The 113,987-nt window shown below is 43.3% G+C and overlaps 4 protein-coding genes across 6 annotated transcripts; 1 reads left to right on the top strand and 3 right to left on the bottom strand.

Annotated features, from left to right (window-relative positions):
- Positions 1-36,014: 36,014 nt before the first annotated feature.
- Positions 36,015-52,510, bottom strand: ppp1r18 (protein phosphatase 1, regulatory subunit 18). Of its 3 annotated transcripts, none has more exons than XR_006834758.1 (5): positions 52,164-52,510; positions 47,308-51,738; positions 42,501-42,714; positions 39,591-39,752; positions 36,015-38,449 (listed from the first exon to the last, which is right to left on the bottom strand). XR_006834758.1 is itself a non-coding variant. In XM_046326595.1 (4 exons), exons 2-4 carry the CDS (start codon positions 51,667-51,669, stop codon positions 38,430-38,432), a joined length of 4,596 nt encoding a protein of 1,531 aa, XP_046182551.1. In that variant the 5' UTR covers positions 51,670-51,738; positions 52,164-52,509; the 3' UTR covers positions 36,015-38,429. The 3 variants fall into 3 exon arrangements, 1 of the variants encoding a protein (XP_046182551.1); XR_006834759.1 differs by having other exon boundaries at positions 39,591-39,749; XM_046326595.1 differs by lacking the exon at positions 39,591-39,752 and having other exon boundaries at positions 52,164-52,509.
- An 8,212-nt stretch (positions 52,511-60,722) lies between these two features.
- On the bottom strand, positions 60,723-66,146 carry nrm (nurim). The gene is made up of 4 exons (XM_046327356.1): positions 65,897-66,146; positions 63,710-63,903; positions 63,416-63,592; positions 60,723-63,090 (listed from the first exon to the last, which is right to left on the bottom strand). The coding sequence occupies exons 1-4, from the start codon at positions 66,045-66,047 to the stop codon at positions 62,785-62,787; spliced, it is 828 nt and encodes a 275-aa protein (XP_046183312.1). The 5' UTR covers positions 66,048-66,146; the 3' UTR covers positions 60,723-62,784.
- A 6,176-nt stretch (positions 66,147-72,322) lies between these two features.
- On the top strand, positions 72,323-102,245 carry cdcp1b (CUB domain containing protein 1b). Its single transcript, XM_046327480.1, has 12 exons — positions 72,323-72,336; positions 72,456-72,530; positions 86,805-87,038; positions 88,587-88,943; positions 90,683-90,892; positions 91,777-92,133; positions 92,276-92,635; positions 92,904-93,101; positions 95,103-95,465; positions 99,435-99,791; positions 100,657-100,744; positions 100,873-102,245. Exons 2-12 carry the CDS (start codon positions 72,461-72,463, stop codon positions 101,402-101,404), a joined length of 3,126 nt encoding a protein of 1,041 aa, XP_046183436.1. The 5' UTR covers positions 72,323-72,336; positions 72,456-72,460; the 3' UTR covers positions 101,405-102,245.
- Positions 102,246-103,904: 1,659 nt separating this feature from the next.
- On the bottom strand, positions 103,905-113,180 carry exosc7 (exosome component 7). The gene is made up of 8 exons (XM_046326785.1): positions 113,037-113,180; positions 112,736-112,837; positions 112,514-112,608; positions 112,232-112,397; positions 108,807-108,877; positions 108,536-108,659; positions 108,218-108,373; positions 103,905-104,065 (listed from the first exon to the last, which is right to left on the bottom strand). Exons 1-8 carry the CDS (start codon positions 113,091-113,093, stop codon positions 103,961-103,963), a joined length of 876 nt encoding a protein of 291 aa, XP_046182741.1. The 5' UTR covers positions 113,094-113,180; the 3' UTR covers positions 103,905-103,960.
- Between the last annotated feature and the right edge of the window lie 807 nt (positions 113,181-113,987).

The raw sequence follows: 113,987 nt of genomic DNA, 5'->3' as shown, positions 1-113,987 counted from the left end.
GTGCAAGCATGCGATGCTCAGCAACAATACTCAAGAGTACCAGCCAAAGCTTCATGTATATATCGCTATGTTAGCATTTGGTCCTTTTTCAAGAATCTACCCACCAAATGAATAAGTCATGGACAGATTGGGCAGTTCACAGGCATTCTCATTGACTGCAAAACCATTGCAGCAAACAGGATGCCAGATGGTATTAGATACCATACAGTAAAATCATCCCATGAGATGGCATTAAAGAAAAATACCTACCATAGTCAAAAAAAATTATCTCATGGCATGTCAATAAAGTATTACAAACCTCTAGCAAGACAAACCTAGCTTATAAAGTACAGTCTTATGGCTTTAGATACTCCTTAAGTAGGTACACAAAAGTAGTATTCAATTGCCCTTAAGTACAATCAGTAGCTTAAACCTAGCATCAAATGAAGCAAATGCTAGCACATACAACATAGGCCACATATACTGTATATATATATATATATATATATATATATATATATATATATATATATATATATATATATATATATATATATATATATATATATATATATATATATAACATCCAACAATTTCAAAGATTTTACTGAGTCACAGTTCCTATACGGAAATCAGTAAACTGAATTACATTAATTAGGCCCTAATCTATGGATTTCACATGACTGGGAATAGACATGCATCTGTTGGTCACAGATAACTTTAAAAAAAGGTAGGGGTGTGGATCAGAAAACCAGTCAGTATCTGGTGTGACCACCATTTGCCTTATGCAGCGCGACACATCTCCTTTGCATATAGTTGACCAGGCTGTTAATTGTGGCCTGTAAACTTTGTCCCACTCCTATTCAATAGCTGTGCAAAGTTTCTGGATACTGGCGGGAACTGGTACACGTCGATCCAGAGCATCCCAAACATGCTCAATGGGTGACATGTATAGTGAGTATGCAGGCCAGCTGGAACATTTTCAGCTTCCAAAAATTGTGTACAGATCCTTGCGACATGGGGTTGGGCTTATCATGCTGAAACAGGAGGTGATTGCGGCTGACAACAATGGGCCTCAGGATCTCGTCACGGTATCTCTGTGTATTCAAATTGCCATTGATAAAATGCAATTGTGTTAGTTGTCCGTAGCTTATGTCTGCCCATACCATAACCCCACCATGGGGCACTCTGTTCACAACGTTGACATCAGCAAACCGCTCTCCCACACGGTACCATACATGTTGTCTGCCATCTGCCCGGTACAGTTGAAACCGGGATTAATCAGGGAAGAGCACACTTCTCCAGCGTGCCAGTGGTCATCGAAGGTGAGCATTTGCCGACTGAAGTCAGTTACGACGCCAAACTACAGTCATGTCAAGACCCTGGTGAGGATGACAAGCACGCAGATGAGCTTCCCTGAGATGGTTTCTGACAGTTTGCGCAGAAATTGTTGGGTTGTGCAAACCCACAGTTTCATCAGGTGGCTGGTCTCAGACGATCCCGCAAGTGAAGGAGCTGGATGTGGAACTCCTGGGCTGGTGTGGTTACACGTGGTCTGCGGAACACTATCCCAACCGTGAAGCATGGGGGTCACAGCATCATGTTGTGGTGGTGCTTTGTTGCAGGAGGGCCTCTGGTGCACATCATGAGGAAAGAAAATTACGTGGATATATTAAAGCAACATCTCAAGACATCCGTCAGGAATACAAAGCTTGGTTGCAAATGGGTCTTCCAAATGGACAATGACCCCAAGCATATACTTCCAAAGTTGTGGCAAAATGGCTTAAGAGGACAACAAAGTCAAGGCATTGGAGTGGCCATCACAAAGTCCTGCCCTCTTCCTATAGAAAATTTGTGGGAAGAACATAAAACGCGTGTGTGAGAAAGGAGTCCTTCAAACCTGATTCAGTTACACCAGCTCTGTCAGGAGGAATGGGCCAAAATTCACCCAATTTATTGTGGGAAGCTTGTGGAAGGCTTCCCGAAACATTTGACCCAGGTTAAACAATTTAAAGGCAATGCTACCGAATACTAATGGAGTGTATGTAATCTTCTGACCCACTGGGAATGTGATGAAAGAAATAAAAGCTGAAATAAATAATTCTCTCTACTATTATTCTGACATTTCACATTCTTAAAATAAAGTGATGATCCTAACTGACCTGAGACAGGGAATTTTTACTAGGATTAAATGTCAGGAATTGTGAAAAACTGAGTTTAAATTTATTTGGCTAAGGTGTATGTAAAATTCCGACTTCAACTGTATGGGCTTTATAGCTGGATAAGTCAATAGACGTGGCGGGCCTGGCACAGCTTCTCGCATATGTCCATTACGTTTATGGGGGGTCAATTAAGGAAGATATCCTCTTCTGCAAACCACTGGAAACCAGGACAACATGAGATTATTTATTTTTTTAAAGTACTGGACAGCTTTGTGACATCTGACTGATCTTGTTGTCATTGCAGGCATTCTCAACGCTGTGTGTAACAGGGACAACATCCTCCTCCTTATGTGGTACCCTTCCTGCAGGCTCATCCTGACATGACCCTCCAGCATGGCAATGCCACCAGCCAAACTGCTCGTTCTCTGTGTGATTTCCTGCAAGACAGGAATGTCAGTGTTCTGCCGTGGCCAGCGAAGAGCCCGGATCTCAATCCCATTGAGCACGTCTGGGACCTGTTGGATCGGACGGTGAGGGCTTTGGACATTCCCCCCAGAAATGTCTGGGAACTTGCAGGTGCCTTGTTGGAAGAGTGGGGTGACATTTCACAGCAAGAACTGGCAAATCTGGTACAAAACTGAGCAATCAGGGGAAAGGGGCCTTGGTTAGGGAGGTGACCAAGAACCCAATGGTCACTCTGACAGAGCTCTAGAGTTCCTCTGTGGAGATGGGAAGGACAATCATCTCTGCAGCACTCCACCAATCAGGCCTTTATGGTAGAGTGGCCAGACGGAAGCCACTCCTCAGTAAAAGGCACATGACAGCCCGCTTGGAGTTTGCCAAAAGGCAAAGGACTCACAGACCATAAGAAACAATATTCTCTGGTCTGATGAAACCAAGAGTGAACTCTTTGGCCTGAATGCTAAATGTCACATCTGGAAGAAACTAGGCACCACTCATCACCTGGCCAATACCATCCCTACGGTGAAGCATGGTGATGGCAGCTGTGGGGATGTTTTTCAGCGGCATTGACTGGTAGACTAATCAGGATTGAGGGAAAGGTGAACAGAGCAAAGTGCAGAGAGATTTAAACCTTCTCAGACTGGGGTGAAGGTTCACCTTCCAACAGGAAAATGACCCTAAGCACACAGCCAAGACAACACAGGAGTGGCTTCGGGACAAGTCTTTGCATGTCCTTGAGTGGCTCAGCCAGAGCCTGATCAAACATCTCTGGAGAGACCTGAAAATAGCTGTGCAGTGATGCTCTCCATTCAACCTGACAGAGCTTGAGAGGATGTGCAGAGAAGAATGGGAGAAACTCCCCAAAAACAGGTTCTCCAAGCTTGTAGTGTCTTACCCAAGAAGACTCGAGGCTGTAATCTCTGCCAAAGGTGCTTCAACAAAGTACTGAATAAAGGGTCTGAATACATACGTAAATATGATATTTCAGTTTTGATGAATAAATTTGCTAAAATTTCTAAAAACCTGTTTTTGCTTTTTCATTATGGTAGTGCATAGATTGATGAGAAAAAAACGATTTAATCAATTTTAGAATAAGGCGTAAATCATAAATGTGGAAAAAGGGGTCTGAATACTTTCCGAATGCCCTGCAATTCATCGAAATTTGGAAACACTGGACAGTTATTTTTGTTAGGTTCTAATTCTCAGAGTAAAAAACTCAACGGACATTACGAAAGCTTAACCAAGTTTAATTCTTCCCAGAGGATCAGTACAGCTGCATTTAGACACAGACATTTCACACAAGCACTGATATTTAACACTTTCTCTATGTTGAGTCTCCTCCTACACATCTGAACAAATATGATCTTTTCTTTCTCCCGTAACGTGACCTGACTTGATCTCAACCCCCCCTTCATCACTAATCCATGGCTCTCCCCTTATCAATGCCTGCCACATGTGATCGCGTTCCCTACACTCAGCACATTCAAAGCTTAATTGCCCCCACCATATACTTTCCTCATATAACCATTAACTCTAAACCTAAGCACTCCCTCATTGACTTGAATAAGTACATTTCATATTCTCAGAACCCAGCACTTTAATGTCTGTATTTGATCATGGCAACACTGCAGAACTTGTTTTTGATTCCATTTAAGTTGTCCAGCAGACCAAAGCTGTTGGTCTGAAGGCTTACAAGCTGTTACGGTGTTCTATTTGGTACAAATTGATTGTGTTCCCTATGCATCAAGCTCTTAGTTTTCTTTCTTAATAATTGTAAGAATTGAATGCCTGTGTGACTGTGCTGGTTATAAGGCTATTGCTTCATCCAAATGGGTGGTACGAAAGGTATATCTCCCATGATTTGATACAGTTAATTAATTTGTCATGTACTGTAACAATTGCTATGATTATTATGATCTAATTAGTGTGAGGCAACAATTTTGTGCTGATTTAATGAAATATGGTGACTGAGTAATTCCTGTTTCTAGGTTTGAATACGTAATGTGCCCTTTAAAGCACTGCCAGCAGCAGGGACAAAAAAGGCACATTTCCTTAGTGTTCTTTCTTTCCTTAGTGCCCTTTCTTTCGTGAGTGCTCTTTCTTTTCTTAGTGCTCTTTCTTTTCTTAGTGATTTTTCTTTCCTTAGTGCTCATTCTTTCCTTAATGCTCTTTCTTTCCTTAGTGCTCTTTCTTTTCTCGGTGCTCTTTCTTTCCTTAGTGCGCTTTCTTTCCTTTAGTGCTCTTTCTTTCCTTAGTGCTCTTTCTTTCCTTAGTGCTCATTCTTTCCTTAATGCTCTTTCTTTCCTTAGTGCCCTTTCTTACCTTAGTGCCCTTTCTTTCGTTATTGCCCTTTCTTTCGTTAGTGCTCTTTCTGTTCTTAGTGCTCTTTCTTTTCTTAGTGATATTTCTTTCCTTCGTGCTCATTCTTTCCTTAGTGCTCATTCTTTCCTTAATGCTCTTTCTTTCCTTAGTGCTCTTTCTTTCCCTAGTGCTCTTTCTTTCCTTAGTGCTCTTTCTTTCCTTAGTGCTCTTTCTTTCGTTAGTACTCTTTCTTTTCTCAGTTCTTTCTTTTCTTAGTGCTCAGTATTTCCTTAGTGCTCTTTTTTTCCTTAGTGCCCTTTCTTACCTTAGTGCCCTTTCTTTCGTTAGTGCTCTTTCTTTTCTTAGTGCTCTTTCTTTTCTTAGTGATTATTCATTCCTTAGTGCTCATTCTTTCCTTAGTGCTCATTCTTTCCTTAATGCTCTTTCTTTCCTTAGTGCTCTTTCTTTCCCTAGTGCTCTTTCTTTCCTTAGTGCTCTTTCTTTCCTTAGTGATCTTTCTTTTCTTAGTGCTCTTTCTTTCCTTAGTGCTCTTTCTTTCCTTAGTGCTCTTTCTTTTCTTAGTGCTCTTTCTTTCCTTAGTGCTCTTTCTTTCCTTAGTGATCTTTCTTTTCTTAGTGCTCTTTCTTTCCTTAGTGCTCATTCTTTCCTTAGTGCTCATTCTTTCCTTAATGCTCTTTCTTTCCTTAGTGCTCTTTCTTTCCCTAGTGCTCTTTCTTTCCTTAGTGCTCATTCTTTCCTTAATGCTCTTTCTTTCCTTAGTGCTCTTTCTTTCCCTAGTGCTCTTTCTTTCCTTAGTGCTCTTTCTTTCCTTAGTGATCTTTCTTTTCTTAGTGCTCTTTCTTTCCTTAGTGCTCTTTCTTTCCTTAGTGCTCTTTCTTTTCTTAGTGCTCTTTCTTTCCTTAGTGCTCTTTCTTTTCTTAGTGCTCTTTCTTTTCTTAGTGATTTTTCTTTCCTTAGTGCTCATTCTTTCCTTAATGCTCTTTCTTTCCTTAGTGCTCTTTCTTTTCTTGGTGCTCTTTCTTTACTCGCCCCTCCCATATGGGATGAATGAATGATACTATCTAACTTCAAAAGATCACGTGAACAAACAATTGTGTATACAAAATGTTTCAGTTTTTCCTGGAATGGAAACAGCAAGAGCATGAAGAAACTAATGAGCACACACACACACACACACACACACACACACACACACACACACACACACACACACACACACACACACACACACACACACACACACACACACACACACACACACACACACACACACACACACACACACACACACACACACACACACTGGCAACTTCAGACTTTATTGAGTCTCAGGTTTATGTGTTTACCTCCCTTGTAATGCAGATGATCTCATCTCAGTCTCTCCTCTTCCCTCGTGTTTTTCCTCCAGCTGAGTAATTGCTGAAACTGTAGATTATGACTCTCGCATTAGTTACATTACAAACCAACGCAATCAACATGCAGACCACTTTATCTACAGAACTTGATCTTGAACTATGAATTGATGAAATTACAAATTTAAAAAATTACACAGTTCTTGTTAGCGACGAGGTTTGCAAAGTTTACAGATTTTCACATTTTGATACAGTCCTTCTCTCATTCTAGGATTTACTGTAATACCGGTTTAGTACACAAGGAGGTGCCAAAACGAGGACTGTTGAGCATCTTACCAGAATGCTAACAAAATTAGTACAAGTAATAGCACATTTCCATGGAGGCTGCTAGCTAAATATGCTAAAGTGTGCAAAGACAGGCAATCCAGCCCATTAAGTTATACAGGTAGGAGCTACCACATCTGATTTTTGTTGAGTTTGGACATTTACAAACGAATGTGAACAAGAGACATTGTTCAAATGAACAAAGTTTTGATGCACACTTGACTGCTCTGAAGCAGGACGTGTACACGCTGTGTCTGTCTGGAGTGTGTCTGTCTAGGGCACCTTATTAATTCAGCCTGCTCTGCTTGGAGAAGATGGGGGATGAGCAGAGGGGCCGAGAATGGAGGAGAAAAACGCAAGGAAATCAAGATAGCAATGGCAGCTGTACAGATAACTCATCCAAAGGGCTTTGACTTCTCAAACAGGGCAGAAAGCGTACAATTTTGAGACATAGCCAATGTATCTTATCCGATGTGGCATCCAGTTATCATCAACTGTCATAGCATGTGGAGGGAAAGTGTTCAAAATGTATTTTTGCTTAATGAGTTGGCAGTGAGGTCATTCCTGCATTTAAAAAAATCCTTTCTGATTCATAACCTCAAGTTAATAGCTTATTCAATAATGATTCTCATTACCCAGAGTTTGTTGCATAGCAACGTCAGGCTGAGTAAAGGAAGAAAAAAGAGACGTTTTTACTGAGACATGGGAGAAGTGTGAATATAGCACCTAATTTTTTTTCTTTATATTTTTAATATAGATTTTTTAACCTTTATTTAACTAGGCAAGTCAGTTAAGAACAAATTCTGATTTTCAATGACGGCCTGGGAACAGTGGGTTAACTGCCTGTTCAGGGGCAGAACGACAGATTTGTACCTTGTCAGCTCGGGGGTTTGAAATTGCAACCTTCCGGTTACTAGTCCAACACTATATCTTATTGATTGATTGTATAAAGTAGTAGGCAGCTCCAGCCAGAGATAACATTACAATTTATCAAGGATAAAAACACAATAAAGCCCAAAATAATGACTTACTTCCATTGTGTTCTCTGGTTAATGTGTCCCACTATAAGATTTGTTTTTTTGGATTGCTTAATTAAGCACGATTTTCAAAACAGGGCCCGTGTTTTCAAAACACTACACACAATTAGCAAAACCACACACACAATTAGCAAATCACTACAGATCCTTTGCAAAGTTAAACACTCTTGTAAAAACTATACACTTCTTTTTAAAAACCACACTTTGTTACCATATGAAACACACGTTTCACATTACTATACTCTGTTTGCACGAGTTACACTCTGCTGTGGTAAACCTAAAACACTTTTAGCACTTCTACTTCCCTATGATTAGAGTAGGCTACTATCAACAAAGTACAAATATAATGTAAATTCATCAAACACTACACAAGACCAATGTTGCAGATGGAAGAAACTCTTTTATTTCTCAACGCGCCCAAAATGTTGACATGGAGATTCATAATACTGTAACCAAACGTCACTTTACGTATTGTAAGTAAAAACTTTTTTTTTTAAATAACTAGACATTGTCTCTTCGCCTAGCTGGATCTGGCCAGAGAATTTCATCAACATCGCAGGCAATGTTGTCATTAGCAAGACACCTTGGAAAGAAACGTCTTGAATGACGAATCCATCCTTGCATTGCTGCTACCTCCATCTGGTCACAGGCCTCCTCCATGGCTTGGATGAGGGGTACCTCAGCCTGGAGACGGAGATCATATACCTTCCACCGCCATGCAGAGAAAAACTCTTCTATAGGGTTGTGGAATGGAGAGTATGGTGGAAGATATAGGACGGTGAAATGTGGATGTTGCTGAAACCAGTTCTGAACCAGAGCAGAGAGGTGGAGAGACACATTGTCCCAGACAACAATGTATTGCATATGATCAATTTGATTTGCTGCTGTTATGTTGTGCAATTGGTCCAAGAATGTAAGTATGAGTGCTGTGTTGTAAGGGCCCATATGGGCATGGCGGTGGAGGACCCCATTCTGTGTAATGGCTGCACAGAGTGTTATATTACCCCCACGTTGCCCTGGGACATTGACTATAGCCCTGTGGCCAATGAGGTTTCTTCCCCTCCTTCGTGTTCTCGTCAGGTTGAACCCAGCCTCATCTACGTAAATTAATCTCTCCATCCATTCGTAAAACTCTCTGAAAAACAGTGTCAGTCAAAATTGTGTAGTTCAGTGTAGATCTAGTATTCATATTACAGTACAGTAAAAGATTATGAGACAGTATGCAAGATTGCTAAAGTGAATACATACCTCTGCATAATCATGCCGCAGTCATTTCACCCTTTCGGAATTGCACTCGAAAGACACTCGATAAATTTGCTTCATTTGAATATTTTTTTATTTTTAGGATGCGTGCCTGTGTTGATGTTGAGACCTGATGGATATCGTTGAAAATGGCGTGGTTATTGACAATGTTAGCTTGGAGCTGCTTGAGTGTTATAGCATTGTTGGCCAAAACCATGTTTACTATCTCCCTCTCTTGCTGTTCTGTGAACAATACGAGGCCTTCCCCCTTGTCGTCCCTGACCCTCAATCCTATGTAGAAAAAAACACACTACAATAGTACAGTAATTTCACAGGAAAAGGTAACAGAAGTGCTGATAGTGCATAGAATACAGTACTGTAAGCAGTTACTGAAACCGTGCAGATGTTTTTGATATGATTTTTACAATACCTATTTTCCAGTCTAAATGTTCTCATCACACTTGCCACTGTATATCAGCTTAGATTTGGCTGTACTCGCAGTCCAGCCTCCCTCAGCGTCAGGCCGTGGTTGACAAAGTGGTCAACCAGTGTTGCGCGGATCTCATTTGTCAGATTCGGTCCTCTTTGAGCACCTTCTTGTCTTCCTCTTCCTCCCCGTCCTCATCCTCGTCCTCCTCGTTCTCATCCTCCTCCTCGTTCTCCTCGTCGTCGTCGTCGTCCTCCTCCTCCTCCTCCTCCTCCTCCTCCTCCTCCTCCTCCTCCTCCTCCTCCTCCTCCTCCTCGTCTTACTCTTTCTCTGACTCTTTCCATTGTGCTTGAAGACCGATGAACTCACCTGCTGCTTTTTATAGTGCTTATACACCTGATTGGTGTGTCTACAATTAAGCAAACGAGTGTTTGCACACCTGATGACTGTGTTGAACCAATTGGTTGGACGGTGTGGTAATTTGACAGTCAGTGCTTTGGTATTGCAAGGACATGACTTCATGATAGATTTTTGTGTGTAATGCATGTTAAGTGTGTTTAGTGTTTTGCAAATCACTGTGTGTAGAGTTTTGCAACAAGTGTGAGGTTGATAATGTGCTTATAGTTGTGCAAATATGGGTTGATGTTTTGCTTCTTGAGTGTAAGATTTTGCTAATAGTGTACTACTTTCAATTTTAGTGTGTAAGCAATCCAAAAAAACTGTAATTCTACACCTTCCTCACTGCTAAATGGCAATAAGATTCCACTTGGAGATAAATGCTTGCTTGCACATGCTAAATCAAATCAAATCAAATCAAATCAAATGTTATTTGTCACATACAAATGGTTAGCAGATGTTAATGCGAGTGTAGCGAAATGCTTTTGCTTCTAGTTCCGACAATGCAGTGATAACCAACAAGTAATCTAACTAACAATTCCAAAACTACTGTCTTATACACAGTGTAAGGGAATAAAGAATATGTACATAAGGATATATGAATGAGTGATGGTACAGAGCAGCATACAGTAGATGGTATCGAGTACAGTATATACATATGAGAGTAGTATGTAGACAAAGTAAACAAAGTGGCATAGTTAAAGTGGCTAGTGATACATGTATTACATAAGGATGCAGTCGATGATGTAGAGTACAGTATATACGTATGCATATGAGATGAATGATGTAGGGTAAGTAACATTATATAAGGTAGCATTGTTTAAAGTGGCTAGTGATATATTTACATCATTTCCCATCAATCCCATTATTAAAGTGGCTGGAGTTGGGTCAGTGTCAATGACAGTGTGTTGGCAGCAGCCACTCAATGTTAGTGGTGGCAGTTTAACAGTCTGATGGCCTTGAGATAGAAGCTGTTTTTCAGTCTCTCGGTCCCAGCTTTGATGCACCTGTACTGACCTCGCCTTCTGGATGATAGCGGGGTGAACAGGCAGTGGTTCGGGTGGTTGATGTCCTTGATGATCTTTATGGCCTTCCTGTAACATCGGGTGGTGTAGGTGTCCTGGAGGGCAGGTAGTTTGCCCCCGGTGATGCGTTGTGCAGACCTCACTACCCTCTGGAGAGCCTTACGGTTGAGGGCGGAGCAGTTGCTCTGCATTTTTAGAGTTTATACACATGGATTACCGGTACTCCATGTGTATAAACTCTAAAAATGCAGAGCCATCAAGGTTTGACTCAGAGCCGAGCTGAGCATGTGCAAGCAAGCATTTATCTCCAAGTGGAACCTCCATGACAGATTAAGGTAAATTAGATTTAAAATAAAAAATTATAATAGTGGGAATTAAATGCGATGGCATCAGGTTGACATAAATCCAAGACCATATAACACACCATACATGTTTTCAGTTCAATAATAAACAATACCGTCTAGAGCTGATCCATGCGCAATTAATTATTTAAGTAATTTGGTACTGAAGAACTGGTAGCCTAGTGATTACATGTGCTCCAATCTGAGTGAATGCTTGCTCTCTCCAGTGTGACATAAGTGTTACACAGCTGGATAAGGGCTTGGATGCACCTGCAGTATCCTCTCTGTGTGCAGTGAAAGCTACTTTAACTGTAAAACATACACTGAATTCAGAAAAGCTCTGTTGACTCTACACGCACTGCATGGGGAAATCACCTATTTTCATCTCTTTCAAATAATCCTCACTGTGTTGAACTGTGTCTTCTCCTTAGAAACGGCTGACCCCGTTTCTATGGTTATGGTGCACTCTCTGTGCTTCAGTCAGGACAGCGATGGCACAAAGGGACATGACTATGTGGGCGACATTAACTCAAGAACAGCTGACAATTAATCACTGCTGCCTACAATGAATATGAGGGAGAGCAACATGATACAAACAGATAAGTCGTGACTGGAAAACAGTGGGCTGTTAATTACAGCTTTCAGAAACTTTAATTGAAGTCAATCAACTTTAACTTGTTGTAACTCCCATCCCATGAAAGGGATCGTTGTTATCATCTGACACTAATTAGCATAACGCAACGGACATAAATATTACTAGAAAATATTCCTATTCATGAAAATCACAAGTGAAATATATTGAAACACAGCTTAGCCTTTTTAAAATCACCCTGTCATCTCAGATTTTCAAAATATGCTTTACAGCCAAAGCAAGACAAGCATTTGTGTAAGTTTATCGATAGCCTAGCATAGCATTATGTCCAGCTAGCAGCAGGTAACTTGGTCACGAAAATCAGAAAAGCAATCAAATTAAATCGTTTACCTTTGATGAGTTTCAGATGTTTTCACTCACAAGACTCCCAGTTAGATAGCAAATGTTCCTTTTTTCCAAAAATATTATTTTTGTAGGCGAAATAGCTCCGTTTGTTCTTCACGTTTGACTGAGAAATCGACCGTAAATTGCGGTCACGACAACGCCGACAGAAACATGGCAAACGCTGTTTATAATCAAACCTCAAGGTGTTTTTCAAATATCTATTCGATAATATATCCACCGCGACAATTGGTTTTTCAGTAGGAGCGAGAGGAAAAATGGCTACTTCTGTATTTTACGCAAGAATCACTCTGTGAGCCATCAGGTGACCACTTGCGCAATGTAGCCGCTTACACTTATTCTTCAACATAAAGGCGTGAAACTACGTCACAATGCTGTAGACACCTTGGGGAATACGTAGAAAAAGGAATCTGGTTGATAGCCCATTCACTACTCAATAGGGACGCATCGGAACGCAGAGCATTCAAAACATGAGTCACTTCCGGATTGGATTTTTCTCAGGCTTTCGCCTATAATATCAGTTCTGTTATACTCACAGACAATATTTTTACAGTTTTGGAAACTTTAGAGTGTTTTCTATCCTAAGCTGTCAATTATATATGCATATTATAGCATCTTGTCCTGACAAAATATCCCGTTTACTTTGGGAATGTTATTTTTCAAAAAATGAAAATACTGCCCCCTAGTCACAACAGGTTTTTAACAGAGGCAATTCTATACTGAACAAAAATATAAACCCAACATGTAAAGTGTTGGTCCCATGTTTCATGATCTGAAATAGAAGATACCAGAAATGTTCCATATATGCACCAAAAGCTTATTTCAGCTGATGAACTTGACGAGTATTTCTGTCTGTAAATAAAGCCCTTTTATGGGGGAAAAAACCTCATTCTGATTGGCTGGGCCTGACTCCCATGTGGGTGGGTCTATGCACTCCCAGTTCCACACATGGCTGTGCCCCTGCTCAGTCAATCCTAAGATTAGGACCTAATGAATTTATTTATATTGACTGATTTCCTTAAATGAACTCCGTAAAATCGTTGAAATAGTTGCGTTTATATTTTTGTTCTGTATATTTTAACTGCAATGTCTGAAATATTATTTTCTGTTTCTTTTGTATTGCTTATTATTATTATTCCTTTTAAAAATTCTAGTAGGTAATGTGCTGGACATTGGCCTTGTTTGGCTGGGCTACCTGACCCTCTTCTGGGGGACCCATCACCTTGCGGCTTCCTGCTCCGGCCCTGACCCAATTCACTTGACAACAAACAGATGTGCACAGGTTTGGGGGTTTCTGCCATTTGTGGGCAAGAATGCTTGATTTTGCTGCGGTAACTCTGACGTTTTGCATGGCAATATGCAATGATTTTCTCCAGTCTTTCGTAAAAATGCGCTGACGAGGGAAAATGTTTATTGAAGTTGGTATGATTGAATGCGGTATGATGTGGTAAAGGTCCATATTATGCGTTAAAGGTGCAGTGATTGTATTACATTGCGACCCCACTATTTGTACTGTTGTGATGGGTCAGTTTTATGTGATAATATTGCGATGATTTCACTGATTTAAGTGTAAATAGTCTGGTGAATTTAAAGCCCATGATTATGATTATAGAGACAAAGTAGAGTCGCAATTCAACGGCTCAGACACAAGAGGTATGTGGCAGGGTCTACAGTCAATCACGGATTACAAAATGAAAACCAGCCCCGTCTTGGACCAGGATGTCTTGCTCCCAGACAGACTAAATAACTTTTTTACCCGCTTTGAGGACAATACAGTGCCACTGACACGGCCGCAACCAAAACCTGCGGACTCTCCTTCACTGCAGCCGATGTGAGTAAAACATTTAAACGTGTTAACCCTCGCAAGGCTGCAGGTCCAGACGGCGTCCTCAGAGCATGCGCAGACCATCCGGCTGGTGTGTTTACGGACATATTCAATCAATCCTTATCCCAGTCTGCTGGCCCCACTTGCTTCAAGAGGGCCACCATTGTCCCTGTTCCCAAGAAAGCTAAGGTAACTGAGCTAAACGACTACCGCCCGTAGCACTCACTTCCGTCATCATGAAGTGCTTTGAGAGACTAGTCAAGGACCATATCACCACCACCCTACATGACACCCTAGACCCACTCCAATTTGCTTACCGCCCAAATAGGTCCACAGACGATGCAATCTCAACCACACTGCACACTGCCCTAACCCATCTGGACAAGAGGAATACCCATGTGAGAATGCTGTTCATCGACTACAGCTCAGCATTTAACACCATAGTACCCTCCAAACTCGTCATCAACCTCGAGACCCTAGGCCTCGACCCCGCCCTGTGCAACTGGGTACTGGACTTCCTGACGGGCCACCCCCAGGTGGTGAGGGTAGGTAACAACATCTCCCCCCGCTGATCCTCAACACTGGGGCCCCACAAGGGTGCGTTCTGAGCCCTCTCCTGTACTCCCCGTTCACCCACGACTGCGTGGCCATGCATGCCTCCAACTCAATCATCAAGTTTGCGGACAACATTACAGTGGTAGGTTTGATTACCAACAACGACGAGACGGCCTACAGGAAGGAGGAGGTGAGGGCCCTCTGAGTGTGGGGTCAGGAAAATAACCTCACACTCAACGTCAACAAAACAAAGGAGATGATTGTGGACTTCAGGAAACAGCAGAAGGAACACCCCCCTATTTGTACTTTGGTCTGATGAGTCCAAATTTGAGATTTTTGGTTCCAAACGGTGTGTCTTTGTGAGGTGCAGAGTACGTGAACGGATGATCTCCACATGTGTGGTTCCCACCGTGAAGCATGGAGGAGGAGATGTGATGGTGTAGGGGTTATTTGCTGGTGACACTGTCAGTGATTTATTTAGAATTCAAGGCACACTGAACCAGCATGGCTACCACAGCATTCTGCAGCGATGCGCCATCCCATCTGGTTTGCGCATCCTGGAACTACCCTTTTTTTCCTTTTTTTTACAGGACAATGACCGAGCACACCTCCAGGCTGTATAAGGGCCATTTTACCAAGAAGGAGAGTGATGGAGTGCTGCATCAGATGACCTGGCCTCCACAATCACCCGACCTCAACCCAATTGAGATGGTTTGGGATGAGTTGGACAGCAGAGTGAAGGAACAACAGCCAAGAAGTGCTCAGCATATGTGGGAACTCCTTCAATACTATTGGAAAAGCATTTCAGGTGAAGCTGGTTGAGAGAATGCCGAGAGTGCCTTGATGTCAGCTTTGCACAATGTAAGGACCAATGCATAGTATGACAGGCCCTCTGAGGCATGGGCTCTGGGCAAGCCGACTGGGCGTAAACTCTCAATGAACTGGCAGAGGCATAGGAGCCTGACAATCCCGCTGCTGCGTTTGAGCCCGGTGATCCGGCAGAGACGTAGCAGCCTGACGAGCCGGCTGGGCATAAAACCTGACGATCTAGCCGAGGCCCGACGTGGGATGGGCGCCTTCCGAGCCAACTGGGGCAAGAACCTCTCAAGCCAGCTAGGGCGTGACAGCCCGACGAGCTGGCTTAGGCACCCCCAGTTCCATCAACGTCACCACCAACCGGAAAGCCATTACTCCCCAATGTTTCGTATAGTGGCTTCAGCATTCTGTAAGGACAGACGCCGGAGATGAGAAGCAGGTACGTGGAGTCAACATTTAATCAGGAACAAACAGGTAACAAGACAGGCAAAGCGTTGGCACACGGGTAAACAAGGACATACGACAATCAATGCTGAAGCAGGGAACAGAGCGGGGAACCAGACATATACAGGGAAGGTAATGACAGAGGTGATAGAGTCCAGGTGAGTCTCAATAATCACTGATGCACGTGACGGTGGAAAGGCAGGTGTGCGTAATGATGGTGGCATTAAAAAGTAAACCTTGAATGAGTAGGTGTGTCCAAACTTTTGACTGGTACTGTATTTTGTCTGAATCGAAATGCACATGTATTTTTATAACCAACAAATCACAATTTCAAACAATTACTCCAATCAGAGTTAGATCAGTGTCTTCCGGGTGCAAAGATTTGCGACATGCTATCCCAATTTCTGCAGAGCGCATCGGAGTAGAATTGTATTGCATTGACCGGCACCAATAGCCTTTTTCTATCACCTCAGGTCGCGAGATGCGCTTATGAGTTCAGAGCCACGTGTGTTTATCAACATTTGTTGAAATTCCTTGCTAGTTTGTGAGTTATTTACCCAGTTATAGCTAATTTATGGTCAGCAAACAGAGTTTGTGCGGTCATGTAAATCCTGGAAAAGCCTTGGTGTGTGAATCACCTGACCGCAAATAGAGTGCCTTCGGAAAGTATTCAGACCCCTTGACTTTTTCCACATTTTTCTAGGTTACAGCCTTATTCTAAAATTGATTAAATAGTCGTCCCCCCCATTAATCTACACACAATACCCCATAATGACAAAGCAAAAACTGTTTTTTATAATTTTTTGCTAATAAAACATAAATACAAAAACTGAAAAATCACATTTACATAAGTATTCAGACCCTTTACTTTGTTGAAGCACCTTTGGCAGCGATTACAGCCTCGAGTCTTGGCTATGACGCTACAAGCTTGGCACACCTGTATATGGGGAGATTCTCCCATTTGTTTTCTACAGATCCTCTCAAGTGCAGTCAGGTTGGATGGGGAGTGTTGCTGCACAGCTGTTTTCAGGTCTCTCCAGAGATGTTTGATCAGGTTCAAGTCTGGACTCTGGCTGGGCCACACAAGGACATTCAGAGACTTGTCCCGAAGCCATTCCTGCTTTGTCTTGGCTGTGTGCTTAGGGTCGTAGTCCTGTTGAAAGGTGAACCTTTGCCCCAGTCTGAGGTCCTGAGCGCTCTGGAGCAGATTCTCTGTGCTTTGCTCCGTTCATCTTTGTTTCAAACCTGACTCGTCTCCCAGTCCATGCAGCTGAAATACATCCTCACAGCATGATGCTGCCACCACCATGCTTCACTGTAGGGATGGTGCCAGGTTTCCTACAGGTTTCCGCTTGGTATTCAGGCCAAAGAGTTCACTCTTGGTTTCATCAGACCAGAGAATCTTGTTTCTCATGATCTGAGAGTCTTTAGGTGCGTTTTGGCAAACTCCAAGTGGACTGTCATGTGCGTTTTACTGAGAAGTGGCTTCCGTCTGGCCACTCTACCATAAAGGCCTAATTGAAGGTCCTCCCATCTCCACAGAAGAACTCTAGAGCTCTGTCACAGTGACCATCGGGTTCTTGGTCACCTTCCTGACCAAGGCCCTTCTCCCCCGATTTATCAGTTTGGCCGGGTGGCCAATTTTGGTGGTTCCAAACTTCCTCCTTTTAAGAATGATGGAGGCCACTGTGTTCTTGGGTACCTTCAGTTTTGCAGCTATTTTTTGGTACCCTTCCCCAGATCTGTGCCTTGACACAATCCTGTCTCTGAGTTCTATGGACAATTCCTTTGATATCATGTCTTGGTGTTTGCTCTGTAATGCACTGTCAACTGTGGGACATTATTTAAACAGGTGTGTGTGCCTTTCCAAATCAAGCCCAATCAATTGAATTTACCACAGGTGGACTCCAATCAAGTTGTAAAAACATCTCAAGGATGATAAATGGAAACAGGACGCACCAGAGCTCAATTTCGAGTCTCATAGCAAAGGATCTGAAAGCTTATGTAAATAAAGTATCTGTTTTTTGTTTGTAATACATTTGCAAAAATGTTGGTTTGTCATTATGGGGTATTGTGTGTAGATTGCTGAGGAAATTGTTTCATTTAAACCATTTTAGAACAAGGCTGTAAAATGTGGAAAAAGTCAAGGGGTCTGAATACTTTCCAGAGGAACTGTAAACCAATGCTACATACTCTTATTGTAAAACTCTCTCTCATGTCCTCAATAATGGGACTTGAGAAATAAACCTGAAACCATTGGAAAGGTGTGATTCCACTCTATTCAAAAAATTCTAGCCTAATTGACAAATACCTCACATGCTGTTAATAGATCATCTGAATACTTTAGGTTATAGATAAACATGCCTTAGATAGTTACCTTGCTTTGAAGTAGTCATTTGATCCCTAATTCATTGAATGAGGGAATTATTTTATAAAGACAGAAAAAAGTATTTGGTTGTAGTTGCAATTTTGCAATATTTTATAAGGGGGCCCAACCACCCTTCAGGAGCAACATAAAGGGGCAGTGTTGTAGGCTTGAATATGCAAAGAAGCCAATTGGCACACTTTTGTCTGATTATCTATGGTAATAATAATGCATTTTATTTTGTAAAGTGATTCCTTGTATCATACAATGATGTAAAAAATAGTGTTATAGACCACTTTTTAACTGACCGGAGCTTTCTCTCGCACTTGTCCAAAGGACATTTCAAGCCCTGAGTATGAATCTCACCGATATAGTGGGGTCGTCAAAGGCAAGCACAAACTTGAGCATTTGATTGGTGGGAGAGCGGATGTCGTCTGTGCGGCCCCCTCGAAACATCCTTTGGGAGGCGATGTCACAGGAGGCACAGACCTCATTGTGAACTCTGACGGAGAGAAGGAGAAAGATAGAGCAGGGGTGCGTTCAGTTTGCTTCAACGTTTGCTACGTTCCGTGACGCTTTGAACCGAATGACCCATTTCCCGAAAACAGTGCACAGCCATCTTTGACAGCCTTTGAGATATGCTTGCTCCCATTTGGTGAGTGTGCTGATGAATGGCCTTATCAATATGGGTGTGACCATCTGAAATCGCAAAACTTGTCCAGCACACCATATAGTTACTTCCCTTTGGGCCACCATAATCACAACGTTTTTAAACCGGATGTTCAGTATAGTACCGTTTCAGTTGAATTCAATGTTGCACAACGTTCTGTCGTACTGAACGCAATTCAGATATTGGATATGGACACAATAATTGCTGCTAATCACAATTCATTTACAGAAAAGTTTATATTTGAAAATGCAGATATTCCACATTTTCAGAAAGTTGGCTGCCAAGAACATATGTTGTCTCATTTATTTACAATGAGAATATAATGCTTCTTGCATGAACATTTACTAGCACATCTATGAAAATCAGTACCACAAAGTGTGAAAACAACATCAACTGCACACATATTATCCTTATTATTGCATACAGTATCCTGGTTTGAGGCTGAATGCCCTTTTGTAAGTGATTCCTACGAGCTCACTTGTAGTAGGCCAGCTGCAGTGCCACCTGGATGAAGGAGTTGGGACTCAGGTTGTGCCATTTGGGCAACTCCTTCCCAAACCTCTGGAAGTTGAAGCAGCGGATATCCAGGTCGTTGATCAGTCTGGGGGGCAAAAGTATGGCAAAATTAAAATGACAAATTCAAAATCCATGAATAAAGCATCAAGTGGGAGTGCTGATCTAGGATCAGTTTTTGCCTTGTAGATTACAATGAATGGCCCTGATCCAAGATCAGCTTTCTTGCTCTGAGACACTTCATGTACACGGGCCCAGGTTAGCTGTTCAATTCAAATTATAAAGATGAATCTTCACTCTAATGGGATGCAAATGTATCGACAGTTGTCAGTTTGGCCACAGGATGGCAGCACATGTGTTGAATTGCGTAGCAAACCAAACATCGACTACACAGAGGCTGAGTGTTTCCTTATCGTTGTCATTGTAGTGTCACCGAGTACACCCTGGAGAAATTGGGGAAAGGGGAAAGGAGGATACCTACTTCAACTGAAATGTGTCTTCCGCATTTAACCCAACCCCTCTGAATCAGAGAGGCGCGGGGGGCTGCCATAATCGACATCCACGTCTTCATTGGATGGGGAACAGATTTTGACCTTGTCTGCTCTGGGATTTGATCCAGCAACCTATACGATTACTGGCCCAACACTCTTAACCAATAGAGTGCGGGTGGAGGAGAAAGAGAGAAGAACATGGCTCATACCTGTCATCTGAGACCCTCATGACTGGAGAGTCCAGACACAAGGTGAAAAGTCCCTTCTCAATCGCTCAAACTGACTCCTTGTTCAATGTATATGTGTAAGAAAAAAGGGAGAACATGAAAGAAAGGTGAAGCCCTGAGCGAACAATCTCCCTTAAGTCCCTTCTGAAGTTAATAAAAAATGAAAAATTTCGAACTTCAGAGACCTAGCATATGAAAACAGTGTCGTGCCTCTGCATTCCACACCCTGGACGTCCCATACTTTAGGTATTGTTATGGGTATGTATAGTATAATGCTGTGTTCTATCATCTGCCTACCTCTGAGCAGCCGGCTGCAGGCCTGGCCCCAGGTCTGGCGATGCTCACTGGTCAGGATGCTCATGGGCTCCTTGTCCGTCTTCCAGGACTCAGCCCTGATTCACAGGAGCTCGGGCATGGATCTGGCTCTCTGTCATCCGGGAGCCGTCACTGTTGTACACATACAGTTGAAAGCGCTTGGGGAGCAGAATAAAGAACTGAATTGTGATACGGAAAAGCCAATCCATGCTTTTGTCACTTCAAGATTAGATTACAGCAATGACCTACTTTCTGCCTACCCAAATATGGCACGAGGCCTTAAATAAACTTCAGAACTGGAAGGAGAGGCGGCCAAAGAAAGAATTGGTTTTGGGGGTGACTAGAGAGATGTACCTGCTGGAGCGTGTGCTACAGGTGGGAGATGCTATGGTGACCAGCGAGCTGAGATAAGGGGGGACTTTACCTAGCAGGGTCTTGTAGATGACATGGAGCCAGTGGGTTTGGCGACGAGTATGAAGCGAGGGCCAGCCAACGAGAGCGTACAGGTTGCAATGGTTGGTAGTATATGGGGCTTTGGTGACAAAACGGATTGCACTGTGATAGACTGCATCCAATTTGTTGAGTAGGGTATTGGAGGCTATTTTGTAAATGACATCGCCAAAGTCGAGGATTGGTGGGATGGTCAGTTTTACAAGGGAATGTTTGGCAGCATGAGTGAAGGATGCTTTGTTGCTAAATAGGAAGCCAATTATAGATTTAACTTTGGATTGGAGATGTTTGATATGGGTCTGGAAGGAGAGTTTACAGTCTAACCAGACACCTAAGTATGTGTAGTTGTCCACGTATTCTAAGTCAGAGCCGTCCAGAGTAGTGATGTTGGACAGGCGGGCAGGTGCAGGTAGCGATCGGTTGAAGAGCATGCATTTAGTTTTACTTGTATTTAAGAGCAATTGGTGCTTTGCGGTTGGAGCCGTTGCCATACCAGGCAGTGATGCAACCCATCAGGATGCTCTCAGTGGTGCAGCTGTAGAACCTTTCGAGGATATGAGGACCCATGCCAAATACTTTCAGTCTCCTGAGGGGGAATAGGTTTTGTCATGCCCTCTTCATGACTGTCCTGCTGTGCTTTGACTATGTTAGTTGGTTGGTGATGTGGACGCCAAGGAACTTTAAGCTCTCAACCTGCTCCACTACAGCCCCGTCGATGAGAATGGGGACGTGCTCACTCCTCCTTTTCCTGTAGTCCACAATCATCTCCTTTGTCTTGATCACATTGAGGGAGAGGATGTTGTCCTTGCACCACATGGTCAGGTCTCTGACCTCCTCCCTATAGGCTGCCTCGTTGTTGCCAGTGATCAGGCCCACCACTGTTGTGCCATCGGCAAACTTAATGATGGTGTTGGAGTCGTGCCTGGCCTTGCAGTCATGAGTGAACAGGGAGTACAGGAGGGGACTGAGCACGCAGCCCTGAGGGGCCCCCGTGTTGAGGATCAGTGTGGCTGGTGTGTTGTTACCTACCCTTACCACCTGGGGGCGGCCCATCAGGAAGTCCAGGATCCAGTTGCAGAGGGAGGTGTTTAGTCCCAGGGACCTTAATGATGAGCTTTGAAAGCACTATGGTGTTGAACGCTGAGCTGTAGTCAATGAATAGCATTCTCACATTATCAAGGCACAAGGCAAGACCCAAATGCAGACACAGGAGGTAGGTGGTTGGAGTCTTACAATGTTTATTAATCCAAAGGGGTAGGCAAGAGAATGGTCGTGGACAGGCAAAAAAGGTCAAAACCAGATCAGAGTCCAGGAGTTACAGAATGGCAGACAGGCTCATGGTCAAGGCAGGCAGAATAGTCAGGCAGGCGTGTACAAAGTCCAGAAACAGGCAAGGGTCAAAACCGGGAGGACTAGAAAAAGGAGAATGCAAAAAGCAGGAGACAGGGAAAAACGCTGGTTGACTTAGAAACTGTTATGCAGGTGAGTGAGGACCCAAAAGCGACTTAACAGAAACTGAGTTTATTCAAGTCCAAACAGAAAATAACAAATCCTGAATCCTTAACAGGAAATGTCCAAACGGGGATAACAGAAATCCTCGTTGTATGTAGAGGGGAATAACAGGATAAGCGGCCACAGACTGCAGGTCCCTTCGGGTAGGCGCGGGTCGTAGCTGACAGAGACACCTGCTCACACGCAGCATCTGATGATAGGCAAAACACGACAGGACGGAACAAGTACACAGCGAACAGCAAACAAGGATCCGACAAGGACAGAAGCAGAAACAGAGAGAGAAATAGAGACTTAATCAGAGGGCAAAATAGGGGACAGGTGTGAAAGAGTAAACGAGGTCGTTAGGAGAATGAGGAACAGCTGGGAGCAGGAACGGAACGATAGAGAGAGAGAGGGATAGAGAGAGGGAAAGAAACCTAATAAGACCAGCAGGGGGAAACAAATAGAAGAGAAAGCACAGGGACAAGACATGACAATATATGACAATACATGACAGTACCCCCCCACTCACCGAGCGCCTCCTGGCGCACTCGAGGAGGAACCCTGGCGGCAACGGAGGAAATCATTGATCAACGAACGGTCCAGCACGTCCCGAGATAGAACCCAACTCCTCTCCTCAGGACCGTAACGGGAAACGATGAAGAGGGAATCTAGTGCAATTACTATTATAAAAATGAGACACGGGTAGAGAACTGTAAGAGTTAGAGCAATCAGGACCAAACAGGCCAGGAGAGTAACAACTAGGGACAGACTGAGACACAGCAAGGCTAAGACCAGGAGCAGGAGAGAGGCGGTGGCTGTGGACAGACTGAGACACAGCAAGTGCAGGAACAGGACCAGGAGAGATGCGGTAGCTGGGGACAGACTGAGACACAGCAAGGGCAGGAGCAGAAGCAGGAGAGTTACCGGACTTAGTCTGCGCGCAGTCCGAACAAGCAGCCACGAAACGGCGCGTGTCACGCTCCTGAGTAGGCCACCAAAAACGCTGGCGAATAGAAGCAAGCGTACCCCGAACGCCGGGGTGGCCAGCTAACTGGGCAGAGTGAGCCCACTGAAGAACGGCCAGACGAGTAGAAACGGGAACGAAAAGAAGGTTACTAGGACAAGCGCGCGGCGACGGAGTGTGAGTGAGTGCTTGCTTTACCTGTCTCTCAATCCCCCAGACAGTCAACCCGACAACACGCCCTTCAGGGAGAATCCCCTCGGGGTCGGTAGAGGCTACAGAAGAACTGAAGAGACGGGATAAAGCATCAGGCTTGGTATTCTTAGTGCCCGGACGATAAGAAATCACAAACTCGAAACGAGCGAAAAACAACGCCCAACGAGCCTGACGCGCATTGAGTCGTTTGGCAGAACGGATGAACTCAAGGTTCTTATGGTCAGTCCAAACGACAAAAGGAACGGTCGCCCCCTCCAACCACTGTCGCCATTCGCCTAGGGCTAAGCGGATGGCGAGCAGTTCGCGGTTAGCCACATCATAGTTACGTTCCGACGGTGACAGGCGATGAGAAAAATACGCGCAAGGGTGGACCTTATCGTCAGTATGGGAGCGCTGGGACAGAATGGCTCCCACGCCCACCTCTGACGCGTCTACCTCGACAATGAACTGTTTAGCGACGTCAGGTGTAACAAGGATAGGAGCGGATGTTAAACGCTTCTTGAGGAGATCAAAAGCTCCCTGGGCGGAAACGGACCACTTAAAGCACGTCTTGAAAGAAGTAAGGGCTGTGAGAGGAGCTGCCACTCGACCGAAGTTACGAAAGAAACGCCGATAGAAATTCACGAAACCGAGAAAGCGCTGCTGTTCGACACGTGACTTAGGAACGGGCCAATCGCTGACAGCATGGATCCTAGCGGGATCCATCTGAATGCCTTCAGCGGAAATAACAGAACCGAGAAAAGTGACGGAGGAGACATGAAAAGCGCACTTCTCAGCCTTCACATAAAGACAATTCTCTAAAAGGCACTGGAGGACACGTCTGTCATGTTTTGTCTTAGATTGTCTTGTCATTTTGCTTTTCCCTCTGTTCATTTTCCCCCTGCTGGTCTTTTTAGGTTCGTTCCCCTTTTTCTCTCTCCCTTCCTCTCTCTCTTCTCTCTATCGTTCCGTTCCTGCTCCCAGCTGTTCCTATACCCCTAATCAATCATTTAGTCTTCCCACACCTGTTCCCGATCCTTTTCCCTGATTAGAGTCCCTATTTCTCTCCTTGTTTTCCGTTCCTGCCCTGTCGGATCCTTGTCTATTGTTCACCGTGCTGTGTCTATGTATCGCCCTGTCGTGTCGTGTTTCCCTCAGATGCTGCGTGGTGAGCAGGTGTCTGAGTCTGCTACGTTCAAGTGCCTTCCCGAGGCAACCTGCAGTTCTTGATCAAGTCTCCAGTCTGTTCTCGTCATTACGAGTAGAATTATGCCTTTTGATTGTAAAGTTACTTTACTGGATTAAAGACTCTGTTTTCGCCAAGTCGCTTTTGGGTCCTCATTCACCTGCATAACAGAAGGATCCGACCATAGAATGGACCCAGCGACTACAGATGCTCGTAACACTGCCGTCGAGATCCAAGGAGCCATGCTCGGCAGACACGAGCAGGAATTGTCTGCTGCTCGCCATGCCGTGGAGAACCTGGCCGCTCAGGTTTCCGACCTCTCTGGACAGTTTCAGAGTCTTCGTCTCGTGCCACCTGTTACTTCCTGGCCTGCCGAGCCTCCGGAACCTAGGGTTAATAACCCACCTTGCTACTCCGGGCAGCCCACGGAGTGTCGCTCCTTTCTCACCCAGTGTGATATTGTGTTCTCTCTCCAACCCAACACATACTCTAGCGAGAGAGCTCGGGTTGCTTACGTCATTTCACTCCTTACTGGCCGGGCTCGAGAGTGGGGCACAGCTATCTGGGAGGCAAGGGCTGATTGTTCAAACAATTACCAGAACTTTAAAGAGGAGATGATTCGGGTTTTTGACCGTTCAGTTTTTGGTAGGGAGGCTTCTAGGGCCCTGGCTTCCCTATGCCAAGGTGATCGATCCATAACGGATTACTCTATAGAGTTTCGCACTCTTGCTGCCTCTAGTGACTGGAACGAGCCGGCGCTGCTCGCTCGTTTTCTGGAGGGACTCCACGCAGTGGTCAAAGATGAGATTCTCTCTCGGGAGGTTCCTTCCAGTGTGGACTCTTTGATTGCTCTCGCCATCCGCATAGAACGACGGGTAGATCTTCGTCACCAAGCTCGTGGAAGAGAGCTCGCGTCAACGGTGTTTCCCTGTTCCGCATCGCAACCATCTCCTCCTCTGGCTCAGAGACTGAGCCCATGCAGCTGGGAGGTATTCGCATCTCGACCAAGGAGAGGGAACGGAGGATCACCAACCGCCTGTGCCTCTATTGCGGATTTGATGGACATTTTGTCAATTCATGTCCAGTAAAGGCCAGAGCTCATCAGTAAGCGGAGGGCTACTGGTGAGCGCTACTACTCAGGTCTCTTCATCTAGATCCTGTACTACTATGTCGGTCCATCTACGCTGGACCGGTTCGGGTGCTACATGCAGTGCCTTGATTGACTCTGGGGCTGAGGGTTGTTTCATGGACGAAGCATGGGCTCGGAAACATGACATTCCTTTCAGACAGTTAGACAAGCCTACGCCCATGTTTGCCTTAGATGGTAGTCATCTTCCCAGTATCAGATTTGAGACACTACCTTTAACTCTCACAGTATCTGGTAACCACAGTGAGACTATTTCTTTTTTGATTTTTCGTTCACCTTTTACACCTGTTGTTTTGGGTCATCCCTGGCTAGTATGTCATAATCCTTCTATTAATTGGTCTAGTAATTCTATCCTATCCTGGAACGTTTCTTGTCATGTGAAGTGTTTAATGTCTGCCATCCCTCCCATTTCTTCTGTCCCCACTTCTCAGGAGGAACCTGGCGATTTGACAGGAGTGCCGGAGGAATATCATGATCTGCGCACGGTCTTCAGTCGGTCCCGAGCCAACTCCCTTCCTCCTCACCGGTCGTATGATTGTAGTATTGATCTCCTTCCGGGGACCACTCCTCCTCGGGGTAGACTATACTCTCTGTCGGCTCCCGAACGTAAGGCTCTCGAGGATTATTTATCTGTGTCTCTTGACGCCGGTACCATAGTGCCTTCTTCCTCTCCGGCCGGGGCGGGGTTCTTTTTGTTAAGAAGAAGGACGGTACTCTGCGCCCCTGCGTGGATTATCGAGGGCTGAATGACATAATGGTTAAGAATCGTTATCCGCTTCCCCTTATGTCATCAGCCTTCGAGATTCTGCAGGGAGCCAGGTGCTTTACTAAGTTGGACCTTCGTAACGCTTACCATCTCGTGCGCATCAGAGAGGGGGACGAGTGGAAAACGGCGTTTAACACTCCGTTAGGGCATTTTGAGTACCGGGTTCTGCCGTTTGGTCTCGCCAATGCGCCAGCTGTTTTTCAGGCATTAGTTAATGATGTTCTGAGAGACATGCTGAACATCTTTGTTTTTGTCTATCTTGACGATATCCTGATTTTTTCACCGTCACTCGAGATTCATGTTCAGCACGTTCGACGTGTTCTACAGCGCCTTTTAGAGAATTGTCTCTACGTGAAGGCTGAGAAGTGCTCTTTTCATGTCTCCTCCGTTACTTTTCTCGGTTCCGTTATTTCCGCTGAAGGCATTCAGATGGATTCCGCTAAGGTCCAAGCTGTCAGTGATTGGCCCGTTCCAAGGTCACGTGTCGAGTTGCAGCGCTTTTTAGGTTTCGCTAATTTCTATCGGCGTTTCATTCGTAATTTCGGTCAAGTTGCTGCCCCTCTCACAGCTCTTACTTCTGTCAAGACGTGTTTTAAGTGGTCCGGTTCCGCCCAGGGAGCTTTTGATCTTCTAAAAGAACGTTTTACGTCCGCTCCTATCCTCGTTACTACTGACGTCACTAGACAATTCATTGTCGAGGTTGACGCTTCAGAGGTAGGCGTGGGAGCCATTCTATCCCATCGCTTCCAGTCTGACGATAAGGTTCATCCTTGCGCTTATTTTTCTCATCGCCTGTCGCCATCTGAGCGCAACTATGATGTGGGTAACCGCGAACTGCTCGCCATCCGCTTAGCCCTAGGCGAATGGCGACAGTGGTTGGAGGGGGCGACCGTTCCTTTTGTCGTTTGGACAGACCATAAGAACCTTGAGTACATCCGTTCTGCCAAACGACTTAATGCCCGTCAAGCTCGTTGGGCGTTGTTTTTCGCTCGTTTCGAGTTTGTGATTTCTTACCGTCCGGGTAGCAAAAACACCAAGCCTGATGCCTTATCCCGTCTGTTTAGTTCTTCTGTGGCTTCTACTGATCCCGAGGGGATTCTTCCTTATGGGCGTGTTGTCGGGTTGACAGTCTGGGGAATTGAAAGACAGGTTAAGCAAGCACTCACGCACACTGCGTCGCCGCGCGCTTGTCCTAGTAACCTCCTTTTCGTTCCTGTTTCCACTCGTCTGGCTGTTCTTCAGTGGGCTCACTCTGGCAAGTTAGCTGGTCATCCCGGTGTTCGAGGCACTCTTGCGTCTATTCGCCAGCGCTTTTGGTGGCCGACTCAGGAGCGTGACACGCGCCGTTTCGTGGCTGCTTGTTCGGACTGCGCGCAGACTAAGTCGGGTAACTCTCCTCCTGCCGGTCGTCTCAGACCGCTCCCCATTCCTTCTCGACCATGGTCTCACATCGCCCTAGACTTCATTACCGGTCTGCCTTTGTCTGCGGGGAAGACTGTGATTCTTACGGTTGTCGATAGGTTCTCTAAGGCGGCACATTTCATTCCCCTCGCTAAACTTCCTTCCGCTAAGGAGACGGCACAAATCATCATCGAGAATGTGTTCAGAATTCATGGCCTCCCGTTAGACGCCGTTTCAGACAGAGGCCCGCAATTCACGTCACAGTTTTGGAGGGAGTTCTGTCGTTTGATTGGTGCGTCCGTCAGTCTCTCTTCCGGGTTTCATCCCCAGTCTAACGGTCAAGCAGAGAGGGCCAATCAGACGATTGGTCGCATACTACGCAGCCTTTCTTTCAGAAACCCTGCGTCTTGGGCAGAACAGCTCCCCTGGGCAGAATACGCTCACAACTCGCTTCCTTCGTCTGCTACCGGGTTATCTCCGTTTCAGAGTAGTCTGGGTTACCAGCCTCCTCTGTTCTCATCCCAGCTTGCCGAGTCCAGCGTTCCCTCCGCTCAAGCGTTTGTCCAACGTTGTGAGCGCACCTGGAGGAGGGTGAGGTCTGCACTTTGCCGTTACAGGGCACAGACTGTGAGAGCCGCCAATAAACGCAGGATTAAGAGTCCAAGGTATTGTTGCGGCCAGAGAGTGTGGCTTTCCACTCGCAACCTTCCTCTTACGACAGCTTCTCGTAAGTTGACTCCGCGGTTCATTGGTCCGTTCCGTGTCTCCCAGGTCGTCAATCCTGTCGCTGTGCGACTGCTTCTTCCGCGACATCTTCGTCGCGTCCATCCTGTCTTCCATGTCTCCTGTGTCAAGCCCTTTCTTCGCACCCCCGTTCGTCTTCCCCCCCCTCCCGTCCTTGTCGAGAGCGCACCTATTTACAAGGTACGTAGGATCATGGACATGCGTTCTCGGGGACGGGGTCACCAATACTTAGTGGATTGGGAGGGTTACGGTCCTGAGGAGAGGAGTTGGGTTCCGTCTCGGGACGTGCTGGACCGTTCACTTATTGATGATTTCCTCCGTTGCCGCCAGGATTCCTCCTCGAGTGCGCCAGGAGGCGCTCGGTGAGTGGGGGGTACTGTCATGTTTTGTCTTAGATTGTCTTGTCATTTTGCTTTTCCCTCTGTTCATTTTCCCCTGCTGGTCTTTTTAGGTTCGTTCCCCTTTTTCTCTCTCCCTTCTCTCTCTCTCTTCTCTCTATCGTTCCGTTCCTGCTCCCAGCTGTTCCTATTCCCCTAATCAATCATTTAGTCTTCCCACACCTGTTCCCGATCCTTTTCCCTGATTAGAGTCCCTATTTCTCTCCCTGTTTTCCGTTCCTGCCCTGTCGGATCCTTGTCTATTGTTCACCGTGCTGTGTCTATGTATCGCCCTGTCGTGTCGTGTTTCCCTCAGATGCTGCGTGGTGAGCAGGTGTCTGAGTCTGCTACGTTCAAGTGCCTTCCCGAGGCAACCTGCAGTTCTTGATCAAGTCTCCAGTCTGTTCTCGTCATTACGAGTAGAATTATGCCTTTTGATTGTAAAGTTACTTTACTGGATTAAAGACTCTGTTTTCGCCAAGTCGCTTTTGGGTCCTCATTCACCTGCATAACAACGTCGAACGTGCTGAACATGATTCTGGAGTGACGGTGAAAAAATCAGGATCTCGTCAAGGTAAACAAAAACAAAGATGTTCAGCATGTCACTCAGTACATCATTAACTAATGCCTGAAAGACAGCTGGAGCATTAGCGAGACCGAACGGCGGAACCCTGTATTCAAAATGCCCTAACGGAGTGTTAAACGCCGTTTTCCACTCGTCCCCCTCCCTGATGCGCACGAGATGGTAAGCATTACGAAGATCCAACTTAGTAAAGAACCTGGCTCCCTGCAGAATCTCGAAAACTGAAGACATAAGGGGAAGCGGATAACGATTCTTAACCGTTATGTCATTCAGCCCTCGATAATCCACGCAGGGACGCAGGGTCCCGTCCTCTTCCTTAACAAAAAAAAACCTGCTTCGGCGGGAGAGGAGGAAGGAACCACGGTACCGGTGTCGAGAGCTACAGACAAATAATCTTCGAGAGCCTTACGTTCGGTAGCCGACAGAGAATCTAGTCTACCCCGTGGGGGAGTAGTACCCAGAAGGAGATCAATACAACAATCATACGACCGGTGAGGAGGAAGGGAGGTGGCTCTGGACCGACTGAAGACCGTGCGCAGATCATGATATTCCTCCGGCACTCCTGTCAAATCACCAGGCTCCTCCTGTGAAGAGGGGGCAGAAGAAACAGGAGGAATATCAGACATTAAACATTTCACATGACAAGAAACGTTCCAGGAAAGGATAGAATTACTAGACCAATCAATAGAAGGATTATGACACACTAGCCAGGGATGACCCAAAACAACAGGTGTAAAAGGTGTACGAAAAATCAAAAAAGAAATGGTCTCACTATGGTTACCAGATACTGTGAGGGTTAAAGGTAGTTTTCACATAATATACTGGGGAGAGGATTACCATCCAAGGCGAACATGGCCGTGGGCTCCCCTAACTGTCTGAGAGGAATGTCATGTTCCCGAGCCCAGGCTTCGTCCATAAAACAGCCCTCCGCCCCAGAGTCTATTAATGCACTGCAGGAAGCTGCCGAACCGGTCCAGCGTAGATGGACCGACAAGGTAGTACAGGAACTTGACGGAGAGGACAGAGTAGTAGCGCTTACCAGTAGCCCTCCGCTTACTGATGAGCTCTGGCCTTTAACTGGACATGAAATGACAAAATGACCAGCGGAACCGCAATAGAGACAGAGGCGGTTGGTGATTCTCCGTTCCCTCTCCTTAGTCGAGATGCGAATACCCCCCAGCTGCATAGGCTCAACACCTGAGCCAGTGGGGGAAGATGGTAGTGTCGGGGAGAGGGGGGACACAGTTAACACGAGCTCTCTTCCATGAGCTCGGTGACGAAGATCTACCCGTCGTTCTATGCGAATAGCGAGTTCAATCAAAGAATCCACGCTGGATGGAACCTCCCGGGAGAGAATCTCATCCTTAACCTTAGCATGGAGTCCCTCCAGAAAACGAGCGAGCAACGCCTGCTCGTTCCAGTTACTGGAGGCAGCAAGAGTGCGAAACTCTATAGAGTAATCCGTTATGGATCGATTACCTTGACATAGGGAAGACAGGGACCAGGAAGCTTCTTTCCCAAAAACAGAACGATCAAAAACCCGTATCATCTCCTCCTTAAAGTTCTGATACTGGTTAGTACACTCAGCCCTTGCCTCCCAGATAGCCGTGCCCCACTCCCGAGCCCGTCCAGTAAGGAGAGATATGACGTAGGCGATACGAGCAATACCCCTGGAGTACGTGTGGGGCTGGAGAGAGAACACTATATAACACTGGGTAAGGAACGAGCGACATTCAGTGGGCTCCCCAGAGTAACACGGTGGGTTATTAATTCTTATTAATTCTTCCGGAGACCCGGAAGCCCAGGAGGTAACCGGTGGATCGAGGCGGAGATTGTGAATCTCCTCTGAGAGGCCGGAGACTTGGGCGGCCAGGGTCTCAACGGCATGTCGAGCAGCAGACAATTCCTGTTCGTGTCTGCCTAGCATCGCTCCCTGGAACTCGACAGCAGAGTAGAGAGAATCCGTAGTCGCTGGGTCCATTCTAGGTCGGATCCTTCTGTTATGCAGGTGAGTGAGGACCCAAAAGCGACTTAACAGAAACTGAGTTTATTCAAGTCCAAACAGAAAATAACAAATCCTGAATCCTTAACAGGAAATGTCCAAACGGGGATAACAGAAATCCTCTAGTTTGTAGAGGGGAATAACAGGATAAGCGGCCACAGACTGCAGGTCCCTTCGGGTAGGCGCGGGTCGTAGCTGACAGAGACACCTGCTCACACGCAGCATCTGATGATAGGCAAAACACGACAGGACGGAACAAGTACACAGCGAACAGCAAACAAGGATCCGACAAGGACAGAAGCAGAAACAGAGAGAGAAATAGAGACTTAATCAGAGGGCAAAATAGGGGACAGGTGTGAAAGAGTAAACGAGGTCGTTAGGAGAATGAGGAACAGCTGGGAGCAGGAACGGAACGATAGAGAGAGAGAGGGATAGAGAGAGGGAAAGAAAGCTAATAAGACCAGCAGGGGGAAACGAATAGAAGAGAAAGCACAGGGACAAGACATGACAATATATGACAATACATGACAGAAACATACAAGACGAACTGGTACAGAGAGACAGGTAACACAGGGATAAATACACTGGGGAAAATAAGCAACACTTGGAAGGGGTGGAGACAGTCACAAGGACAGGTGAAACAGATCAGGGCGTGACACACATAGGTGTTCCTTTTGTCCAGGTGTGAAAGAGCAGTGTGGAGTGCAATAGAGATTGCATCATCTGTGGATCTGTTGGGGAGAGGGTCTAGGGTTTCTGGGATAATGGTGTTGATGTGAGCCATGACCAGCCTTTCAAAGCACTTCATAGCTATAGACGCATGTGCTACGGGTCAGTAGTCATTTAGGCAGGTTACCTTAGTGTTCTTGGGCACAGGGACTATGGTGGTCTGCTTGAAACATGTTGGTATTACAGACTCAGACAGGGAGAGGTTGAAAATGTCAGTGAAGACACTTGCCAGTTGGTCAGCGCATGTTCGGAGTACACATCCTGGTAATCTGTGAATGTTGACCTGTTTAAAGGTCTCACATTGGCTGTGGAGAGCGCGATCACGCAGTCGTCCGGAACAGCTGATGTTTTCATGCATGTTTCAGTGTTACTTGCCTCGAAGCGAGCATAGAAGTTATTTAGCTCTTATTCCTGTATTGATTATTTTCCTGTTTGATGGTTCGTCAGAGGACATAGCGAGATTTCTTGTAAGCTTCCGGATGAGTCCCACTCCTTGAAAGCAGCAGCTCTACCCTTTAGCTCAGTGGGATGTTGCTTGTAATCCATGGCTTCTGGTTGGGGTATGTACGTACAGTCACTGTGGGAACGACGCCATCGATGCACTTATTGATGAAGCCAGTGACTGATGTGATGTACTCCTCAATGCCATTGGAAGAATCCCAGAACATATTCCAGTCTGTGCTAGCAAAACAGTCTTGTAGTTTAGCATCTGCTTCATGTGACCGAGTCACTGGTGCTTCCTGCTTGAATTTTTGCTTTTAAGCAGGAATCAGGAGGAAATAATTATGGTCAGATTTGCCAAATGGAGGGTGAGGGAGAGCTTTGTACACGTTTCTGTGTGTGGAGTAAAGGTGGTCTAGAGTTTTTTTTCCATCTGGTTGCACATTTAACATGCTGATAGAAATGAGGTAAAACTGTTTTAAGTGTCCGGCCACTAGGAGCATCGCCACTGAATGAGCATTCACCTGTTTGCTTATGGCAGTATACAGCTCATTGAGTGCAGAAGGCTAAGGAAAAATACAGATGAAAACTCTCTAGGTAGATAGTGTGGTCTTATCATGAGATACTCTACCTCAGGTGAGCAAAACCTTGAGACTTCCTTAGATATCGTGCACCAGCTGTTGTTTACAAATATACATAGCCCGCCACTCCTTGTCTTACTAGACGCTGCTGTTCTATCCTGCTGATAGAGAGTATAACCTGCCAGCTGTATGTTATTAATGTCGTCGTTCAGCCACGACTCAGTGAAACATAAGATATTACAGGCACCCCGATCTCCTTCCGCACAAGCTCCGTCTCTTTCTCCTGCGAGCGACGGGGATGAGGGCCTGTTCGGGTGTCTGCAGTAAATCTCTCCCATCCGACTCATTAAATAAACATTATTTGTCCAATTTAAGGTGAGTAATCGCTGTTCTGATGTCCAGAAGCTATTTTCAATGATAAGAGACAGTAGCAGCAAGATTATGTACAAAATAAGTTACAAACAATGTAAAAAAACTAACAAAAAAGCACAGTTCATTAAAAGTCAATAAATGGCAGCCATCCTTTCCAACGCCATTATACAGTAAAGAAGGATTTTTTTAGCCATGAGACAATTGAGACATGGATTGTATATGTGTGCCACTCAGAGGGTTAATGGGCTAGACAAAATATGTAATTGCCGTTGAACGGGGTATGGTAGTAGGTGCCATGCGCACTGGTTTGTGTCAAGAACTGTAACACTGCTGGGTTTTTCACACTCAACAGTTTCCTGTGTGTATCAAGAATGGTCCACCACCCAAAGGACATCCAGCCAACCTGATACAACTGTGGGATGCATTGGAGCCAACATTGGCCAGAATCCCTGTGGAACGCTTTCGACACTTTGTAGTCCATGATCTGACAAATTGAGGCTGTTCTGAGGGCCAAAAGGGGGTGCAACTCAATAGCAGGAAGGCGTTCTTAATGTTCTATACACTCAGTGCAGGATACAGATCTATGAAATAACATCTCTAAACCAGAGGAGCCTCAACTTAGAAGGCAGCCATCACCCCTTTCATGTGACAATCTGTCAGTAGTTGTACCGGAGTAGGATGTGCTCACACTCTACTCAGCAAATCCACAGGTGCAAATGCTGAGTGTGTGTACATCGTCAATCTAGAACCATGTCAACACTGTCTGTGACTGTCTGTGTACAGTCAGTAAACCGGCCTGCTCCTCTCGTATCTCACAGGGACATTGTGCCTACAGCTATGGCAGTATGCTGCCAGCTGGCACTCACACACGCTGGCCCCTCCAGTCTGAGTAGTCCCACTTAGTCAGGGAGATGGCTGGGTTAGAATGCATGGGCAGGGGCTGTCTGCTCTCCAGGTATGCCCACTGCACCCACCAGTCAGATATCTATAATAGACGACAGAGAAGAGAACAACAGCAAAACAACTGTCAATCATGCAGGACAGTCCATAAAGGACGGCAGCTGTGGAAAGGCAATTTGAGCCATAGAGTGAACTTGAAATTAGCACCATGCATTGTGTGTACTATAAGGTGTCATCCAAAACTGATATTTTCTTATCTCAGTCTAGTTACGTGAAAATCAGTTGGTTACAAATTGTGCACAATTTACCACATTGTTTGCATATCTAATTGTTTAAGTGTCTAGCTCATCTCTCCAGTCCCTCTTGAAGTTGCGGACCGAGTCCCCCCTCTCCACAAAACATTTGGATCTTCTTGCGGGTGTGGACCAGCTCTTCTTTAGGTATCAGGGGCTCCAGTGCTCGTAGGTACCCCTGCAGAGTCTGGGCCAGCGGGGGCACCAGTTGGACGGGCACTGAGGAGTAAAAGCATCACTCCTGGCTGGATCCAGACACAACCTACATGCATGTCCAGATAAACAATGTTGAGTGTAGTCGGATGAGTAATAAGACGAGTTGATATGTGGTTTGAATATTTAAGTTATTTGGGGTCACCTAGGGCTAATACTTTAATAAATGGGGAAACTCCATTCGTATTAATGTCCATTCTGTACAATACCCGTACCTTTTCAATGGGCCGCTTGGTGCATTCTGGGTACACTCCTTCAAGGAGTCAATTGAATGCTAGCTTAAAAACCCAACGTTTGCATGAATTACTTGAACAAGAAACACAACATTACAAATCTTTTCCTGATATGTAAAGATAAAAAACTTCTCTGTGATATCGTATATCTTTGAAATCTTGGCATTATGAACTTTAAAGGAAAATAGGCAGGTTTCTCGACTATTGCTGCGTTTACAACATCTCATAATTTAAATACCAGCATAAGACTGAGAAAAATCCACTTGAACACCCCTCCAACTGGTAATTACTTTAGGGAAACTGGTCGATCCTCTCCATGCTCTGAGTTTCACACTTGTACCTCTGACATCATTTGTAAAAATATAAAAAAACAGCAGGATCTTCAGTAGTTGTTTTTTATGGTAAGAAAATAATACAAATTGTTGATCCAAAATTGATTCTGTTCAATACATAGCAACAGTAATCCAGAGTTTATATACATTATTGGTTTGGACAGCCAGAGTGTAACCTCTGTGCTGTAATTGTAAATGATTGCATCAATGCAGCCACGTTTGTGCACAAGAAGTCCCACCATGACATGATAATATCACATACTCTCTAAATATCCTTGAAACATAAATGTATCTATAGTCACATCTACACAACCCATCATGACACTTCAATTAGTTTCAAATAATTTATTTGATGTTTTTCTCTCATGAAGCCAGCTTCTTCGACCACAATAGAAAACAGAATAAAAGTAGTATTAAAATTGCACACGTGGGAGCATAAATCAGATATACCACCAATCTGATATTCTTCATTTAGATTATTTCTCATCAAAAAAGAGCACCTAAAATTGAGATTACAGCATCCCATGGAGCCATTATAATGTTTGTGCCCTTATTTGGGATGTCGGTGATTCCTCACAAAACCAGGATGACATAATACCATGAGTTGGGAGATTTCACAACATTTAATCCATAGAATGCTTCTTTGGAGGAAGGATCATTGAAATATATTTTACATTTGTATTTAAAAGCAGAATTGAGAAATAATTCATTGAAGTTGTCATAGTTATTACATTTTGTCCTTACCCAGGCCTCCTTTAAGATGCCATGTTTCATATGTAGGTGCTACAAAAACCTGTGTCTCTTTTCCACTTACTTTGAAACATGAGTGGTATTTTGATTTCAATAACAATTTTCTTACATGAATTAATGAATATAACATAAACAAGAATATAGAATATATAAAAAAATATTTGGCAAATCTTTCAACATATTGTACATCCTGCAAATCACCAGCAGAGGGCAACCATTTTGAATCAATTTTCACATTCACTCTGTTCTTAATGCTTACAAATTGGATAATAATTAAAAGCAACAGAGAACTTTGATATGTCCATAGAGTATATTATGTTCAACAATATATAGAAAAAATGGCTAAATCAAAAAATGTACTTATTCTTCTGTATTCATAAATTAATGCAAGAAAATTGTTATTGAAAACAAAATACTACTCATATTACAGAGCAAGCGGTAAAGCTTCATATGCCACCAATGTTTGCTCTGTAGCACCTACAGATAAACATAAGGTCTTAAAAGAGACCTGTGTAAGATCAACATTTCATAAATATGCCAACTTTGATGAATTATTTCTCAATTATGCTTTTAGATACAAATGCCAAATATATGTCACCAATCCCTCCTCCAAAGGACCATTCTATGGATTAAATGTTATAAACATCCCTTAAATCATGTTTTCACCCACATCCTCTCACATGATAACACCAGAGACACAAACATAATACCTTTTCCATTCAAAACTATGCAGTCAAATTAGTATAGATACAGTAGATATACTACTCTTTTTCATTCTACCACATTAATTCCACTAAAGGGCAAACAGTGAAACCTAAAAAAAGAAGATTATAATAATGTGTATTGGTGATTATTCCATAATGTATCATCAGTGTTTTAAATCATGTGCATTAAGGCTAGCTGATATCCATGTTGTGGTTGAAACAGAAACAGTAATTGAACAAAAGAGAATTGTCATGATGTTACATATAGCCATGGTTTACCAGAAACTACACATGAGGGGTGTTCACAAGGCTCAAAATTCACGTTGGACTTGTAGATGACCTGTTCTTTATGTCATCGGTATGAGCAAATCCAGCAGGCACAGGGACCAGATGATATACGGTAAGTATCATTGAGGATGTGTCCAAAATGACATTCTAATCCCTTTATAGTGCACTACTTTTGTCCAGAGCCCTGTCGGGAATAGGGTGTCATTTGGAATGCACAGGGAATCGTTACAGTGCTGATGCAGAGTTTATATACAGTAGAGACGTTGTGTTGTTGATCTAAGCTAACTAAAACTAAACTGACCGGACCCTTTTTACCATACATTTGTAATCCACTAACTTGCATAGATGTGATCATCACCCAAAAGTACACAACTGATAGTAAAAATACAACAAGTGTATATAGTAAAACTTATTGGTTACAATATGTACCATGTTTTCATATTGTCTTTACACTTTTACACTGAAATAGAGGAGTTGAGGCTCCATCCACCATTCTGTCACGTGTGCTACCTCTCCAGCCTCTTGGTCACCAGGCTGCTCGTTATGGGGCACACGTGTTACCATTGTTACGCGCACCTGCGCATCATCAGACACACCTGGACTCCATCACTTCCCTGATTACCTTCCCTATATATGTCACTCCCTTTGGTTCCTATTCCAGGTGTCATTGTTTCTGTTTCAGTTCCCTGTCTATGCGTTGTTTGTGGTTTGTATTATATTGCGTTTAATTATTAAAACACTCACTCCCTGAATTTGCTTCCCGACTCTCAGCGCACATCGTTACACATTCATCTCAACAACTACATAAAACTGTTGTTTTCTTTTATTCAAAACCAATAGTCCCTGATCCTATGTAAAAATAAAATATTGTACATCAAAAAAGATTACAAACATTAAATGAATAGTTTCAAAGAAACAAAATACAGGAAAACAAAAGTCATATTGCAAGATAAAATCTTATCTTAACCACATAACTTGAGCAATTTGGCGAGCCGACTGATGTCTACCGATGGCAAGACTCATCTGTAAAATAGAGAGATAAAGAGGAGTTATGAGACACAATTCAGACTGGACAACCACATTTCAGACTGGACAACCACATTTCAGACTGGACAACCACATTTCAGACTGGACAAACACATTTCAGACTGGACAACCACATTTCAGACTGGACAACCACATTCAGATTGGACAACCACATTTCAGACTGGACAACCACATTTCATGACTGGACAACCACATTTCAGACTGGACAACCACATTTCATGACTGGACAACCACATTTCATGACTGGACAACCACATTTCAGACTGGACAACCACATTTCAGACTGGACAACCACAATTCAGACTGGACAACCACATTTCAGACTGGACAACCACATTTCATGACTGGACAACCACATTTCAGACTGGACAACCACATTTCATGACTGGACAACCACATTTCAGACTGGACAACCACATTTCAGACTGGACAACCACAATTCAGACTGGACAACCACATTTCAGACTGGACAACCACATTTCAGACTGGACAACCACAATTCAGACTGGACAACCACATTTCAGACTGGACAACCACAATTCAGACTGGACAACCACATTTCATGACTGGACAACAACCTTTCATGACTGGACAACCACATTTCAGACTGGACAACCACATTTCATGACTGAGGGGTGTATTCACTAGAAACCAAATGGATGCAGACGGGCGAAAACTGAGAGGGACTAACCTGGACCTGTCCAATAAGAAACACTTGGTTTAGTTGCAGAATGTTTTGCAATGGTTTGCACAGGTATCTAGCTGCACTATAAATACAAAAGTATGTGGACACACCTTCAAATGAGTGGATTCGGGCTATTATAGCAACAACCGTTGCTGACAGGTGTATACAATCGAGCACACAGCCATGCAATCTCCATAGACAAATATTGGCAGTAGAATGGCCTTACTGAAGCGCTCAGTGACTTTCAACATGGTACAGTCACGTTTTCCAACAAGTCAGTTCTTCAAATTTCTGCCCTGCTACAGCTGCCCTGGTCAACTGTGAATGCTTTTATTGTGAAGTGGAAATGTCTAGGAGCAACAACGGCTCAGCCGCGAAGTACAAGCAGCTCCGTCTCATTGATCACTCCACCTTCTTGAGAGCCCTACTTACCTCCTCCAGAATGCTTCAATGGAGAGCCGAGCACCTGTCGGGCGTTCCTAGCTCAATGTATCCTCGTCTTCAAGCTTCAGCCCTCCTCCTTCCCCTCGGATCGCTCCAAGATAGCCTACCTCATCACGCTGATGATCGGGAGGGCTCTCACCTGGGCTACTGCTGTGTGGGAACAAGCGGAGAGTGCTTGGAATCAAGAGGCAATGTTCGATATGTTCCTGCACGGCGTCTCTGAGGAGGTCAAGGACAAGCTTGCAGCCCGGTAGTTACCTACAGAGCTTGACCATCCATATCGATGGGCGATTACGGGAACAACGGAGGGAGAGGAAATTGGATTTTGCTCGCACGCCCAGGGATCCCACCTTGCAAATGGAAGATCACTTCCAACACGGCTTGTGGTCATTACGAGTATCGGTTCATGCCATTTGGCCTTACCAATGCCCCTGCTGTGTTCCAGTGTCTGGTCAATGACGTTCTCTGGGACATGTTGAACCGGTTTGTCTTTGTCCTCATCTTCTCCCATTCCACCCAAGAATATGTGCTCCACGTCTGACAGGTTCTCCAACGCCTCCTGGAGAACCAGCTGTTTGTAAAAGCAGAGAAGTGCGAGTTCAAACGTTCCACCATATCTTTTCTGGGTTTCATCTTCGTTGCAGGGAGTGTGAAAATGGATCCCGGGAAGGTGAGAGTGATGGTGGATTGGCCCCAGCCTACTTCCAGGGTGCAGCTGCAACGCTTGGGGTTCCTGGGGTTCACCAACTTCTATCGCCGCTTTACCCTGGGGATACGGCACCCTGGCTTACCCCCTGTCTGCACTCACCTTGCCCACGGTTCTGTTCATGTAGTCTTCAGCTGCTGACCGGGCATTCTGGGACCTCAAACATCGCATTCATCATGTGGATCGACCACAAGAACCTGGAGTATCTCCACACCGCCAAGAGCCTCAACTCCAGGCAAGCCAGATGGGCCATGCTATTCATACGGTTCAACTTCTCCCTCTCGTAATGCCGGTATCCAAGAATGTCAAGCCGAATGCACTGTCCTGCTGTTATAGCCCCATGGGTACCACCCCGGAGCCCGAGACCATCCTTCCCACCTTGTGCTTGGTGACGGCACTCAACTGGGGTATAGGGAACCAGGTCCGGGAGGCGCAGTGGTCCCAGCCGAACCCTGGGGGGTGGCCCTGATAATCGGATGTTTGTGCCTAACGCTGTCCTCTCCGCGGTCCTGGAGTGGGCCCATTCCTCCAGGCTTGCCTGCCATCCGGGGTCCCGTCGGACCCTGGCCTTTGTGCGACAATGCTTTTGGTGGCCTATGATGGTTCCGGATGTTGCCGCGTTTGTATACGCCTGCACGGTCTGTGCCCAACATAAGACTCCTCGGCAAGCGCCGGCTGGTCTTCTGCAACCACTGCCTGCCCCTCACCGATCCTGGTCCCACATTTCCCTGGATTTCGTCATGGTCTTCCCCCGTCTGAGGGCAACAACGCCATCCTGACTGTGGTTGACCGGTTTTCCAAGGCCGCTCACTACATAACTCTCCCTAAACTACCCTCGGCCAAGGAGATGGCCCAGTTCCTGGTGCAGCACCTCTTCCGGATCCATGGACTGCCCGCGGACATGGTCTCCGACTGGGGGCCTCAGTTCTTGTCCCAGTTCTGGAAGGTGTTCGGTTATCGGTCCATTTCCCATTTCCAAGATTATTAGCCCCTCTGCTGTTAGTCTTCTGCTGCCAAGTACTCTTCGTATACATCCCATACATCCCACCTTTCATGTGTTCAGAGTCAAACCTACGTATGTCTCACAGCGTTTTTTCTCAGATCCTGTTTTTTCCAGTCTCTCCTTTTTCTCACCCTTCTGGTTTTGACCCTTGCCTGTCCTGACTCTGAGCCCGCCTGCCTGACCACTCTGCCTGTCCCTGACGCTGAGCCTGCCTGCTGACCTGTACCTTTTCCCCACCTCTGGATTGTTGACCTCTGCCTACCCTGACCCTGCCTGCCGTCCGGTACTGTTGCCCCACCTCTGGTTTACTGACCTCTGCCTTGACCTGACTATTGCCTGCCCCTGTTGGAATATTAAACCATTGTCAATTCGACGTGTCAGCATCTTACCTTGATTCCTGATACTGGAAACAATGTCTTTTTGTCAGGAGCTTCATGAAATGGGTATCAATGGCTGAGCAGCCACACACAAGCCTAAGATCACCATGTGCAATGCCAAGCGTTGGCTGGAGTGGTGTAGAGCTTGCAGCTATTAGACCATTAGATTAGCATGGGAAACACGCTCTCTGGAATGATCATGCTTCACCATCTGGCAGTCCGATGGATGAATCTGGGCTTGGCAGATGCCAGAAGAACGCTACCTGACCCAATGCATAGAGCCAACTGTAAAGTTTGGTGGATGAAAAATAATGGTTTGGGGCCGTTTTTCATGGTTCGTGCTAGGCCACTTAGTTCCAGTGAATGGTAATTTTAACGCTACAGCATACAATGACATTCTAGACGATTCTTTGCTTCCAACTTTGTGGCAACAGTTTGGGGAAGGCCCTTTCCTGTTTCAACATGACAATGCCCCTGTGCATAAAGCAAGGTTCATACAGAAATGCTGAGATCGGTGTGGCAGAACTTGACTGGCCTGCACAGAGCCCTGACCTCAACCCCATTGAAAACCTTTGGAATGAATTGGAATGCCGTCTGCGAGCCAGGCCTAATCATTCAACATCAGTGCCCGACTGCATTAATGCTCTTATGGCTAAATAGAAGCAAGTCCCTGGAGCAATGTTCCAACATCTAGTGGAAAGTCTACCCAGAAGAGTGAAGGCTGTTATAATAACAAAGGGGGGACCAACTCCATATTAATGCCCATAATTTTGGTCATGTAGTGTATTTGTAAGGAAGTGACATATACTGACCCACTCTCAGCACTCTCAGGCCAACCGCTGCCCCCACATTCCTGCTGCTCCTGGACACAAGCACTCCTCTCTCCTCCTCGTCTTCCTCCTTCACCTCCTCCTCCCTCCCTTTCACCTGACCAAGTAAGGGGGAGTGGGTGGAGTCAAACATGGAGGTCTCTGATGGGTACTCACACACCTGCTCCAGCTGGGTCTCATCGAAGCACACCTTCACCTGGAGGGGGCAAACAAGACACAGGAGAGAGGCTTAGGACAGTTCACACAAATGAGCCACACCCTTATAGACGGACATGGATGGACATGGATGGACATGCTTCAAGAACAATAACAAAATATAACCTGTACTTGCAGTGTTGCCCTTATTTCGTATGAAAGGGAGATGGTGAAGGCATCCATAAAAACGACATATTTAGGTTGTACTGAGTCGGACCCTCCCTGACAAAAATGTGTGTAACCTACAGTTTGTTTACTTAGCACGGACACTGCGTTCACTTTGGTGTAAACAAAGTTGCTGCCTGGACCCAAAAGGAAGTAAAACCTAGCCCCTGGGAGGTTATAGTACATTATATTATAGGTCGGTGGAGTACATTTATATTCACAACAGACTGACTGTCCACACACTCCTGATAATAAACTGGTGTGAGAGAAGTTAGACGAATCAAGCTCAGGCCCAGGAGGCTAATCCCTTACTGAACTGATTAACCCAGGCTAACACAGCAGGGGAGAACATGGAGGACAGATAGAGAACCAGAGAGAGAGAATGAGGAAGAAAGGAGGCGCACTGTGTCAAACGCTGCACCCGAGTGGCATAGTGGTCTAAGGCACTGCATCTCAGTGCAAGAGATGTCACTACAGTCCCTGGTTCGAATCCAGGCTGTATCACATCCGGCCATGATTGGGAGTCACATAGGGCGGTGCACAATTGTCCCAGCGTCGCCGGGGTAGGCCGTCATTGTAAATAAGAATTTGTTCTTAACTAACTTGCCTGGTTAAATAAGGTTAAATCAAATAAAATAGTCACATCGGGAACCTTTACGAATACTAAAAAAAATGTCTTACACAGGATGTGGGACGAGAATGGTACCTTGGTCTAGTTTGAGAGAAATAGATGTGCCGAGGGAACCTAGGGATTGTGGAAGGGCGAGACAAAAGATCTGACCGAGGATGAGGAGGAAGTCACCCCCCTCTTTGAGATGATGCTGCTGCTCGGGGGAGCTGACGGCAAACAGTCTCAAGGACAGCAACGTGAGCAACAGGTGGCCAGGAGGCACCAATAGGCTACGGAAGAGTTACAGCAGGACGACTATAGTAAAGGAGAGCTGTGCTTAACAGCTAGGAGTTGGTGCCGAACAGATACCAAACAAACTATTCTTGGGGGTTTTCTCATTACTCAGTGTGGACTGAGTGGGTGAGATTCATTCAGGTGAATAATGCATCCAATTAGGTCTGGATATATTTGGATGATTTCAGTCAGAGTATGTCCATTCAGTTACAGAGGATGATACTTTGTCATTATCCACATCCTGTATCATAGTTGATTAATAAACAACCCTGCATAATTTATTCACTGAAAACCAGTCTGTAGGGGAGATTGGGGTATGTTGAGACGTTTTTTTACATTCAGCGTCACTACGTCAAGGGAAATATAGTATTCTTTCTAACAAAGGATGTTGTGTATCCCTGGAAATAATCAGAATGAATGTAAACATAACAGTTTTGAAAACATAGCTTGTCCAAATAAAGTGGTCTCTTGAGCATAGTGACAGGTAAGTTGAGCAGCCTTGGGGTAAGTGGGTGATGGAGTCCTGTGACAATGGGTGATGGTGCTGGTAGGTCAAAGTTGAATTCATGAAATGGGGGAGTGGTATATTGTATATCCTAAACGTATACCTACATTCAGATATAGATCTCTCTGTTCAATATCACTTATCCTACCATTTCTTGACCACTTGTCTGGGACAGGGATGTTGTTTCGATGTGCCAATTTGTAGGCAAATTCTCTGCATTTGAGGCTACTAAGCCCAATGAAATTGGTCCGCAAGACTCTTGATATGTTTATCATCTCAGACTCCATGTCATCAGATAAGACCTTGTGTGCCTCTGTTACTCTTTCCTAGCCTCTCTTTCGAACAGGTACAGTTCTTTTTTTGTCAATGTACCTCTTCAGTGTCATTCAGTCACACAAAAAGAATCATCCCTTGTTGCTGCTTTTTTTCCTTCTCTCACTTCCATGTCTGAACTCTCAAGAACCTTGGGGGGGGGCTACACCACTGCTTGTTTAGGTTTGGAAACACGGGGCATGATGATGTCTGCTCTGTCACAATAAAAATGCACGATCTTTAGTTCATATGCATGACACGTGGCAAAAATACTATGCATATAATACATAAAACTGACCAAATGTAATCATAATTTGAATGGGGTTTGGTGGCCGTTGGCTTTCCCCAGCGTTTTCCAAACTCTGTTCTGATTCAAGTAATGAACTCATCATCAAGCTTTGATGAATTTAATCAGATTTGTAGTGCTAGGGGTAAAACCAAAACATGAACCCCTTTCGGTCCAGAGGACTGAGTTTAGGAAACCCTGACTTACCCCATGGACATGGACTCAACTTATCCCAAGGCAAACATTTTGACTACTATATATTAGCCCACACAGCTAGGAGGAACTTTCATGCTAGGTTTAGAACCTCATATTGTAGCTTATAGAGACCCCAACTGATGTATAAAACAATCTTAAAACTCTAACATTTGGTTTAGATACAAGCATCATGAAACCTACAACACAATATGTTCATTTGAGTTTGTGAAAATCTTTTTTTAAATTTAACTAACTTGCTTACCACATTTTCCATGTGGTTTCTTCCTTCATAGACTACATGAAATTATGACCTCTTCCTAAATATTTGGCCACATGATTCATCTTGTGTATGGTTTCTTAGAAACGAGGGGTGGCTCAACTAATTGTTTGGCTCAACTTACCCCACTCTCCCCTATATTTGCTATTTCTCTGTCTCTATCATTCAGAGGAAGTGAGCAGGCCTGAATGAGGAAATGAGTGCAAATACCCAGTGAATGCATCCAAAATGTCACCCTTTTCTCTGTAAAGTGCACTAGTTTTGACCGGGGACTCAGACAGGCAGTGTCAGCTAGGGAATCACAAGGTTGTTGAGCTTCCCCTCACTACACTTCTGTTTAACCCCACCCTCCTCTTTCACTGACAAATGAGAGGCTGTTCCTCCTCAGTCGCACCAAAATTGGGCCTGATGACCCCATTTGAAGAAGTATAAATTGGAAATGAGGTTACAGTAGGAGAGCATCATTAGTCAAATGTTGCAAAAACTATTCATTAAACATGGCGAGAGCTTCCTCAAGTGCCATTGCTAAATTAACAAGTTAGTAATTTTTTTTTAGGTGTTATCATTCATTCCCATATTTGAACAAGTCTTGAAAGGATGTCATTGGCATCGCGAGACTATTCATTTCTTTCCTACCCTGTTGTTATATGCCAATAGGTCAACGCTTGCCAAAATTCCAATGCAGCAGAACAAACTCAGCAGAAACAGGAAAATACAAAGGAAGACTTGTCGGAAAGGCAACAACGACAGACTCATTGAAAGACAGGATCTGGCAGAGGAAGTAACCTGCAACATAATGGTGTGACGCAGTCCGTGAACTGTGTAGCATCTTACAGAAAACTAAAGGAAACAAGATACTGATAGGCAAAGTACAATAGCAACGTGCTTTATACTAAAGGTCATGCTGCCTGAGTAAAGTACAGTACATGAACCATACATGTTTAAGTGTATAACAATAGGTATACTGTATACAGTAATTGCTCTAAATATGCACATTCTGGTCTAACTTACTATATAAACAGACTGTACCAGACTCATCCCATTCTAAAGCTCTTGCTCTATTTGTGTGGGGAGACTGCCAGCCTTGTCTTTAGTTCTGCCCTGATGAGCCACTTTGTTATGTAGGCGTCCTAATTACAGTACTCTAAAAGACTCTTCTGTGTCTGAAATGGTACCCGGAAGGATCCTGTCTCTAACAGGCTATGGCTCCAATTGTTTTCACGAAAAGGGGACGCAATGTTAAAAGCATTTTGAACTTTTGTGAGATAACTTGTCTTTCTATATGAAACAGAAAAAAGTGATGACTGATTCACAACCCACATACCTCGTCTCTCCAAAACCTCTAGTTGTCGGTGTGATTTCCTCAAGTGTTACATGAAGGCTCATTTGAAAGTGACTGGTAAATTCTATACATTACGGTCACCCTAACAAATGATTTATAACGGGTTTATAATTAGTTTATTATTAAACGAGACCACACAGCCACTGCTACTAGTAGGCTACTTTACAGCTGAGAATCATGATGTCGTGCCTGATAAGGCATTAACAGGCTTAGCTCAGTTGACGTGTTCTAACTCCTCAGTTCAATCAAGCAGGATGTTCTAATGCGAGTGAAAGGGGATTCTACATGATAGTGTGGGGGGGGGGGTGTATTATGAGGACATAGTGATAAAAAGGTTCAAATGGAAGCAAGTAGGAAAGAGGTTATGTTTTCTGACAGTCACAGTACGTGTGACAACTCAAAACACTATCATCGATCTTATCCCATAATACACTGATCATCTATTCAAGCCATTTTCTGCTATTTTCGTTTTGTTTTACCAATTGGGTCTTTATTAAACACAACCTTAGATGATGGGATCTCATGATCATCACTACAAGATGCGATACTTCATCAATACAATTTATAGTGCATAGTCTGCAATATGCCAAACGGCAGTCTACACTCACCCCTTTGGGAGATGCTTTGGAAGTCTTGACCAGGCAGGACTTGTCCAGGTTCTGATACCCGCCGATCACTTCGATCTCCTCCGCAGTGGGGTACCTCTTCTTGCCTCTCTCTCCTTCCTCGGTTAGGACAGGCATCTGGGACTGGGCAGACGTATTGGCCAGGGGTCTAGAGGATACTGAAACAGCTTCCACGACTGCCCCTCCAACAGGCTTCCTGGGGGTGATGGTGATGGTGGTGCCCCTCTTGACCTGCTGGCCTCCAGAGAGGCTTCTGATGGTGAAATGGGCCGGAGAAGGGGAAGGGGAGGGAGAGACGGAGGGGGACTGGGATGGGGAAGCTGATGGGGTGGTTGGTACTCCCTGGTCTGGGTGTAATGAGTTCTCAGGAGAGGGGGTCAGGACAGATCTGGAGTTGATGGTAATGGATCGGGCCTGTTTGGGTTGGTTGGACTGGGCCTGCTTGGGTTGAGGAGGCCTTTCAGAGTGCAGTTGCAGATTGGTCTGAGACTTTCTGGGATTTAGGATTGTTTGCTGGTCCTTTTGCCTCGGATGCTTCTGCTGAGGTTCCTTATTAGGCTGGTTGTGTGATATCCTAGGGCTTTGCTGAGCTTTAGACTCTTTATCTTTCAAATTAATATTTTGTCCAAAAGACAACTGTGCTGCGTTGTCGTCATGTGATAGTCTCTGTACTTCCTGTTGTTCTCGCAACTGAAGCTGTTCCACCTGACGCTGTACATTCTGAAGTCCGGACTTCTCATCGCTGGAAGAGGCTTTATTCCCAGGAGCCCCACCACCACCCCACAGCTGCTTCTGTGTCAGCCTCCCAACTGATCTCTCTGGACTGCATGGCTTCTGCTGTTCTGCGGATATGTCGGACTGTACCTTAGGAGTGTGTGATGGGATAGGCCTATCCACGGTCCTGTCACTCATGCACACCGCCGCCCTGGACCCCACCGTTTTCAAGTTATAGATCCGGCTCATTTCAGCAAGAGGGGGAGGGTGAAGCAGAGAGGGGGAGAGAGAGTCTAAGGGTGCGGGAGAGTGTGAAGGAGGCAGATAATGCAGCCTGTACTCTTCCTCCGAGAGTTTATCCTCTCCTTCTTCTCCTTTGCCTCCGGTGTTCTGTTTCCTCTGCCGACCCCTGTCGCACCGCAACTCTGCTAGTACATGTTTGATTGGATCTTCCCCTCTCTCAGTTGTGTGAGAGCTGAACAAGGCTGCTTCACAGGCTGCGATGGAGATCCCTCTGGTTTCTTTCTCTCCTTTGACAGCTTGCGAGAACGAGAGAGGAACAGGAAGCTGGGAGACGGCTTTTGACACGCTCACTTCCTGTGTGACGTCAAACTGAGTGGATGTTGTCTGCGGTGGGGAGCCTTCCTGTCTCTGTCTCTCTCGCTCTATTTCGTTCCCCATCTCTCCTTCCTCACACCAGTCTGAACTTGAAGCTTTTCTAGTCCTTCTAGTCCCAGCCTTTTCTGTCCCCTCAGTCGCATCTCCATCGTCCCCCGTCGTTGCCACTCCCTCCATGTTCCTCAGCCTCTCCTTCTCTCTCTGTTGGATTTTCTCTCGCAAGGATTCGATGTGAGACAAGGGCTTGCCGATCCTCCAACTGTCCTTCCTCTCCACACCTTTTCCTCCCTCTCCTTCACAGCTCTGGTCGTATTCGCTTTGGAAGCTTGCCTCCCCGACACCATAGAACACGGTCCTTGGTATGTGTATCTCAAGTGGCATTGGAGGGGTTCCAACTGAGGCAAAGCACTTTGGAGACTTAGGACATTTAGGCGTCACTTCATGAACTGACTTTTTGGGGTAAACATGACTGTGCACGTGTGCGCCAGGTGAATGTATAGTGTCCTTGCTTACCTCACCTGGCTCCCTATAAGCTTTGCTCCCTCTCTCAGTCTCTGTGTCCTCCCTCATCACTCCTTTGCCATCCTGCATCAATGTTTGGGTCCCTTTGTGATTGTCACGTTCATTCACTGTCCCCCCCAATCTCTCTATCTTGTTGATAAGATCCTCTGTGTGCTGTGACAGTGGTGACTGGGTTGAATGGTGTCCCGGTGCTCCTTGACTACTATGCCAATCTGTTCCTTTATGTGCCACAGTACTGAGCAAGGTTGATGAGCACTCTGCAAACGCTGACACGTGGTTGTAATGACTATCGACAGACTGAGGAGGACTGGCTCTGTCGATGGAGAGGGTGATCACACAGTTTTGCTGAGTTGTTTCAACTGAAATTGTGCAGTCCCTTACCTCTGATACCCTCTTCATGTCCCTTACCTCTGATCCTCTCCTAAACTCTGACTCCCTTCTCTCCCACACTTGAGGTTCCGCCTCTCTTCCACCCACCCCCTCTCTCCCTTTGCTCCTCGCCTTGTCCAACCCTCTCTCGCTTTCTTCTCTCATTTGCTCTACCTCTTTTTCCACTGCTCTCTCTCGACCATCCTGTCTGATGGGCACTCTTCGCGCAAACGAGGCCTCTGTGTTTCTAACTGAGGCCATTGTAAACCCTACCTCCCCATACATATTCTCTCTGAGTCCCTCTGTCCCCTTGTTGCTAAAATCTAACTCCACTCCTGTTACTCTCTCGACCCAACGGTCAATCTCTTTTCCGGCGTTACTTTCCAAAGCAGGCCGCCTCTCGTGCTGTCCCCCTACCGCCCTGTCTGCTTTTATGCATCCCTCTCTATGCTTCCCCACAGGCACTTTATCTGAAAGCCAGGTCCAGCACCCCTGCTTGCCTCCCCTCTCTGACCATTCCCCCTCCACTACATCTCCCTTTGCTGCCACCCTCCTGTCTGAACATGTCCTCTCCACAACCTTCCTATCATGGTTCCCCTCGTCCTGCATGCCATTCTCCTTTGTGCATATCACGCGGTCAGAGAAGCTGAATGACCGCTTGGGCACACCCCTGAATCCTGCATGTTCCTCCTCCCTGCTGTCTCCATCATCCAGACAAAACGTTTCTCTGCCCCTGCCAGGCCGGATGAAACACTCTGAGCTTTTAGACCGGGATGGGGGTTTTGGATGTTCTCTGAATTTCTTTGTGTGCTCCCCAAATTTACTCAGCAGCTCACTCACCCTAACTCCTCTCTCGTTGTGGATACTGTCATCTGTGTCACCATATCTCCGATCCTCTTTTTCTGAAGAAGCTACTTGTGTCCGTGGTCGGTCTTTCTCCCTCAAGTTTTCCCTCTCTTTATCTTTCATCATCAGCCATGCCACCTCTCTCTCCAGCTGCCTCTCACAGTCTTTCCCTCCATCTTTATTGTACTTTGCATCTCTCCCTCTTTCTCCGTCTCCTTCCCTGCCTGTCCCTTTGAGACCTCCACTTCTTGAGTCCTCATTGCCAGCTAAGGGTTTAATGATCAATATTTCTGATGCCCGGATCTCTGTGACACTCCCTCCACCAGCCAGAAACTCCTGGAGGTCCATCTTTACATCTCTATTTTCCTGCTCCTCTTCCATCACCTCCCTCTCCCTCTCTGACTCTCTCCTTCTACCCCTCCTTTCATCACTTCCCTTTCTGTCCTGTTCAATAATGATGATGTTGTCTGCTCTGATGGTACGAAGGCCTGGGACTAGTGGATAGGAGTACTTGGGGGTTGGAGAATTTAAGTCTCCCTCCTCCCTCTCCTCCTCTTTTCTCCCTCTCGGGCAATCCCTTTCCCTGTCTCTCACCGTATCCCGGCTCGTCTCTCTCCCGGCACTCCTGTCCCTTTCTCTGCCTCTACTCCTGTCCCTTTCTCTGCCCCCACTCCTGTCCCTTTCTCTGCCCCCACTCCTGTCCCTGTATCGCTCTATTTGTATTTCTATATCTCTTCCCTTCCCAGACTCTCCATCATGACCTTTGACGTGGCCTCTTTCTTTCTCCTTTTGCCTCTCTCTCCCTACTTCTATTTCCTGCTCATTCCCTTTCTCGTGGCCCATCTCCCCAGCCCTCTCTGCTTCTCTTCCCCCCCTCCATCCGCCATGTGTGCGAATGAATGAGTTTTGTCCGACAGGGATGATGGTCTCCTTTAACACCAGACTCTGCGGTTTAGCCTCTTCATCCAGCCAAGGCCCTGTGATGTCTGGGCTGAGTGGTGGTTCACTTCCCAGCTGCACTAGTGTAGAGCCGTCCAGGTCACTCGCAGGATCAGAGGGGGACCTGCCCTCCTTGACTTGGAGGGGGCCCTCCCTCTCCTTGTCCCCGAAACTCTCCTGTTTCATTCTCCTCCTCTGGATGATCCCTCGCTTCCAGGCAGGCATGCTGGCGAGTTTGTCCTCCTCCTCTTTTTCTCTCTTCTCTCGCTCCTCCTCCTCCCTCCTCTTTCGCTCCAACAGGAGTTGTTTCCATTCCGGTAAAGAGGAGGCAGACATAACAGAGAAGAGGTCTTGCTTTTGGCAAGTTGCCTAATCTTCCTTTCTTTTAAAGCTCTGGCAACAGGTCTGTCAAAAAGGACACATATGTAATAATCATAATAAACATATGTTGTGATTTAAATTATATAGCATATTACCTTTCAAACTGATCATAGAAAACTGGAGAAAAATGAGTGCTTCACTTTGCCTTCAAATCAGAATAGACTTTATGTTGAAATGTTGCCTATTAATAGGCCTACTTTGTACTTTATATCATGTGTAGAGGCTATGTAACTCACCTACGTAGCCTATTTACTGGGTGACATTTTACACAGGCTTCTTCCTCCCATGATGGTTACTTTCTCTAATCATAAAAAGTGAACATACATACCAACTATGCCTCTGATCCGCATGTAGCTATAAATTTGCAAGCCAAGCGTTCACCACAATTACGCACTCCTCATTTTAAGCATGCAGGCAAAAAATGTTAAAAAATAATTTTCCAAACTTACCAAATCCTGGGTATTCCGCAGTAATGCTTTATATCCCCCTCTGTGTTGGTTTGAGAGGAGTCAGCTTCTGAATGACGGGCGACTGTGCGCCACCCGTTGTTCTTAATGCGTTCAAAGCACCAACTGGAAGATTGGTCTCTATCTAAAGCTTTCCGATATAGTTGATTAATCGATGTTGTCAAAAAGTCAGGATTAATAATGTTCACGTAGCTCGATTATCTTAATGACGACTACACTGTGAATTAGAGCATGTCAATTTGAAACACCTCCATTGGTAGTAAATATTCCCCAACTGCAGTGCTGTCCGACTACTGTAATCCACTAATTACACTTAATTCCATCAGGGGAGTTAGTGGCACATACCATAATGGCCGACCCAAGAAAAGGCGTTTAAAGAAGACTCCCGTCTGCCGGTCACCCCCCCGTCCCTCTAATTGGGAGGGAGGGAGGGGGAGAGAGAGAGAGAGAGAGAGAGAGAGAGAGAGAGAGAGAGAGAGAGAGAGAGAGAGAGAGAGAGAGAGAGAGAGAGAGAGAGAGAGAGAAAGAAAGAAAGAAAGAAAGAAAGAAAGAAAGAAAGAAAGAAAGAAAGAAAGAAAGAAAGAAAGAAAGAAAGAAAGAAAGAAAGAAAGAAAGAGAGGAGTCACCTCAGCCAGAACATGAGGGTTGAGATAATGCAAATTATCCTAGGTGATGTGAAAAGCTTCAACCGGTCTTCCCTGGTGGATTCCCAAGTCAAAAATTGTGATTTATCCGATAGAATCCCATAGGATTCTCACAATCTTATAGGATTTTGTGTTACCTCTATCAGAATCCTATTGGTATCCTATTGGACAACTTTTCCCCTATTTGAAAGTAATCATATTGGGTCCTATAGGGTTCTCAATTTCCTATAGAATCCTATTGGAATTCTATTGGATTATGTGTTTTCCTATTGGGAATCAAAAGTAATCTTATTTGACCCTATAAAATTCTGGCAATCCTATAGGATTTTCTATTACCTCTATCAGAATCATATTGGAATCCTATTGTAAATCAAAAGTAATCTGATTGGATCCAATAGGTTTTTGATAAATATTGTAGGATTTTGTCACCCCAATCAGAATCCTATTAGAACATATTTTTCTTAACCAAACCCATAAACTTATACCCTGAACAAGAATATAAATGCCACAGTAAAAGTACTGGTCCCATGTTTCATGGCCTGAAGTAAAAGATCCCAGAAATCGTCCATATGCACAAAAGCGTATTTCTTTCAAATTTTGTGCACGAATGTGTTAACATCCCTGTTAGTGAGCATTTTATCCTTTGTCAAAATAATCCACCTGACAGGTGTGCAATATCAAGAAGCTGATTAAACAGCATGATCATTACACACTTTGTGCTGGGGAAAATAAAAGGCAACTATAAACTGCCACAGATGTCTCAAGTTTTGAAGGAGCGTGCAATTGGCATTCTGACTGCAGGAATGTCCACCAGAGCTTTTGCCAGATAATGAAATGTTAATTTCTCTACCATAAGCCGCATTCAACATTATTTTAGAGAATTTGGCAGTATGTCCAACCTGCCTCACAACCGCAGACCACATGTAACCATGCCAGCCCAAGACCTCCACATCCGGCTTCTTCAACTGCAGGGATATGGAGGATAATTTTTGTCTGTAATTAAGCCCTTTTCTGTTGAAAACACATTCTGATTGGCTGGGCCTGGCTCCCCAGTGGGCCGGCCTGGCTCCCAAGTGGATGGGCCTATGTCAGGTACCTTTAAGAGTGACTGATGATGTCACAGCAAGCACGAGCTCGTAAGTGTTAGCCTAACTCCCAAATTCAGCTTGCCAGCTGTGACTGTGCAAAGAACCTTGGGTTTTCTAACATTATCGTTCTATTTATCCTTCACTGTGCTGTGCTTAAATGCAAGAACCATGAGTACAGTATTGGTTTCCTTATGTTCCTGACAAAGTTGTCAATGTTTTTGTCATATTTTCGTCATTGTACATCATATTATGCTTTTTAATGCTAGCTAAAAAACGACTGTTAGCCATATTTTGCCTGTCAGCTGACTAGCTAGATAGCTAGCTAGCTAAGTTATAGCCATTTGTTTGTTGTTTTTGAGTCACTGTATTGTTATAGCTGTTATATGTTTTATAGCAGTTGTAATTTTTCTTGTTTGTTATTGATAAATATACAATATGTGTCTTATTACAGGCAAGTCAACCCCATTTTCATGATTTCAGGTCATCAAAATAAGTCACATCACATCAAGTTTTTGGACTCATTCATCAGTTTTGACCTAATAAGGAGAATACTATTGGAAATTAATGTTGAAAGTTCCAATAACATTTCTAAAACATAAGTTGAAAATGATGCTGCTGCTGCTTCCTGTTTACAATAACCTTTGATAAATAGCCCAATATCAAAACACCATTTTGAAATGTCCAAATCAAAACAGTTTATGATATATTGAAATCATAAACAGAAAATGTACTACTGACACATACTGTACATGTGCCACAATTGAGTCTTTTTTTAAACAAGCACCTGCATATGCACCAAAACCCTGTTGACAAGTGGCATTGAATCACTCATATTGATCAGGCTGTTGAAACTAAAACAACTCAAAATCCACATGGAAACTGGAAATATGATTTGCATCACGTGTTCGAGGACAACCTGCTGAAGACAACCAGCTACATTTTGGAGTGATGCATTTTGATTTGGTGGTCACCAAAACAGAAAGAAAAATGCAACACTTACAGTACCAGTCAAAAGTTTGGATACACCTACATATTCATGGGTTTTTATTGATTTGACTATTTTCTACATTGAAGAATAACAGTGAAGACATCAATCTATGAAATAACACATATGGAATCATGTAGAAACCAAGAAAAGTGTTAAACAAATCAAAATGTATTTTCTATTTGAGATTCTCCAAAGTAGCCACCATTTGCCTTGATGACAGCTTTACACACTCTTGGCATTCTCTCAACCAGATTCACGAGGAATGCGTTTTCAACAGTCTTGAAGGAGTTCCCATATATGCTGAACACTTGTTGGCTGCTATTCTTTCACTCAACCATCTCAATTGAGTTGAGGTTGGGTGATTGTGGAGGCCAGGCCATCTGATGCAGCACTTCATCACTCTCCTTGGTCAAATAGCCCTTACACAGCCTGGAGGTGTGTTTTGGGTCATTGTCCTGTTGAAAAACAAATTATTGTCCAACTAAGCTCAAAGCAGATGGGATGGCGTATCGCTGCAGAATGCTGTGGTAGCCATGCTGGTTAAGTGTGCTTTGAATTCTAAATATATCACTGACAGTGTCACCATCAAATCACCCCCACACCTCCTCCTCCATGCTTCACGGTGGGAACCACACATGCAGATATCATCCATTCATCTACTCTGCGTCTCACAAAGACATGGCGGTTGATACCAAAAATCTCAAATTTGGACTCATCAGACCAAAGGACAGATTTCCACCGGTCTAATGTCAATTGCTTGTGTTTCTTGGACCAAGCAAGTCTCTTCTTATTATTGGTGTCCTTTAGTTGTGGTTTCTTTGTAGCAATTCGACCATGAAGGCCTGATTCACGCAGTCTCCTTTGAACAGTTGATGTTGAGATGTGTCTGTTACTTGAACTCTGTGAAGCATTTATTTGAGCTGCAATCTGAGGTGCAGTTAACTCTAATGAACTTATCCTCTGCAGCAGAGGTAACTCTGGGTATTCCTTTCCTCATGAGAGCCAGTTTCATCATAGCGCTTGATGGTTTTTGCGACTGCACTTTAAGAAACTTTCGGATTGACTGATTGACTGACCTTCATGTCTTAAAGTAATGATGGACTATCGTTTCTCTTTGCTTATTTGAGCTGTTCTGGCCATACTATGGACTTGGTCTTTTACCAAATAGGGCTATCTTCTGTATACCACCCCTTCATTGTCAAAACACAACTGTGTCACTTTCGTCGTATACATAATGAGCAGACCAAGGCGCAGCATGAGTAGAGTTCCACATATTTATTAAAGTGAACCTTTAAAAAACAATAAAGAATAAACTAACGTGCAGTTCGTAGCGCACATAGCACTAAACCAAAACAAAACCCCACAAACGCAGGTGGGAAAAGGACCACACTAAGTATGATCCCCAATTAGAGGCAGCGATCATCAGCTGCCTCCAATTGGGACAATACTCACACCAATATAGAAACTCAAGACTAGAACACCCCTAGTCACGCTCTGACCTATTGCACCATAGAGAACCCCAAGGGCTCTCTATGGTCAGGGCGTGACAGTACCCACCCCCCCTTCCCCCTAAAGGTGTGGACTCTGACCGCAAAACCTGAACCTGGATGGGGAAGGTTAGTGTGGGCAACTAGCGTCGGTGGTGGCTCCGGTGCAGGACGTAGCCCCCGCCCAGACCGCAGATCTGACCCTGAAGCCTGGCTGAACTGGGCACCGGCACAGAGGAAGGCTCCGGCCATGGAGCGGGACTGGACGCCGTGCCTGGACTGGGCACCGGCGCAGAGGAAGGCTCTGGCCATGGAGTGAGACTCAACGCCGTGCCTGGACACCGGCGCAGAGGAAGGCTCCTGCCATGGCATCGGCGTGAGAAGCTCCGGACCGTTGACCGTCGCTGGAAGCTCCGGACTGTACACACGCACTGGTGGACGAGTGCGGGGAGCCGGCACAGGACGTACCGGGCTGGGGAGGAGCACTGGAGGCCTGGTGCGTGGACTGATTACACTCTCTTCAGGGCGAATGCCATGCAGAATACACCTAACCAACATCTCTCTCCGATCTCCATCGACTCCCCGACGGTCTCTGGCTCTCTCCTCGGCTCGACCCGCAGCCCCTTGTACCCCACCCCCAAAAATGATTGGGGTTTCTGTGGCCGTGGACCCCGGCGTCGTCGCTGTCCTCCTATACTCATTGGCGACTCCCGCCAAGGAAGGGTCTCGCATCCACCCATTATTTCCTCCCATGTCCAGCTCTCCTTTACCTCCATGGTATGCTGCTTGGTCCTGTAGTGGTGGGATATTCTGTCACGTTCGTCGTATACATAATGAGCAGACCAAGGCGCAGCGTGAGTAGTTACACATATTTATTAAAGTGAACAACAAACAATAAACGAACGTGCAGTTCGTAGCGCACATTGCACTAAACCAAAACAAAACAATATCCCACAAATGTAGGTGTGAAAAGGACCACACTAAGTATGATCCCCAATTAGAGGCAGCGATCATCAGCTGCCTCCAATTGGGAACCATACTCACACCAATATAGAAATTCAAGACTAGAACACCCCCTAGTCACTCTCTGACCTATTGCACCATAGAGAACCCCAAGGGCTCTCTATGGTCAGGGAGTGACAGTACCCCCCTCCTCAAAGGTTCTATTGACCCCTCCCTTTTGTAACAAGCCATCATATCTTGTCAGTCCACTAGGGATTTTTATCGCATGTAAGTGTTTGTGTGTGTGTATTCTGTGTTATTATTTAGGCAGTTAGTATATAAATCATTAAGCCAATTGGTGTATTGCTGATTCATCAATAAGGTTAGGGTTCTTGAAGATATCAAGGAGTATGTGACGTTCAGAATGAGACTGATATGAAGTAATGATTTAATAAGTGACTGTTACTGATGTAAGAGATATCTATATATCTTTAGAGTTTAAGTCGGGAGATAGTAACTCATTAAACAACATTTTCCCGTGGTACCCCAAATTCCTAATGAGTTAATTGTTATATGATTAATTTAATTGAGTAACAATTAAACATAGTTGATAAAATAAATAAGTTACCAGATTAATGATAGTCAAGTCAAGACAGTGTTGTTTCATAGATTTGATGTCTTCACTATTATTATTCTTCTGTCAGAAATAGTTAAATAAATAAAAACCCTTGAATAAGTAGGTGTGTCCAAACTTTTGACTGGTACTGTAAGTGTTGCATTTTTCTTTCCGTTTCGGCGACCACCAAATCAAAATGCATCACTCCAAAATGTAGCTGGTTGAAATCAGTAGAATGAGACGGGAGAGTCGGATTACACGTCCTGTTCAAACTAACCACACAGAATCTAGGAATAACAGTCCAATAGAACTGTGTCCAAAATCTGATATGTTTTTTTCTACTGGATTCTTGTATTGGAATCCTATAGGATAAAATCCTATACGATAGGTTCCAAAATCTGATAGTATTTTCTCTTGGATTTAAAAAACACTTTCCCCGTTTAGACAGTGGAGGAATCATGCATGAGAGAATAGCCTACATCTCGCAAACTCAACTCATTTACATTTACATTTAAGTAATTTAGCAGACGCTCTTATCCAGAGCGACTTACAAATTGGTGCATTCACCTTATGACATCCAGTAGAACAGTCACTTTACAATAGTGCATCTAAATCTTAAAGGGGGGTGAGAAGGATTACTTATCCTATCCTAGGTATTCCTTAAAGAGGTGGGGTTTCAGGTGTCTCCGGAAGGTGGTGATTGACTCCGCTGTCCTGGCGTCGTGAGGGAGTTTGTTCCACCATTGGGGGGCCAGAGCAGCGAACAGTTTTGACTGGGCTGAGCGGGAACTGTACTTCCTCAGTGGTAGGGAGGCGAGCAGGCCAGAGGTGGATGAACGCAGTGCCCTTGTTTGGGTGTAGGGCCTGATCAGAGCCTGGAGGTACTGAGGTGCCGTTCCCCTCACAGCTCCGTAGGCAAGCACCATGGTCTTGTAGCGGATGCGAGCTTCAACTGGAAGCCAGTGGAGAGAGCGGAGGAGCGGGGTGACGTGAGAGAACTTGGGAAGGTTGAACACCAGACGGGCTGCGGCGTTCTGGATGAGTTGTAGGGGTTTAATGGCACAGGCAGGGAGCCCAGCCAACAGCGAGTTGCAGTAATCCAGACGGGAGATGACAAGTGCCTGGATTAGGACCTGCGCCGCTTCCTGTGTGGAGGCAGGGTCGTACTCTGCGGATGTTGTAGAGCATGAACCTACAGGAACGGGCCACCGCCTTGATGTTAGTTGAGAACGACAGGGTGTTGTCCAGGATCACGCCAAGGTTCTTAGCGCTCTGGGAGGAGGACACAATGGAGTTGTCAACCGTGATGGCGAGATCATGGAACGGGCAGTCCTTCCCCGGGAGGAAGAGCAGCTCCGTCTTGCCGAGGTTTAGCTTGAGGTGGTGATCCGTCATCCACACTGATATGTCTGCCAGACATGCAGAGATGCGATTCGCCACCTGGTCATCAGAAGGGGGAAAGGAGAAGATTAATTGTGTGTCGTCTGCATAGCAATGATAGGAGAGACCATGTGAGGTTATGACAGAGCCAAGTGACTTGGTGTATAGCGAGAATAGGAGAGGGCCTAGAACAGAGCCCTGGGGGACACCAGTGGTGAAAGCGCGTGGTGAGGAGACAGATTCTCGCCACGCCACCTGGTAGGAGCGACCTGTCAGGTAGGACGCAATCCAAGCGTGGGCCGCGCCGGAGATGCCCAACTCGGAGAGGGTGGAGAGGAGGATCTGATGGTTCACAGAATCGAAGGCAGCCGATAGGTCTAGAAGGATGAGAGCAGAGGAGAGAGTTAGCTTTAGCATTGCGGAGCGCCTTCCTGATACAGAGAAGAGCAGTCTCAGTTGAATGACTAGTCTTGAAACCTGACTGATTTGATTCAAGAAGGTCATTCAGAGAGAGATAGCGGGAGAGCTGGCCAAGGACGGCACGTTCAAGAGTTTTGGAGAGAAAAGAAAGAAGGGATACTGGTCTGTAGTTGTTGACATCGGAGGGATCGAGTGTAGGTTTTTTCAGAAGGGGTGCAACTCTCGCTCTCTTGAAGACGGAAGGGACGTAGCCAGCGGTCAGGGATGAGTTGATGAGCGAGGTGAGGTAAGGGAGAAGGTCTCCGGAAATGGTCTGGAGAAGAGAGGAGGGGATAGGGTCAAGCGGGCAGGTTGTTGGGCGGCCGGCCGTCACAAGACGCGAGATTTCATCTGGAGAGAGAGGGGAGAAAGAGGTCAGAGCACAGGGTAGGGCAGTGTGAGCAGAACCAGCGGTGCCGTTTGACTTAGCAAACGAGGATCGGATGTCGTCGACCTTCTTTTCAAAATGGTTGACGAAGTCATCTGCAGAGAGGGAGGAGGGGGGGGGGGGAGGATTCAGGAGGGAGGAGAAGGTGGCAAAGAGCTTCCTAGGGTTAGAGGCAGATGCTTGGAATTTAGAGTGGTATAAAATGGCTTTAGCAGCAGAGACAGAGGAGGAAAATGTAGAGAGGAGGGAGTGAAAGGATGCCAGGTCCGCAGGGAGGCGAGTTTTCCTCCATTTCCGCTTGGCTGCCCGGAGCCCTGTTCTGGGTTCCACTGCTTTTTTAAATTGTTCCCCTCTAATCAGGGACTGATTGAGACCTGGGACACCAGATGGGTGTAATTCACTATCAGGTAGAACAGACGACCAGCAGGCTCTGAACTTCGTGGGGTAAGAGTTGAATAGTCCTGGCCAACATCAATGGTAAGAGCCTAAATCAAACTTAAATTAACTAAAAAATAATGAGAAAAAATGACAATAGAAAAAAAATGCATTATGACTTGTATTTATTGAGACATTATGTTTTAGTTGCTTATAATTTGTTCCAGTGTAACAAAGAACCTGTGTTGGTACAAAACTGATGAAAATATGGCATCACATGAACAGTTTGCTCTAAGGTAGTTTCACCTATATATTATCTTATTAAAATAATTAATGTAGTTAAAAATACTGTAATTAGACCTATATAAAATAATTAAACAATGAATACCTTATCCTCTCCTATAATCCATGCTCACAGTTGGAATTAGAAGGAATTCAGCTATTCAAGTAATTATACATTGATTTACTGCAACACAAAGGATATAAAACAATGATGATGGAGAGAAAAGGATAAGACAAAGATACCCTCAAAATGTGACAGAATGTGTGTGGGGAAATAGGAAAGGAACAGGACAAATACAACAAAATGAAAGACAACAGCAAAATGTAGCACTGACATAATCCAATTTTGAAAATAATACAGTGTGGAACGGCAGTTGGCACATATAATTAGAATACTAGAATGGCCATGAACCTTATAATGGGATATAGGTCAGCCATTTTTGTCAGGAAGTTGGTCAACCATGGTTTGCCAGTGAAGTGATAAGACAGTGTAAAAAAATATAAAAAATTGAATAATTTATCTGCACTGTGTTTGTTAGCTAGCTAGCCAGATAGTTTTAGCAGAATGATTTCCCCCCTCAAATTAACTGCCAATATGCCAACATCCCACAGCCATATACTGGCTGAAATCAGTTGATGATAGGACTTAGACAAGTTGTAAATGCAACAAGTAGCCTACTGATATTGTATCATATAATAGAACTCACAGCTTCCCAAGGAGGCATTTATGGTCTGTTTACATATATTTTAGAGGCTATTTATACAGAAAATGTGTAGGAAACCTGTATAAACAGAATTTATAATTATGACAATATTTTAGGTTGACAATAATTCTATCACACAATTTCTTATGTCATATGCCTTACTTTTAGGATTGTACCTCTACTGCCATTCATTCCAGTTAGACTGGGTTGGATTTCTCCCTGACCAATATGGCTGCCATTTCTGGAAGTTTGACAGTTTATGACAGAGATCCTATTAAATTACTAGAAGGGCTATGAGTTAGCACTTGGTGGTGGAATGTAAAATGTTATGTTATGTTCATAGGCTATATAAAAATATACTCTTTTAGATTTAAAAAAAATATATATATATATTCTGAGTAATTACTTACAAATACATTGATGTTAAAAGCTATGCCTAAATGCTTGGTGGCATATTTACAGACGTTCTGAATCTTATCATTTTCTAAAATCAACAGTGTTACCCCTACCAAGTGAAGTTAACAAACAACTGCAGTGTGTACTTTTGTCAATTGCTGTGTGCAGCCACACAAACATCCCATCTGATCCCATTCATGTATGTGTAGTAATAAAGCTCACCAGCTTGTAGTCCCCAAAAAAACAGAAATTAGTTACCTTTAGTTCATTCAGCCATTCCTATAAGGGAAATTAATGGGGAAAGAATGGGGTTTTGGGATAAACACCAGAAATAAATGTGCTTGTTTTGATTACATTAATGCTTCAAATTAACCAAAATTGACATCAGCTGATGAAGACGATCTAATAGAACAAAACCTATAAGAACTCCTAAACCTGTGTTTACCACAGACCTTATTTTCGGAGTTGAGACAAAAAAAACATTAATTTCCCCATAGGCTTTGACCAACGAGCTATGGTGGAGTTAGTGATATCAAACAGATGCCATTACTATTGCTCTCAATAGCAACCAGGTTTCCATCCAACCTTTTCATGCGAGTAAAGTCCACGCCATATAACGCAATTTTCTGTGTGAGAATACCATCAGTAGAGTTTAAAATGCGATGGAAACCCATTTAACTTCCTTTTTTATAATTAAAAATATTCTGTACATCGGAATTTAACAGCAAAAGTAATTTAATCCCCAACAAGTCAATTTAACGGAAACATCTTTGGCGGGAAAATGTGCATATTAGAATATTCTTATGTTTTGGCAATTGGATGGAAACCTAGCTTACAACACCCATGACTTCAATTCACTCTTGCTTGTGGTTGTCATTGTTCTGAGCAGTGCCATCCTGTGGCAAAGAGAAGAGCCGCAGTTTGCTATGCAGCTGGACACTGAGGTATGCACAGTCCTGTGTATCCAGGGAGTGAGCCAGGGCCAGGTAGGCCGACAGACTCCCCGCCAGCAGCAGCCTGTCCAGGGGCAGGGCAGGGAGGAGCCACAGCACCACAGCCAGCTCCACACACACGGGGTGACGCAGGTGGGCGAAGAGACGCTGAGCCCGGGGGGACTTGAGAGCCAGAGGATCTCCCAAACCAAGGCACTCATAATAAACCTGAGAGGTATGGAAGAGGGAGGATGGAGAGAGACCGGGAGAAAGGGATAAATTACTTATTGCAGATATTATACCAGTTATTTACATTTCATCAGAAGGATATTCTTAATCATTCTATTGCTGACTAATTATAGCTGTGGCATCACATCAATGATCAATGATCAAATGTGATGCATGAAAATGCTTTGGTGTAACCAGTTCGAAAGTGAACAGTATCACTTCCTCCACTGTCCCTGTCCCCTTACTGGCCTCAAACTAGTGGTCCTCTGATCGCAATCACGTGACTGCAATCTTACTCTGTTACAGCTGCATGGGTTTACTTCACCTGCTTGATGCCCAGTAGTTCAGGATAGTCAAAGATCAGCAGTATACTGCAGATGATAGACCAGCAGAGGAAGTGCAGGGTGAAACAGAGCAGGGGGAACCAGGTATTCCATGGGGCATTACGTACTGACCACAGACAGGGAGCCTCCGTCACAGGCTGCCAGTAATGCATCAATATCTAGAACAGGGACAAGACAGTGAAGTAGGACAGCAAAAGGGGTATTTAAATGTTGAATTGTCTCATTTTTTTAAGACCATAAGATTTTATAAATGAAAGTGTGTGTGTGTGTGTTACCTGGAGAGCCATAGCAGTGGTGGAGCAGTACATGGCCCGGTTCAGTACCCCCAGGACAGACTGACATGCCTGCTTGACTGGAGCCCAGGCCAATAGGCTGTGCTGGACAATAAAAAGAGCCAGAAGCCCCAGATCCACAACCACAGACTTGAGAACAGAGCTGTCCCGCAAAGCTACAGACCATGGTACAGAGTCTATATAAAGTATAGAAATATGGACAGAGGGATACGATAAGTAGATGGTGTGGTAGGTTAGGTGTTGGTGATTATCAGTACAAGACAACGACAGTCTTGGAGCAAAGTATAATGATGAATTCCCATTGTTGAAATGATCTTGTTAGTCAGAGGGTACCAGTCTTGGCCCTGTTTCCCAAAAGCATTGGTTCTAACGATGAACATAGCCTTAACCTCTAAGAGGTCGGTGTCCTTATATTTTTATTTTACCTTTATTTAACTAGGCAAGTCAGTTAAGAACAAATTCTTATTTTCAATGACGGCCTAGGAACAGTGGGTTAACTTCCTTGTTCATGGGCAGAACGACAGATTTGTACCTTGTCACCTTTCGGTTACTAGTCCAACACTCTTAACCACTAGGCTACCCTGCCACCCCATTTATTTATTGAGATACCGGGACGCTTTTTGCTAACGTGCGCTAATGTGACTAGAATGACGTTGTAAGTAACAGCAAACTTCCCAGGACATAGCCATATCTTATATGGGCAGAAAGATTAACAAGACTTTAAGCTAACCGCACTATCCAATTAAACTATCCAAGTATCTATTACAGTGAAAAAATACCATGCTATTTTTTGAGGAGAGTTCACAAAAACAAAACGTTTATCACGGCAACTGGTTTGATACATTCACCTCCGAAGGTAAATAATGTACTTACATTCAGTAATCTTGCTCTGATTTGTCATCCCGAGGGTCCCAGGGATAAAATGTAGCATAGTTTTGTTTGATAAAATATATTGTTATAGTCAAATGTAGGAACTGGTTTCTACAGTTTGAACCCCTGTTGTCTCTTGCTCCACACCCACCCCGCCCAGCCATCTAGATGTGCGAAAGTTAGTGTATGAGCTAATGATCCACCATGTATAACATTCCTGGTAGTGTGTAAACTTACAAAAATGATATGCTAATACAAAATGTATGTTCTCTACAGTTATGTACTTGAAAATGTATCAATTGACCAATTCGGCACAGTCGGGCAGACTTCATAGAAAATATTGTGCAGTATTGCAATGCTTCACTGAATCAATCTGAAATTTTGCACACACACTGATGCCATCTAGTGGCCAAAATCTAAATTGTGCCTAGACTCCAATATTATATTATCAGCAGGTTTTATTGTTTGCATTATCTTTTACCAGATCTAAATGTTTTACATTCGCCTACATTAATTTCACATTTCTAAAAACTTCTAAGTGTTTCCTTTCAAATGGGATCAAGAATATGCATATCCTTGCTTCAGGTCCTGAGCTACAGCCAGTTAGATTTGGGTATGTCATTTTAGGTGAAAATTGAAGACAAAAAAAAGTCCGATCTTTAAGGTAAGATGCTTTTGGGAAACCGGGCCATGTTCAGCTAACATTGTTTTGCACAGGCACATTAACGTTACATCACAGCGTTCGATTTCGACTGCAGTACTTTTTTCTACGGTCTCGGTTCCAGGTCCAAAAGAATTGTCATGAAGCAGGCAGGGAGCAGGTCTCGAACCCTCGACCTTCGAGCCCGAGGTCCGGCGCGCTATCGACTGTGCCGCAAAAGCATGCTCGTGCAGCAGGGTCGATTTCCGCGCGTATAAACGCAGGATCGTTACACTACTCCCTCATTTCAAAGAGCGCTAGCTTGCGACTCTACGTCTTACAGGAACGCGCATCGTCGTGGATCACTTCTGACAACAATGTAATGAAACAGCAGGGAGCAGGTCTCGAACCCTCGAGCTCGAGGTCCGGCGCGCTATCGACTGTGCCGCAAAAGCATGCTCGTTGCGCTTATAAACCCAGGTTCGTTACACTATTTATTGAGATGAATGAACCATTCAAATAAAAACATTCTAACTTGCTACTGAAACAATACATCCGGAAGTTGCAACAGCTGTGAACCGTTTGTATAGTTTGAGACTAGAATTTGCTACTTTTCCTGATGAACACACAACTCTTTGCCAAAGAGCCAGGAAACATACCTTGACACAGTGGCGACTCTCCAGTGATGTTATGATATATCGCTCGAAATGAGATGAAACGAACAAAGTCTGCACCGGTTATAAAAACGAAGACAAAGTTTAACAGCGCCAAGATGCAAAGGGTCATACCACGAGCAGTGACTGACGCCATTTCAATATGGACTTTTTCCTGATTTTAGGCAGAAAGAACGAGAGGCGTCGCCTCTTCCTCTCTGATCAGTGCTGTGCGGGATCCTTGGGACGTAGTTTAACCGAAACCATAGCGTTTACCTGTCCGTCCCAAGGATCCCAGATAGCACTGACCCTGCTGCTTTAGCAAAAATGTTCACTACTGTCGGTAGCTTCTTCCGGGAGGTGAGCGATGGGGACAAATATTAACGCTCGATGTCGCTGTTAACCTGAGTGAGACTTGAAGAGTAGAGACCTGGGTTCGGAATCCCACGAAGATGTCAAGAACTTTAATTTGACTTACTCAATGCTGATATAGTACCTAACTGTCCAATAAATGAGACACCTTCTTACTTTGAGTTTTTTTAAAATATATATTATTATACACATTAAAGCCTCACAAATTGGACAGAAAAATCAACACATGATTGATTTTGCACATCACAATATCAAATGTATATAAAAGGAAGCCCAGCTCAGCATCTCGTGGTACACCGCTCTGATTATCATGTGTAGGTTAATCTCCCAATCAAACCTCAAATCAACATCACAGTCATAGCACTCCAAGGCCACTACATGAATGTAAGACATATATACAGACAGAGGTCCAGATCCTTCTCTGGACAGACAACTCATTATTAACACATGCACCATTTAACAAAATAGCCTTATATCATAGCCTGTGTCTCAGTCTGTTTGGATCTGCTCAGAAACAACTGGCACCCAGGCTATTATGCTATGATTTTAGTTAGAACCTGCTCAAACATTCAAAAGCAAAATATCATAGCTAACCTCAGATGGCAGAATTGGCTGGCCACAAGTTGCACAGAAAGGTGCCACAAGCCTGAGAATAAAAGGACAAGATGTAAATGAAATAGAGAAATGTGATTGACTCAATTGTGGTAATAGTTTAATCATTATTGCTATGCTGTATAAAGGTGTGTCTGTAACAGGGTGTTGATGTTGATTTAAGGGTGTGTGATGGTCTTGCTCATTGTGTTGGAGTTGTAATGCAATCAAACTCACCTGTGGTAGTCTCTGACACAGTAAACATTTATTTTATTAAATATCCACAGGCATTACAGAATTCCGGAGTACTTTCAAAGTAATTGAAAAATAGCGTATATTTAAGCAAATTCTCATAACAAGAGACAGTACTTGATTAACTAATTGAATACGTTTGAATATACTGAATGTCCTTTGCATAAAAATTAAGAAGCAGAACCACACCCGTAACTGATATCTGATTTAAAGACATTGAGATGCTTACCAGGAAGTCATCTTCACAAAATATTATTTTTTGACATGTATGTCAAAAATGGCCTGCCTTTTAGCGTTTGACCTAAACATGAAAGAGAGTTCAAATGAGGGATAGTGAGAGAGTGTGGGGTGGGATAAAAAACTATTCCAGTCGGAATAGTCACAACAATAACCAAAACACAGCTTAATTAAAACAGGGAAGGCTGTTAATGAAATTACATTTGTTTTTTGTGTGCATGTTTGTGTGTAGAATAGATGCATGACATGTACTGCAAGCACTGCAGGTGAAACAGGTGTCATGGTATAGCTTTCCCATTGCCTGGCAAGTCCGGCCAATACCGTATACTGCATCTTACACAGCTCCCTGAAATTGTCAGACCACACACACACACAATACACACAAACTACACACTGTAACTACGTTTCTTTCAGTATCCCTCGATCATCCAGCAAGAGCTGCACGGTCAACTGAAATACTCTGACATCTGATCCTTTCCCCAATCACAAATGCAAGCAGCCTAGCACACAATCACACACTGCAGAGCAATTTAGATCTGTTGAATAGCAGAGTACAGTACCCCAACATAAAACAGGTATGCTGCGATCTTGCTACAGTATAGAAGAGACCCTAACGTTCGACCAAAGCTGTGGTCTTGATATCTGCCTTACCAAAGTAGATGTCAGTACTGGTCTGGGAGTCCATCTCCACTTCCAGAAGCCTCTCTATGTGAGCTTCTAATTTTAGGATATAAATGATGCTGTGTTCATAATCTAGTGGGAAGTGGAAATGAACCATGCACAACTGGGGAAAATCCACTTGAACGGCTCTCTAACTGGTGTTCCCACGTGTTGATTTAACCATTATTTAACTGTGCAAGTCAGTTTAAAAGTCACTGTCCAGTAAAAATCTCACCTTTAAAAGTTCATATTTTGTTAACTCATACCCAAAAAGTAATTAAAGGTAATATTTAATAGAAATCTGGAAACACTGGGCAGTCACTTTAATCAGGGACCAGTTCTGTGTTGCTGCCCTCATGTGGTCTTCCTAGGGTTCCTATCTTGTGCCCCGGGCTCCATCTCAGGAATGCTAGCCATATGGCATTAGGCATGTGGAGGCAGGAGGATGTCTCAATACTGCAGAGAGAAAAGCCCAAAAGTTGACATCTGCATGGGGTCCACACAAAAACAAAACTGATACATGATGACACTGTGGCAGAAACGGTTGTTTATGAAGTCTTTCATAAACAAATAACACAGGTTAGCCTATATTGAAATATGTCATAAGCATTCTGTCAAATAAAAAACTATAGCCTAAACTACACCTTCTTAATTTCCTTTGGACAACACAAATCTCCCTTTCCTAGTGTACTAAAATATTGATGTTATAGAAAATAAATGCCCTCTGCATTATAATCAACACAACACACAATGAGGGACCCAAAGAATGCTGCACACTTATAAAACGTAGTCTTCTAACAATTAATTAAATATTGTTATTCATTGTAGGGCATCAATAAAGCAAAAACAGAGAGGGAGGGTGTCAAGGCTTCAACGGCAACCTGGACTCAGGGGAAGATGTAACATAGATGCGGTAAAGGAGTCAATGGAACATCTGCAAGGAGTCAATGGAACACAGACGTTCCATTATATAGCGTATATATATCCATTGGGGCGGCAGGGTAGCCTAGTGGTTAGAGCGTTGGACTAGTAACCGGAAGGTTGCAAGTTCAAATCCCCGAGCTGTCGTTCTGCCCCTGAACAGGCAGTTAACCCACTGTTTGTAGGCTGTCATTGATAATAAGAATTTGTTCTTTAACTGACTTGCCTAGTAAAATATATATATATTTTTAAAAACAGATTAGCACTCCTCTGACAAATCTGATGAAACAAACTAAATATTTGTCAAATCTGTCATGATTTTTGTATTTTAACAGGCCCACAATGTGGTTACTGATTTGGATATATTTGGCTGTTTTCACTGAATAAGTTGTTCCTTTTCAGGTTTAGAAGAAGTACTTTCTAAATACTAACTCCCGTTCGTATAAACTGGTTAGCATGGTTAGCATGGCTAGCATACAGAAATCGGTGGTGGTAGTCAAATTCATTTCTAACTGTAATGCAGTTGATTGGTAACGATGACATGAATATGTTGGGGTTGACATCAGTGGAGGTTCCTCAGAGGAGGAAGGGAAGGACCATCTTTCTCAGTGAATTTCATACAAAATAAAAATAGTAAAACATGAAAAAAGTTATCCTTTTTCGATAAAACTATACTGAATATAATCACGTCATCAAATAATTTATTAAAACACTATTTTGCAAAGAAGGTCTGCAGTAGCCTCAACAGCACTCTGTAGGGTGGCACCATGGTGTAGCTGGAGAACAGCTAGCTTCTGTCCTCCTCTGGGTACATTGACTTCAATACAAAACCTAGGAGGCTCATGGTTCTAACCCCCTTCCATAGACTTACACAGTAATTATGACACCTTCTGAAGGACGTTCTTCAATGTATCAGACCTCTTGCAGCATGAACTGACATGTTGTCCACCCAATCAAAGGATCAGAGAATGAATCTAGTACTGAAAGCATAAGCTACAGCTAACTAGCACTGCAGTGTATAACATGTAGTGAGTAGTTCAAAAATGAAGGAGAAGCAAGAAAGAAATAGAGATGAGATGTCGTTAAAGAAAAATCACTTTAACTTACTTAGCTTGCAAATGCAGCTAGCTAGTTTAGCCTTCTGAAACACCCTGCTCAAACAGACAAATGCTATGTTAGCTAGCTGGCTATGACATTCCAACACAACACTGGAACTCTTCCAAGCCAAGGTAAGCTTTTGATTTGACTAATTTATTGCCACCGGGGCCCGCCGGTGTATTTGCTTACTGTACACTGTAACGTTACTGCATGATTTTAGCGGGTTTACTAACGAATTAGTTCTATTAGCTATGCTGACTATGACGTTACTTTAGCTAATGTGGTGACAACGATGTAGGGTGTGTGTAGTGGTTTGGCTTGGAAAGGTTTTTTCGCCTGGTCACATTCAGCTGATGTGTTGTGCATTGAGGTCGACAGGCGAAGGGAAGATGTGAGAGGAGAGGAGATGCGAGAAGGAATACATAGTGGCTGCTCTGAAAGAGAACTGTGTTTATGTGTGATCGGGGTGGATTCTGTTGAAAAACATTTCTTAAACGAAGCAAACAGAACAAAACGAGGATAAACATACCTGATTTTGTCCAATAGAAACTCTCATTGGACAAATGATGGACAACTGTTGGACAAATTATTACACCCTGTATCAGCTAAATGCATGCAGGAGTGTGCAAGGCGGTATTGAATGTGACTGTCTGTCACCTCGAATTTGTCTCTCGACCTGTGTGCACATATGTTGTAAACTTTCATTCATAGGCTAAGTTGTAGCAACCTCATGATGGGTATAGGGAAAATGTAAGTATCATGTAGTAGCCTAAACCTATCATTGTTATATTGAACTGGGTGAATGGAATGTGCATAAGAGACATCCAATATGCTTCAATAGAAATAAGGCCATGCTGATGAATTTTGTTTTTGTCCTCCCTCATCTTAAAAGGCACTAACTGGCAGTGGTTGACATCCACACAAGCATTATACTCCGATTTCTACCTCAACATAGTGTGAAATACACATATAAACAATAGCCTAAATGTGGGCTAATCTTGCTGGGAGAGACTCGGGATCTTTCCCTCAAGCCCTTCCCTCCATGTATTTCCATGGCAGTTCCATTGTTTTGGTCCAGTTCCATTGACCTCTTTATCACATCTATAGTAGACAAAAGTCCGGGAACACTAAAATTTGTATGATATGATATGTAACATGGTGTGGTATGTATTCATTTGTGGATGTCCGTCATCCATTTCGTATATGTTACGAATTACAATTCGTATGATATGTTAACAATTACAATTCATATGATACATTACAAACTGCAATTTGTACAATGTTACGAATTTGCAGTACGTATGATACGTTACAAATTCCAATTTGTTGTGGCTAATGTTAGCTAGGTGGCTAATGCTAAAGTTATCTAGGTGGAAAATGTTAGCTAGGCTATGGGTTAAGGTTACGAGTTAGGTTAAAGGGAAGGGTTAGCTAATGCAACAGTTTAGACTTTACATCCGTCCCCTCGCCCCGACCTGGGCGTGAACCAGGGACGCTCTGCACACGTCAACAGTTACCCTCGAAGCATCGTTGCCCATCGTTCCACAAAAGCCGCGGCCCTTGCAGAGCAAGGGGAGCCTCTACTTCAAGGTCTCAGAGCAAGTGACGTCACCAATTGAAACACTACCAGCGCGCACCACCTACCCATTTCGCATCGGCTACACTCACCCATCTTTTGACCTCCTCCTTTTCCGCAGCAACCAATGATCCGGGTCACGGCACCAATGTAACAGTATAGACTTTACGCCCATCCCCTCGCCCCAACCTGGGCACGAACCAGAAACGCTCTGCACAAGTCAACAGTCACCCTTGAAGCATCGTTACCCATCGCTCCACAAAAGCCACAGAGCAAGGGGAATCACTACTTCAAGGTCTAAGAGCGAGTGACGTCACCGATTGAAACGGTACCAGCGCGCACCACCGCTAACTAGCTAGCCATTTCGCATCGGCTACACTAACATGCTAAATAGTTGCAAAGTAGCTAAATGTAGTAAGTAACAAGTTAGTTACAAAGTTGCTAATTAGCTAAAATGCTAATGTTGTCCGTGTTGAGTTTCAAACTAGCAACTTTTGGGTTACACATGACCAACCACCTTCCTTAAATGATGGCCTTTATTAACTTTCTGTCTTATGTAACCATAGCAAACATAACATACTAATTTGAGTGGCCCGGATTTTCGTTTACTATGTTACGTTTTGTCCAAGAGACCAGCCTGTCAACGGCTAAATTCTTCCGTCAAGTTTCGACAGACCAATTTACGTTAGCCTACACGTCGCCCTGAGTGAAACAGGTAATGTAAATCAGGAAGCTACTGGTTGGTCACCGCCATTAAAAATATTTTAACCTGGGATTTAAAAAAGGCAAATATCGTGGTTTTGGTAACAACATTTATCCAGAAATATTTAAAGGCACATCTTTTTGTCGTTTTATCAGGGGACATGCGGCTCACTACAATTTGCGCTGGAGTGCTCCTGGGAATTGTGATTTTGTTACGCCTCAACCTGTCAGGTGAGAGAACATTCAAAACAACCTTTCAAACAAAGCAAGCAGACGTTAACAATAAGTTATAAATCATATACTGAGTGTGGCCTTTACATATTCTCAATTTTGCAGAATATGATGTTGTCGATAAACGTAAGAATTGTATTCTACTTCAGTGTTACAAGTTTATAGTTTTGTATATTTGCGAGCATTTAAAAAAAAAACATTAAATAGTTTCACAATCATGTAACGTTAATCTGTAACAGCGTTCTGCATATTCTTGATCCACTGCAATTGGAAATAGTTTCCAAATGGGTATGACATTTTGCCCACATGACATTTTAACGTTAGACAGGTAGGACAGACTGAAAAGTGAAAAGCTGAAAACGACGTCTTTATACGGAAGTTAATTTCAATAGAACACACAAGGTTGAATTTAAACTGCATTTAGGCACAATTTGTACTAAAATAGTCAGACACCTTTCTCCAATTTGTGTCAGATATATCATGTTGATTGAGTTGACACTGTGAAATGAGCGGCCTAACACATAACATGCAAGAAACATACCTTGCTACAGTTTCCACACCAGATAATGTGATGTGAATAACCAAAGGTTTGTGCTGTCCATTAATGGACGTTACATGTTCGCCTATACAAAACGGCATTATAGATTTTTCAACTAGCCTGGGATTGGCGATACTCTCTTTGTTCTCAATTCTGGAAATCTTATAAATTAGTGATGGGGGGATTGATACAGTTACATATCGGTATATTATTTTGGATGATATATAGTTTTGTTTTATTTTAACTATCGCAAAATAATTGTTGTGATAGTTGATTGTACCTGCACCAAAACACCAGTATTTTTAATTCATAGCTTCTTCTATATCTACTTTTTAAAATAGGGAGCCAATTTGTTTTCAGCACTTTTCTTCCCATAACTGATCAAAACTCGTCCTCTCATGGCTCTCTTGTCCCTCTGCAGCAGACATATGGTGAGCAATATGTTTGAAACATGAAATCCCAATAAAATCACAGTATCGAATCACAGTACATATAGAATCGTGAGAATCGTTTATACATATTGTATTGGCACCTAAATATCATGATAATATTGAATCGTGAAGTCCATGGCATTTCCCAGATGTGTAAAATATGTATGTATGTATGTGTGTCTATGTGTGTGTGTGTGTGTGTGTGTGTGTGTGTGTGTATTTATTGTATTGCTTTATTTCACCTTTATTTAACCAGGTAGGCCAGTTGAGAACAAGTTCTCATTTACAACGGCGACCTGGCAAAGATGAAGCAAAGCAGTGCGACAAAAACAACAACAGAGTTACACATAAACAAACATATAGTCAATAACACAATAGAAAAATCTATGTACAGTGTGTGCAAATGTAGAAGATTAGAGAGGTAAGGCAATAAAATAGGCCATAGAGGTAAAATAATTACAATTTAGCAGTAACACTGGAGTGATAGATGTGCAAATGATGATGTGCAAGTAGAGATACTGGGGTGCAAAAGAGCAAGAAGATAAATAACAATATGGGGATGAGGTAGTTGGGTGTGTACAGGTACAGTGATCGGTAAGCTTCTCTGACAGCTGATGCTTAAAGCTAGTGAGGGAGATATGAGTCTCCAGCTTCAGTGATTTTTGCAATTCGTTCCAGTCATTGGCAGCAGAGAACTGGAAGGAAAGGCGGCCAAAGAAAGTCTTGGCTTTGGGGATGACCAGTGATGTATACATGCTGGAGCGTGTGCTATGGGTGGGTGTTGCTATGGTGACTAGGGAGCTGAAAAGGCGGGGCTTTACCTAAAAAAGACTTATAGATGACCTGGAGCCAGTGGAGTTTGGCGACAAATATGTAACGAGGGCCAGCCAACGAGAGCATACTGGTCGCAGGGGTGGGTAGTACATGGGGCTTTGGTGACAAAACAGATGTCACTGTGATAGACTGCATCCAATTTGCTGAGTAGAGTGTTGGAGGCTATTTTGTAAATGACATCACCGAAGTCAAGGATAGGTAGAATGGTCAGTTTTACGAGTGTATGTTTGACAGCATGTCAAGGAGGCTTTGTTGTGGAAAAGGAAGCCGATTGGAGATGGTTAATGTGAGTCTGGAAGGAGAGTTTACAGTCTAACCAGACACCTAGGTATTTGTAGTTGTCCACATATTCTAAGTCAGAGCCATCCATATAAACAAAAGGATGTAGAATAATTTGATATTGAGGGGACCTAAAGATAAAGGGTAAAAGATATAGCAGACAGGCCAGGGTTATACTGAGCTGAGGTTAGGTTGTTGCTACAGTTTTTACGCCAGATAATGTGATATAATCAAAGCTTGTTGGTGTCTGTTAGTGGACGTTACAGGTTTTCCCTTTACAGACTGCCACCATAGATTCTTCAACTAAGTCGGTATTGGCGATACTCTCTTCGTTCTTGATTCTGGAAACACCAGAGAAAATACATGTTTTGCACCACGTGAGGAGTCCTCGCCATCTTAGCTGCTGCACATCTAGCATTTCCTAGAATCTTTACCTGAACTAGTCATTTATATGTTTATTATATTTATTTTACCTTTATTTAACCAGGCAAGTCAGTTAAGAGGCGGCAGGGTAGCCTAGTGGTTAGAGCATTGGACTAGTAACTGAAAGGTTGCAAGTTCAAATCCCCGAGCTGACAAGATACAAAATCTGTCGTTCTGCCCCTGAACAGGCAGTTAACCCATTGTTCCTAGGCCATCATTGAAAATAAGAATTTGTTCTTAACTTACTTGCCTAGTAAAATAAAGGTACAATTTTTTTAAAGAACAAATTCTTATTTTCAATGACGGCCTAGGAACAATGGGTTAACTGCCTGTTTGGGGGCAGAACGACAGATTAAGTAGAAGTAGATAACAAAGATTGAAACAAAGATCTACACACATGTAAGAGGCATATCTCACTTGATACAGAACATGGATTTACTGTTTACTACTATTTACTATCTTGTTCCTGACACACCTCTTATTTACATTCATGTTCTCACAGTCTGAGGTCATTGTGAGCTGAGCCTCCACAGGACATATGGGTGATTCCTCACGAAACTACGAGAAAAAAAGCTGTCATCAAGGCAATGAGTCGCTACTTTGAAGAATCTCAAATAGAAAATATATATTTGTTAACTTTTCGGGTTTTTACTTGATTTCATATGCGTTATTTCATAGTTTTGATGTCTTCCGTATTATTCTACAATGTAGAAAATAGTAGAAAATAAAGAAAAACCCTGGAATGAGTAGGTGTGTCAACTTCTGGTACTGTATACAGTGCATTTGGAAAGTATACTTTCAGAAAAAAGTATGTGGACACTGCTTGTCGAACGTCTTATTCCAAAATCATGGGCATTAATATGGAGTTGGTCCCCGTTTTGCTGCTATAACAGCCTCCACTCTTCTGGGAAGGCTTTCCACTAGATGTTGGAACATTGCTGTGGGAACTTGCTTCCATTCAGCCACTAGAGCATTAGTGAGGTCGAGCACTGGTGTTCGGCGATAGGCCTGGCATGCAGTCGGCATTCCAATTCATCCCCAAGGTCTTTAATGGGGTTGAGGTCAGGGCTCTGTGCAGGTCAGTCAAGTTCTTCCACACCGATTTCGACAAACTATTTTTGGATGGACCTTGCTTTGTGCCCAGGTGCATTTTTCATGCTGAAACAAGAAAGGCCTTCCCCAAACTGTTGCCACAAAGTTGGAAGCACAGAATCGTCTTGAATGTCATTGAATGCTGTTGCATTAAGATTTCCCTTCACTGGAACTAAGGGGCCTAGTCCGAACCATAAAAAACAGCCCCAGAACATTATTCTTCCTCCACCAAAGTTTACAGTTGGCACTATTACATCCGGGCAGGTAGCATTCTCCTGGCATCCGTCAAACCCAGAGTCTTCTGTCAGACTGCCACATGGTGAATCGGCCTCACGGCCTTCGTCAGAGCTTTTGTGAGTTAAAAAAAAAATTACCACCCTTATGTAGACCTAGCTCCACCCACATCCGCTCCACAAATCGAAAGGGTTTGGAGGCAAAGGAAAAACAAGTAAGTGCTACCAAATATAACAATATGCATTTCCTAATTATTCTAATAAAGTATGTACATAAAATGTATTAAACATGTCTGTAAAACCACAATGAGGACATCGACCTAAAAACTCACAAAAGCTCTGACGAAGGCCGCGAGGACAATATGTAAAGCTTATTAAAGATCAGTGATTCTATCAAGAGCAGTGTGCGTGCGGGTTCCTTTTTTCTCATCTCATCTGACTGTTCATGATAAAAACATTTTTTATTACTCCTACATTTTAAGTCTTGCCCCGCTCCGTCCTTGACTTTTTCTAAATAAGTTTATATAACACACTGCCGTTGTTAGAATCTTAATGTCACAAACAGAACTGGAGTTTTAACCAGTTTTAGGAGGGCATGTCATTTTTTAAAAGGGGTTTTCCCCGTTGCCCCTCGTTCTCCCAAAAGTAGGGCCTGCTCCGCTCCTTCAGAAAGTTGAGAGTGCAGTGCCCATCTGATAGTGACCCTGATAATTGCCTCTCAACTGAACCTAAACTATACCGAAACTACACTGCACAAAAATATAAATATATACATATGTCCCCATTACCAGTAAAACATCATCAAAACCTATTTCTTTCACTTACTTGCTATGCTGTTTCGTTGTTCAGTCGTTTCATTCTCAACCAGAATTTCATCATATATGTCAAGCTGTAAAGTTTCAGCTCTGTCTGTCCATGGCCTCTTCTGTTGTTGGACCTCTTCCTCGGTGCGCACTGTCACTCTGTCCGTTTCCATCTTGTCCATCTGTGTCTGTAACATTTCACGTAAACCCTGTTTGTCTGCAACGAAGCACGGTGGCGACCACAGTAAAGAGCCTCAGAGAGAATGACACGAATCGCTTGTTCACAATCTCTAGTAGAGTACTTTTGCTGGTAGAGTTTTAATGCCATGACAGAGGGTATCACATCTGCTGCAGACACAGTTGATGAGCTTATTTCTTCAGTCAGTTGTTTGAATGCTAGTGTGTTTATGTTTCCAAGTTTCAAACATGTTCTCAACTGCCATTGAAATGTCCGCAGCGGTATGAGGACCAGCACATTCTGAGGAAAGCCTCACAATACGGCTTTCCTCAGTACGAAATCCTCATCCACCCACTGTGCTGTCAGACTTCACATGCGCAAGGAGCTGACATCGCTGGTCCAAATGTCAGCCGTGAAGCTAATAGCAGTGACGCCCATAGCAAGTATCTCATGGATGTGCGTTTCAACAATGCTGTGTAACTCCGATAGGGCAACATCTGATAAATCACCTGCTTGGTAGTGTGTACCGGGGCTCGAGGTGCTGAACCAGTTGGGGAAAGCCAACATCATCAACGACAGAGAACGATTGATTGTCAAGGGCATTGAATTCCATTATCTTGGTGTTAATGGATTTCTGTTAGAGGAATTCTAAATTCCTATATGTTTTGTAGCCAAAACCAAATTCACACTCTATCTATTTCATAATAAGTTGTAAGTTTATAATTTTTGCATGAAATAGATAGAGACCAGTCTTAAAAATCAGGTAACAGCATTTAATTCAAGCGAGTACTGACCCAAAATACAAATAACATTACATTTTAAAGAGAGAACATAAAATGACGTCATCAGTTTCTCACACTCTCTCCGATCCACACAATAGCGCAGTGTCTTCAGGTCTGAAGATTGTCTTCTACTCCCCTCGTAAAACAAACATTCCAATCTGTCTAAAATATATACTCTTCTCTACTAATGGATCATTAAACAAACATTTTTATCTGTCTAAAGAGATATGCCATCCCTCTCCCTTAAACCCGCAAGGTACAGACAAATAATTCATTTGACTTACATTTTCAGTCCTAGTTTAACCAAGAACCCATACATTTCATACCATAACATAATAGTATTAAAATAAATGGTTCTAATTTAAATGTATACATAATTAATCATTTCAACTATAATTTCCTCCAACAATTTCACCTTTGAGTTGTCTCGCTGAAATGTTCTTACTCTTTCAAATGACTGCTCGACTTGAACTTGTTTAGTTGTTGGAAGCGCTTAGTTTTTTCTGCCTTTGTTCTAAGTAGGGGCTGAACGTCTGTGGGTGATGCACTTTCAAATTAGTAATTAGGTTTGTGGTATTGAAAGATTTCACTTTCTCCCCTTGGGAAATATTGCAGCACAAATGTTGCATTTGGCCTTTTTGTTATCTTCCTTGAAACATCAAAATAGATCCACACAGCAGACATTGGACTAGGTTAGGGATGCTGTGTTTTTCGTGGCGTCATTACGTCATCTACCTATGTTATATGCGGGGTCTTTGTCCTGTTGGAAGGTGATCCTTCGCCACAGTCTGAGGTCCTGAGCACTCTGGAGCAGGTTTTCATCAAGGATTTCTCTGTACTTTGCTCCATTCATCTTTCTATCGACGCTGACGAGTAAAATAAAAATAAAATGCAAATTAATTACTTAAAAATCATACAAAGTGATTTTCAGGATTTTTATTTTAGATTCCGTCTCTCACAGTTGAAGTGTACCTATGATAAAAATTACAGACCTCTACATGCTTTGTAAGTAGGAAAACCTGCAAAATTGTCAGTGTATCAAATACTTGTTCTCCCCACTGTACATATGAGATGAGTAATGTAGGGTATGTAAACATTATATAAAGTAGCATTGTTTAAAGTGGCTAGTGATATATTTTATATCGATTACCATCAGTTCACATTATTAATGTGGCTGGAGTTGAGTCAGTATGTTGGCAGTAGCCACTCAATGTTAGTGGCAGTCTGATGGCCTTGAGATAGAAGCTGTTTTTCAGTCTCTCGGTCCCTGCTTTGATGTACCTGTACTGACCTCGCCTTCTAGATGATAGCGGGGTGAATAGGCAGTGGCTCGGGTGGTTGTTGTCCTTGATGATCTTTATGGCCTTCCTGTGACATCGGGTGGTGTATGTGTCCTGGAGGGCAGGTAGTTTTCCCCCGGTGATGCGTTGTGCAGACCTCACTACCCTCTGGAGAGCCTTACGGTTGTGGGCGGAGCAGTTGCCGTACCAGGCGGTGATACAGCCCGACAGGATGCTCTCGATTGTGCATCTGTAGACGTTTGTGAGTGCTTTTGGTGACAAGCTGAATTTCTTCAGCCTCCTGAGGTTGAAGAGGCGCTGCTGCGCCTTCAACGCTGTCTGTGTGGTTGGACCAATTAATTTAGTCCGTGATGTATACGCCGAGGAACATAACTTTCTACCCTCTCCACTACTGTCCCATCGATGTGGATAGGGGGGTGTTTCCTCTGCTGTTTCCTGAAGTCCACAATCATCTCCTTTGTTTTGTTGACGTTGAGTGTGAGGTTATTTTCCTGATACCACACTCCGAGGGCCCTCACCTCCTCCCTGTAGGCTGTCTCGCCGTTGTTGGTAATCAAGTCTACCACTGTAGTGTCATCTGCAAACTTGATGATGGAGTTGGAGGCGTGCATGGCCACGCAGTCGTGGGTGAACAGGGAGTACAGGAGAGGGCTCAAAACGCACCCTTGTGGGGCCCCAGTGTTGAGGATCAGCGTTTAAATGGATCAACGTTTGAATGTTTTACTCATGTCGGCTGCAGTGAAGGAGAGTCCGCAGGTTTTGGTTACGGGCCGTGTCAGTGGCACTGAATTGTCGGGCAAAAAAGTTATTTAGTCTGTCTGGGAGAAAGACATCCTGGTCCGCGACGGGGCTGGTTTTCTTTTTGTAATCCATGATTGACTGTAGACCCTGCCACATACCTCTTGTGTCTGAGCCGTTGAATTGCGACTCTACTTTGTCTCTATACTGACGCTTAGCTTATTTGATTGCCTTGCGGAGGGAATAGCTACACTGTTTGTATTCGGTCAAGTTTCCGGTCACCTTGCCCTGGTTAAAAGCAGTGGTTCGTGCTTTCAGTTTCCCGCGAATGCTGCCATCAATCCACGGTTTCTGGTCTGGGAATGTTTTAATCCTTGCTATGGGAATGACATCATTAATGCACTTTCTAATGAACTCGCTCACCGAATCAGCGTATGTTGTTGTTGGAAGAAATGCAGAACATATCCCAATCCACGTGATCGAAGCAGTCTTGAAGTGTGGAATCCGATTGGTCGGACCAGCATTGAACAGACCTGAGCGCGGGAGCTTCTTGTTTTAGTTTCTGTCTGTAGGCAGGGATCAACAAAATGGAGTCATGGTCAGCTTTTCCAAAAGGAGGGTGGGGGAGGGCCTTATATGCGTCGCGGAAGTTAGAATTGCAATGATCCAGGGTTTTACCAGCCCTGGTTGCGCAATCGATATGCTGATACAATTTAGGGAGTCTTGTTTTCAGATTAGCCTTGTTAAAATCCCCAGCTACAATGAATGCAGCCTCAGGATATGTGTTTTCCAGTTTGCAAAGAGTCAAATAAAGTTTGTTCAGGGCCATCGATGTGTCTGCTTGGGGGGGGGAATATATACGGCTGTGATTATAATCGAAGAGAATTCCCTTGGTAGATAATGCGGTCGACATTTTGATTGTGAGGAATTCTAAGTCAGGTGAACAGAAGGACTTGAGTTCCTGTATGTTGCTTTGATCACACCACGTCTCCTTAATCATAAGACATACCCCCCCCCCCCCGCCCCTGGGGGGCATACCCCCCCCATGTGTAAATATTTGTATGAACATAAGATTCAACAACTGAGACAAACTGAACATGTTCCACAGACATGTGACTAACATAAATGGAATAATGTGTCCCTGAACAAAGGGGATGGCGAAATCAAAAGTAACAGTCAGTATCTGGTGTGGCTACCAGCTGCATTAAGTATGCAGTGCATCTTCTCCTCATGGACTGCACCAGATTTGCCATTGCAGAACACTGACATTCCTGTCTTCCAGGAAATCACACACAGAATGAGCAGTATGGCTGGTGGCATTGTCATGCTGGAGGGTCATGTCAGGATGAGCCTGCAGGAAGGGTACTACATGAGAGAGGAGGATGTCTTCCCTGCAATGCACAGAGTTGAGATTGCCTGCAATGACAACAAGCTCAGTCCGATGATGCTGTGACACACCGCCCCAGACCATGACGGACCCTCCACCTCCAAATCGATCCTGCTCCAGAGTACAGGCCTCGGTGTAACGCTCATTCCTTCGGCGATAAACACGAATCCGACCGAGACAATACCGCAACACTCATTAGTGAAGAGCACTTTTTGACAGTCCTGTCTGGTCCAGCAAAGGTGGGTTTGTGCCCAAAGGCAACGTTGTTACCGGTGATGTCTGGTGAGGACCTGCCTTACGGGATGGCAACAACAACAGCCGAAGTTACACCAGGAACACACAATCCCTCCATCAGTGCTCAGACGGTCTGCAATAGGCTGAGAGAGGCTGGACTGAGGACCTGTCGGCATCAGGCCTACAAGCCCTCAGTCCAGCCTATTGCGGACAGTCTGAGCACTGATGGAGGGATTGTGTGTTCCTGGTGTAACTTGGGCAGTTGTTGTTGCCATCTCCCGTACATGTCCTGCAGGTGTGATGTTTGGCTATACCAATCCTGTGCAGGTGTTGTTACACGTTGTCTGCCACTGTGAGGATGATCAGCTGTCCGCCCTGTCTCTCTGTAGCGCTGTCTTAGGGGTCTCACAGTACGGACATTGCAATTTATTGCCGTGGCCACATATGCAGTCCTCATGCCTCCTTGCAGGTTGCCTAAGGCACGTTCACGCTGGGACCCTGGGCATCTTTCTTTTGGTGTTTTTCAGAGTCAGTAGAAAGGCCTCTTTATAGTGTCCTAAGTTTTCATAACTGTGCCCTTAATTGCCTACCGTCTGTAAACGGTTAGTGTCTTAACGAGCATTCCACAGGTGCATGTTCATTAATTGTTTATGGATCATTGAACAAGCATGGGAAACAGTGTTTACATTCTGTGAAGTTATTTGGATTATTTATAAATTATCTTTGAAAAACAGGGTCCTGAAAAAGGGACGTTTCTTTTTTTTGCTGAGTGTATGTGTGTATGTGTGTATGTATGTACAGTTGTAGTCGGAGGTTTACATACACCTTAGACAAATACATTTAAACAACATTTTTCACAATTCCTGACATTTAATCCAAATAACAATTCCCTGCCTTAGGTCAGTTAGGATCCCCACTTTATTTTAAGAATGTGAAATGTCAGAATAATAGTAGAGAGAATGACTTATTTCTTTCTTTACATTCTCAGTGCGTCAGATGTTTACATACACTCAATTAGTATTTGGTAGCATTGCCTTTAAATTGTTTAACTTGGGCCAAACATTTTGGGTAGCCTTTTCCAAGCTTCCCACAATAAGTTCGGTGAATGTTGACCCATTCCTCCTGACAGAGCTGGTGTAACTGAGTCAGGTTTGTAGACCTCCCTGCTCGCACATGCTTTTTCAGTTCTGCCCACAACTTTTCTATAGAATTGAGGTTAGGGCTTTTGTGATGACCACTTCAATACTTTTACTTTTATTTATTAAGCCATTTTGCCATAACTTTGGAAGTATGCTTGGTGCCTCTTTGCTTGACATTATGGGAAAATCAAATTAAATCAGCCATGACCTCAGAAAAAAATTGGTAGACCTCCACAAGCTATGTTCATACTTGGGAGCAATTTCCAAACGCCTGACGGTACCACGTTCATCTGTACAAACAATAGTACGCAAGTATAAACACCATGGGACCACGCAACCGCCATACCCCTCAGGAAGGAGATGCATTCTGTCTCCTAGAGATGAACGTACTTTGGTGTGAAAAGTGAAAATCAATCCCAGAACAACCGCAAAGGACCTTGTGAAGATGCTGGAAGAAACTGGTACAAAAGTGTCTATATCCACAGTAAAACGAGTCCTATATCGACAACCTGAAAGGCTGTGCTCAGCAAGGTAGATCCCACTGCTCCAAAACCACCATTAAAAAAGCCAGACTACAGTTTGCAACTGCACATGGGGACAAAGATCATACTTTTAGAGAAATGTCCTCTGGTCTGATGAAACAAAAATAGAACTGTTTGACCATAATGACCATCGTTATGTTTGGAGGAAAACGGAGGATGCTTGCAAGCTGAAGAACACCATCCCAACCGTGAAGCACGGAGGTGGCAGCATCATGTTGTGCGGGTGCCTTGCAGCTTCCGACTTAAACTGTACGTTTGTGTTAGCTGCATGTGTGACACAACTCCACCAGTCCTATTTATGATATCATTTACAGAGATTATACCTTTTTTAATCATTTTATCAACATTTTTTATCAATTTAGTATATTTGAGTTTAACCACAATTTTTTGTGTTATTTGTTCTGTCTTTTCAGGTAGATTAAATTGAAATTGCAACCAACTTTCTAAGGCGTGTTTAAAAAATAATGATATTTTGGAGATTATTGTGAGCCATTGTAATCTGTATAAAGGGGAAAAGACCATTCTTGAACATTGGGTGAGACATTCTTACTATTTTACGAGAGAACCATTTCTGATTTAAGTATAACTTTTGTATGGCTGATGCCTTTTGTGAGAGGTCTAATTCTTTTAATATTTAATCATTTCTGCCCTCTGAGTTCATATTCATTATATAAATAGGCCCATTTCATTTTTTCTGGCTTGCCATTCCAAACAAAATGTATTCTTTTTTTGTTCATATAATTTAAAAAGTAGGTCACTAGGTGTAGGCAAAACCATAAGCAAAATAGGTCAACTGTGATATGACTAAAGAGTTAACCAGGGTGGTTTTTACACAAATAGACAGACTGGTATTTTCCTTCCCATGGTAGCAAGATCGTATCTATTTTTGTTAACTTTATAATAACATGTATTGGAGTGAGAATTTCTTTATTTCGGGATATGTATACCGAGTATGTCCACATCCCCATCAAACCATTTTATTGGTCACCTACACTGTAATGTAAAAGTTGAATTTTTTTTGTGATCCAATATAGTACACTATCAAAATTTGGTTTTATTCCAGAGAGGTTAGAAAATGTATGTAGATCCTCTGAGACTGGAGGGATTCTTTGTGGTTTTAAAATAACATAAATCATCAGCCTACAATGACACCTATGTTTTTAAGCCATGGATCCCGTAATATTATTGTTGGGTCTAATTTTAACAGCTAACATTTCCTTGGCAATGATAGATAGATATGCCAATAGTGGACAACCTTGTTTTACTCCTCTTGACAGTTATCTGTACATGTATACCACTTGGATCCTGTTTCAGGAGTAATGAAATCAGACCTTCTTCTTGCGTGTTTGATAATCTACCATTTATATAGGAGTGATTAAAACATGCTAATAATGGTCTTCTGAGTATATCAAAAAAGTTTATATACTTTAATTGGTATGAAATCCAGCCCTCTGTTTACTTGTATCATTGGACAGCCTGCAAATCACCAGCAGGGGGTGACCATTTTGAATCAATTTTCACATTCACTCTGTTGTTGGCCTCGGCTTCCAGGCCTGTGTTCAGTATGAAAAAATGTAGTGTAACGTTCAATTAAACCAAAATGGTGCTGTAGTGAATGACCTGGGTGGGTTTGGGTTGTGGGTTCAAAATGCATCGCTGCCCTTTAAATAAATATACCACTCATTTTTGTCGAGCAACACCCTGGCACACCCACAGACCTGAGCAAACATATCTCAAAGTCGGTTTTTAAGGGACGTACGTTTTGGGGTAACGTGATGTTCAGTACAAACCATTCCACAATGTAGCAAGTTAATTGAACCCCATGTCTCGCTCACCGTGTTCTCTAGAGCCTGGGGAAGGTACAGTGAGGGGGAAAAAAGTATTTGATCCCCTGCTGACTTTGTACGTTTGCCCACTGACAAAGAAATTATCAGTTTAATTTTAATGGTAGGTTTATTTGAACAGTGAGAGACATAATAATAACAACAACAAAAATCCAGAAAAACGCATGTCAATGTTATAAGTTTATTTGCATTTTAATGAGGGAAATAAGTATTTGACCCCTCTCAATCAGAAAGATTTATGGTGTCTTTTATACAGGTAACGAGCTGAGATTAGGAGCACACTCTTAAAGGGAGTGCTCCTAATCTCAGTTTGTTACCTGTATAAAAGACACGTGTCCACAGAAGCAACAACTACAAGAAACGTCTGACCTCTGTGATTGCAACGGTTTTGCCACCAAGTACTAAGTCATGTTTTGCAGAGGGGTCAAATACCTATTTCCCTCATTAAAATGCAAATCAATTTCTAACAATTTTGACATGCATTTTTCTGGATTAGTTTGTTTGTTATTCTGTTGATTGATGTATTATATTAAGTTAGTATCTAGCAAAATCATGTCAAATATATGTCAACAACCCTTCCCCCAAAGGACCCTTTTTTTTAGATGAAATGTCATAAAAATCCCCCCCAAATTCTAGTTTTGTGAGGAATCACCCTTTGGCAACACTTTTTACCATACTGTGTGATGTGAATTCTGTCATTGTTCTGGGCTTGCTTCAAGTCTCTGCAAGTTTAGGTGATGAACATTTCCTGCATGTTCTTGTAGGTGCACTACAATAGTACTTTTCTCACAGAGAACAGCCTATGGAAAGTATTGAGTTAACCATACCAAACTTCCATCTTAACACCATAAGATGTACACCATGTAACCATTAGACTTTACTGAAAATATTTAGGTTTTCAAAGAAAGGATGAGTTTCTCAAACAATATGAGAGTACAGTACTTTTTAGTCGAGTACACAGTGGCCGGTGTGCTTGGTACCACGCTGTTTGCAGAAGCATCAACACTAGTCACATTTTTTTATTGTTATTAAAGTAGAATTTTATGTTGATTTGCTATTCAAAGACAAAAGAGCTTCCACCGTGGTAGGTTTAGAAACAGACCAGTCATCTGACACTGGACTTGATACAGGCTACTTTCTGTCCATTTGAATGTCACAGAGAACCTAAATTCATATTTTCCTCTGAGAGAAAATGTAACCGAGTGTTCTGGAAGGATGTGTATTTGTGCAATAACCAGTGCAGCCTCGAGTCCAGACATGCAAATAGGTAGCCTATCTAGCCTACTCCCAATGTTCTCCCAATGAAACTGAAATGCTATGTCACTGTTTTATAATCTTTTTCTCTCATGTATTTGTTATTACCTTCACCTCAAATCTTAGCATGTTCATTGATTCAAACAACAGTTTTACCCCTCAATACAATGATATAGTAGTAGATGAGCCTTTTCTGTGTGGACTGCAAAATATGATAAACAACCTTTGTTCTGTTCCCTCAGAATGTCTGCACATGAATGTCCACCCTGACAAAGATGCCGCTGTGACTGTGTCGTCCTCACTGTTCCTTCCATTGGAACAGTGTTCCGTGTGCACAGTCCGTGGAGGTGAGAATGACACCCAGACGGCCTGTCACTCATCTCTGGCCCTGGTCCCAGATGAGGACGTCACCTTGCTCTTCAACTGCACTGAACTGCCACAGACGGCCTTTGCCATCCAGATCCACAGGAAAATCGGTGAGTCTAGAGAAACGTTGTTGTATTGGGTTTCCCTTTAGACTGCCACCTTAATTCGATCAAACCAGTCAAAAAGACGTACCCCACAGACAGCTGCTTCAGAATTTGATATGCATGCCGTGGGTGGTAGTTGTGTCAACAAGGATACTGCATAAAAACTAGAGGTCGTCCGATTAATCGGAATGGCCGATTAATTAGGACCGATTTTCAAGTTTTCATAACAATCGGAAATCAGTATTTTTGGGCGCCTGTTTGCCTGTTTTTATTTATTATTATTATTTTTTACACCTTTTATTTAGTCTTTATTTAACTAGGCAAGTCAGTTAAGAACACATTCTTATTTTCAATGACGGCCTAGTTAACTGCCTCATTCAGGGGCAGAAAGAATTTTCACCTTGTCAGCTCGGGGGATCCAAACTTGCAACTTTACAGTTAACTAATCCAACGCAATTAACGACCTGCCTCTCTCTCGTTGCACTCCACAAGGAGTGTTACGCAAATGCAGTAAGCCAGTAAGCCACGGTAAGTTGCTAGCTAGCATTAAACTTATCTTATAAAAAAACAATCAATCATAATCACTAGTTAACAACACATGGTTGATGATATTACTAGATATCATCTAGCGTGTCCTGCGTTGCATATAATCTGACTGAGCATACAAGTATCTAAGTATCTGACTGAGCGGTGGTAGGCAGAAGCAGGCAGGTAAACATTCATTCAAACAGCACTTTCGTGCTTTTTGCCAGCAGCTCTTCGTTGTGCGTCCAAGCATTGCGCTGTTTATGACTTCAAACCTATCAACTCCCGAGATGAGGCTGGTGTGACCTAAGTGAAATGGCTGGCTAGTTAGCGCGCGCTAATAGCGTTTCAAACTTCACTGCTCTGAGCCTTGGGGTGGTTGTTTCCCTTGCTCTGCATGGGTAACGCTGCTTCGATGGTGGCTGTTGTCGTTGTGTTCCTGGTTCGAGCCGAGGGAGTAGCGAGGAGAGGGACTGAAGCTATACTGTTACACTGGCAATACTAAAGTGCCTATAAAAACATCCAATAGTCAAAGGTTAATGAAATACAAATGGTATAGAGGGAAATAGTCCTATAATAACTACAACCTAAAACTTCTTACCTGGGAATATTGAAGACTCATGTTAAAAGGAACTACCAGCTTTCATATGTTCTCATGTTCTGAGCAAGGAACTGAAATGTTAGCTTTCTTACATAGCACATATTGCACTTTTACTTTGTTTTTGCATTATTTAAACCAAATTGAACATGTTTCATTATCTACTTGAGGCTAAATGGATTTTTATTGATGTATTATATTAAGTTAAAATAATGTTAATTCAGTATTGTTGTAATTGTCATTATTACAAATACATTTTTTAAAAATCGGACTCCAATAATCGGTATCGGCGTTGAAAAATCATAATCTTTCGACCTCTAATAAAAACAGCTAAGGCCACCTTTCAAATCTAGCACTACGGGTGAACTGTTAAGCAGGTTTTGTTTGTGTTTCTTCTCCTCTTACCTGTTATGTAATTTTATTTTACCCAGATTGCACCAAGGACTCTTGCAGCCCTGCCACAGGTGCAGCTCAGCCTTCCCTTTTCCCAGAGTTCATTAGAACCCTTGTCTGGCAGCTAAATGTGCCAGAGATGACCGTTTTGAGTTTGGACTTCCCTAGTGACAGGCTGAAGGAGATGACTGAAGCAGAGATCTGTCAAGATGGCTACCAGTACGCTGTAACCAGGACCAGCACTGAAGGAGAGGTCAAAACTCAGACATACTGCAGGAATGGCCTTGTGGCTCACTTAGATATACTGAGCAACGCCACGGTGTCTTTGCAAGTTCAGAACGGCGGGGAGGTGAATTCCTCTATATTCACGGCCACTGCCAAACCAATGAAGAAACGTAAGCTCTTTCAACTCTTCTGTTCATGCCTCACAATAATGTGAACCATAGTTTTATATATATATATAGTGTCTATGTTGAGACTCCTTCATATTAGTGGATTTGGCTATTTAAACCACACCCATTGCTGACAGGTGTATATTCAATCTTCTTAGACAAACATTGGCAGTAGAATGGCCTTACTGAAGAGCTCAGTGACTTTCAACATGGCACCGTCATATTATGCCTCCTTTCCAACCGGTCCACATACTTTTGGTAATGTAGTTTATGTACACTAAATTATATTTAGTTGAAGACAGAACAATGAATTATACTGAATTAAAATGTAAACCCAACATGCAACAATTTCAAAGATGTTACAATTCATATAATGAAATCAGGCCCTAATCTATGGATTTCACATGACTGGGAATGCAGATATGCACTACAAAGTATGTGGACACCTGCAGTCAGCATTCCAAGTTCATCCCAAAGGCCTTCGATGTGGTTGAGGTGAGGGCTCTGTGCAGGCCAGTCGAGTTCTTCCACACTGATCTTGACAAACGTTTCTGTATGGACCTCACTTTGTGCCCTGGGGCATTGTCATTCTGAAACAGGAAAGGCCTTCCCCAAACTGTTGCCACAAAGTTGGAAGCACAGAATCATCTAGAATGTCATTGTGTGCTGTAGCATTAAGATTTCCCTTCACTGGAACTAAGGGGGCTAGCCCGAACCATGAAAAACTGCCCCAGACCATAATTTCTCCTCCACCGAAGTTTACAGTTGACACTATGCATTGGGGTAGGTAGCGTTCTCCTGGCATCCGCCAAACCCTGATTTGTCTGTCGGACCGCCAGATTGTGAAGCGTGATTCATCACTCTAGAGAAGTTAGTGTAGTGAGTGTTGCAACCGGGGACAGACGATTTTTACGTGCTACGCGCTTCAGCACTCGCCGGTCCCGTTCTTGGAGCTTGTGTGGTCTACTACTTCTCGGCTGAGCTGTTGTTGCTCCTAGACGTTTCCACTTCACCATAACAGCACAGTTAACGGGGGCAGCACTAACAGGTCAGAACTTTGACAAACAGACTTGTTTGAAAGGTGGCATCCTATGACGGTGCCTCGTTGAAAGTCACTGAGTTCTTCAGTACAGCCCATTCTACTGCCATTGTTTGTCTTTGGAGATTGTATGGCTGTGTGCTCGATTTTATACACCCGTCAGCAATGGGTGTGGCTGAATTTGAAAGTGTACCTTAAAAAAATGGGCCTCACAATGGGTCTGCGGTTGTGAGGTCGGTTGGACGTACTGCGAAATTCTCAAAAACGACTTCGGAGGCGGCTTATGGTAGAGAAATTAACATTCAATTCTCTGGCAACAGCTCTGGTGGACATTGTTGCAGTCAGCATGCCAATTGCACGCTCCCTCAAAATTTGAGATATCTGTGGCATTGTGTTGTGTGACAAAACTGCACATCTTAAGTGGCCTTTTATGGTCCCCAGCACAAGGTGCACTTGTGTAATGATCATACTGTTTAATCGGCTTCTTGGTATGCCGTACCTGTCAGGTGGATGGTTTATCTTGGCAAAGAAGAAATGCTCACTAACAGGGTGGTAAACACATTTGAGAGAAATAAGCTTTTTGTGCGTATGGAACATTTCTGGGACCTTTTTATTTCATCTCCTGAAACATGAGACCAGCACTTGTTGCATTTATATTTTTGTTCAGTGTAGTTTGAGTGCTTATGTTTCGAATCTTCCTCAGAGAGCCGAATGATGTCAGTGACGCCAGAGCCAGACACTATCGTCACCATCAGCAGAGACGCCAAAGCCAAAGAGTGCAGTGTGTGTGTTGGGGAGGGGCCTACCTGTAACTCCAAAGAACTCATCCTGAAAGACGCCCACAACATCTCTGTGACGTTCACCTGCCCACAGCCACAATATGTCTTCAGTGTGCAGATCAACAGGGAAATTGGTAAGATGCCTCTGACCCATTTTCCTCGCCTCAACAGGGCACTGACCAAACCTGACCCAATAGGAGTGACCCAATAGGAGTCTTAAAAGTGTAAACCCTTGCTCATCAGTTAGCTTCACTAACCATGATTCCATCCACATAGTTATACCCCATAAAAACTAAATCTCTAATGCTGGGATGAAAACTACAGGAGGCTTCGTTACAATTTTATAAATGCTCACAGATCATTTGTTCATTAGACATGTTGGGATCTTTTTGTCTGTAAAATTAATTATGCGCAAATATTTTTTTTTAAATCATATCGAATTAAACTTGGAGTTAGGTTATGATATGGTGTGTGGTCCTCCCACTAGGACTTGGGAAACCATGCAGGTTATTAGGATACAGATTAAATAAATGATGATGAACTTCACAGCATGATACACGGTGATGAGCTTGATGCTCCTTTCCAATAAATATTGAGGGTCTTCTGGGGACATCGTGGTCGATGCTTGACTGCTGTTTGACAGATAAAAATATTCTCTCATCCATAATAGTCTAATCATGTAGAGTAGCCTACCCGCACAGCCTACCCACATTGTATCTGAGCGGTAGGCTAGAGCACATGTGCCAAGACCAGAGTGGGCACATTTGCTATTTAACAGTTTTTGTGACCAAACCTTTGGCAGAGTTGAAAATGCGATGGAGACACATTGAGCCTTTAGATTTTTTATTCAGTACATTAAAATGTAGGTGAAAAAGTACATTTTGTGAGCACTATGTCATCACACACTGAAACAAGTTAGTTTGGTGGAAACACCACTGGTGGGAAAATGTGCATATTTTCCGATTTTAGAATATTCGCATGAAAATCTGTCGCTAATTAGATGTTTTTCCTCCTCCAGATTGCACAGAGATCGCCTGCAGTGGGAACATTGTCCAGGCGGAGTCCTCCCTCTTCCCAGACTTCAACAGAACCTTCACCTGGGACCTGAAAGTTCCACCTGGCCTTTCCTTCCAGCTGGACTTCCCATCACCGGGAATGAGACAGATCCCACCCTCTGAGTCCTGTCCTGACGAGCATACCTACACCATCATCACTTACCAGCGCACCGGGCCCGCCACCATCGGCATGTTCTGCCCAGATGGCACCATCACCATGGTCCAGGTGCTGTACAAGGGCCGAGTGTCCCTGCAGGTCCCCGGGGACAGGAAGCTGGAGCCGCTGGACTTCAAGGTCACTGTTGGGCCGGAGATTAAAAGTGAGTGTCTGGCAGCTATTGGAGGAGCCACAGGAAATCAATCCCTGCTGAGGTCATCCCTATTAGCCTATATATATTCGGTATCCCTCTAATGACAGAATTACTCATGTCATTGTACCTTATTTAACCCTCTTCCTTCCAGTGCTGGCTGTGGTAAAAGTCAACCTACCTCGTGGGGTGTCCGATACAAACTTTCTCTCAGCCAACTACCCTAGAGGTTTCTCTGACAATGACCTGATGAGGTGGGACTTCATGGTGCCCGGCATGCATAACTACACAGTTAACTTCCTGAATTACACGGCGCCTCTCTGCCGGAAGAAGAAAGTGATGGTGATTTACGACAAGGAGGGAGAGGTGGGCATCCAGAAGACCCTGGTGGACCCCCAGCCAACACACAGGCAGGGCAGCTTCACCATGACTATGTTTAACTGTGAGACTGACAAGACCAAACAGGGCCTGTCCCTACATTTCAGGCTCTCGGTAATGAGGAGCGGCCATCCAGGTACAAAGACTATTGACGATCATAAATTGTTATATGACATGATTGTGCTGTAAGCAATCACAAATAAGATCCAAAGATGCTCATTTATTCTGTGCATGCAATCTGTTAAACAAACACTAGACTTTTCAAAACCAATACACCACTAATATTTCCATTATAAACTTGTAGCCTAAAATTAGCCTGATCATTCAATCAAATTAATTGAGTGGTGATCAGTGACCTATTTCTCAGGATGATTGTGCCTGTTTTTCTTGTATTCCCTGGTCAGTTCTCTGCACTGTAAATCTGTCAGAGGAGGAAGGGCCATTCCTCCACATTGAGAAGATGGGCTCTGACTCCCACTGTGAGATGAGGATGGACTCTGTGGTCCAGGAGAAGATCACAGTTCCCTCAGGGACCAAAGCAAGTCTTTCTTTCCTGGACTGTCCAAGTGAAGACCTACGTCTGACAGCCACGAAAACCATAGGTACTGTAACAATACATACAGTAGGATTGCATGTATTGCCTCCAAAATAACTACACTTGAACATAGGAACTATAGTACTATGGACAGTATCTATACCATTCTCATTTAAGCTTGTTATGACAAAGCTAGAACAGATTGTATTATCCAAATCTAAGGATGTGCACCAATAATATTAATGTACAGTGCCTTCAGAAATTATTCACATCCCTAGATTTTTTTCACATGTTACAGCCTGAATTTAAAATGGATTCAATTGAGATTTTATTTTCACTGGCCTACACACAATAACCTATAATGTCAAAGTGGAATGATTATTATTATTATTATTTTTTTAATGTGTGAATTTTTACAAATTAATAAAAAATGAATAGTTGAAATGTCACGAGACAATAAGTATTCAACCCATTTGTTATGGCAAGCCTAAATAAATTCAGGAGTAAAGATTTGCTTAACAGGTCACATAATACGTTCCATGAACTCACTCTGTGTGCAATAATGGTGTTTAACATGATTTTTGAATGATTGCCTCATCTCTGTACCCAACACTTGCAGATAATTGTAAGGTCCCTCAGTCAAGCAGTGAATGTCAAACACAGATTCAACAACAAAGGAGGTTTTCCAATGAAAAGAAGGGCATCTGTTGTTAGAAGTTATTAAATTCCAGTGGTGTAAAGTCTTTACTTGAAAGTACTAAAAAAAATACTTGAAAGTACTAAAGTATTTTTTTGGGGGGGGTGTCTACTTTACTTGACCATTTATATGTTTGACTTTTAATTCACTACATTTCCAAAAAAAAAGTACTTTTTACTCCATACATTGTCCCTGACACCCAAAATAACATTTTGAATACTTGCAGGACAGGAAAAAATGGTGTAATTCACATACTTATCAAGAGAACAACCCTGGTCAACGCTACTGCCTCTGATCTGACAAACTCACTAAACACATGCTTCATTTGTAAATTATGTCTGAGTGTTGAAGCGTGCCCCTGGCTATCCGTAAATGAAAAAGATAAGAACATTTTGCTTTCTGGTTTGCTTAATATAAGGAATTTGAAATTATTCATACTTTTACTTTTGATACTCAAGTATATTTTAGCAATTATGTTTTCTTTTCATACTGAAGTATATTTAAAACCAAATCATTTTAGACTTTTACTAACCTAATTGCCAGAGTGAAAAGAAGGAAGCATAAAATATTTTTTTAAATTGCATCATGTTTGCAACGGGGCACAAAAGTAATACTGTACAAAATTTGGCCTGAATAGCCTGTTATGTTTGGGGCAAATACAACACATTACTAAGTACCACTCGCTATATTTTCAAACACAGTGATGGCTGTATCATGTTATGGGCATGTTTGTAATCGTTAAGGACAGTTTTTCAGGATAAAAAATAAATGGAATGGAGCTAAGCACTGGCAAAATCCTAGAGGAAAACCTGGTTCAGTCTGCTTTCCACCAGACCCTGGGAGATTAATTCACCTTTCAGCAGGACGATAACCTAAAATACAAAGCCAAATCTACATTGGAGTTGCTTACCAAAAAGACTGTGAATGTCGAGAGTTTTGACTTAAATCTGCTTGAAAATCAATGGCTACCTGAAAAATGGTTATCTAACAATGATCAACAATGAATTTGACAGAGCTTGACATTTTTTAAAGAATAATGGGCAAATGTTGCACAGGTTCCAGGTGTGGAAAGCTCTTAGAGACTTACCCAGAAAGTCTCACAGCTGTAATCGCTGCCGAAGGTGATTCTAACATGTATTGACTCCGGGGGTTGCATATATTAGTGTTTGATTTTTCTTGATTGTTTTGACATGTTAGAATTTTTTTCCCACTTTGACATTGGAGTATTTTGTGTAGATCATTGACAAAAAATGCCGAATCCATTTTATTTGTAACACGACAAGATGTGGAAAAAGTAGAGGGGTGTGAATACTCTGAAAGCACCGTGTGTAAACCATTATAATCTCTCAAGCCTCTGTGGATCTATTCCAGGATGCCAGAGTTTGGACTCATGCTCTGTGAGCGGGACTCTTCTCAAGGTCCCCAAAATTCCGATGTGCCTCCCTACGCTACTACAAAGCTTCACCTGGCACCTCAACATCCCAGTATATGGCACTGTGGATCTACTGTCCCCCACAGGAAACCTCAGGCAGTCCCTGCCAGGACAGGAATGCAATGGGAGTGTCTCCCTTCACATAGCTGAGGGTGATGGGTCCTCCATTGGCTACTTCTGCTCCGAAGGCATCATTCGCAAAGTACAAGTGCACTCCAACGTCTCTGTCACTGCCACAGCCAAGGACCTTAGCCTGAATCAAGGGCCTTTCCTCAATGTGTCCTTCAGTGATGAAATCTCAGGTATGCTAACTAACTGGATTTGCAGTCTTTTTTTTCATGTTTTAAATCTTTTAAAGTAACTGTCCAGTGAAAATCTCATTTTAACTCATACCCAAATTGACTCATCCTATATCCCCATTTGTGGCCAAAGCATAAATTCACTTAAAAAAACTTGTATCTCAAACAGACCATTTAAAAAATATGAGCTATTTCTTCATAGAGTATGATGTCATACTTCTGAGGAGGAGGAGCTGGCCAATCAGCAGTCTATTTTTAATGACCGGTATACGCTCACACCATTCTGTTGTTGGGGTATGCCTAGAACTGTTACAGTGACCATATTACCGCCATGCTGTCGCGAGTCATGAAGGCAGTCAAATTCCACGTGGCAGTTTAGTCATGGTAATTAGGCTTCTCCAAGCTCATGCTGCTGCCTGCCAAACTTGCTAACTGCCTGGTACTCAGCACTCTATTGTCCATATAATCACTCTGACATCAATGCAAATGTCATCTAAAATCTAATCAAATACTTCATGAGAGTCCATGATCTCATGTTGGGCAACAGTTCTATATGATATGCAATTGCGTGCGAGAACTGAGTGATGGCCTTTTTTTAAAAGATGAGGATCCCATCAGCTTTCTATAGGCTAGATCTACTATATTTATTTATCAACCTTCCTAACAGTAAGCACATTGTTTATCTTTACACACACATTATTTATATGTAAATACAGCATTAAATCAAGAATAGTCAGATGGGTGACAATATTAGCCTATCACTTGTGAATTACAGTGCCTTGCGAAAGTATTCGGCCCCCTTGAACTTTGCGACCTTTTGCCACATTTCAGGCTTCAAACACAAACATAAACATATAAAACTGTATTTTTTTGTGAAGAATCAACAACAAGTGGGACACAATCATGAAGTGGAACGACATTTATTGGTTATTTCAAACTTTTTTAACAAATCAAAAACTGAAAAATTGGGCGTGCAAAATTATTCAGCCCCCTTAAGTTAATACTTTGTAGCGCCACCTTTTGCTGCGATTACAGCTGTAAGTCGCTTGGGGTATGTCTCTATCAGTTTTGCACATTGAGAGACAGAATTTTTTCCCCATTCCTCCTTGCAAAACAGCTCGATCTCAGTGAGGTTGGATGGAGAGCATTTGTGAACAGCAGTTTTCAGTTCTTTCCACAGATTCTTGATTGGATTCAGGTCTGGACTTTGATTTGGCCATTCTAACACCTGGATATGTTTATTTTTGAACCATTCCATTGTAGATTTTGCTTTATGTTTTGGATCATTGTCTTGTTGGAAGACAAATCTCCGTCCCAGTCTCAGGTCTTTTGCAGACTCCATCAGGTTTTCTTCCAGAATGGACCTGTATTTGGCTCCATCCATCTTCCCATCAATTTTAACCATCTTCCCTGTCCCTGCTGAAGAAAAGCAGGCCCAAACCATGATGCTGCCACAACCATGTTTGACAGTGGGGATGTGTGTTCAGGGTGATGAGCTGTGTTGCTTTTACGCCAAACATAACGTTTTGCATTGTTGACAAAAAGTTCAATTTTGGTTTCATCTGACCAGAGCACCTTCTTCCACATGTTTGGTGTGTCTCCCAGGTGGCTTGTGGCAAACTTTAAACGACACTTTTTATGGATATCTTTAAGAAATGGCTTTCTTCTTGCCACTCTTCCATAAAGGCCAGATTTGTGCAATATACGACTGATTGTTGTCCTATGGACAGAGTGTCCCACCTCAGCTGTAGATCTCTGCAGTTCATCCAGAGTGATCATGGACCTCTTGGCTGCATCTCTGATCAGTCTTCTCCTTGTATGAGCTGAAAGTTTAGAGGGACGGCCAGGTCTTGGTAGATTTGCAGTGGTCTGATACTCCTTCCATTTCAATATTATCGCTTGCACAGTGCTCCTTGGGATGTTTAAAGCTTGGGAAATATCTTTGTATCCAAATCCGGCTTTTAAACTTCTTCACAACAGTATCTCGGACCTGCCTGGTGTGTTCCTTGTTCTTCATCATGCTCTCTGCGCTTTTAACGGACCTCTGAGACTATCACAGTGCAAGTGCATTTATACGGAGACTTGATTACACACAGGTGGATTGTATTTATCATCATTAGTCATTTAGGTCAACATTGGATCATTCAGAGATCCTCACTGAACTTCTGGAGAGAGTTTGCTGCACTGAAAGTAAAGGGGCTGAATAATTTTGCATGCCCAATTTTTCAGTTTTTGATTTGTTAAAGTTTGAAATATCCAATAAATGTTGTTCCACTTCATGATTGTGTCCCACTTGTTGTTGATTCTTCACAAAAAATACAGTTTAATATCTATGTTTGAAGCCTGAAATGTGGCAAAAGGTCGTAAAGTTCAAGGGGGGCGAATACTTTCGCAAGGCACTGTATGTATTACCACTTGTGAATGATGCCCAGCGTAAAAAAATGTTTTTTTTGTTGCTAGTGGTTGTATTCATTTGGGATCTATCGCATCCCACAACTGTCCCAGACTATGTTTGGAATATTTATTTCTCAAACAGAATAGAATATGTAAACTTTTGTACTATGAGGAATAGTAGATTGACATAGGCTAGTGCTTTTGCTGTTTATTTAGCCTACTCATCTTGTTGGCTGACAAAAAGTAAATGTGGACCGTTCTTCCAATATATTTAATATGCACCTTGGAATTGGATAAGGGTGCGCACAGTTGCGTCCCCAATGTCAGTCTTCACTTGTAGCCTGTAAGAAAGACCCGATCACGTAATGGAGAGCCATCTGAGTGAGCGGTGCTTCGTAGCAATCAGGGAGAGGAGAATTATAATATTTAGCCCGAGGGCTCAACGGCCACTGGCCGCAAAAGGCATGGATGTCTTTTAAGGAGCATTACGGCCACACAAAGGGGATGCCGCCGGGAAATCGAGGCATTATCAAGTGTTTGTCAAATTGTGAGTGAGAGACTGATGAAGTGTGTACAGCCTGCGCAACAAACAAAGTAGAGCTCATGCATTTCAAGCAACTCTTTTCAAATCATCATTAGTCGCGTCATGCAGCCTTACAATGTATAAAAAATCTAAACATAAAGAGCAACGTTGGTAGAAATGAAGTTACATGAATAACTCTAAATGAAGCATATAGAAGTACCTATTTCTTTGTTAACTGTTCAACACAGCCACATATGTGCACTCCCTCAAATTGTTTGGAGAAAATATATATATTTTTATTCAGCTTTGTTCAATTGTATTCTTCATACTATAAAATAATATAAAATGATGCTACGAAATTCTAAGCAAATCTTGTCTGCTTAATGAACTAGTGTAGCCCACTGCCATATGGCATAGCCAGATCAGGACCTAACATAAAGACAACTCAGAGTATGTTATTCTGTTCTTCTGAAATAGACCACATTTTCTTCATATCATGTTTTTTTTTAGACCGGTCTAAAATAAATAATGGATTTATTGTAATGGTGTAGGCTACATTACATGGATTTATTAGAATATTTCAAATGTAGATGTTCCAAAGGTCAGCACCAGTGGCTTGTAGGCTGTGTGTGGAAGCCAGGAGATGCTAAATGTGTTTTGTTAATTAACGGTCAATTACCGTGAGACTGACTGTTATTTGCTTGACAATCATCGGCTGACAAAATGTTGTCCACCACAGTCCTAGGTACGTCTACACCATTCAAACACAAAGCTTATTTTTGTCGTACTTAGTATTTCACTCGTATTTTAATGAATTATAGGTCACATTTCATAGAAATCTGGAAACACTGGACAGTTACTTTAATACCCTCTTCACATACCTTTTTATGATTCCTTGTGTAACATCTACAAGAGAGCACTGAAATACAGCAATAGCAAGGGGATTTGTTTTAACAATGGATTCAGTGGAAAATTCCATTCTCCCTCTCTTCAACCACTGTGTTCAAACTGTATTGAAAATTATTGTTCCTCATCACTTACTTTTTCTCTATCAGAGAGCGTCATATATACTGTCCAGCCCAGAATGGGTTCCCCTGCCCTCCTGGCCACCCCAAACTGGCCCAACGGTATGAAGCCGTACTCCACCGTATCCTGGATCGTCAACCTGCCGGGCCATCTCCAGGCCAACCTGCTGTTCACTAACATCAGCCAGCCCAAGTGTGGCCAGGGGCACACGTGCATCAAGGTGCAGACCCTGGGCTCTCCAGAGGAGTTATTGAGTCAAAGGGAGGATGAAGTGGCAGAGGACAAGCTGATGGTCCCTGAGAGCTTCTACCTCAACATGTCCAACTGTTTGCCGGAGGACAGACACTTCAGTGTGCTCAGCAAGGTCACCCTACAGAATACTAGCAGTAAGGACCTGTTTGTAATGTTATTATGGAGTTGTGACTGAATTATGGTTGTGATAAGATATCTGCATAATCCTATAATTTTTCTGGTTATTTCAATAACTCTTTAAGAGATCTTAAATTTGAGGGAAAATGAAAACAATTTATATTTCAATTTTAATTTATATTTCTTAAATGACATCAATACACGTAGGGCACTTATTAGGGATACATGGTGGTCTCATAATCATCAACACTGTATTTAGGCGTGCTGGCAGTGAAGCTTGACTCAACTCAGAATATATGTTCATCCCTCTACTAAGTATGAAAAAAGCTCAGCGATATGTCAAAAGATGGAAGAGAAAACCGCAACTTTCTACAAAATAATATTGAGCTCTCATTCAAACCCTAATTCAAATTTTCTTTGCTCTATCAACTTGAAACTGATTGATGTTCTTGAGGGTAGGAAGGTGCATGCCAAAGCAGGTGTTGATAAAAAAAATAAAGTATAAATTAACAGCATGCAATTCAGTTGTGAACCTTAACTCTTAGCACATACTGTCTCTAGTACGATTTGAGAAAATCTAAGCAATCCGTCAAAAGATGAGAAAATGGAACCTGTGTAAAACATTATTTACATCCTAAATGAAACCCTTGTAACTTCACTTCTCTTTGCTCAATCAACTTGAAACGTGCCATAGTGTTTTGAATTGTTACATGGGAGTAGATTTGTTACAAGGGAGGATGTACAGTATAATGCTTCCATGCAACTGTCTTTCAGCCTGCTCATAAACCAGCACCCCATTTCATTGCTACAGTACATGCTGCTATATTTGTCTAATTCTTACCATTTCTAATCATGATTATCTTCTTGTGTGTGTCTCTATAGTGCTGCTCCAGAGCTCCATTCTGTGGGCTGTGGGAGCAGTGCTGCTCCTTATGCTCATTGTGCTGGCAGTCGTCTGCTTGGTGATAAGGTGAGAACACCTGCCTCACCAAAACAATCTGTATAGCTTTGATGTTAAGGTCAATCCATGACTTCGCTGTTTCCCCTGCTGTAGTTTGTCTGACTCAACCATTTGTATTCCTCTTTCGTGCTTTACAGGAAGAAGAAAAGAACGATGGTCAATGAGGCTTCCATCTTCGTAAGGAAAGGGAATATCTTCATCCCAGGCGACGGCATGTTCCCCAAAACCCGGTCGGACAATGAGTCTCATGTCTACGCCTCCATCGAAGACACCATGGTGTATGGCCACCTGCTCCGCGAGCCCAGCTATGTGGGCACCGTCCAGGCCCACTTCCAAGTACAGCCGGTCGACACCTACCGGACATTCATGCCGCTCCAGGACGGAGTGCCAGAGATCACAGAGACTGCTGCAGACCACGAGCCTGAACTGGTGCCTGAGAAAGACATGCACAGACCTTTCCTGGACCCGTCGGAATCCTTCATGCCATCAAGACCTCGCACGCCCATAAACCGTCACAACAGCATGGGCTTCATGGACCGCAGGATGGTGGACAATGAGCTGTGCACGTTCAAGAGCACTGGGGATATAAATACGATTCGACTGTCGGGTGCAGACCAAATCCTAGAACCGGAGATCTTCATCGGCTCGGATGGAGAGGAATCCATTTAGCGTACTGTGAGATGGACTACTGTTAATTATTTCACATTGTTGCAAGTTCACTGCAGTGTAGAAATGGAGCGGAAATGTGCCTTTGCATAACAATCCGGGCGTCTGTATTAGTGGTGTGTTGTCTACTGCATAAGACCATCAGACAACACTGGTACTACATTTCATTCCAGCCTCTGAGTCTACGCTTCCTTACAGCACATGGTGCTGCTCTTCTGATTTTACAATACTGGTGGACTTGGTTTTTGTGTATATTTCTTGATTGTATTTGATCTTTGTTTTATATGCTAGTATGTACTTAATAGAATGAATGTTGCCCTGGGCCACTGGTGTGCCATGGATTTAGGAGCAGGGTTGCATCTAATGAGTAACCTTGAGTTACTTTTAGCTTTTTTGCATTGTTGATGCTGTTTGCCAAAGGTTTTTCTCTGTAAATGTATTTTTAGACATTACCAAACGTTTTCTCTGACAATGATTTTAATTAATTAATTAGACATTTTGAGTGGTCTGTGAAAGTGTACAGTGTGATATTGTGAGTAATAGTTTTTTTTAGGATAGACAAGGTAATCAATCCAAAACACTAAAACTTACAAAGAAAAGACAAAAGGCTTCCTTGTTGTTATGGGGAAAAGTTACATTATTAATCCTTTGGCTAAAACCTGTGACCTTTTAAATCCCATCTTGTAGCTTGTTATAACCTTGAACCACGGAAGACCGATTGTTTGGAAGGTTGGAGTGGTTACCATTGAGTATTTGTTGAGGGACTTTTACAGGAAACAACCAAACCTTTAGCCAGAAGCCAAGGGTCATCAGATTGTGGCAATAAACTTTGGTTTAAAATCTTGTCCTCAGTACGAAAATATTATAATCACTTTTATTTTTTTTAATATACACTGCTCAAAAAAATAAAGGGAACACTTAAACAACACAATGTAACTCCAAGTCAATCACACTTCTGTGAAATCAAACTGTCCACTTAGGAAGCAACACTGATTGACAATAAATGTCACATGCTGTTGTGCAAATGGAATAGACAACAGGTGGAAATTATAGGCAATTAGCAAGACATCCCCCAATCAAGGGGTGGTTCTCCAGGTGGTGACCACAGACCACTTCTGGGTTCCTATGCTTCCTGGCTGATGTTTTGGTAACTTTTGAATGCTGGCGGTGCTTTCACTCTAGTGGTAGCATGAGACGGAGTCTATAACCCACACAAGTGGCTCAGGTAGTGCAGCTCATCCAGGATGGCACATCAATGTGAGCTGTGGCAAGGTTTGCTGTGTCTGTCAGCGTAGTGTCCAGAGCATGGAGGCGCTACCAGGAGACAGGCCAGTACATCAGGAGATGTGGAGGAGGGCAACAACCCAGCAGCAGGACCGCTACCTCTGCCTTTGTGCAAGAAGGAGCAGGAGGAGCACTGCCAGAGCCCTGCAAAATGACCTCCAGCAGGCCACAAATGTGCATGTCTGCTCAAATGGTCAGAAAAAGACTCCATGAGGGTGGTATGAGGGCCCGACGTCCACAGGTGGGTGTTGTGCTTACAGCCCAACACCGTGCAGGACTTTTGGCATTTGCCAGAGAACACCAAGATTGGCAAATTCGCCACTGATGCCCTGTGCTCTTCACAGATGAAAGCAGGTTCACACTGAGCACATGTGACAGTCTGGAGACGCCGTGGAGAAAGTTCTGCTGCCTGCAACATCCTCCAGCATGACCGGTTTGGTGGTGGGTCAGTCATGGTGTGGGGTGGCATTTCTTTGGGGGGCCGCACAGCCCTCCATGTGCTCGCCAGAGGTAGCCTGACTGCCAGAATCTAATTGAGCACATCTGGGACATCATGTCTCGCTCCATCCACCAACGTCACGTTGCACCAGACTGTCCAGGAGTTGGTGGATGCTTTAGTCCAGGTCTGGGAGGAGATCCCCCAGGAGACCATCCGCCACCTCATCAGGAGCATGCCCAGGCGTTGTAGGAAGGTCATACAGGCACGGGGAGGCCACACAACACTACTGAGCCTAATTTTTACTTGTTTTAGGACATTACATCAAAGTTGGATCAGCCTGTAGTGTGGTTTTCCACTTTAATTTTGAGTGTGACTCCAAATCCAGACCTCCATTGGTTGATAAATTTGATTTCCATTGATGATCATTTGTGTGATTTTGTTGTCAGCACATTCAACTATGTAAAGAAAAAAGTATTTAATAAGAATATTTCATTCATTCAGATCTAGGATGTGTTATTTTAGTGTTCCCTTTATTTTTTTGAGCAGTGTATATTAACCACTGTTCAATGAACATTCCCTAAAACATTTTTTGTTCAGTAGTGTAGTTCGGTTTTCATATATTTTTCAGTTAATATCAGTCTAGACATTGTGATAAAACATAAGTATTCAAAGGCTAGCTCTCTGAAATAACAATTGTAAATTAGGAATTTACAAAAAGGATTTCATGAGTCTTTAAATAAATACCTTTAATACTTTTCTCTGAAAACAGACAAGGAAAAAGACTGTACAAATAAAATGCTTTATTAGAATATTAAACATTTACAAAAACAGTGATGCTAACCAAGAAAGCCCACTTTCTGTCTCTTCTTTCCCAGACTCTCCTCCTCCTGCAGAAGCTCCATGAGGGGGGCGTGGAGGGCTTTCCCTACCCGTTTCCCGGTCTGTAGAGATACACAACAGAGCATCAGAATATGTTAGTGTTGGATAGATACACACACAAGGGTTTTTCTTTATAAAAAAAACACATTGTAGAATAGTGAAGACATCAAAACTATGAAATTACACATATAGAATCATGTAGTAACCAAAGTGTTAAAAATATCAAAATGTATTTTGAATGAGATTCTTCAAAGCAGCCACCCTTTGCCTTGATGACAACTTTGCACACTCTTGGCATTCTCTCAACCAGCTTTGAGGTAGTCACCTGGAATGCATTTCAATGAACATGTGCTCCTTCTTAACTACATTAACTTCCTTAATGCGTTTGAGCCAATCAGTTGTGTTGTGACCAGGTAGGGGGAATACGGAAGATAGCCCTATTTGGTAAAAGACCACGTCCATATTATGGCAAGAATAACCCAAATAAGCAAAGAGAAACGACAGTCCATTACTTTAAGACATGAAGGTCAGTCAAACCAAGAACTTTAAGTTTCTTCAAGTGCAGTTACAAAACCATAAAGCGCTATGATGAAACTGGCTCTCATGAGGACCGCCACAGGAATGAAAGACCCAGAGTTAACTCTACTGCAGAGGACAAGTTCATTAGGAGTTACCAAGCCTCAAACATTGCAGCCCATAAAAATGCCTCAGAGTTCAAGTAACAAACATCTCAACATCAACTGTTCAGAGGAGACTGCGTGAAATCAGGCCCTCATGGTCAAACTGCTGCAAAGAAACCACCACTAAACGTCACCAATAAGAAGAGACTTGTTTGGGCCAAGAAACACAAGCAATTGACATTAAACCAGTGGAAATCTATCCTTTGGTCTGAGAAGTCCAAATTTGAGATTTTTGGTGCCAACGGCTGTCTTTGTGGAGGCAGAGTAGGTGAAAGGACATCCACCGTAAAGCAAGGAGGAGGAGGTGTGATGGTGCTTTGCTGTTGACACTGTCAGTGATTAATTTAGAATTCAAGGCAGACTTAACCAGCATGGCTACCACAGCATTCTGCGGCAATATGCCATCCCATCTGATTTGCGTTATCATTTGTTTTTCAACAGGATACTGACCCTCCAGGCTGTGTAATGGCTATTTGAACAAGGAGAGTGATGATTGCTGCATCAGATGTCCTGGCCTCCACAATCACCTGACCTCAACCCAATTGAGATGGTTTGGGATGAGTTGGAGAACTCCTTCAAGACAGTTGGAAAAACATTCCAGGTAAAGCTGGTTGAGAGAATGCAAAGGGTGGCTACTTTGATAAAACTCAAATACAAAATATATTTTGAGTTGTTTAACACTTTTTTCGTTACAAACATGATTCTATACGTGTTATTTCAAAGTTGATGTCTTCAACACTACTCTACAAAAATTAGGAAAAATAAATAAAAACCCTGGAATGAGTTGGTGTATCCAAACCTTTGACTGGTACTGTTTGTTCAAAAGAAATTATTGTTTTTGTCCATTAAAATAACATAAAATTGATCAGAAATAAAATTATTGTTTTTGTCCATTAAAATAACATAAAATTGATCAGAAATAGTGTAGACATTGTTAATGTTGTAAATGACTGGAGGCTTCATTAAATAGTACCCGCAAAACACCAGTCTCAACATCAACAGTGAAGAGGCGACTCCGGGATGCTGGCCTTCTAGGCAGAGTTCCTCAGTCCAGTGTTTGTGTTCATTTGCCTCTTTTATTGGCTAGTCTGAGATATGCCTAGAAGGCCAGCATCCCGGAGTCGCCTCTTCACTGTGGACGTTGAGACTGGTGTTTTGCGGGTACAATTTAATGAAGCTGCCAGTTGACTTGGGAGGCATCTGTTTCTTAAACTAGACACTAATGTACTTGTCCTCTTGCTCCGTTGTGCACCGGGGCCTCCCACTCTTTATATTCTGTTTCGAGCCAGTTTGCACTGTTCTGTGAAGGGAGTAGTACACAGCGTTGTATGAGATCTACAGTTTTTGGCAATTTCCCGCATGGAATAGCCTTTCTCAGAACAAGAAATAGACTGACGAGTTTCAGAAGAAAGTTATTCGTTTCTGGCCATTTTTAGCCTATAATCAAACGCACAAATGCTGATGATCCGGATACTGAACTAGTCTAAAGAAGGCCAGTATAATTGCTTCTTAGGCCAGTTTAATTGCTTCTTTAATCAGTTTTCAGCTGTGCTAACATAAATCAGAAAAGCTTTATGCTAATGATTTTTTAAATGATAAACTTGGATGTGATGATAATGGGCTTCTGTACGTAGATTTTTAAAATTTTATTTTTTTTGTATAAAAAAAGCTGTTTCCAGCTACAATGGTCATTTACAACATTAACAATGTCTACACTGTATTTCGGATCAATTTGATGTTATTTTAAAAACGGACAAAAAAAGTAATTTCCTTCCAAAAACAAGGACATTTCAAAGTGACCCCAAACTTTTGAATGGTAGTGTGTGTGTGTGTGTGTGTGTGTGTGTGTGTGTGTGTGTGTGTGTGTGTGTGTGTGTGTGTGTGTGTGTGTGTGTGTGTGTGTGTGTGTGTGCGCATAAACCTTTAGTATATGAAACATTTAAAAAAATGAAATATCATATTTACATAAGTATTCAGACCATTTACTCAGTACTTTGTTGAAGCACCTTTAGCAGCGATTACAGCTTCAAGTCTTCTTGCGTATGACGCTACAAGCTTGGCACACTAGTATTTGGGAGTTTCTCCCATTCTTATCTTCAGATCCTCTCAAGCTCTGTCAGGTTGGATGGGGAACGTCGCTGCACCGCTATTTTCACATCTCTCCAGAGATGTTAGATCAAGTTCAAGTCCGGGTTATGACTAGGCCACTCAAGGACATTCAGAGACTTGTCCGGAAGCCACTCCTGCGTTGTCTTGGCCGTGTGCTTATGGTCATTGTCCTGTTGGAAAGTGAACTGTTGCCCCAGTCTGAGGTCCTAAGCACTCTGGAGCAGGTTTTCATCAAGGATCTCTGTACTTTGCTCCGTTAATCTTTCCCTCAATCCTGACTAGTCCCAGAGTCCCTGCTGCTGAAAAACATCCCCACGGCATGATGCTGCAACCACGCTTCACCATAGGGATGGTGCCAGGTTTCCTCCAGATGTGACGCTTGGCATTCAGGCCAAAAAGTTCAATCTTGATTTCAGACCAGAGAATCTTGTTTCTCATGGTCTGAGAGTCTTTATGTGCCTTTTATCGAACTCCAAGTGGGCTGTCATGTACCTTTTACTGAGGAGAAGTTCCATCTGGTGGAGTGCTACAGAAATGGTTGTTCTTCTGGAAGGTTCTCCCATCTCCACAGAGGAACTCTGGAGCTCTGTCAGAGTGACCATCGGGTTCTTGGTCACCTCCCTGACCAAGGCCCTTCTCCCCCGATTGCTCAGTTTGGCCAGGTGCCCACGTTTAGGAAGAGTCTTGGTGGTTCCAAACTTCCCCCATTTAAGAATGATGGAGGCCACTGTGTTCTTGGCGACCTTCAATGCTGCAGAAATGTTTTGGTACCGTTCCCCAGATCTGTGCATCAACACAATCCTGTCTCTGAGATCTACTGACAAATCGTTTGACATCATGGCTTGGTTTTTGCTCTGACATGCACTGTCAACTGTGGGACCTTATATAGACAGGTGTGTGCCTTTCCAGATCATGTCCAATCAAGTGGTTGAAACATCTCAAGGATGATCAATGGATGCACCTGGGCTCAATTTCAGTGCTCAAAGCAAAGGATCTTAATAATTATGTGAACAAGCAAGGGGCTGAATACTTGTCTTATTTATTTTAATTTTTTGCAAGAATGTCTAAAAACCTCTTTTCACTTTGTCATTATGGAGTACTGTGTGTAGATTGCTGATTTAAAAAAAATCTATTTTAGAATAAGGCTGTAACAAAATGTGGAAAAACGGAAGGGGTCTGAATACTTTGCGAATGCACTCTGCATTGTAATTGCAAAAATAAAAATTGCACAATGCATTCACAAACAAAATAAACTGTACATTCACACACTTAATGAATTTCCTCTACACAAAAGGTATAATTGTGTAACCAACTTTGTGATGTGCCGATAAGGTTAAAATTTGATACAACTGAACATTCTATGCAAATAAGTTTGCCTGGGTGAGGACAGATAGTATGAAAAAGGGCACAGGCATCCTATTTCACCTCGGTCATCTCAAAGATGCTCTCTGGGTCCAGGCTGCCCCCCCCCACCTTCCTGACACAGGTGACCGTCCCCTTGTGTGTGACGGAGATGATCAGGCTGGCCACTGAACACGCCTTCTCCTGCAGCGTGGCGTCCACCACGTGCCTATGGCCCACCTGGAGTGAGACGAGGACACACAAATAATATGTGAATAACCATCATTTGTGGACAAAACCGTCCAGCTTTACTATCCTTTGTCTAAACTAAACTCATGTAAATGTGATTTGATACACTAATACCATCTCAGCAGGTGTTGCAATGTGAATGACAGAACCCACCTTGCACAAGGTCACGATGCAGGGAACGTTCTCCACATTGAGTCGCATGCAGTCGTAGGGGTCGTCTGACAGCTCTATTTCCTTCACTCCTTCCTCATCCTCAGAGATGTGCACTTTGGGAATTCTGTTGGGAGAGAGGAAAGGTGAAGAAAGTGTTTGACTCAGGACTAGATGTTCTATTGTTTGAGCTCTGTAGGACAGACTATGAAATCACAGCATCTATTTATTGCAATTTAATGAGCAAAGTGGTAACTGAAGCTTAGCACCTTACTTTGTATTGAAGAGAGCTGCTTTAATTGCAACAGAGATGGCATCAAAAAGATTTCCATCACACTGCAGGAGCTGAGAAACAAAATAAAAAGTGATTACTTCACACACAAATAAAAGAGACCAATTACACTTTGCAAGGGGAACTGTCCCTCCCGACCTTCAGGCTATGCGCAAACCCTACATCCCAACCCGAACACTCCTGCCACCTCTGGTCTCTTGGCCCACCCAGCCCTACGGAGGGCAGCTCCCGCTCAGCTCAGTCAACTCTTTCCTGTTTTGTGGACTTCACTAGACAGAGGTCGCTCTCCAGGTTTTGTGATGAAACAAAGGTATGGTTGAATGTATTCTGCCACTGTCTTTTTAGGCCTATATATATCACGGTCGCAAGGTACAGTACATGAACTAACAGGTTATAGAGCAAACAATGCAATTATCATAACACATATTGTAATATGCCTTCACATTTTCTGGCTCGACTTCCCTAGTGACTTTACCCACGCACCGCTACTCAAGTAGACCTGTTGTAAAATAAATATCATTAGCCTTTTGCTGTCATTTGTAGGCCTACAGTGGGAACTCGCCTTTGTTGGTAATTGCTGCAATATAGGCCTAGCATGTTCAAAACTTTTGTGAAGGTTTAAACCAGGTCTTTAACTATGCAATACGTGTTTTTAGTTCAATCTGGGACATTTTCTTCAGCCTAATTAAGTTCCAATTGTAATGCTGTATTTGTAGCAATAAAAATATAATTACTGGTAGGCCTGTTATAGGGGCTACTCACACTCAAACCATGACTAGGAAAAACCTTGTGTAACACTTGTTTTGGTTACTACATGATTCCATGTGTTATTTCATAGTTAAAGTCTTCACTATTAATCTATAATGTAGAAAATAGTCAAGAGAAACCCTTAAATGAGTAGGTGTCCAAACTTTTGACTGCTGCTTTATATATGATTTATCCGCTTGGTGGACCCCCATGCTCCTCGAGACAATAAATGACCAAAACAATCACACTCAAAATCTGTCTGTTAAAGCTAGGGAGTTTGTTTTATTTTTACATGGTTGCACTTCAATCCACCGCATCTGCTGATGTCGACATTCCACATCTGCAGCGGAAGGTGGCAGAACTACAGCTGTGTTTGTCAGACCAGGCGACATCTCGAAATTCAGTCGTCATGAAATCGTCTGTAGTGTCCAAACGGTCTACTTAAGGTCTACTACTTAAGCAATAAGGAATCTGAGGGGCTATGGTATATGGCCAATATACCACGGCTAAGGGCTATTCTTAAGCACAACGCAACGTGGAGTGCCTGGATACAGCGGCCATATACCACAAACCCCCGAGGTGCCTTACTGCTATTATAAACTGGTTACATTTTTCCCCATATCTCTCTCAGATATAGGACAGACACTTCAAAACATTCTTCCTTTTGATTAAATTTGTGATTGTCTCCCCCCCATGTATGAATCTGTTATTCAATGTACTTCTATGGGCTAATGGCAGTTAAGCCAAATTCAATGTTTCCTTTAAAAAAAAGTATACCTACAAGAGTCCTAAAATTCTAAATCAGATAGCCAACTTATCCTTGATATGAACATCTTAAAACAATTCCATATTTTAGCTTAGTAGAAGCGTAGCATTGCAATACCTCCAAAATCACATCACTGTCACGCCTCCGTTGGGAGGTCTGTAGAATTGCAAAAACGGTTTGAATGGTCCGTTGGCTCCCAGCAGCAAGATTTTGATTGGACGTTACATTTTAAACCCCCCCCCCCTCCCACACACACATGCCTGTTTGTGCTACGTGTTAGGTTCGACACTGTTTTCAGACCGGGAGGGACATTTTGCGGAGTTATTCAGTACGCTGGTTTGCAACATTGTAGAAAATGAAAGAACACCCGGAGGGAAAATATGAATCTGTCTTGTCAGAAGTGTGCTCTATACACAAAAATCGACGTACGCCAACAATTGCTGAGGTTTTAAATCAGCGATTTCCCGTCATAGACTGTAAAAAATAATCTGCACACACTGTTGCACCTACGACACTAATCTAGTGAGCACTATTGGAGCTCCGCCCAAGCAAGGCATTTCATTGGTTTGACATGCAGTGTAAATCAGAGTCCCCCCGCTACATCTCCACCCTTTTTAGCAATTTTTCTGCCATAAACCTCCCCAGGCGTACCCATATTAAGGAAGCCTGGTTGTCAAAGAGGCTCGCTTAGGAGAAACCCAGCCCCGGGCCCTTAGACTCGAAGGGTATACAATACGCATTTATTTTGTAAAAAGACAGGTGCTGCTGATAATACTGCCACCATCGTCAAGGCAAATGATAAGCATATGTAGCCCATGTATCGATGCTGTCTGGCCAAAAAGAGTATAGCATGCAATACAATTTTTGTGGGCCAGACAAAAATCAGATACATGGGCTACATATAGTAAGACAGAGAGAGGGGCGCTGTTTCGCTCGCTCAGGTGCTTTCTCCGGTGAGATACAGTAGTTTCAGCCACTTGCGATTTGAAGAGAAGCTGGCAGGTGCACAGTGCACTGTTCGGACGCTGGAATTATTTTGGATGAACATGTAAAGGTGACCTATTTTTTGAAGTGATTTGTTTGGCAATCAGACTGCTCTCCTGGGGCCTCCAAATCACTAAGTCCGCCCCTGGCACCAGAGCTTCAATTGACACCTGCTGTTGAACTTGCAGTGAGGAAGAATATTTTAGGCCTACCAGAGTTCCCCCTTTATTCATCGAACAATGTAATGCTTATCTTTATTTAAAAAAAATACATAACAATCTGATTGAAAATTAACAAATTTGCCTCCTGTATAGCAGTAGTAGCCTGTCTGACAAGGATAAAGAATGCAGTGGTGTTGGGAACACGGAGCCGGTTTCTCTCCATCGGTCTCTCTAAGGCCTAAGCTTCTCTTCTTTCATATTAAAAAAAAAATATATATATATATATATCAATATCCTAAATGCAAGCAATGCCCTAAAGCATAAGTGCTCAAATCTCCAACATCTGAACCGTGAGGTCGACAATTGTTTTAGGAAAGTAAAAACCAATAAAACAGGCTATGAAATTTTGAATATGCTACACGTCGAAACAAATAGTTTTTTGGTCATTTGTTATAGGCAGTTAAGGACATGTAACTGTGGATCATTTGGCCAATACCGTTCTTTTGTTGAGGGTGATGGTAGCACCAGGTTGGAGGTTTCTTTCTCTCTTTCTACTCAGATCTGAACGGCACGGGTGTGTTTTGTACACAGGCCTTTTCGGAACGGGTCTGACTGTCCTTGGGTCCATTCGGAATGTTTTGTTTTATAATTAAATCGATGCATATCACATCGGGTGGGAAAGCCACAGATCCATTTGAGAACCTGTTAAGACCTCTACTTTGATGATGGTAGCCGTGTCAGTCACTCACCAGCACGTCCACATAGAGCACCCAGCAGTGTTCCCCTGGGCTGATGCAGAGGCTTTTCAGGTCCACACTGTATCTGTTGTTGAACACTTTGTACAGGGTGTTGCTCAACTCCATGCCCAGCTCATCACCACCCCGACCCTCAAATTCTGGTGTGGCATTGGCAGAGCTAGGAGCGGTACAAGAAGAGGGCGATTCATCATAAATGACTTGTTACAACACTACCACCAGTGTCCGACATATTAGAATTATACGGTACTCCAAGCAAAACAACGATGCACTCACCAATCAACAAAAAACTCCAGGTAGCCTTCATCTGGGACCATGGGCCTTGGCTTTCCCATTTCAGCTTTGACTCCCACTAGCACGTCTGTATGCCCCTGCAAGAGACAAGACATATATTGAATGCAGGGATATGATACATGTATCTCACTGTCTGACATGTCAGATCCCACGGTGTTAGCTTTTTGATGTGCCACATTGTTTTGCAAGGAGCATTGAAATTACCAGTGTCACTTTGGCTGAGCCATCTGTATTTGACACCATGTCTGTCTCAATCTCCATGTGTCTGTAGTCCTCGCATCCTCGTCCATCAACCCGTAAGTCATCCTGGTGAAAGAAATTACCATAGAACATAAGGACAACATCTTGTCACATTCTGGCATTAACGTTAGCTTGTTAGCTAGCTATGCCAAGAGGATGCCTTTCGCTGTGGTAAAGAAAGACAGCTAGCCATAAAACAATGAATTCACGCAAAAAGGTCAACTGAACAAGAGCATGTAACAATATCTTTCAGAATACCACCTACCCGTACACCATGCAAAATATACACTTTTTCAGCCTCACTGACTTGTACAGTAGCCATGATGCGTTGCACTAAAATACCACATGTGTTCTTCCGCTGTGTACGTCATCAAAGAGCGGCAAAAAAGGCACAGATAAAACTCAGCTTCTTATTGTACCTCAGTGGCAGAAACTATCCAGATTGTTGCTGGATCAGTGTACAAATCAACACAGCTCTACCATTCGATTCAAATGCCCGGAATTGTGTGTGTTTTTGGACTGTTTGAATTTGTACTTTATAGCCTTTGAGATAACATGGCAATGATTTAGCTTGTTATGCATTCAAAATCAGACTATTTTAAGATCGATATTTCTTTGATTACTGCTGTTTTAACAAATAGCTATAGTTATTACATAAAAGTAGGCGAGGGATGATATTCTGCAAAAGACTACTTTGTAGTGCAGTTGGAGTTTAAATTGAGTTAGATGAATAGCCATAAGGCCAGCAGATGGCGATATTGAGTCATTTCATCTTACCGTCCAAAGGAAGCCAATGTAGCAGGCTACACTTGTATCCCCCCGTGGACCGGTTCAAACATAAAACATTCTCCATTCAGGTTGCAACGGCGTCGATTTCCTACTCAACTTGATGTAATGGTGAGAAAAAACAGGGGAAATTAGCGTAATTTTCTTATGAAACACCACTTTCCATAACCATGCTAGAGCGGCTAATGCCCATGAATGCTAGTCCTGGGGTGTATAATCATTATGCTGATTCTGTTGCAAACCGTTTACTCCAAACAGAAAACACAAACGAGAATTTCTATTGAACAAATTCAGGTAGATCCCGCTCCGTTTCGTTCTGTTTTCTCTGTTTGGTTCTTAAACGGTAAATGTTTCTGTCATGAATACAACCCTGGGTGTATTGTAAAGTGACTGTTCCACTGGATGTCATAAGGTGAATGCACCAATTTGT

Source organism: Oncorhynchus gorbuscha, linkage group LG24 (genome assembly GCF_021184085.1).
Source record: "Oncorhynchus gorbuscha isolate QuinsamMale2020 ecotype Even-year linkage group LG24, OgorEven_v1.0, whole genome shotgun sequence".
NCBI lineage: Eukaryota > Metazoa > Chordata > Actinopteri > Salmoniformes > Salmonidae > Oncorhynchus > Oncorhynchus gorbuscha.
Note: the sequence above shows the minus strand (reverse complement) of the source record. Positions and strands in the feature narration are given on the sequence as shown.

What these genes read in the sequence shown, in the direction of transcription:
- exosc7 (XM_046326785.1), bottom strand. Translation starts at nt 113,093, where the DNA reads ATGGCTACTGTACAAGTCAGTGAGGCTGAAAAAGTGTATATTTTGCAT. An exon ending in ATATTTTGCATGGTGTACGG is followed by an intron (nt 112,838 to 113,036) that starts GTAGGTGGTATT and finishes TTCTTTCACCAG; the next exon opens with GATGACTTACGGGTTGATGG. An exon ending in CTGGAGTTTTTTGTTGATTG is followed by an intron (nt 112,398 to 112,513) that starts GTGAGTGCATCG and finishes TACCGCTCCTAG; the next exon opens with CTCTGCCAATGCCACACCAG.
- nrm (XM_046327356.1), bottom strand. Translation starts at nt 66,047, where the DNA reads ATGGCGTCAGTCACTGCTCGTGGTATGACCCTTTGCATCTTGGCGCTG. An exon ending in CCACTGCTATGGCTCTCCAG is followed by an intron (nt 63,593 to 63,709) that starts GTAACACACACA and finishes TCCCTGTTCTAG; the next exon opens with ATATTGATGCATTACTGGCA. An exon ending in AACTACTGGGCATCAAGCAG is followed by an intron (nt 63,091 to 63,415) that starts GTGAAGTAAACC and finishes CATACCTCTCAG; the next exon opens with GTTTATTATGAGTGCCTTGG.
- ppp1r18 (XM_046326595.1), bottom strand. Translation starts at nt 51,669, where the DNA reads ATGTCTGCCTCCTCTTTACCGGAATGGAAACAACTCCTGTTGGAGCGA. An exon ending in CCAAAGCATCTCCCAAAGGG is followed by an intron (nt 42,715 to 47,307) that starts GTGAGTGTAGAC and finishes TGCCCCCTCCAG; the next exon opens with GTGAAGGTGTGCTTCGATGA. An exon ending in CCTGAGAGTGCTGAGAGTGG is followed by an intron (nt 38,450 to 42,500) that starts GTCAGTATATGT and finishes TCTATTTTACAG; the next exon opens with ATGAGTCTTGCCATCGGTAG.
- cdcp1b (XM_046327480.1), top strand. Translation starts at nt 72,461, where the DNA reads ATGCGGCTCACTACAATTTGCGCTGGAGTGCTCCTGGGAATTGTGATT. An exon ending in TGTTGGGCCGGAGATTAAAA is followed by an intron (nt 92,134 to 92,275) that starts GTGAGTGTCTGG and finishes TCTTCCTTCCAG; the next exon opens with TGCTGGCTGTGGTAAAAGTC. An exon ending in GTCGTCTGCTTGGTGATAAG is followed by an intron (nt 100,745 to 100,872) that starts GTGAGAACACCT and finishes CGTGCTTTACAG; the next exon opens with GAAGAAGAAAAGAACGATGG.